Raw genomic sequence first — 115,083 nt, 5'->3', positions numbered from 1 at the left:
ATACCCCCAAGGCACACATCTTGGCAGCCCGGCATTTATGAGCAACCCTACAGAAACAGAGCAGCGTTCCCAGCCCGGCATTCCCAGGCAACTCTACAGAAACAAACCCCCGTTGTCTGGGCCATCCCTAGGAGGGTACAGAGCCCGGGTGGAAGTGACGAATCCGTCACTTACGGGACTGACTGTGCCTGCCAATCGCACTGGCCCACGGAGCCCCCCAAAGTGCGGGGCCTGGAGCGGTCGCCCCGATGCACCGTACCCAAGAGACGGCTCTGCCCATAATGCAGCCCTATGATAACCGGCCTGTGCGCACATGCAACCGAGTGAAGCTATTTCTGTAAGGAAATTAGATCCCAGAGCTAAGCTTCCAGGGGGCTATTAGAAGCCAGAGGGGGAACTCGAAATCACAGTTAAGAAGTGCTAGAAGATACGTGACGCTGGCCTTTTCCCTTGGCTCCCACCTGAGTGTCAACAGCAGCTGCTGGGCAGAGAAAGAGATCTGACATGACTGCTTTCCAGAGACCCCTAAATACAACTCAGGCACTTGCCCTGTAGCCGTTCGCGGGCTTGGGGCCAAGGAATCAGGAACCCGGAGCTGGACGGCTTCCATCCAGCAGTCGCCTGCCCGCCAGCCAGGAAGATGGCCGTGCCAGGACTGGGAAGGTGGCGGCGGCCGCACCTTGCACCCAGGGGCCCCTGATCTCGAGCGCCCCCTCCTGTGCCTGCGGGCGGGCTCTGAAGACTTGCCCTGGTGGGTAGGTGCTACCGTCCATCCAGGGACCCACTGGAAAGGATTGCTGTCCCTGTGATGAGGTGCTGCCGATGGCCATCATGGAGGTGCCAGTGTGGCAGGACAGCCCGTGGCCTCTCCTGAGGGCCAAGGATGGGAGCCACGGCTCCGCTGGGCTCTCAAGGGGACACCGGGACCAGAGAGGCCACTGTCATCTCTGTGAGGCTGTTGCCTCCCTGGGGGACTCCTGCCCATGGCAACCCAGACCCTTTGGGTCCTTCAGGGGTTCCCAGGAAGCATCACAGTGTCACTCGCCTTCTGAGCCTCCTCCGCACTCCCGCATCACCTCCAAACCTTGTCCCCAGTTCCCTCTTCTCCCATCACCCCCTTCTCTCTCCCTGTCTTGCCCCCTGCCGAGTCCCCTCTCCTCTCTCCATCATCCCACTCCCCACCCTCCCTACCCAGTGCCTTCTCCCCCATTCTTGAGAGGACTGATCATTGCTTTGTTCCCTCTCTTCCAGTCGGCAGGCTGTGAAATTCTCCCAGAGTCAGCAGAGCTGGGAAATAGTCAGGAAGGGGACCCCGAGCCCGGGGCTGTTTATTGTCTGCCTGGATTCTCCAGCCTTACTGTGACGGATGCACCCAGTTCCTGGGGATTTTGCTCATGTCTGGGTAGGCCTGTTCCTGCACGTGTTTGCCTTTGCCTGTGTGCACCAAACCTGAGCTCATTATTCTGATTACAAGGTCAGCCTGTTCATTACCACCTCAGATCCTTCCACTTAACTGATGTACCGTACTCTGGAACAGCCTCTCTGCTCCCCGGGGGAAGATTAGACATCACATTTCAGGGATAAAGAAATCAAAGATTCATAGAGGTTCGAGGCAGGACATAAAACCTATGAGCTCATCTAGTCCCAGAGCAATGCATAACTGTTCCCTATAGGGCTTTCTCCAGTCCAGCTGCAATTGCCTCCAGCACCAGGGTCTTACCCGTACACTAGGGAGGCTATTTCACAGTCTAATCAATTTCACCATTAGGAAATATCTCCTCATCTCCAGGCAAAGTTCCCCTGAGCTTAATTTCCTACCATTATCTGTAGTTAGACCTCCTTGAGCCACCCTAAAATATTCATCTCTTCTGCGTCCCTCAGACACTGGGGACAGTTCTCCTCTCCCGGCGTTGGTTGCTGCTTAGATGAGCTCTGTATAAATGTATTTCTTTTCTTATCTCCTGTCTAGTTTCCTTCTCCACTCTGAACTCTAGGGTACAGATGTGGGGACCTGCATGAAAGACCCCCTACACTTATTCTTACCATCTTAGGTTAAAAACTTCCTCAAGGTACAAACTTTGCCTTGTCCTTGAACCTTATGCTGCCACCACCAAGCGTTTTAAACAAAGAACAGAGAAAGAGACCACTTGGAGACATCTTCCCTCAAAATATCCCCCCAAGCCCTACACCCCCTTTCCTGGGGAAGGCTTCATAAGAATCCTCTCCAACTGGTACAGGTGAACACAGACCCAAACCCTTGGATCTTAAGAACAGTAAAAAATCAATCAGGTTCTTAAAAGAAGAATTTTAATTAAAGAAAAGGTAAAAGAATCACCTCTGTAAAATCAGGATGGTAAATACCTTACAGGGTAATCAGATTCAAAACATAGAGAATCCCTCTAGGCAAAACCTTAAGTTACAAAAAGACTCAAAAAGAGGAATATACATTCCCTCCAGCACAGCTGATTTTACCAGCCATTAAACAAAAGAAATGCATTTTCTAGCTAGATTACTTACTAACTTAACAGGAGTTGGAAAGCTTGCATTTCTGATCTGTTCCCAGCAAAAGCATCACACAGACAGACAGAACCCTTTGTCCTCCCCGCCCCAGATTTGAAAGTATCTTGTCCCCTCATTGGTCATTTTGGGTCAGGTGCCAGCGAGGTTATCTTAGCTTCTTAACCCTTTACAGGTGAAAGGGTTTTGCCCAGGAGGGATTTTATAGCACTGTATACAGAAAGTGCTTCCCTTTATATTTATGATGTCTCCTCACCAACCTTCCAGACCCTTCCTCCTTGGTCTGTCCCTCCCTGAGACCCAGTCATCCATCATTTGGTGTCAAGGGCCATGTAAGCACCTTGTCAGACAGACAGATTTGATGATGGTTCACCAATGGCATTCGGTGGCTAAGTTTGTAAGGAGGAGACTGTCTCATGGACCAATATCCCCATTCCCTGTTGCTTGACTGTCAGAATGGTTCATCCGGCAGCCTGCTAGGAACAGGGTCTGCAAGCTATTGATGGTCCGTGGTCTGCAGTGTGAGAACCACTGCCTAGGAGATCCTGAACTGTGCACATAAAACAGGCTGAAGCAAACAGATACAATACCGTGTGTTGTTACCATCTGCCTTGTTATGTGCAGCGTGGCCTCTCTGGTATTGTCCAGTGTTTCCGGAAACGTGACCTCTTTTCATCCAGGGAAGGCACATGCCCTGATTCTCACAGGCCAGGCCCGATTTTGATGGGGGCTGCTGTCATCAGCTCCAGAAGCAGAGCTTCCGAGGCCTTTAAAACAGTCCTGAAGTATTCGTGGGGGCTGACGTGTCTGTGCACCATGACGCGTTGTCTCCCTGGGATGGTGCTGCACCGTGTGGCAGCAACCCAGACGCCATAATCACGTCCCAGCAGAGAAGTTCTGAACTGTGATAACCTAAGGCCTTGTCTTCACTGTTGCACCCCGTCACCTCAGGGTAACTAATGCATGCGAGCTCTCCTGAGGTAAAAGCATAGTGAAGATACGGCACTTCAGTTTCATTGTGAGGTAAATGAGGCAAGGTCAGCCCTAGACCCACACCTGGGATTGACCTTGCCTCATTTTTCGCAGGGTAAAACTAGAGAGCCTTGTCTTCAGTATGTTTTACCTCAATTTAGGTCACAGATGTTAGTTACCTTGCTGTAAATACCATTTTTTAGAAGTAAAGAGAAGGACTCTGCCTCTGGGCCTCCATAGAGGGTTACCGATTGGCCCTGCCACACACTCTAGGAGAGGACTGTGTAGCTGTTCCCCTAACAGGACTGATGGTTGATGCAAGATCTCAGTCAGAGATTTGAACCGAGGCAAAAGAGGCAGTTTTGTCGCTGGAGAGTGGAGTTCTCGTCTTGCTGTAGCTCACAAGCTGTAGCTCACGTGGAGATGAGTTCCATGGAGTTCCATGGAGATGAGTTCCATGTAGGATCCCCTGCATTCTCAGGACTTGCAGGGACTGGGAGCACTGGGATTTCTGTCACTCAGCATTTGCAAGGACTGGGAGCGGGAGTTTCCCTGCCCATTGACAAGCCCCCATGGAGGTCAGCTGCTCGGGATGGTGAATCATCTGCAGGACTTTCACTCAACATGTGGCTTTAGGAGCTAGCAAAACCTGCAAGTGCTGGAACGTTTGACTGATCGACTGAGGCAGAGCATTCAGAAAATGCTGTTTTGTGCTTAGCGCAGTGACAAGTTTCTGTATTTTGCTCATGGACACGCTGTGCTAAAATGGAAGGAAATGTGCGGTTGATGAAAGAACTTGCTCTTGCTGGTGAAGATAGCAGCAGCACCAACAGTGAGGGCTCCCAGGTCCGCCCTTAATTCGTGGCAGATGGTCATCGCAATGCCAAGGGGCTGATTGGTAAAGCACAAGTGATTGTTAAAGCCATTGGCCGATCGCGCAGGTGCTCCTGGTGCTCAGTGGCGTTTCAAAGTGGTTTGGGGACCCATAAGGAGAGATGCTGGATAGTTATTAGTATTAGGGTGTGTGTTACAGAAGCGCTTTGGGTATGTCTACACTGCAGCTGGGAGGGAGAGTCTCAGACCTGTCAGACAGACTCACACTAATGGGGCTTGAGCTGGTGCGCTGAAAAATTGCCGTGTGGACGTTTCAGATTGGGTGGATGCTCAGGCTCTCAGGCCTGCTCCAGCTCGAGCCAGAATGTCCTTGCTGCTATATTCAGTTCACTAGCTCAAGTCCCGCGAGTGCATGTCTCTCTTCCCTTATACTCCCCGACCATGAGCAGGGCCCCATTGCGCTAGGTGCTGTATGTACACAGAGTGAGAGTCAGCCCCAGCTCTGAAAATCTTATAATCTAAGTAGAGGAGAGAGACAGAGGGTGGGAGGGCCAATGGAGATGCCAAGAGGAGCCCAAGGTCACACAGCAGACCAATGGGAGGGGAGAGAACCCTTGTGCAGTGCTCTATCCACTAGGAAATGCTGCCTTCCATATAAATGTGAACGTATTTAATTATTTCCCACAGCAGAAGAGCCCTACAGCGGACCATACGATTTTCCCCATTCAGACTGGATTAATCCCTAGAGGCCCTGGGTGAAATGAGTATGGGGGGACTCAGGGACGGTCCCAGAGGATGGCAGTCTGCACCCCAAAGTGCCATCACCATTGGCACTAAACTGCCCGCCCCCACCTTGTTTCACAGGCCAGAGAGCAGAATGGACCTGGAAACAGAGTAAATGTCACTCTCATCACTAGGGAGCAGGGTTGAGTCTCATTGTGGGGCGCTGTGGGGGAGCTTGCCTAGCGCTTCCTAGGCAACAGAGAGTCCATGGGCTCCAGGCAGCAAAAGGAATTCCTTTTCTCTCCCTCTCCCTGCTCCGCTTTGCAATTTGGGGGTGCTGGGCGGCTGGGTGGGAGTGGAAGACTCTGCAGGGAGGAGGGCTGGTGTGCCATAAATTGCCACTTCATTCAATTGCCTGGGGCTCCCTGCCAGTTTAATCAGTGTCCCTTGTTTACCTGCCGAGCCCCATATGGCAGCTGCCTTGGACAGCGGGGTTGTGACAGGGCTGGAGGAAGAGGAGGTTACGTTGGGAATCACTGGGGTGGTTGTGAAATCTCCTCGGGATGGAGGAGCCCCCTAGACGTGGCAATCTAGTTAGGCGCCATGGGGGTGTGTGCAGGAGGCTGTGAAGTCCGGAAGTTAGACTGGGGGTTCTGCTCCTGACTGTGTCTCTAGCAACGTTTTCTCCATACCACAGGAGAGCTACGTGGTCTGCCTGTGTCCAGTACAGAGCCCCCCGTGCATTGATCACCATCCTGCCCTGGCTCTCTTCTGCAAGGGTCATGGCTCAGCAGACGGACTGTGTGGGCAAATTGCCAAACCTCTCTGGGCCTATTCCTCGTTGCCCAGCGCTGCCTTTAGGCAATGGGTTGCCTCCGTGGCGCCCTGAGCACAGGGGCGTTCGAGAATGGGCCAGCGGAGGAGTTAGGGGAGGATCGGGGGCTGGGAGGAGTTTGAGTCTGGGGCAAACCTGCACCCTGGCTATTTTGCACCATTGCAAAGCCCCATAAGAGCCCCTGAAGCCCCTGAGTGAACTGCGCACTAGTGCAAGGATGAATCTGGTGCTCTCTAGGTAACCACATCTGTGGTTTGGGGATAGTTCTCTGTACCCACCTTTGCAGAGCCCTGGGGGAGAGATGCTATGTACATGCACACGGTTTAGAACTGAGCTCATGACAGAATGAGTGGCAAACGAGAACGGTATAACAATTCATTCTCTTCCTTATCGAAAGCTTTGGGTTTCCATGGAATTCAGTGATGCGACACCCCTCCTCCTCGGAGCACCCAGCATTTCCCCTCCACCCCCTGAAACAGGACACCCACAGACTGACACCACCCCATTCAGAATAAGCCACACCGAGCAAACAGCATGCCAGCCATGTGGAGTCTGGTTCTCCCTTTGAGCTCCAAGTCCTGGGGCTGAATTCATGGGAGGTGTTTGTGCTAAAGATAAACAGGACTGGCGACAGTATTTAAGAAGTAAACCCAGCAATTTATTAGCATCGGATTCAGCCAGTCACCGAGCCGCTTACGATGCAGTGCTTCTCCTGAAGCAAGTTCTCAGCACCGAGTCCATCAGCCACACATCCACACTGGCATTCCACACCCACGCACCCAAACACGCACATCCTGTGCAGAAGGGACGGGACGATTCCTTCTGCCTGATTGCAAAACAGCCCAAGCTCTGGCACTGTAATGCTGCTGGGTTTGTGCAGAGCAAAGGCAGGAAAAGCCCACACCAGGAAGAAAAATATCCAGTGAAAAATGGAGCAGAGAGACTGAGAGAAAAGGGACAGAGAGAAAAATCAAATGAAAACAGTTTGGTAGCTGTGTTCCGTATGGCTGAGCTTTGGGGGGATTCTGTATCTATATGACATGCCCCACAGGTGGTCTTTCCCCGAGAGAAACATAGGATTTGAAAACACTGAATTACTCTTTGGAAAACATTCACGTAGCAGTTCACAGCTTGGAATGAGTTCGGAGAGTCCGAGAAGCAGTTTTAAGGGACCAGACCTTGAGGTCCTCATTCAGTTTTTACTCAGGCCAATTCCTAAAGAGTCTGGTCGTCAACTGGTGTGAATCACTACAGCGGCACTGAAATCAGCTGAGCCTCTCTAATTTATACCAGTTGAGGATCTGGCCCAAATAAGTCTCCTTTGACGTTTGTCCAGCCCTGGTACAAATACATGTGTTCTACACACACACACACATTTACATACATAACTCCAGACCTAGGGCAGGATCACACGCCTAGGGCCTGTCTACATTGCAGTCAGAGAAGTGATTGCAGTACATGGAGACGCACCTGAATTAGCTTTGATCTCGCTAGCGCAAGTACCAATAGCAGAGAAGCTGGGGCAGTACTGGCTTCAGGGCAGGCTGTGCAAGCCCACTCAGGGCGTGGATTCAGGCAACAGTCCACGGCGTCACTAAACAGGGTTCTCAAACTGTGGCTCGGGACCCCAAAGTGGGCCGTGACCCTGTTTTAATGGGATCACCAAGGCTGGTGTTAGACTTGCTAGGGCCGAAGCTGAAGCCCAAGCCCCACTGCCCGGGGCCAAATCCGAAGCCGAAGCCCGAGGGCTTCAGCCCTGGACAGCGGGGCTCAGGTTACAGGCCCCCCAACTGAGGTTGATGCCCTTGGGCTTTGGTTTTGGCCTCCCTGCCTGGGGCAGTGGGGCTCAGGTGGGCTCAGGCTTCGGTCTCCCTCCTGAGGTCGTGCAGTAATTTTTGTTGTCAGAAGGGGATCGTGGTGCAGTGAAATTTGAGAATCGCTAGATTAAAGCAGCTCAGGTGTGTCTACATGTACTGCAATCACCCCTCAGATTGCCATGTAGACATACCCTCACACAGAGTCACACACACCAAGGCCGGAAGCTATATTTACTCACACACACAGACGTATATCCCCTCACCACGCCAGATGAATACGCTCACCCTGTCTGAAAACACTCATACATGCCCACAGCCCTCGTGTTCAGCGGGGTTTAGCGGTGACTCGATCAGTCCCCAAGATGCTCTGCGGGGAAGTGACTGCCCACGTATGGAGCTATCGTGAGCTGAGGCTGGAAAATGGCTCAGCATGTGTGTTAAATAGAAGTTTCTGTTCGAAGAATCAGCATTTTCCATCCGGACTCCATGTCAGGGGCTGAGTCAGCATCTTGTCAGTGTTATGCATAGAGAGAGTTAACCCCCCCCCCCGACCCACGAGTAGGAACTTGTGTCATTATTTCCACCTTGGGGTAAGCAACTACACAGAGGGGAAGGCAGGGGAGAATCAGGCCCACAAACCCTCTTCTGCTATGTGGCCACACCTGGAGTGGAAGAAACCGAAAAGAAGAGAGAGGGTGCACAGAGCAGACATGCCATGCTCAGCCGGAGAATGTCAGGGGGAGCAGGGCCGGCTCCAGGCACCTTTGCAAGCAGGTGCTTGGGGAGGCATTTAGAACGGGGCAGCAGTCCGTGTCTCGCGGCGGCAATTCAGTGGCAGCTCCACCGGTCTTCTGGGCGCGGCGGCAATTCAGCGGCTGCTGCTTGGGGCGGCCAAATTGGTAGAGCCACCCCTGAGGGGGAGACCTCTTGGGTCAAAAGCTTAGGTCCGGATTTGGATCCAGGATTTCCTGGAGTTCAGATCCCAGGTGTTCATAGCTGGGTTTATGGTTTGGCCTGTTACTGAGCTGGGAGGCAGCTGCATTCAGATTGAAGAGTTCCCTGGCAAGGTTTTTGGATTGGTGATTTGGGTTAAGTGCAGCTCCGAGGCAGTGTGATCTAGCAGATGGGGCATAGCTTGGGACTCAGGAGACTTGGGTTTTATTCTCAGCTCTTCCACTGACCCTGTGGTGAGACCCAAGGCAAGCCACTTCCCCGCTCTGTGCCTCAGTTTCTTCTCCCGCCCTTTGTCTTGCATCTCAATCGGGGCCTCAAAGTGCTCATGGCATATAAATCATAGCAGCAGCCTTCACAGAAGGCCTGGTTCTGTCTGCTCCCCTTCCCTTCTCCCGGTGGCCCATATACACCACTCCTCACTCCGTCCTTGCTCCCACTTCGGGGCCCCATTGTCGCACATGTGCACAAAGAACTCCACTTACCTGTGGGTGCTGCCTGGCTGCCCTTGGACATAATGGGCTTGATTCTATAGCCCACTTATACCGGCTCTACGCCAGTGTGATTCCAATGGGGTTACTCTTGAGTGACAGCAGTGAGATCAGAATTGGGCCCGTTCTTCCTTGTCTCCAGTGCTCCAAAGGTTTGTACCCTTCATTACCCGTATGGTCTTTGCACTAAACGGATACACAGTCAATGCTGCTGTAAGTTGTTTGAATAAATCAATGAAACGAATGTGGGATGCTGTTCAATTAAACATAATACAGGGACAGGGTGGAGACTGCTTCTAGCCTGCAGAATAAGTGATTCAGTCACTAATCTGCTATGATCATTTTTGCAGGGGCGTACGCTGGCTAGATTCCAACTGGGTAAGAATCATATGCTGCCTACCTCAAATCCGCCTTGCAGTTTCAGAGGCATATTGTGTTCTACTTTGCATCCTCTCCAGAATGATTGTGTGGTGTTTCTGTAAGCTGCCAGACAGCTGCTACGCTGCACACCAGAGGTGGTTGCATTTCAATGGTATGTGAAGTGATTTCTGGAGTGGGAAGTTCCTGTTGATTTCACCAGGGGTTACATGCACCAGTCTGAGGGCAGGATTTGGACCCTCGTTTGCAAAGTGCTTTGGGATCACTTAGGATGGGGTGTATTACGTAAAATAATAATAATTAATGACTGCTGTTACTAGAGATAGGCCTGAACTGGAACAGACAATCTGAACACCCCCAGACTTCGGGGAAGTTCAGATCTAGGTCAGAGTTTTTGAATTGGGGCCGGCTTTATAATTGACCAAAGCAAAATAGTGACGTTTAACGCCCACAAAGTTTGGGTTGGGATCTGCACTTTGCCACTTGGGCCCACCTCTGATGATGACATTTGAAATGATGTTCTGAGGTCATCAAGGCCTGAAAAGCCTTGAGGCCCGTGGCAGAGAGCAAATGTATTGAGGCTTGCTACGGAGAAAAGAAGTCAATGAACCAGGCCATCCATGAATAGCCCTCCAGGGAGAGATCCCCGGAGTGTTTGTTCTATAGCCTTGGATAAAGGCTTGAGCGAAGCTTTGGAAGAACAATGAAAAGGCACTGCAGCCGGGGGGTGTTCAGTTACTCCCGCCTGGAACACGTGTTTTTACGGAGACCAGCACTGAATGCTAATCTGAGGTGTCGCCGTGCTCTTTGACTTCCCCAGAGTTATCCCAGATTTATGCTGGTGCGAAGGATAACAGCGTCTGACTCTGGATTAGACACACGCTCTTTGTGACTGACAGGTTTATTACCCGTCTCCACGCAGGAGGATGGATGGGTCAGAAAACCAGGGGGATTCAGAAGGGTTCGGTGTGGGAAGGAGATTGTTAACCAGGGGGGCTGGGAAACAGCTGAAGCTCATTAGGTTCCCTGGGACAAGTAAAAGGAGATCTAGGTCAACAACTGAGGGGGGACTGAGCAGGCCAGTTGGAATGGATTGGGGGAAAGTCTGGCTCTCACAGGGGAAATGCAGGAGATTTTAAGTTTGGTTTGGTTTCTGTTTTGAGCGTAGGAGGTCTGACGAGATAAGAGATTCCCTCAGGGTTGTGCTTGTACACAGCTGGGCTTCAACTTGAATCTCACTTTACCTTGTTTAGTTTCCAAGTTGCTTTGAGGAGGAGAGGAACTAGTTTAATGTGGACTCCAAAGCATAGGGTGGGGATGGAGTGCCCACCCCTCTGGCCATAAGTGGTTGCCTGATACCTTCAGATGCTCTTCCTCTCCAGCCTGGACTTCACTCTTCACCACCTGTGTGTAATTTGGACCAACCGAAGTCAAACTGCATTGCCCCCATCAGACACATGCACTGGTTGTGTTGGAGGCCCTTCTCAGGGTGTTTTCTGTGAATGTAGCTCAGGATTTTGGGATCTGAGCCTGGGGTTTTACTATCAGTCTTCTGGACCCTGGCACCCTGGTGTCTGGTGGGAAATCTGGGATCCAGTGTTTTACCTGTATTTGTACCGTTGTTCAAGCTAAACCGAAATGAGGCTGAGTTGAGAGTCCTTGCAGCCTGTTGGACTAGTCTAACTAAAAATGAGTTTGAAATAACACCTTTAGCTAAGCCGGTGCGATTCCAAATGCAGAAACACCTCCACTACTACGAAAGCCATGAAAATACAAATACTAAGTAAAACTGCCGCAAATTCTCTAACAGGGAAAGCAAGGGAGGGGAACGCTTGGGCCATTGACTTCAATGGGAGCACAGTCAGACTAGTCTCCCCAACCGGTACCACTAACAGCTGAAAGAAGAAATTTAAGCAGAGGCCTGTGATTTGGACCAGGGCTATTTTCCCTGGAGGAAGTCTCCTCTCTCTGCTCAGACACCGCAGTAGAATAGCTCAGCAGCGAGTGGGCACGGTGGAGGATGTGTTGCTTTTGCTGGTGGAACGTGATTTAGGGAAAGCCATGAGCTACCAGACTCGGTGACATCCAGACTCTTCCTGACACTGGAACCGATTCCGAGCAGCTCCCGCCCCGGCAGTGACAGCTGTTATTTTTTCTATGCCTTTAAAAAAATAAAAAATACCCTGCAAAATGTGTGTGGGTGACGGAAACGGTACTGTCGGTGCAATGACTCAGCTGTAAGTCTGTGACTTCGGCGAATACAGATATATGGAGAAATTGCGAATGATCCGTGTGGGGAGGTGCCGCTTGCTCTAAAACACAGTCCGCACACACGGTAGAATCCAAACTCAACCCCGTCCTAGGGTCTGCCCTTATTAACAAAGAAATTATCCATACGATAACATAAAGGTCAGCTCAGACCTTCTCCCAGGTGCAGCTGTGGCTATGGCTCTCAGCTTCCATCCCTGGGATTGATCCTCTGTCTCTTGAGAGCTGTTTCCCACTCCGGTCCCTTCATGTCCAGGTGGAGTAATGAACTACCCCAGTGCACTGACTCCTCCAGTTAACCCTTTCCCAGCAGAATCAAAACAGGGTAACAAGGTGGAGCGTTTCAGGTAACCACAGCCAACCTGTTACAATTAGTTACAGGGGAGCTTGAAATGGGATCCAGAGCTCTTCCTGCACTTGTTAATTGTTGTAGTGATCTGGGCTTAGAGAAGAGACAGGTCTCAGGTGTAATGAATATAAAGGATTCTTGTGTCTGTTGGACACACACATTGTATCCCTCCCTGACTTTCCAGCTCTAACCAGCCACACACTAACTACAAACAGCCAGTTCTGTCTGGTGTCCCCACTTGACCTGGACTCAGCAGTCACGGAAGGGCCTGCTGGCTGCACTTCGGTCATTTGTGGGGAGAGTCATTCTTCAGTCCGTTGGACTTTCTCAGTCACTTGGTCAACTCCAAGTCCAGTCCTCCCGGTGGATGTTCTTGAGACCAACTGTTCCCCGGGAAAAAAAAGTCCCATCAGCAGGGAGGGTAAACAGTGAGATTTACTGCTATTCCAGCATGCGCTGTGCTGCAACTGGGCATAAAGAGGCAAGCAGCACTCACTTCCGCTGCTAATAACTTTCCTCATTTAGGTCAAAGTGTCAGCCAGAGCTCACTGAACTCTGCCTGTGTAATTGCTGCAAAGGGAGAGGAGGGAAGGGGCTCAGGAAAGAACAGAGCCCTGTGTGGACTTCCTGGCCAGCGCCAGTGCAGATGGAGAGAGTCAGCTGGCGATGACAGGGGGCGGGAGGAGGGTTTGCTTGTCTGTTATTTCCTTGGGACGAGGCTGCATGTGTTCCTGCGTCCCCTGCCTAGCTGCTGATAATCTGTACAGCAGGCGTACGGCGAAGGAAGAGCGAAACAGACTGCTGGCCATGGGCCCAGGCTTGTTGTCATTCACGGAGCTCTGGATGTGCTGTTAAACCCCACAGAATTGGAGCACTGTATTCCTCTTGAAATGATCTATTCAGAGGAGAGATATGGAAGAAGAGAGAGAGTGAGCAACAGGAAGATGGAGCACTAAAGTCTTCTGTTTCTTACTATGGGACGGATGCAGGTGCAGCTGTCAATTCCCAGGGTGCTTTGATTTGTAGGTACCATCTTTCCTGAGCTGAAAGGGGAGACTGAATCAACCCAAAGCCCTTTGACCTTTCCATGGGCAAACCCTGAAGTTTGTTGCTTAATTTTCATTCTGATCTATTCATGCTGCAGTTACATAAAAATCCTCTCTTCAGTGGCGCGACAGTGACTTACACCAGCTGAGGATATGGTCCTTTATAACTGTGTTAAACAGGGATTTTGCCCGAGTGAGGCCGGAGTGAAAATTGAGCAGAGATTATAGGCTTTGACCCAATACGTTTAAGTACCGCTGGACTTTTCTACGGGGACGTGTTGGATTCTGATTTCAGTCACACCTGATGTGTAAACCCAGTATAGTTCCATTGAAGCCACTCCAGATTTCCATTTGTGTAAATGAGATTGGGATCGGGCCCATCTATTTTAAAGGAATATTGTCACCTAGGTGAGATCCAAAATATAGGGTTTGTTGAGTTCTTCTTTTTTTTAAAAACAATTATAAAATATACCTAGAAATGTTTCCTTGCCATGTTAAAATACAATGTCAATAAAGTTTTGTTTTTTTTTTTAAGAAAACACTCTTCTTCTGCAGTGTTTGAAACCCTAACATTACGGCACTCACTCAGCTAGTTCATGAGAACCCCAGCGTGAAATGTTCCGAAGCCAAGTGGAATTGATCCATCTATTTCAGCATCGGATTTAAATGCTAAAGGTAAGACAACAGCACAACAGGTGCAAATGAAGTGTGACTTGAAGAATTCTTTCAGCCTTCATCATGTAAGGTACTTTTCCTAACACAGGCAAGGATGGTTTTTAATATATATATATATATATATATATATGGAGAGCGCTCGAGATCAGAATGTTTCTTTCAATTCAGATACACAGTGCTTCTCAGCACAGGTGGAGAACGCATCTGAAATGCAAATCCGTATTTTTTATTTATTTCACAATATTTATGGAAAACTCCAAGGATGAACAGACCCTGATTCTTCACCCCTTGCTGATGCAAGCAGTCCTTACTCAGGCCAGATACTCCCGTTGATTTCAGTGGGACTCCTTGGGTGAGTGAAGGATGCAGGATCAGCCCCACCCTTTGAAATACTACCAGTCATTATTCATAAAAAGCATTGCAGTGCCAGAGCACCCTGCCATCTCAAAATACGGACTCTTAGGTGACAGCTGGCTGGAACAGCATGTTGTGCACACATGTTGTCTTGTTGGATTAATGTCACTGGGGGGCTTCCTGCTGTGTTCAATAGACATTGTGGAGGTTTCAGAGAGCGTATGTTGTCTTGAATGCAGTAGCACTGGACGTGGCTTGTTCCATCCTTTAAACCACAAGGAATTTGGCTTCTCTCTGGGCTTTCCAAAGGGCAGAGGGTTTAAAAACACACAGGGCATCAGGGAGGTTGAATCCCTCTTGTCTTCATTTGCCGTCAGAGTTTTGAACACGGGTGAACTTTGCCCCAGCTTTAAGCTGAACAAATAGAACAGAGCACAGTGCACGTGGGGGTGGGTTAGGTTATTGTCCTCCATCGCAGGGGTTGGCATGGTGCAGAGGTCCAAACTGGGGGAAATAATAACAGGGTTTGCCAGGTGGCTGGGAGACCTAGTCTGAAATTGAGCATTGCGCCTGTGCAACCTGGTGAGCAGCCGTTGCACTCACATCTTAGTTAGTGCATTGGGTATAAAAGGCTGAACTTGCTCCAGTGAACCCCTGAAGATGCTCTCAGAGAGGCTGGGGTCTCTTCCCAAATTAATTGGAAATTACTATGTATTACTATGTATTCTTTGATGGTCCTCATGAGTTTATTGGAGTCGATAGAGTTGCACCAACTTGTGCTAATGATGATTTTGAGCCTGTTTTATACACAGTGTAGGGATAACTCCTCCACCCTGAAATGCAGCCAACTTTAGGGTGGAACTCAACAGCAGCTACACACAACAATTGATAGAGGGGAAAAGAAGACTAGATTACTCAGGGGAAACCAGAGACAGGAATTTAGGGTGGAAGAATGTAGGGCTTTGGCCTAGAATCTAGCTGGGATAATGGAGTGAATACTCCAAATTCTTATAGAGAAAAGCATTTTGAACTATTTGATGACCACAAGAGGAGAGGACCTTGGTTCTAAGAACGTAAGAACGGCCATACTCGGTCCATCTAGCCCAGTATCCTGTCTTCCAACTGTGGCCAGTGCCAGATGCTTCAGAGGGAATGAACAGAACAGGGCAATTATCAATTGACCTATTCCCTCTTGTCCAATCCCAGCTTCTGGCAGTCAGAGGCTTAGAGACTCCCAGAGCATAGCGTTCTACATTTCATTAGCAGTGCAACACAGAACTCCCTCAATATCCACTCCTATGTACACTTAGGCCTTGTCTACACTCGAGGTTTAACCCCACTTTCAGCCATCCGTGGCTTGCAATCAGTGTAGCTGCACTGACCCAAACCAGGCATGCCACTGTTTGCACTGGTTGAGCTAGCCTAGATGCCAAGCTGATGACTGAAATCAGAGCTAACCCCCATGTATAGACAGTGTCGCTCTTGAATCCCCAACAGCCAGTCCCCTGGGTTTTCCTTGGAGGTTTCCACTCCAACTAGTGACTAGGCCCAACCCTGCTTAGAGTATGAGAACTGACGAGTTCATAGTCTGAAGATGGTCGTAGGAAGGCAGAAGCAGGGAAGGGTTAGTGAAGCACATAGGGGAAACAGCAGTAGCTTTCAAGCTAGTAACAATGCAGTGACTGATACAGGCTGTGTTACGTAGAACAGTTGGCTCTCCGTTTTTTGAATGGCCATCTAATATTTCCGTGGCAATTTAGGCACCCCCTCAATGGGCTAGCAAGCTTCTTACAAAGAGTGGTGTGCAGTGAAAGGTAGCCTCATAAAACCAGGTTTGTATGTTTTAAAGGAAGGGAGATTTCTTAGCTCCCCTCCTCCTTGAGCAGGGTTGTGTTAGCCATTCCCTTGATCCCATTCAAAGCTCTCTGCTGAGCCAGATGCTTTGGCCATTACCCCGGTGAAGGAGCGTGCTATGCCTTTAAGGATCAGGTTGGAGCCTACAACCAGCTATTTAAACAGGAAGGGGAAACTGAGCTGGAGAGAGGGGATTAGAAATTATGCAGGCTGTTATGTCACTCTCTCTCACCGATCTCGATTTGTCTCCTAACAATGAACTAATCCCATTAGAGCAGGACCATACAGAAATTCTACAAAGGTAGGTGCGTTCCTGAGCTGCAATAGGTGAAGTTGGCACTTAACCTTTGGTCTCACAGCTGGTTAAGCACCGTCATCTCTGCACGGCTGGCCTGGATTCTTCATTGCAGAGTCATTTAAGTCCCAATTCTGCAAATCATTCTGGCGTGTGTTTAAATCCACCCCTGTTCAGGAGAACCTGTAAACAGTGCTTCAGCACTTTATTGAATTGGGGCCTTAAACAAGTGCAGAGCATCGCTGTTTGGCTTGCTGATGGGTGATGCTCACTTTGTACAGGGCTAAAACGAAGGCACAGTGTCCAAGGCAGTGGGGGATCATGTTGTTCCCAAATCCAAGTGTTCAAAACTTCTGAGTCAGGCTACCCAAAATCATGAGACTATTCTGTTTTTTGTTTCTTTAAAGAAATTTAAATAATAATGCAGGCAGGTTTCTTTATATTTGTTTTCTGCATGTTGAGGCTTTACGGTTTACACTTTCAATCTTTTCTCCCCAATTCAGGAAGGCTAGAAACTTACTCTCTTAAAAAAGAAAAAACGGAAAGCCGAGATTCTGATGCAGTCACAGGGCTCCAGGAGTGGGGCTTTGAGGAAATGCCGTGTTTCATGAGACAAGAGTTGTCAATGCTGATCCAGGCTCGCGCTTTATAAACAGCCAGATAATGAAGGGTTGCAAGTGGAACGATAATACAGTGCAACTGACTTGGGGTGCTTACAAGTCTCATTTTATTCCCTAGCTAGAACAAGGCTTCTGCCAAGATGCTCTTGCATGCATCATCACAAGGGTCAAATTAGTGGTTTCAGCAGAGGAAACCACTTGTAAGACACAGCCCAGACGTAAGTTCTTTCTCAGGCTATGGCTGCACTACAGTTTAAGTTGATGTCGCTCAGGGATGTGAATTAGCCACCCCTCTGAGCAACATAACTTATGCTGGCTTAAGCGCCGGTGTGGACACCGCTATGTCGGTGGAGGAGCTTCCCCTGCCGACATAGCTTTGGCCACTCACGGGGGCTGGAGAAATTAAGCCAGCAGGAGAGCTCTCTGCCATTGGCTTAGAGCGGCTACATGGAGGGCTTACAGCAGTGCTGCTGTGCCCTGTAAGCTCTCCAGTGTGTAGCCATAACCTCAGTGTATAGCAATTAGAGGCCTAGCTCAGCAGGTGTCCCAAGCTTTCTTCCAGCTGAGTGGAGTCCTACTTGAGTCAATGCCCAGACAATGCCCAGACAATCCAGGTTTACTTGACTTTTGCTTGTATCGTTCTGGTTATCACCTTGTGCATCAAATCTTAGCCATAGTCAACCCATTTTTAACATGGTACCAGCCTGATGTGACTGTAATACACTTGCATCCAAGCTTAATATTCCTTACAAAGTGCCTTAGAACCGTTTAAAGAGACTGCTTGTGGAGTTATGCCTGTCTATGGTCAGCCTACTTGTCGGATGGGTAAACTGAGCTACAACAGTGCTAACAAGAGCCACTGATGTGGTGGAAAGTGGTGGCAGCCATCATATTTTCAGCAGAAACATACTTCCCACTTGTTTTTCAGTACAGTTGAAGCTATCCTTAGAGCCCTGCAGATCCCCGGACATCCGCTTTATATCCGCTGATATCTGCATCTGCAGATGTGGATGCGGTTGTATTGTTTGCCATCTTTGCAGATCACGGATTGGATGCAGATCCAAATTTTTGTATCCACACAGGGCTCTAAGATAAGGTGCTGGTGCAGGTGTGGATCGCGGGTCAGATACAAGTTAATTATCAGGGATGTGGCTCGGATGCGGATCCAAATGTTTGTATCCGCACAGGGCTCTAGCTATTGTGGTACAAGCCCCATCAGAAACAGGGTCATGAGCTGCCAAAGCCGGTTCCCATCTGTGCTGGTGTTTGAGCTTTGCTTCCACTGATCAGTGCTACATGTGGTTTTAAGGATTGAACTAGCAGTAATTCCTCTGACTTCCTCTACTATTTACAGTCAGAAAGGAATCCTGTGCTTCTCCATACCACTCAGCTCAGAAGAATGTGGCAGCATGTGGGAGTGCCAATTACAACCAATTATAACCTGACCAACAGGTCCTGGCACTCCAGGACCTACTGAAACATGCTGTCCTTGCGAGAGAAAGATTTTTCTTCTGTGCGTGTCTGAACCAGGCTTGAACTCGTTGCTTCAGGGAGACACGTGTAGCAATTGTTCAGCAGTAGTGTTCAGAACTGAGGCTGGCCCAAATAAAGCGGTGGGACCGAATATATCGCTGCGAGTGTTTCTTGCCTTCAGGGCTGTCTGGTTCCTGTGCCTTCCTGACACTTTACTGTGAATCTTTTCCAGCCTGTGTCCTGAATTTTCAGTCTGCTTGTTGAGATTTAGGGACATCTATTTATGACTCTACATTATTTTTATTATTTATTTGTTTGTATTGTGCTAGGCGCTGTACAAACAGAGCAAAAGACAGTCTCTGCCCCATATTTGCATTCCAGAAAGTGGGACTCTTATGAGTGTATTCAGTGGGAGAGTGGGAGAAGGAGTAATATTAGTTCAGTGACGAATTTAGGGTGTTGCTCAGAGGTCACTAGGACCTTGTGTACTCTCAGATTATTTTGCTAAAACGTCCCCCTGTTGCTACCAGTGTTTCAGCTCTGCTGTCTGTAGCCATGATAGAGACACTAGTGTAGAATGGGTGCCAGCTACTGTCATGTCACCTAGTCCTGGGTGAAATGACACGGTGCTTAAAATTTCAGTGGCTTCCAGCACCTTGTCTACACTAGGATTCTCACTGTTGCTGCCACCAAAGGAGCAGAAACTGCGGGAGCAACAGTGGGGAAGTTTTAGGAAGAAAAAAAAGCTGGTGTAGACAAAGCCTGTTTCCCGGGACCGCGGGTTATGAACCGGCATTGTTCTCAGGTTGGTTTGCACTGTTGGGGATGAAGGGGCTGTGAATGATTAAGGGCTGATGCACTTTTATGGATGACTACAAAGGGCCTTCTGCCCCTTCCTCCCCACCCCACTCCTCTTTCATTTAATCTGTGTGATGTTCCACCCTTGGAAATTTGAGAGCTCCTTGCACGGCATCAGCCTTTGGGTGGGAGGAGTTTAGTTTGCTTTCTTGGTGGGTTTTCCATTCGACAAGGAGCATTTAGAGCCTCTTTCTCTTTGTTTTCCAGTCCCTGTTTTCTCATTGCAGCCATGGGGTTGGTTTTATGGCCAGCAGTGCTAACTTTAGGGATGGGCCAACTGGTGTGAAGTAAAGGAAAAACTCCCACCCCAGACAGAAAGGCATCACCTTATCTGCACTGGAGATTTGCTCTAAATACAAGCAGCCATTGTTGGCCCATTGTTGGTGTAGCTGCACCAGCACAAACCCCAGTGTAGACAGGAAAAGCCACTGTTTGCACTGGGGGAGCTTACCCCTGCTGGCAATCAGGCTAACCCAGTAGTTCTCAAACTTTTGTACTGGTGACCCCTTTTATAGCAAGCCTCTGAGGGCGACCCCCATTATAAATTAAAAAAACTTTTTTATATATTTAACACCATTATAAATGCTGGAGGGAAAGCGGGGTTTGGGGTGGAGGCTGACAGCTCGCAACCCCTCATGTAAGAACCTTGCGCCCCCCTGAGGGGTCTCGACCCCCAGTTTGAGAACCCCTGGGCTAACCTATGCCTATTTGAATTGTTTTATCCTGTCTACACATGGGGTTTGCACTGGTACGGCTAACTCTGATGGAGCAACCTGCAGTCGGGGCAAATCTCCAGTACAGACGAGACTTACGACTCTTTTCTTTGCTAATCTTTTTTTACTGGCATAACACCCGAAGCGTGGATTGCCAACGGTTCCCTGTAGATAAACACCAGCAATAACCAAACTCATCCTTGATCTAAATACATGCTAGTGGTGAAACATGAGGATGGGTAGAGAATATATTTAAATGTTATGGAATTTTATAGACACCCAGATGCTGTGGTGAGGGGCACATTAGAGAAAAGGATGTGAACATTCACCCAGAAACGCAAACCGACCCATTCTCATGTTCAAAAAACTGGTTAACTCTTTGGCTAGATGGGTAGTGTTGACATGTGAACACTGGGGCTTCCATAACCGAAACACTACAGGAAAGATGCTATTCTTGGGTTATTTTTTTCCCCCAGCCAGAAACAGGATATGCCAGCAATCTCACCAGATTCCCAGCCTGGCTTTTGGATAAAGAGGTCTGGCTATATCTACGGTTGCTATTTGTATTATGGTAGCACCCAGTGGCCACAGCCCCATTGCGCTAGGTGCTGTACAAACGTACTGAACCTCTGAGATTTGCCCATCACTACAGAACACGTTGCCATAGCGGTGAGTTTGCTATCACTCCTCGGATTCCAGTCAAACTGCAACAGTAACGCGGTGTGAAATTCCATTCTGGTTTTCTCAGTATAAATTGCAGGGAAATCTCCCCAGGAGATGGAGTGGATATAGTCAGCTGTATATTTGGGTGGACACTGGGTCTTAGTGTTGCATATGTAGCCCACACACCTCCTGGGTGTGCTGTTCTGTCCCATCTCGTGGCACCGAGACCACTTAGAGAGAGAGATAAAAATGAGTCTGCTCTATAGCCTTAGCTAACAGGCAGCTGGCTTTTAGCTCATGTGGTAGAGGCTCATGCACTGAGTTCCAGAGGTCCCCGGTTCTATGCCGATGACCGGGGTCTGTCGGTATTACATGTACATTTGAGCTCATGATATAGAAGGTTCTTGTTCTACGCCTTCTGAGCGAAGTCTGGGATTTGCATTGTGACTGGTAGCAGAGCAGGTAATGATTAAATAGGCCCTGGATACCTTCCCTCTAGAAGCCACCAAGAATCTGAGTCTCCTCTTACTTACTCCTGGTGTAACCATGTTGATTTCAGTAATATCACTCCGGATTTACACCAGTGTTAACAGGAGACTCAGGCCCTTAGTCTTCTTTGTAGTTAAGATGGTACTTTCCTCTGGGCATTAGACTTTGATGCTAAAGTGCAAGGCCTCCTGCATCCTCTCTTGTTATCTGTAGGTTCACCGGTGGTCACTGTGAAACTGCTCTAATGGACTGTTCTGCAGTCTGTATGGTTGGCCGCTTGATTAAAATGCACACCGAGATAGCACTAAGAACAGCCCCAGGGGCATTGTTACCTGACCAGCTTTGATCGATTGTTCATTAAGCTCTTCTGCTTGTCGGTCAAATGTGCTCTTTTCCACTTCCCTCACTGCATAAAGCCCCCCATATTCCTCTTCATGCCAGATATATTATCAGACTGAATAATGAGCACAGTCGCCAGCCCACCGAGGCGATAGGAGATCAATTTCGAGGCAGTGCTACGCAGCAGGGAGTTCTGTTCTCTCTTCCTTTTGCTCTGCTGGCTTTTCGTAAATACTGAGTTTCTGTCTTTCTCAAAAGAAAAATCTGGAGCCAGGGAGGAGGATGGACTAGCTGACCTCTTGAAGTCCCTTCCAGCCCTACATTTCTATGGTTCCACGATCTGCGGCCACGTGAGATACCTGTGGAACAAAACAGATCATCTTGACCTTAGTCCCTCATTACAAAGGCAAAGAGGAGCTGGCAGCAGTCTGAGGACAGCCCCAGGCCAAGGCGGGAGCATCTCAAAGGTCAGGAGACATTCTTTGGTAATGAAAAGCTCTGAAGGAAATTGTGTCCAGGCTTCCTTGCTGGCTGGAAGCTCTCTCGGATGTAGAGCATTGGGAAGCTGGAAGTCAAGAAGTCTTAGTTCTAGAAGATGCAAACTCCAGAAACCACAGGTTCATTTTATGCCCTTAGAGTAGACCTAGAGACTCGGAGTTGCCTCCCTTTCCTCTCTTTTCTCTCCCTCCATTGAAGTGGAAGGTGGTATTAAGTACCCCAATCTTCGCTAAATACTTTTGGGCTGATTCTGCAACTTTGGTGCCAACAGGCCCAATGAGACTGCTTGGGTGAGTGCTACCCAGTGTATATAAGGGACTGGGCAATTTAGGAGCAACAAGTGACTTCCATTCATACTAGTGATGCAACAAAGAAAAAGGCCCTCTCTCTCTCTTTCTCTTGATGGGACAGAACACCACACCCTGGTGGTGTGTGTTACACTTGGTTATGACTAGGTACATGGCTCTTAATGTCTTTGGTGAATATTCCTTCCAAGAAAAAAACCCAATTTGCTTGGGCTGTGTTCTCACCCCCCTTCCCATCAACGTTCTAATGAATGAATGGGTGCAGAAAGAATGCCTTTTAAGTGACTATTAGAGAATATTTGGAACTTGTAAATATGAATATTTGCTCTAGAAGAAGGATTCCAAGAGCTTGTCTATATTGTGAATGAAACCAAAATAATTATATCTGTGTAAAATGCCCTATTTTGATAGAACTTGAGATGATTCTGGGGCTTAACTAAGGGCAAGTCTACACTTAAAACACTGCTTTAATGAAGACACTTTAAGGCGATGGGAGAGAGGTCTTCCAACGGCGTAGTTAATCCATCTCCCCAAGAAGCAGTAGCTATATTGATGGGAGAAGCTCTCCTGCCAACATAGCACTGTCTACACGGGGAGAGGAGAGGTTAGGTTGGTGTGGATTTTTCACACCCCTGAGTGATGTAGTTATACTGATATAGGTCTGTAGTGTAGACCAGACCTCAGTCAATATAAAGGCACCCTTATACTGAAATAAGGGAGTCCATACCCAAGCCCACATGCTCAGGGTCTAACAGTATTGATTGTTGCCATATTGGGGTTTGGGAAGGAATTTTCCCCCAGGTCAGATTGGCGGGGACCCTGAGGGTTTTTCTTCTTCCTCTGCAGTGTGGGGAATGGATCGCTTGCTGGTTTGAACTGGAGTAAATGTGGAGTCTCTGTAACTTGAAGTCTTTAAATCAAGATTTGAGGACTTCAGTAACTCAGCCAGAGATTATGGGTCTGCTACAGGAGTGGGTGGGGTCCTGTGCTCTGCGATGGGCAGCAGGTCAGACTAAATGATTATGATGGCCCCTTCTGGCCGTCAGGTCTGAAAGTCTCTGAGTCTTAAACCAAAATAACTAAGGATGTGTATTACAACTGATATATTTATTTGGTTACATGAAGACAAGGGCCTAAGAGTTAAACTCATCCAGTTTGGGAAAGGAAACCATACCATATGGACCTGGTGTGTCTGATCAAAACTAGCCACAAGATAGCTCAGAATTTGAATAGTGATCACTTGCAACAAACTGCTTGTGAACAATTTACAGAACAAATTGGAGGTGGAAATTATTGTGAGTGACGGGAATACTAAATCAATTCAATAACTTTGTTAGCACCTTGTTGATAATTCAGAAGGCCAAAAAGAGGCTGCATTTATCAAATAATTCTTTGCAAATTATTCATTCCGCTCTGATGATAATGGTCAAATTTAGCAGCATTTTGTTGTTGTTGCAATTTTAATGAATTTGCTTTGCTCAAAATTTCCAAATCTGGGGGCCTCAAATTAGGCTCTTAGATCCGTATTTGGGCACCTAGATGGGCCTAATTGTTCAGAGATGCTGACCAGCCCCAACTCCCCTCTCACTGATTTCAGAGGGAGCTGAAGATGCTAAGCACCTTGAAAAATCAGGTGGCTTCTATTTGGGTGCATAAATATGGATTTAGGTGCCTAATGTTGACAATGTTGGCCTCTGCTTTTAAACTGATTCCTTTAATGACCTGTAGGTTGGGAGTGGGGAAAGCAAACCAGTAATGGAGCAAAATGACAGTGATTTAGAGATTGAATTTCATGCAGCTAGAATCATGCATCAGTATAATGAGATTCAGTCTTGTTTGGATGCAAGGACTGGAGACAGAAGAAGAAAAAAATGTGATCCACCAAGCCAGCTCTCAGGAAATGGGAAACAATAGAATGCGGAAATCAAATTTCAAACTGTAGGGCTATATTTATCAAGTTTTCCTTAGAATTTTTACAGGTTTTTTTTCTGGCCTGGTTGACATATGGCCAGAGTATCAGATCATCATAGAGCATTGTTGTTTGTAGCCTATTCATTAATGCTAAGCTGGGTGAAAATGCACTTCCTATTGTGAAATGCTTTCAGGGCAGTGTTCCTGTTGTGTCATTTGAGCCATGGCCGGACACTCTAAAACAAACTCATTAGCTAATTAATGACTGTCCCCCAGCCCCATGTGGCTGTACTTGCTGTGTGAGCAATATGCATATCATCACTGGCATCGGGAACAGGGCCCCTTTGTGGCTTTCTGGCAGCCACTCTGCTAGGCTAGCTACCACAGTAGCCTTGTCTAGGCTGAGCCAGCAGGATCTGCACCCACTTTTCCTTAGCTAGGAGATTCTCTTCCGCATGGTACATTGCATGGCGGTTCCCTTTGTTAGAATTCTGTAGATAGTACAGTAATTGGAAAGGTCTATTTGCTCCATCCTCAACCGGCTTTGCACATGGATTGCTCTTGGGCTGTGACAGACACTGAGGTGATAAATTGGTTCTGATGAGAAACTGGTCTTGTAAACAAAGGCTTCTAACTCTCTGACTCCTGCATCATTGAAAAGTTGTGAGGTCTCCAATATTTGATCGAGTGTTCCCAGCAACTAACTAAGCACCATTCCCACATATTTCCAATGAGGGGCTGGGTAACAGAGGAGGACTGGATGGAAAGCCTTTCACTATTAGGTGACAGGTCCAGATCCCAGCCTAGAGCAGTGGGGACCAAACGTGGTTCCTATCCAGCAGGGGCCATAAATTAGCTGTGTGAAACAAGTCTGGCCAGCTCAGCTCTGTCCTCAGTAGGGGTGTCTCCATCATACGAAACCAGCACCACAAGTGGCCCCCATGCTGGCAGACTCAGTAGAGTGACCAAGGACTGAATTGGATAGGGAGAAGGAACTCGCCTCTTGTTCCCAAAGGTAGTCCTTCTGGGCCAGAGTGGAGGAAGAAGGGGTGGGGAGAAGGCATCATGAGGAAACTTGTTCTGCACATTTTCTGTTAATGGAGGACCTCATTCCACAGGTTCTTTTCAGTAGCATCAAATTCACATGCATAAAAATATACAATTTCCACACACCTTGGGCTTCATCCTCCATTTATCCATTGCTGGTGGTCCTAGAGAAGAAAAAGGGGACGTATTCCTTCAGATACGGTTCATCATTTTAAACATTTTATTCTCTCTCCCAAGTCTCCTTCTGTTCCGGTTTTAATGGTGCTTAGCACCTCCCACTCAAGGTCTCATTGTGAGAGTCAGCATCACAGCTGGCATCAGAACTCAGGAATTTCTGGCTCCCCAGCCATCTTCAAACCACTAGGGCAGTGGTTTTCAAACTGGAACGTAAGGCACTGGGTCGTGGTGGCTCTGGTCAGCACTGCTGACCAGGCCGTTAAAAGTCCCATCGGCGATGCTGCCTGGCTAAGGCAGGCTAGTTCCTACCTGTTCTGACACCGTGCTGTGCCCCGGAAGTAGCCAGCAGCAGGTCCGGCTCCTAGGCGGGGGGGGGGGGGGGGGGAAGGCACAGGGCTCTGCGCGCTGCCCCTTCCCCGAGCACCGGCTCCGCACTCCCATTGGCTGGTTCTCAGCCAGTGGGAGCTGGGGTGGTGGTGCCTGCCGGTGAGAGCCGCACTGAGCTGCTTATGCACCTCCGCCTGGGAGCCGGACCTGCTGCTGGCCGCTTCCAGGTCATAGTGTGGTCCATGGTGCTGGGACAGGCAGGAAGCCTACCTTAGCACCCCCCTGCACTGCTGACTAGGAGCTGCCTGAGGTAAGCCCATGCCCCAATCCCCTGCCCCAGCCCTAAACTCTCCCCAAGCCTGGAACCCCTTCCTGCACCCCAAATCCCTCATCCCTGGTTCCACTCCAGAGCCTGCACCCCCAGCCCTGACCCTCTCCCGCACCCCAACCCCCTGCCCCAGCCCAGAGCCCCCTCCCGCACCCTGAACCACCCCCATTCCTGGCCCCACCCTGCAGCCCTCACCCCTGTACCCCAACCCTCTGCCCCTGAGTCCTCCCAAACCCCTCATCCCGAGCTCCGCTGGGTTGCGGGCGTCAACAATTTTCTTCAACTGGGTCCCCAGAAAAAAAGTTTGAAAACCACTGCACTAGACTAGGCTGCCTCTCAGAACATTTCACTCTTTGTGTGATTCAGAGCAGATACACCTCCTTTGTACTGAGCCTGATCTGTAGGCCACGAAGGCCAGTGGGAGTTTTGCCATTGATGTTGGTGAAGACAGGGTTGGGCCCCAAGTTTGCACTGAAGATTGTGATGGTCGCTGGTAGAACACCACCTTCTAATTGACTTTTGTTCTAAGGCGGTTTTCTTTTTTTTAGAAAAATTCCTGGGGAATTTGGTTCTTGTGATAGCCGGAGCCGGAGCCAGACATACAGGAGGCAGAGCTCTGCTAATGCACTTCACTACTGATCTGTACCAGCCCTGGCTGTCTCCTGACCAGAGATCAGAGCCAGCGCTAGGCATAAACAGTCTAATTGCTTAGGGCCCCGAGCAGCTCCAGGGGACCCCGTTAGCTTTTTATTATGTATGTGGAGGCCCAAAATATTCCTGTTTAGGGCCCCCAATGGGCTAGCACTGCCTTTGCCAGAGATGACCAATTGCCTGGAATTGTTTAATGGTTTGGTGATGGGAACAAAGGTCCAAAGAGGACTAAAATGAGACTACTAAATTCCTTGGACCTGTGATCCTGGGCAAGGATTATTCTCAGAGGTGAGAGTCAAGCGCTTTAACCCCCTTAAGTTGCTTCGCTCATATTTAGATGACTGTTGAAGCACCTCAAGCATTTCCTCAAGTGAGTTGTGGTCGCAATAATCAGGAGTCATGACCATACATATGTCTCATTTCAACTCCATTAATAGAAGCTTCTTAATGTGATTCTGAACTCTTCCCAGATGCATAAAGACATTAGTTTGTACTGACTAACTCAGCACAGGAGAAGGAAGATGATGTGGATTTATCCACAACTCCATGTATACAGATTCTATGCTAGTCAACTAAGCACCTTACCTGCCCTCCCATCAGACACCCAGGACCTCTCCCACCCAGTGGCCAGCCATGAACTGCCTATCTTGAAAAATAAACCATGGGGTAGACTCTCTTCCCCTTGCCAATGCCGTTCTTCCTCCCTAGTTGATGAAATCATTGTAACCCTCTCCCAGTTAGCTGAGTTGCTAAAACTCTCTGGAATTCCTGGCAGACATCCCCAGTTCTTTGAACCACCCAGCTGCCCAGACTTTCATTCCCAGATGTGCTATGTGGGTTAACAGAAGTCTGTCTGATATCCTGCATATCTTCCTTCACCCTATGCACTGCAAATACCAGAGTTGTCCTTGCATGCTTGTAGCATCTGGAAATAGAACTTATGATCTTCAGCTTCCAAAGCGTGGGCCTCCCACCCAGAGATCTAAGAGCTTGGCCAGACCCAGGAACTGACACAGACATGAAAGCTGTGTCTAACCTAGAACTTTCTTCCTCTGAGTTCCCACTGGTGCAGTGTCACAGGGAATAGAGCTAGTGTTTTAACCTAGCTCAGAGCAGGTCCAGATGACATTGTGAGGAATGATGGTGGCTTCCAGTGTCTTGTCTCCACTAGCCCTCCATCAGTGGGGAATATGAAGGGAAAAGTCTAGGGCAGACAAACAGATCTGATATAATTCCATCCACTGGTGGGACATGCACACCACAGCACTAAAAGGAAATAAGAATTCATGTAAAAGAACAGCACCCCGCTCATGCTTTTAATTAACAAACAATATTCTCAGAGCTTGGATGTATCTCCTGAAGTCAAGGATGTTGCTGATACACAACCTTATCACAATTCAGGTTGTCTTGGTATTTGCTGCACTCGAGACAAAGGGGCAGGGGACGGAAATCAATTTTTTTTCTCCCCCAACTGAAAAAAAGGAGGAAATTGTCAGCGGAAAAAGATTTGTTTTCAAGTCTCTGGGGTTGGGGCAGGGAGTGTAGGGGAGATTTGTGGTGAGGGGGGAACGATTGGCTGAGTGATTTTCAGTCACTCCTGGGTGTGGGTGTGGTAGGGTTTGGGGAGGGGAACTAAGAACTGTGGGGTTTTTGGTCACTCCCCTGGCAGGGTGGGTCTGTCAGGATGTGACAGTCTGTGGGAGTGACATTTGTAATGTCCTCTTGGAGCGCACACAGCAAAATCCTTCCTCACACGAGGGAGACACGTTAAAAATCTGCCTTAAAGCTACTGCCCTACATGGCCCTTGGGGGAGATCCCGCCAGGTGAGTGTGCTTCCATGGGGGGGACCTAGGGTAGGAGCCACCTAGTGCGGCGGGAAAGGGGAGATGGACTCTTGGCTCTTTCAGAGATTTGGGAAGCGGGGACAGATGTGTGAGGAGGGGTTAGGGTGGGGGTAGATCAGAGGTGGGTGCCCTGAGGAAGGAGAGACTTGGTTATTTGCCCGGGTCTCACTTGGCTGGGGCTGGGGCTGGGGTGGGGCGGATTTCCAAGCCTGTCCCCAAAATGATTGGGTTCCCCCTGCCCAATCCGTAAATTTACAGAGTGGGATCCCTGGGAAGGGAGAGGGGCTGGGATTTCCAAATCCCGCCCCCCCCCAAGGGGGGGAGAGTCTGTGATTTCCACGCCCCCCCCCCAAAAAGGGGGGAGAGGAGCTGTGATTTCCATGCACCCCCATAGAGAGGGGAGCGAGTCTGTGATCCCCCCCCTTTTGGAGCGGTGATTTCCATCCCTCCCGCCAAAGAGGGGAGAGGATCCGTTCCCCCCAGATGGGGTCGGGGAGGGGCGGGGCCAAGGCGGCGGTTCTGGGCCAGGCGGCTCCGCCTTTCGCTCGCCGCGCTCGCGCCCGCGCGCGCCCCCGCCGGGAGGGTGGCCTCGGGGACGCGCTCGGGAGTCGGGCGCCTCTGCCCCCCCCCCCCCGCCCCGCAGCCGCCGCCATGTTGGACGGTGCGTGTGGGTGTCACAGCCAGCCAGAGGCGGCGGCGGCGGCGGCCGGGCAGCCAGACCCCCGGGCCCCGCTCCCAGCCCCGCGGCGGAGGCGGCGGCAGCAGGTCCGTGGGGAGCCGGGCGCCGAGGGGAGGTCCCCTGCGCTGTCCCGGGCATGGGAGCAGCTCCCCGCCCCCCGGGGGGATGGATGGGGGCAGCTCCGGGCGGGCTGGTGGGGACCCCCGAGAAGGGTGGGGTCAGGGGGCTTAGCGGCCTTGGCGGGGGGGCTGAGGGACGTGTGTCCTGGAGGGGGGGCAGGGCTGTGTAGCTGAAGGGGAGGTGCGGGGTGTTTGATGGGGCAGTTGGGGGGAGCTGGGGATTGGGGGGTGGGGGTGTGTAGGTGGAGGGGGGAGGTTTGGGGGGCAGGGGTGTTCGGAGGGGGGAGGTTTGGGGGGGTATGGGGTGTTCGCAGGGGGGATGGGGGAATCTGGGGATTAGAGACTGGGGGGGTGTATCTGGAAGTGGGGTTGGTTTTGGGGGTATAGGGTGTTTGGGGCAGTTTGGGGGATCTGGGGATTGGGGGGTGTATTTGGAGGGAGGAGGTTGTGGGGTGTGTCTGACTAGGGGGAGGTTAGGGGCTCAGTGTGTTCCCGGGGGCAGGTTGGGGGCATGGGTGTGTATTTGAAGAGGGCAGGTTTTGGGTAGTTTGTGGGGAGGCTGGTGTTCTGTGTGTGTGTCTGGAGAGTAGTGGTGGTGCCTAAGGGTGTGACTGTGACTGTGTGTGCAGCTCTGGGCCTGGAGAGTGTGTGGCTGGATTGTGTGAGTGTGTGTGTGTGGGGGGGGGAAGGGTGTTGGTGTTGAGAGAGGTCTGCGGTTTGTGGGGGTAATTTGTAGGGTTTGTTTGAATGTCATGAATGCCCTTTGGGTTCTAAGTAGCCATTGTTGTCTCTGTTAGGATGGTAACAGCAACTAGTTCCCATCATGGCAGTGAAGTCCGTGATCACAGATTTCAGACTTGGAAAAGCATTTCTAGGATTAGCCAGAGTCTTTATTACCAGGGAAATTATTTTCTTACAAAAAGAAAAGGAGAACTTGTGGTACCTTAGAGACTAACAAATCTATTTGAGCATAAGCTTTCGTGAGCTACAGCTCACTTCATCTGATGCTGTAGCTCACGAAAGCTTATGTGTGTGTGTGGGGGGAGGCTGAGAAAACCTGGATTTGTGCTGGAAATGGCCCAACTTGATGATCACTTTAGATAAGCTATTACCAGCAGGACAGTGGGGTGGGAGGAGGTATTGTTTCATGGTCTCTGTGTGTATATAATGTCTTCTGCAGTTTCCACAGTATGCATCCGATGAAGTGAGGTAGCTCACGAAAGCTCATGCTCAAATAAATTGGTTAGTCTCTAAGGTGCCACAAGTTCTCCTTTTCTTTTTGCGAATACAGACTAACACGGCTGCTACTCTGAAACCTATTTTCTTACAGTTTCCCTTTTGTGGTGTAACGTATACTCTGGTATTGATTAAAAACTGCCTGAAGGGATTCACCATAAATCTCCAAACTAAAGTTTGGAGCCTCTGTTTTCATCTGCATATGCCACAACTTCATGTTTTAAATTTACCTGGCTACAGGTTTCACTTGAATTTTGTTGGGTTAACTTCACAGCAGTTTACTCCATTTTTTAAAAAAAATTCTCAAGTTTTAGACATAAGTTTTGAAAACTGTATTTTGTTTGCCGAAGTAGATGTATGGATAATATCAAATGGGGCACCAGTATAATGTTTTTCTAGGCAGACTGGTATTGAAGCTGTTGAGTGTTGTCCCCCCTCTTCCCCTCCAGTTTTGGTGGACTTGCTGCTGCAGATTAGTTGTAGGTGGTCAGTGTGCATAGTTAATTGTGCTTGAACTATGTTCAGTCTTATTATTGTCATTTAAATAAAGGATTATTGCATATTAGCTTGATATTGATTTGATTGATTGATGATTTGTTTCTGGTAGCACCAAGAGCCTGCTATGTGTTTTCCACTTAGTCACATAAAGTATAAAATTTGTTACACTTGTGGTTTTCTTTTCAACTCTTTGAGAAACTTATATTATTTTTGTATTTTCAGCAAAGAGATACACTGTATTTTAGTCTCGCTATTTGCTCTGACTCTTCAGATATATTGCAGACATCATGAATTGTGTAAACTGGGACTTCTGGCTCAGGATGCTAGTCATTTTGATTCTTTTCGTTTGAGCTTTGCGTAATGATTATCTGCCCAAACATGTTTTTCTTTTATGGTAATATGGAGCTTCTTTTGGATGATTTTATACGGCGTAAAATATGGCCGAACATGGTTTTAGAAAATTGGAATGTTAGAACACAGTAAAACGTAAAACTTTGCATGCAGTTTTACCTTTTTTAGACTACAGCTTAGTTTGGGCAAAATAGAAAAAGGTAAACCTTTTGTAATACTTTTTCTGGAATGGACGGATACTATCATTACACTCCTTCCTAAATGCTATGTTTTCAACTCATTTTTCAATAAATTATTTTCAAACAAATTCAGATGTCCTCATTTCTTTTGATCTTAAATGTTTGTTGCGTTGGCTTTTCATAAAGAAGAGCACTAACATATACCAGTGAACGGTCAAAAGTTTTAGCAATTGGTAAACCAGGCTGACAAATTTTCAAGTATAGATCAGTATTTTACTGACATTTTCAAAGCTACCAAGGTTTAAACTATCCCTAAATATGAATGTCCCTAGGTTAGCTAGATTTCATACTAGCTGGAAAGCATTGTGATGAAGTTGGCACCTATATGTAGGTACTGTTGCTAACTGTGACTTGCCTGACTGATATATAATAAAGTAAATAGAAGCATACACTAATATGGCATATCATATCCTATGTGGTGTTAGATAGCAGAGATAAGACTGATTATTTTAAGCCACTTTTAAAGATGCTGATAAATGAAAACAAATGTTAAGATTTATAATGGTCACTGCCAGGCTTGCTAGGTCCCAAATGTAATTTAATAAAGATTTTTAGGTTAAGTTATAATGCTCTAGAGAAAAAACAATAACCCTTCAGCCTTCCAAAACCATAGTTACAGAATGCCACCTACTCTCTTGGCCGACCCACTACTAGAAAATCCAGGGTGTCTGGCTTGTATGAGTGCAGTAATGCTATCTTTCTGCTTTGCCTTGTTTTGATGTGGACAGGCAAGGTATCAAAATATATTGGTATCCTGCTGCCTTAAGTGCTTCAAAGAGCAGGATTTTAGTATATTTCAGTACCTTGCCAGTTCATAAGAATGCAACAGGCACAGTGGAAAGGAACAATGTGCATGCTCTTGTAAAACAAAATGGATAGGTCTAATTTTGATAATGTCCTTTTATTGGGCTACAGTATCAGTGAGTGCTGCATAGTATACTTAAACTCCCAGAATTCATGATTTTTGGGTTGCTGGTATAAGATTGCTTTTCCTATTCTGTGAAAAAAAATCTTTTCAAGCCACGCACTTGTTAGACAGTATGTGAATTCAATGAGCACAGTTTTCTTGATCCTGCCCTAAAATACTGTTTTAAAAATTGAGCCCATTAGCAAAGGGGGCAGCGTGGGTGAAAAATACGCAAGCACCAACTATTTTGTCCTGGTATTTTACTATTGCAGTTGTAACTTTGGATTTAGAGATCTAGGTTTTCGTTGGCTTTATTAGATAATGTTTCTAAAGTGTTGATAAATGGAGAGATTGTGAGATTAACTAAACTTCTAAAGTTAGCTAAAAATTCCATTAGAAAGGTGGCTTTTACAACCCATCCATTGAGCTGCTCTCCTCAACAAGACTGATCTAAGTAAAAGAGCTCCTTTTAAACGTTGTTTATCAATTTATTGAAATGACAAACTGATAAAAGAAATGTAAATGTTGGTATTTTGTCCATATCTTGAAGCTTAAACGTTTATCAACTTTTGCTTTTAAAAAGAGCACCAACTTAAAAAAAATTATGCTTCAGTCTGAAAATATTTTGCTTACTAGTGTTACAAGTAACTCCTTAGGGTTTGTCTACATTTGAAAGGTAATTTGGATTAAAGTAGGTTGTGAATTTTTGAAGTGCATTAGCTATTCCTGAATAACTCCATGTATAGACAAGCTTCGAGAAGCATAACTGAAAGATTAGAGGGAAAAATTCTCTATCTTTTCAGTGGGTTCACTTTGTGCATTTGGCAGCACTGTGTGTATGGTCAGTTTAATTTTTGCCGCATAGCATTTAGCTATTTTCCTCTTGTTAGTACTGATTTTTCACACATCAACTGGTGAGAGAACATTACAAATAATAGGCAAATGTGATTTTGTAAAATCATAAACACTGATGTGAGTACTTAGGCATGTGTAATACCTATAACTACTTTTAACACCATGTTTTGAAATTTATTAATTTCAAGTGGTTTCCCTTTAAATGTAAGTAACTCACGTTTCTGAGCTGTGATCCTACAAACTCTCATATGTGCTCAGATTTACTCACATGTAAAGTGAAACACATATATGAGTGTTTGCATGATTGGGGCCCTGGTAAATAGAAACAAATTGATGTTACGAACTATTTTTGTGTGTTTCCAGATTGCTTGCAGTCTCGGATTCAGTAATATTTAAATTTTGATTGTAGTCCACTTTTACAGTATTTTTATGTGGAAAGATACTTGTCAAACGTACATATCAATTTATTACCCATATAATACATGCCCCAGATTGTGAGGATTTCCTTCTAAATATTATGTAATATATTAAAAGCATAAACAGTTCGAACTAGTTAAGTCTCTCAAGCAATATTCCCTGGATCCCTTCTAATAGCATCCTAGCTTCCTGGTGGTGCTGGGCACTTAGCTGAATAGTCCAAAGTCTAAGAAAGTTCATTTTCCTAGATATATAAAATCTCGTTTTCATCAAAATAAATCTTCTCAAGTTTTAGAAATATATCATCTGTTTTCCTTGAGCTGCTTAATATTTGTTGGTCTCAATTCCCGTATCAGACTTCTTCCTCTGATGTTGCACTATTCTCCCTGTAGATTGTCAGCTGCTCCTTTCTGTGCTCCCAAAGCTGCGTTTGTAGTTAGCTTTATTAGAGTTGCCTGCAGTTGCTGAGTCTCCTGAAATGTAGGTTTATTTTAATAAATACAGAATGTTGCAAAGCATAGTAAGTATAGGATGGCTTTGTTCCAGAAGCCATACTGTAGGGGGAGTTCTTGAGTTGAATCAACTCCCAGACAGACAGTAGGGTACAAAAAGTTTTTATTGTCTTTGTTCAAGATCTCCTATTCCTTCTTCTACTTTGGCCTCCACAATCATACTACATCTTGTACAATTGGATACATATATGTTTTTGAATTGTATTAATGTTTGACACCTGAGTGAGTTCTGGTATGCTTTTTCCTCTTCCTGTAAACTTCATCACCCTAAACATCTAGATCCAAAGTCTTGACAGAAATCCTCTCTTATGGTACCCTACAATAAGTCTACTTAGCTGCGCATTAAGGGCTGATGTTTAATTTTTCTAGCCTGTAGCACAATATTTGTTTTTTTTATATTCACGCATTCATTGTTAGAAACTCTCAAAACTCTTTTGTTAGATTGCCTTAGGTTCTCTTTATCATTTTACTGCACTCAAAAGTGTGCTAGGCACCTCCCTAAGATGTTGCATTTTTTCTTCCATCAGGTTGGTAAATCTGAAAGTCAGTTTGCATTGTTATGAGTCCACTGTGGTGATAGTTAAATGCAGGGTCATTTTTACCATGCGTGTGATTCTAGAAGTGACTGTATAAAGATAGACATGGGGCCTGAGGATCTTGGAGTAGATGACATATCTCCATCTTTTAGGTCTGAAGAAATTGCCCCCAAACATTTAATTCACCTAATTACTTCATGACCCTACTCCTCATTTTGACCTGATAAGCTTTTCTCCAAGTTCTCCAGATATTCTCTTACATAATGTAGTGGTTTCTAAAACTAAGTTATCAGTCTTAAGTGTTTTGGAAGCTGAACATAAAAAGGAAAATCAGAGAGTTTATGTCTCTTGGGCCTGTTCTGTTTGGCTGTTAGTTACAACAAATCATAGAGAAGTCTTTCAGAGTGTGTATCTGTATTAGCCTAAAATAGCATCAAGGATGACATATAATCATATTTAAATTCTTCTTGTTTCTGTACTGCATTAGAAATCTTAATTTTGAGATTTATGGTCAGGTGTGTAGTTTTCTGAACATTTACAAGTGCTATAGTGTTAGAACAAACAAAATTTTAAGTAGGATCTTTGCAGAGAACTGTATAATCTTAGTACAGCTGTTAAACCTGCCTGGTTAAACCACTTCTGCACACTTAAATAAAAATGTCTCATTTACTATTTGTTATCTGTGTTTTTGTCAATTGCAATTCTTCCCACTCTGAGTTTGTTTTGTAACTTAATAACTTTTATCTTAATTGTGCAACCCTTACTCCTGCTGGTGAGCAATTACTCTCACAAACAGTTCTTTTAACCTCTGTGGGACTACTCACCTGAGTAATTGCTCACCAGCTTGAGTATGGATTGCACAATTCACAAATGAGACCTTCATTTGCAAGAGGTATAATACTAAAAATTCCAAGTAATTGATTTATGCAGTTCTTCTAGGTTTCAGAGGAACAGCCGTGTTAGTCTGTATTCGCAAAAAGAAAAGGAGTACTTGTGGCACCTTAGAGACTAACCAATTTATTTGAGCATGACCTTTCGTGAGCTACAGCTCACTTCATCAGATGTATACCGTGGAAACTGCAGCAGACTTTATATACACACAGAGAATATGAAACAATACCTCCTCCCACCCCACTGTCCTGCTGGTAATAGCTTATCTAAAGTGATCAACAGGTGGGCCATTTCCAGCACAAATCCAGGTTTTCTCACCCTCCACCCCCCCCCACAAATTCACTCTCCTGCTGGTGCTAGCCCATCCAAAGTGACAACTCTTTACATAATCAAGTCGGGCTATTTCCTGCATAGATCCAGGTTTTCTCACATCCCCCCACCCCCATACACACACAAACTCACTCTCCTGCTGGTAATAGCTCATCTAAACTGACCACTCTCCAAGTTTAAATCCAAGTTAAACCAGAACATCTGGGGGGGGAGGAAAAAACAAGAGGAAACAGGCTACCTTGCATAATGACTTAGCCACTCCCAGTCTCTATTTAAGCCTAAATTAATAGTATCCAATTTGCAAATGAATTCCAATTCAGCAGTTTCTCGCTGGAGTCTGGATTTGAAGTTTTTTTGTTTTAAGATAGCGACCTTCATGTCTGTGATTGTGTGACCAGAGAGATTGAAGTGTTCTCCGACTGGTTTATGAATGTTATAATTCTTGACATCTGATTTGTGTCCATTTATTCTTTTACGTAGAGACTGTCCAGTTTGACCAATGTACATGGCAGAGGGGCATTGCTGGCACATGATGGCATATATCACATTGGTGGATGTGCAGGTGAACGAGCCTCTGATAGTGTGGCTGATGTTATTAGGCCCTGTGATGGTGTCCCCTGAATAGATATGTGGGCACAATTGGCAATGGGCTTTGTTGCAAGGATAAGTTCCTGGGTTAGTGGTTCTGTTGTGTGGTATGTGGTTGTTGGTGAGTATTTGCTTCAGGTTGCGGGGCTGTCTGTAGGCAAGGACTGGCCTGTCTCCCAAGACTTGTGAGAGTGTTGGGTCATCCTTTAGGATAGGTTGTAGATCCTTAATAATGCGTTGGAGGGGTTTTAGTTGGGGGCTGAAGGTGACCGCTAGTGGCGTTCTGTTATTTTCTTTGTTAGGCCTGTCCTGTAGTAGGTAACTTCTGGGAACTCTTCTGGCTCTATCAATCTGTTTCTTTACTTCTGCAGGTGGGTATTGTAGTTGTAAGAAAGCTTGACAGAGATCTTGTAGGTGTTTGTCTCTGTCTGAGGGGTTGGAGCAAATGCGGTTGTATCGCAGAGCTTGGCTGTAGACGATGGATCGTGTGGTGTGGTCAGGGTGAAAGCTGGAGGCATGCAGGTAGGAATAGCGGTCAGTAGGTTTCCGGTATAGGGTGGTGTTTATGTGGCCATTGTTTATTAGCACTGTAGTGTCCAGGAAGTGGATCTCTTGTGTGGACTGGACCAGGCTGAGGTTGGTGGTGGGATGGAAATTGTTGAAATCATGGTGGAATTCCTCAAGGGCTTCTTTTCCATGGGTCCAGATGATGAAGATGTCATCAATATAGCGCAAGTAGAGTAGGGGCTTTAGGGGACGAGAGCTGAGGAAGCGTTGTTCTAAATCAGCCATAAAAATGTTGGCATACTGTGGGGCCATGCGGGTACCCATAGCAGTGCTGCTGATCTGAAGGTATACATTGTCCCCAAATGTGAAATAGTTATGGGTAAGGACAAAGTCACAAAGTTCAGCCACCAGGTTAGCCGTGACATTATCGGGGATAGTGTTCTTGACGGCTTGTAGTCCATCTTTGTGTGGAATGTTGGTGTAGAGGGCTTCTACATCCATAGTAGCCAGGATGGTGTTATCAGGAAGATCACCGATGGATTGAAGTTTCCTCAGGAAGTCAGTGGTGTCTCGAAGGTAGCTGGGAGTGCTGGTAGCGTAGGGCCTGAGGAGGGAGTCTACATAGCCAGACAATCCTGCTGTCAGGGTGCCAATGCCTGAGATGATGGGGCGCCCAGGATTTCCAGGTTTATGGACCTTGGGTAGTAGATAGAATATCCCAGGTCGGGGTTCCAGGGGTGTGTCTGTGCGGATTTGATCTTGTGCTTTTTCAGGAAGTTTCTTGAGCAAATGCTGTAGTTGCTTTTGGTAACTCTCAGTGGGATCATAGGGTAATGGCTTGTAGAAACTCGTGTTGGAGAGCTGCCGAGCAGCCTCTTGTTCATATTCTGACCTATTCATGATGACAACAGCAACTCCTTTGTCAGCCTTTTTGATTATGATGTCAGAGTTGTTTCTGAGGCTGTGGATGGCATTGCGTTCCGCATGGCTGAGGTTATGGGGCAAGTGAGGAAGGGCAAACCAGTGTGTTTTAAAGATGGCTTCCTTTCAGATTTTTGTCTCCCAAATTTTAATTTTATCTGAGGTGGCTTCTTTCTTCTTGAATCAGTTCTTAATCTGTTCACATTTTCTACCTTGGAAGTCTTCAAGAAATGTCTAAAAGCACACTACATGGTGTGGCTGAACTTTGTTTTTTGAGTTATTGCTCTTAGGGCCAGTACTTAGCCATTCTTGATCTTTAATATTTTTATCCTAATTTTATGTCTTTATATTGTCTATCGTCCTCCCTCAGACACATGCATAGTGACACACTCTAATTTCTTTCTTTTGCAGGTAGAAAGCCTGCCCTGATTCACACAGTTGTGTATGTCATTAGCTGGGCAAAAGCAGCATCAGCTAGCACCTGGGTGAACAGAAGCTTTGTCTCTATCCTTATTTTCTTAAGGGTGCTACTGTTTGAAGCAGCAGTGATTCTCCAGGCAGCTTCTATTGCCCCAGTTTTTTTCTCCCTTAATGTTCAACGCTGTTTGGGCAGGGGCAAGGCTTGTACCAACAAGAAGGCAGAAATAGGAGAGGGTAGGTTGGTGGACTCTAAGCATATAAAATTAATGTCAAAATAATTTTAAAATATAAAGATAGGCCATTCATTAATCCTGATTTTCACTTCTAAACATGAGTATAACAGTACTTATAATGACAGGTTTCAGAGTAGCAGCCATGTTAGTTTGTATTCGCAAAAAGAAAAGGAGTACTTGTGGCACCTTAGAGACTAACGAATTTATTTGAGCATAAGATTTCGTGAGCTACAGCTCACTGAGTACTTTTAATATGGCCTTATTCTCTATTAAATGTCTATGGAGAAGGTGATCTGTCATTGGAATATATGTAAAGGAAAGCAGTGAAACAATTACTTGAAATCCAAAGCTTTAAAGCTTTTAATTATTCAGATACCTAATTAATCAGCAAAGCACTTCACCAGCTTGTGATATTGCAGGAGTGTGAATAGGAATGGCTGTTTGGGAAGAGGGTGAGATGTATGAATCTTACACCTACCCATCAAGTGAGACTAATAGAATTTTTGTGAGGCTTAAAAGGACCGGTGTCCAGGTATTCCATCATTTAAAAAAATGTTCTCTGCATAATAACCAGTTGGAAGTATGCAACTGACATCTGTTCTCTTATTTACTGAAATATTTTCCTCCTAAAGCATGAACTGGCCTATTTTATGATTGCTAACTAGTGCTGTGTTTCATGCACTGACTTTTTAAAAGGCTTTGAAGCATTTGTTGTGGGGGTCAGAAACAACTAATTTTTGCTGTTGTGCAAAGTTCACATAAGTTAAACGTTCAGTTTACCAACCCTGTAGTGCATTTCCCAGAAAGTAAAGATAATGCCTTAGTTGGTATGTTGGTAGATTAATAGTGAAGTAGGTGCCAAGTACCTTTCTCATTAGGACGGTGCAAATGTAGACCAGAAATCATTAGTTAACACTTTAACCATTACTTCCGAGAATCTCTGTAGTGTACTCCCATCTGTTTTAATACATATGATAGCTGCGTGCTGCTCAAAAGATCCAGAAGGTTGTTAGTTTTCATTGTTGTGTAAACTTTATAATGGTGCAGCCCACTTTTTTGGGGCACTTTTTGCAAAGGAAGACAAACTGTTTTATCAACATTATAAATCTTTTTACTAGGCTAGCACCTTAATGAGAGTTATTTTTGTGCTTAAGTTCTTCCATAAATTTGGTATGAGCATGAAATATGCAAATATTCTTAAATTGATTTCTGCCTTTTTTTCAGAATTACAATTGCATTGGAATTGAAGTTGTAAACCTTTCTGTGATTGTTTAAAAGTTTGGAACACACCAGAATGCATTGAATTTTTAAAATTAAGAGAAGGATTGGGCAAAATCACTTTTTAACTGCTCCACTGCAGAGAACTGTCTACGTATCATCAACGAGCAGATATTTGTGTGTAATTTTTAAAATTTACAAATTGACTAATTTATGAAGTATTGGGAATTCAATAGACTAAAATGCCATTTTCAATTGATGGTTAAAATGATTTCTTAGCATAACTGGTTCAGGTAAGCAGACTGAAAAGTATAATTATGAGTTTTTTGTCCTTCATCTTCCAGTTAACAGTAGCTATAGTTTAACTGTTTTAATTTCATGAAGATATGAATTTACTATGCCTTCAAGAAAGCATTTTACGCTTGCTTTCAAAAGTCAGAGCATGTCTTATAATTTGGCATGCATAATATTAAGAAATACACTGCCTGGTGGTAATTCTATACTTCTGTGTTGCAAGCAGTTAGATTTTTGAAGGATCTAGAGTAGGATTGTTTTATGGGCTGCTTTTAATATCTATTTTTATGTGTTTTTGAAATACTTTTCAGTTTATGACCCCGATCCATTAGAATGCTTAAGCATATGCTTAACTTAAGGATATGAGTAGTCCTGTTGACTGGGGACTACTCAAATGCTTAAAGGTAAGTACTTTGCTGGATTGGGGCCTTGTCATTATCTTGGATAGCTAATCAAAATTTCTAAAATAATAGTATTCTGAATTCAGCAATGGATTTTGTTCTATATATCTAAACGTACAAACTGGTTTGAATGCTACAGGATAGTTCAGCCAGTCTTCTTTTAACCTTTCGTGGTCTGTTTGCAAAGTTTATGATTCTTCTGCAGTCCTTTTTTATTCTCCTGAAATCATATTCACTAACTTTTCTATGAAGGGGTTTCTTTCTTTTTTTAAAAATGGAGGATAGGGAAGGGAAGCCTTGTGCTGTTTTCTATGACAGTACTGCATACATGAAATATTTTGGGGGATTTTTAACATAAAAAATTCAGAGACTGAAAGTCTACCAGTTGGGAGGGAAAAGGATTTTCAGTTAGGGCTTTTGTCTACCCTAGAAGTCTGTACTGTAACTGGACACTATAGTTAAAGCAGTGCACCCCCCCCCCCCCCCCCCGTGTGAATGCAGTTATAGTGGTATAAAGGAGCTTTATACTGGCATAGCTATTCCTATAAGGACAGGTTTCAGAGTAACAGCCGTGTTAGTCTGTATTCGCAAAAAGAAAAGGAGTACTTGTGGCACCTTAGAGACTAACCAATTTGTTTGAGCATAAGCTTTCGTGAGCTACAGCTCTCTTCATCGGATGCATACTGTGGAAAGTGTAGAAGATCTTTTTATACACACAAAGCATGAAAAAATACCTCCCCCCACCCCACTCTCTTGCTGGTAATAGCTTATCTAAAGTGATCACTCTCCTTACAATGTGTATGATGATCAAGTTGGGCCATTTCCAGCACAAATCCAGGTTTTCTCTCCCCCCCGCCCCCCCCCCACACAAACCCACTCTCCTGTTGGTAATAGCTTATCTAAAGTGATCACTTTCCTTACAATGTGTATGATGATCAAGTTGGGCTATTACAGACATGAAAGTTGCGATATTACAACAAAAAAAACTTGAAATCCAGACTCCAGCGAGAGACTACTGAATTGGAATTCATTTGCAAATTGGATACAATTAACTTAGGCTTGAATAGAGACTGGGAGCGGGTAAGTCATTATGCAAGGTAACCTATTTCCCCTTGTTTTTTCCTCTCCCCCTCCCCCCCCCCCACACGTTCTTGTTAAACCCTGGATTTGTGCTGGAAATGGCCCACCTTGATTATCATACACATTGTAAGGAGAGTGGTCACTTTAGATAAGCTATTACCAGCAGGAGAGTGGGGTGGGAGGAGGTATTATTTCATATTCTCTGTGTATATATAAAGTCTGCTGCAGTTTCCACGGTATGCATCCGATGAAGTGAGCTGTAGCTCACGAAAGCTTATGCTCAAATAAATTGGTTAGTCTCTAAGGTGCCACAAGTACTCCTTTTCTTTATTCCTATAAGGGAAGGGGAATAACTTTACCAATGTGTCCTCTTTATAGCAGTATAGTTGTATTCACCGTAGGACAGGGGTTCTCAAGCTGGGGTTCGGGACCCCTCAGGGGGTTGTGAGGTTATTACATGGCGGGTCGTGAGCTGTCAGCCTCCACCTCAAACCCCGCTTTACCTCCAGCATTTATAATGGTGTTAAATATATAAACAAGTGTTTTTGATTTATAAGGGGGGGTCGCACTCAGAGGCGTGCTATGTGAAAGGGGTCACCAGTACAATAGTTTGAGAACCACTGCCCTAGGACTTTTACAAGTATAACCATATTGGCTTAAAAAAATCAATCCTAACTGACATAATTGTACCAGTAAAACTTTTAAGTATACTCCAGGGCTTTTGTTTTGACTCTTCAAAAAAAAAACCCCAAATCTTAAAGCCCCCTTTTAACTTCAGTGCCTAATAAACATGAGAGAGACTATGTTAAATGCATGAGGTTCATGAAGATCAACCTCTGCTGTATTTTTGTTGAAACCCCTGTTTTAATTATTTTTTATTAAAAATAGTGACTCTTGCATCGATTTCTCTTCATGGAATACTGAAATAGGAGGGATTTAAGCTCCACCCCCTGCTGACACAACCGCTGTTTGCATGCTAAGCAGATGTAATAGCATTCCCATCTCAATCACACCTCTTTACTTACAGGTTGCTAAATTGTTTTGAGTAAAGCTGTTATATTGCTACTCCCAGCCTAGAGGGCAGGGGAGAGGAAAAAACTCATTACAGCTTGGTGATTAACATATTCATGGCATTTGTAATGTCACTGTTTCACAGAAAACAGTTTAAAGAGCTGCTAAGTGTATGGGGTGTGTCAAAAAGGCAAACATCAAGGAGGAATGAAAGTCAGAAGAAAAGTATTTAAAAATATTAGAGGGATTTAAAAACATACATGCTTACATATAAGAGCTGTTAAAAATTCAAAAAAAGTATTGGATGTCACCTTTAAAGATTTAACACGCTATTCAGTTAAGATGTGGGAGCTCAGGATGTGGCCCACGCAGTCTCTGTCTACACTGGCAAGTTTTTGCGCAGTAGGGCAGCTTTCTGCGCTGTAACTCCCGAGGTGTACACACTGCCCGCCACTTAGTGCGCAGAAACTGCACAGTTGCAGCGCTGTTTAAAAAAAAACAAAACTAAACAAACCCCCACCCTGATGAGAGGTGTACAGCTTTTCGTGCTGGGGGTACAGTGCTGCGGTGCCAGTGTGGAGGGCAAGAAGAGAGAGACAGTGTAGACAGCGAGAAGAGGGACTGAAAGGAGAACGCAGTGTGTCAGAATGAAGCCACGGAGTAGCTCTTAGGCGTTATGGAGCGCCAAGTGGACACGCTCCAGGCGATACTAGCTCTTCAAACTGAGCAGCTCCATGCCTGCCCTCCACTGCAGCTGCTGTCGCAAAACTTTTCCCCATGCACTCCCCAGACACTGCCAACGCACTCTTACAACCTCCTGGCCCCAGTCTGTACCCGCTGCATTCCACTCCTGCCCCGTCACAGTCCAGCCCTACGGACTCCCAGTACCCACTGCACTCAACACTCGTCCCTCTGCAGTTTAGCCCTGCTGAAGTACAGTACCTGCTGCACTGTACTCCAAAGGAGAAGGTTGGATATGATACCTGAACATACACAAATCTTTAACCGTTCCAGGACCTCACCTCCTCCTTGGACCCTCTCTTCCCCCGTTCCCCTCAGTACTGATAATTTTTTTTGTTTTTCTTTCTCCTCCGGTTGTTGTTTTTTAATAAAATAACTGTTTTGGTTTGAAAGCAACTTTTATTCCATTAGTTGAAAGCAAACAGAGCCCTGCAAAACAGGCAGTTTTCTTACACCTTCATAGTGCATCGTCTGCACCAATCACAATCACCTCCTAGCTTTACAAGCACTGCACTCCCAAGCATAGCAACAAATATTAGTGGCTTTCAGCTTCAAATTGCTGTCTCAAGGCATCTCTGATCCTTATGGGCCTGTGCTGCACCCCTCTAATAGCCCTGGTCTCTGGCTGTTCAATTTCAGCCTCCAGGTGCTGAGCGTCAGCAGTCCAGCACCGAGTGAAGCTTTCACCCTTCCCTTCACAAATATTATGTCGTGTACAGCGCGCGGCTATAAGCATAAGAATATTGTCGTCAGCCAGGTCGGCCTCCCATATAGACAGCACCAGCGAGCCTTTAAAAGGCCAAACGCACACTCAACAGCCATTCTGCACTCGCAAAAAGAAAAGGAATACTTGTGGCACCTTAGAGACTAACCAATTTATTTGAGCATAAGCTTTCGTGAGCTACAGCTCACTTCTACACTTTCCACAGTATGCATCCGATGAAGATCTTTTTATATACACACAAAGCATGAAAAAATACCTCCTCCCACCCCACTCTCCTGCTGGTAATAGCTTATCTAAAGTGATCACTCTCCTTACAATGTGTATGATAATCAAGTTGGGCCATTTCCAGCACAAATCCAGGTTTTCTCACCCCCCCCCCCCCCACACAAACACACTCTCCTACTGGGTTTGTGTGTGTGTGGGGGGGGGGGGTGAGAAAACCTGGATTTGTGCTGGAAATGGCCCAACTTGATTATCATACACATTGTAAGGAGAGTGATCACTTTAGATAAGCTATTACCAGCAGGAGAGTGGGGTGGGAGGAGGTATTTTTTCATGCTTTGTGTGTATATAAAAAGATCTTCATCGGATGCATACTGTGGAAAGTGTAGAAGTGAGCTGTAGCTCACGAAAGCTTATGCTCAGATAAATTGGTTAGTCTCTAAGGTGCCACAAGTACTCCTTTTCTTTTTGCGAATACAGACTAACACGGCTGTTCCTCTGAACTCTGAAACCTGTCATTCTGCACTCGCTAAGCCTGTTGTTGAACCACTCCTTGCTGCTGTCAAGGTGTCCTGTGTATGGCTTCATAAGCCACGGCATTAAGGGGTAGACTTGGTCTCTCAGGGTCACAGTGGGCATTTTGACTTCCCCTATTGTGATCTTCTGGTCTGGAAAGAAAGTCCCTGCTTGCAGCTTCCTGAAGAGGCCAGTGTTCCGAAAGATGCTTGCGTCATTCACCTTTCCAGACCAGCCTGCGTTAATGTCTGTGAAATGCCCATGGTGATCCACAAGTGCCTGGAGAACCATTGAGAAATACCCTTTCCGATTAATGTACTCGGTGGCTAGGTTGTCTGGTGCCAGAATTGGAATATACTTGTCATCTATCACTCCTCCGCAGTTAGGGAAACCCATTTGTGCAGAGCCATCCACAGTGTCACGCACGTTGCCCAGAGTTACGGTCTTTCGGAGCAGGATGTGATTAATGGCCCTGCACACTTCCGTCAACATGAGTCCAACGGTCGACTTTCCCATTCTGAACTGGTTAGCAACCGATCAATAGCAGTCTGGAGTAGCCAGTTCCCACACTGCAGTCGCCACGCGCTTCTCCAATGACAGGACAGCTCTCATTCTCGTGACCTTGCGCTGCAGGGCTGGGGTGAGCTCATCACAGTCTCATGAATGTGGCTTTCGTCATCTGAAAGTTCTGCAGCCACTGCTCATCATCCCAGACGTGCATGACGATGTGATCCCACCACTCGGTGCTTGTTTCCTAAGCCCAAAAGCAGTGTTCCACTGTGGTCAGCACCTCCGTGAATGCCACAAGCAATCTTGTGTCATAGCTACTACATGTGGCAGGATCAATGTCGAATTCCTCTTGCCTTTGTAGTTTAAGGAATGATTCCACTGCCACTCGTGATGTGTTAGAGTGAGCAGCATATTGATCAACAGTGCGGGATCCGTTCCTGCAGACCGAAGAGGCAGAGCGTGCAGTACACAAACGGTTGAAAGATGGCGCCAAATGTGGACGGAAGCACAGGGATTGCTGGGATGCGAAGCGATGCATCACGGTGCATTGGGACAAGACCCAGTATGTCCCGTGACCCCCTCCGCCTCCCCACAACTCTTAGCGGCAGAAGAGGAAGAGATGCTTTGTGGGATAGCTTCCCGGGGTGCACCGCTCCGAATACTGCTGCACCTGTGAACACGCTATTGCAGCTGACAGTGTGAACACACAACAGCGGTTTCCCTTCAGCGTTCTCTGAGCTGCGCGATAACTCTGCCAGTGTAGACATATCCTTATATACTGAGGCATTTTCTGTGCCAGAGAATTTCTTGAAAATTTCACCATTCATGCTAACAGTGGTTCAGTTTTACCTCTTTCGACACTGGGAGTGCTAACGTAATCAGCCTGTTGGTTTCTGACACCATTTTCAGCACCATTTAATTGGTCTTGTTATGAGCTGAGTTAGATGGCATGATGCTGAAAATGATGCCAGTGGCCACTGGCTGATTCCTTTAGTACTTCCAATTTTTTCCCCAAGAACTTCCCTAGTGTAGACAAGGTTTTACTGTACACAAGGCTATAGATAGGTGAATAAATCAGGTGCTGAATCTTTTGTGCACAAGCTGAACTGGTGCTGATATCAGTAAGAGTAAACAGAAATAAGCTCAGCTGAGCACTGTTTTGGAAACTATGGTTAATTCTTGGGTTGACCTGCAAGAAGTACTCTGCCAAAACCAGGGAAGATCAGATGTGACATTCCTGACATCTGTAAGGTTTAAAAAAACAGAATAGTTCTCTTCCATGCTTTTGTTGGAAGACCAGTCAGGTAATTTTTATACATCCTGCAGAAACACATAATGTAAAAAAAAATGCAATTACTCCCCTCCATTCCCCCCCCCCCTCGTTTTCAGATCACCTTTAAGACTGTAGCAGTTTCCCATCTTTGACAACCTGTCCTTCCTATTCCCATCCCAATGCTCTGTCCATAGAAGCGGAACAACAGTGAATTTAAAGTACTTCTACCTTTCTGTTATGCTAATTTTTGAAACATCAGCAAGTAAGTGTGTGTTTTGTTAACGTTTGCTCTCTTGTGTTCAGAGCACTATTAGCATTTAGGAAAAAACTCTCCTTGTGGTAGAGTAAGGAGATTGTCAGTCCGTAGTTCTGTAAAATGGATAACATGGACGGATCTGAGAAGGTTGAGTCAAAATCCAAGGCACTGTAACATTTGCAACAGCCTTGTGTTAAGGAAACAATGGAGTTCTTGTTTACAAACTGAAACCTCAATTTAATATTTAACAATATCTGATTTAAACATTGACAAACAGAGGAAGGCGTGGTCCCGCATACCCTTTGCAGGTAAATGGACAATGGCAACTTCTTGAGAGCAGGCTGATGATGACCTACTAAGGAAAAAGATGTCATCTGCTGCAGCTCTTTCAAGGATCTGACTGGCATGGAAACACTACCAAGCACTTCAAAGGGGATAACAAAATTGAGGGTGATCTTAATACACCCATTCCCTCTCCTTTAATGAAATGGTTGCTGTCAGCTTAACGCACATATGCTGGAATTTTACCAGCTCAAAATGCAGTCAATAGCAGATTCAGCACGATGTACCCACACATTTAGGGGCAGTATTGACAGATTCATAGCCCCCTCTGCCAGTAGATGGACATCAATAGGTTAGAGCAGTGGTTCTCAACCTGCGGCCCAATCAGCACACAGCTGCAGCCCATGTAGCATCCTCAGGGCCATACAAGTAGTGTGTGTGTGTGTGTGTGTGTGGCCCATATAACACATACAGAGAGCTGCATATGCGGCCCACAATGGTAAATAGGTTGAGATTCACTGAGTTAGTCTCCTGTGCAATTTGACTGGATATAATGGAACGCCTTGTGGGGAGGTAGAGGGAGGGGAGGAAAGAGGGTATTGGGGGAGGGGTCTCTAAGCAAAAGAGTAAAATGGCCAAAAAGCACAAGAGCAAGCTTGACTGCCCCTTCCTCATCTGAGGAGGGAGAGTTCATTCAGAGAAGGAGGAATCTGACAAATGCATGATTAAGAGAATAACACTCTGGGAGTATCTCCAGAACAAGAGGAAGAGAGTGAAAGAAAACTGTTTTTCTTTTTTAAAATAAAAAAGAAAGGCTTCATGCTTTTTCATTCCATATTCCTCCTCCTCCTTGTCCTGTCAGTTGTGGTCAGCGGCTCTTGTTCTTCATCTCTAAGTTTTCTTGTCAGAGGAGTCCTCTAAGCTGACACCATTGACCTACCCATGTCTACTGTGGGGGTTAGGTCAACCTATCTGTGTTGCATGGGGTATAAAATATTTCACAGCCCTGAGTGATATAGCTAGGTTGATCTAATTTTTAGGTGTAGACCAGGCCTTTTCTTCACTACAGAGTCAGCCTGGGCTCTTACCAATGGTGCAAGTAGAAATAATTTCTTGCTGGTACTGCACTCATGGGAGGGACACAAGGGAGGGGGTCATGTGACCTCCCCACGTGAGCCTCCATGTTTCTGATGGAGATGCATCCGATGAAGTGAGCTGTAGCTCACGAAAGCTTATGCTCAAATAAATTGGTTAGTCTCTAAGGTGCCACAAGTACTCCTTTTTTTTTTTGCGAATACAGACTTACACGGCTGTTACTCTGAAACATGTGTTACTCTGAAACCTCTCTCCCCTGCCCCCAGCCGGTGGACCCCATGCTCTCCCCGTCCCCTCCGAGACCCCCCCTTTGTATATACAAACATCAACATGCATAACTTCTCACTCCCCCGCCCCCCAAATATGTAGTATTCAATTTGTTTATATGGGAGTTGGGTGAGGAGCCATTTCAGCATATGTATGACTTATTAAAGGACAAATTTTAAGTAGAACTGTATCCTAAACTGCTTTATGGTATTGTACCCCAACATTGCATTTCAATGGGGGTTTCAACTTCCTTTTTAGGAACAGACTCCTGAAACTGTTATCAGTTCACAAAAGGGGTCCATAGTCCTGCAAATAGTCCCATTGTCTTCAATGGGATTGATCAAATGATTAAGGATTTACAGGCTTAGGTTCCAAGTTTCTAAGTTGTTCTGGACGAAACTGACCATGCCTGAGCTGTCAGATTGGATGGAGCTTCATTTGAATAAAGGTGGGCAGATGTGTGATAAGTCTTAGCTCCGTTGCTAAGATGAGGAACGTATTTTCAGCAAAGTTCTTGGCAGATTCCTGAGACAGCTGGTTTAAGGCCGTCAGTGTCCGGCATTATAATAATCTTCACTTATAGTTCTCTCACCCACAAAACTGGAAAATGAGGCATTTGTTTTCTTTGTTTTGCTGCTCCAGTTCCAGTTAACAAAATGCATGTTAGACTAGTTGGCTGCAAAGAAGAATTCTATGTACACTGGGGACAACACCTGATTCCCGTCAGGCTGCAGAGCTGGGCTGACATCAGAATCCAAACATCCTCTGGTCAGTGCAAGCAGAGGAATTCCTCAAATGATTTTGACTTGATGTGATGCAGTATGGATGTCATGGATAATTCAGACCAATGGGGAGAAACAGAATCAAGAACACTGTTTAAACACCTTCCATCCCCCCACTCCTCTCATCTTGAGGATTCCTGACCAACGTAATGGCACAATACATATACTAACAAACTTAAAGCCTTTGTTTAAGTTTGTTAGCACATGTATTGTGCTGTTAAAGCCATATAAAGAATGAATGCCCTTTAAGGAGCAGAGCGCAGCTCCCTGACTGGAAGGGAGGGTTAGCCCCAAGTCTTTCCGGTACCCCGTATCTGCTGAAAATTTCTTGCCGGTACTGCGTACTGGAGGGTACCACCCTACTTGCACTCCTGTCTTTTACTCAGGTACTGTTGCCAACCAACTCCTGTCCACACATACAGTCCTCTGGCTTGAGTCTGCTGGTACTTTATGCTCTGCATTTTAGGATGGGCCAGGTCAGAAGGAGATTACTTTGACGAATAAAAACTGCTGCTCTTCCATACCTGTATGGTATGAAGCAGTTGAACTGGGTGAAGGAAATCTAAAACTCAGAGTGAATAGTTCGACAGGCTGAATTGATTCGTGCTGGAATGTTAATTGAATTTTGAGCTGAATATTCCACAGCAACATTTGTTGTTTAATTAGTTGTATCACTGTAATACCTGGGAGCCCAATTTATGGTCCAGGACCCCATTATGCTAGATAGTGTACAAACTTCTGCCTTGTATTCATTTGGAATTTCAAGACAAGTGTTGAGTTTGTTTAAAAATCACATTAATTCTGTAACCAAAATCTAGCTTGAAACTATCAGAAGTTGTAAATTTGACCCACAGACTCCTTTAGATAGGTAAGATGCTAGAACACTATCTAGAAAGAAAAACTGTTTTTGTCTGGATGAAGACCTCAATATGCACAGATTTAGCTGCAATTCAAAATAACAGTAATAGTTTTATGGTGAAAGCCCAATGTATAGCAGAAAATGTACATAATTTTCAGTGGCTAAAATTTTGAGCTAATTATATGATGTGAGCACACTGAATACTTCAGATAGATGTGTTTACATTTAATTCACATTTTCTCTTGATAAGAAGTTTACTTTTGCTTTGCAGGCTTCTTAACTTCTGAAACAACAGGCACACTTCATTAACCGGTAATATATTCTAAACGAAATGTCCTCCTACAGGTATAGCCCCAACATGCCTTAATTTTCTCTCCCCATGTTCTTTTGAAAGTCTCCCTCCACCTTTATTTCAGTCTAAAATAACACCCAAGTAGACATGGTAATCTGCATTTATTTCAGATTTCTACACTTTTTTTCTAATTTTGGAGTACACAGTATAATTTTGGTTATTTTCCTTACCCTTTACTAAGGGGAAACTGAAGTGCTCTCATTCAGGTAGGTATTTTCTATTGTACTATTACTATTGCATTAATCTGCATTTAGAATGTTTGGCTCAGTGCATAATGGCTTGACCTATACTCATATACAGTTCTATCGTCTTCTATTATTCATTACCTGTCTAGTAGTCTCTGTATTACTAGTGAGAAATAAAGCAAAACATGAAATGAAGCTTGTATACTGTCAGTGACATTTGACCTAGCCATAGGCAAAGGAATGTGTTGTTTTTAAAGAGACTCTGCCAAAGCTTGTAAGTCTAAAACTAGATCTACTATGTAGCTGTGACTTGGATCATTTGTCGTGATCTGCTCCACTCTTCCAGAGAGTGTTGCACTGTATTCATTCTGGAACACAGTTGCTTTTCTTTTCAGTAATACCACCTGTGTTACAGGCTGCAGAATGAAACATACAAATCAAGTCCTGAATCAAAGTGACCAGGTGATTAATTTATGTTCAGGCACAAAGTGAAACTTGCCATTCATTTTTTCCTTTTCAGTAAACTATACTGGCATGTAGAGATACTGTACATAGAGAACTCAGCTATTATAACAGATGATAGGTCCTTTAAAATTGCATGTAATAAAAAGTGGTTTGATAAAATATCTGATTAATGTGGGCAGTGATTTAGCTACACAATGGATGTCCATACACCGTGATAAAAATTAAAGATAAAATGATCCCTTGGAGCTTCAGGCTCTGCTGAAAAATCAGCATGGAATCTAACAATCTTGTAAATCCTGAATATGCAGACATTTGGAGAAGCATATCTTTGTGCTCTAACTCTTTCTTTAAAGAAACCCTTTGGCCACCTGTCCTTCATGAAAGCTGGCTTTGTCCTCTTGTTTATGAAAGGGGAGTGGAAAGCTTCCAAAATGTGGCTTTTGAGGTCCGTCGCCCCCCCCCCCCCCCCAAATTTAAAAGTTTAAAGAAGGCCCATGTTTCGACCTCAGAGAAGGGGGACTGATTTTTCTCTTGAATTGAACCCTTGGTCAATCCCTGCCTCTAATTAGCTTTCTTAAATAATGTGTGAGAGAGATTGAAGAAGGGTATGGGGCTGGCAGTAAGTTCAGTGCCTTCATTATATTGCTTTGTTATGAATCAGTAGGTTTTCTTTTGCTGTACAACAGCACTGGAAAGCTAATATGTATCCTTATTGTCTTTTATGCATTGTGCTAAGCTTCATAGCTTCTTTTAATAATCTTCTTTGAGGCATTACAAAGTACAATTGCTCCTTTTCCTGTTTGGCTGTGGAAACAAGTGTTTGTATTAGAGTACTTGAATGTGGACTAGGAAATACAACAATACCCATTTGGTTATCTATTCATTCTATAAGAATTGTTTATGAATATGGCAAATCTGTGAAACAGAATCAGTTTGAGCCTGAGGATATCTTTCAAAGTGGTGTGGAGTTAGAGAATGAAATCTAAAATATTTGAAGCCATATAGGACTATAAGCATATATCCAGTATTAGAAAATGTATTTGCATACTATCATTTTTCTGGACTGTCTTATTAGCAGGGTGGATTAGATTTAAATCAAATTGATTAAATCACAAGTCAGGAAGACTCGATTTAATTATGGATTTCTACATAAAAGTGCATTCTTGTTGGTTGTTATAGCCGTAATATGTATTCTTCACAACTCAGAGATAGATGTAGGTTTCATTTTTAGAAGGTACACACTATACATTTTTAAAGTGATTGATTTTGAAAACTTTTCAGATCAGTTTTACAGCTATATCAGAAAATGAATGATTGGTTATTTCATTTACCAAAGGTAAATTGAAGCAGATATTTATGAAGTCATTGGGAGGTGAACTATCTCCAGTTCAACAGGTTAATGATTAATATTTGGAGGATTTTCATGCCATGCTGTATTAGGAGGAGAACATCACCTGACAGATATTTAAATTGTTTTATTTAACTAAAACAACAACGTTCTATATTCTGGATTTTTTTCTTCAACAGAAAACATATAATATTTTAACAAAACAAGCATATGAATTTTTGAATTTAGCAAAACATTCAAGTTTTTTAAAATCAGGTTTGTTTTTGTTAAAATTGTTTAACTAAAATAGTTAAATGAATTTTTTTGTTAAACAAAAATTAAATTGACTACGTCAGCCAGGTGAACATGAGAAACTTACAATATTGGCTTCTGCAGCTAACTCAGTCGTCTTCACCTTCATTTTCTTGTTTGTTCATAATCTAGAAAAGAAAAACAAGCTTTCCTGCTTTTTCAGGTCCCAAATGATTTCTCAATTTGGAATGAATTAGTCCAAAGGAAGAAAATATTCTTTCTACACCAGCAGAAGCAGCTACTGCTGTTAAAAGTGAGATTAACACTTCAACAATCTCTGAATCCAAGTGCTTAAGTGACTTCCACCAGTTCACTGGTGTTACTCTCTTTAAAACATCATCAGCAAACATATATTTCTTGAATGGTTCTTATTCCCAAACTGGGTCTCTTTTACAGCCTGCTGCCATTATAGGTTTTCCCTTTTAGTGAGAGAATGGTATGGTAGATCTCAAAATCAATGAAGGCTATACCCAGAAAGACATCAAGACTTCTGGAATATGCTGCTCAAGCAGTTTCACTTTTATTTCTACTGCCTGTCCCTCCCTTCTCACATTTATCTCCAGATTTTTTCTCCTTGTCCAGGTCTGTTCCGCCCCCCAACAATCTTCTGTTCATTGAACTTTTTGAAACTTTGCACTTTTAGAGAGAGGTAAGGGATTGACTCTGTGTACACAAATTTGCAGAGGGACAATAGGGTTGAGGTCTGCTATTTCTCATATCTTTCTATCCATCCATCTACCAACCAACCAACATTTGTGCTGTTAACAAGCATGTTATCTCTGGAGACCCAAATCCACAGTTTGAAAACTGCAAAACTAAGCATCTCTGATGGTATCTTCTAGACTGAGCACTGAGTCCCATTGGGTAGATAGAAAGATTATCCTAAATAATTTATACAGAAGCCCCTGGAACCCCATAAGATTGGGCCCCTAATCCATGAACTATTGGAACTCATTTACAAAACTTTTCTTAAATATTACATGAATATTTTATCTCGTACTATGGAATTAGAATTTATAATTCCTATTCCATGATGAGATATCTTTCAGCTATAATATATCTTAATTAAAACTATCTTTAGATAGGTTTTTTCCCTCAAAAAGCATTTTATCAAAAAAATCGGATTTTTTTTTAAAGTCATTGATTTTTATCCACCCTGCTTATTTGTGTATTCTGACTAAACTCCTTCATGGCAGGTATTAATGTATTAAGTAAAGGTAGTCTTTTTTTTGTACGTGGAAAGTGAGGACTTTTCACACAGTGTAGCTACTAAATTATAAGACAATTTACTTGCATCTTCCAGGGAGCATTAAAATGTAAGCAAAACAATGTTCCAAAATTTAGCAACTGGTATTAATAGCTGTATTAAGCAATGGTGTGTAATAACATGGTATGTCCTGAAGATTTACAAAATGGATTTTAATATAGCAGTATAGGATTTGCCATAGTGGATGTTATCACTAGTCTTTCCAGTCCGGTATTACCAGGTTGCTACTTCAAGTTATAGAACACAAATCTGTGTGTGTGGCGGGAGGAAGGAAGAGTTAACCTTAACTTCACCAGTTCCTGACTTGAACGCTTTACTTTGAAACTGAGAGAGAGACAGTGGGGAGGTAAAATCTTTTATTGGACCAACTTCTGTTGGTGTAGAAGATACAAGCTTTTGAGCTACACAGAGTTTTTCAGCTCTTTTTAGCTCAAAAAGCATGTACTCTCCACCAACAGTAGTTGGTCCAATAAAAAGTTACCTCGTCTACCTTGTGTTTCTCTCATCCTGCGACCAGCACAGCTACAATAACACTGCAAAATTATTTTGGAACTGTAATATTCCCAATTAGTTTTTGTGTGAAACTTTAGGGATAATATAACAACAGATAAGTATTAGCTTCATTCGAGTTGCTCCTGCTTGTCTTAGGGTCTATATTTGACTCAGCTAGCTTGATGTTAAAATATGTGGCATGAGGCATGTCTTATGGGAGGCAGCATGTGGATGAAGCAATTGGACTGAGAGTTGGGAGACCTGGGTTCTGTTTTTATCTCTGCCACTTGCCTGCTGTGTGACCTTGGGCAAGTCAGTTCACTGTGCCTCTGTGTCCCCTTGCACCCTCTGTCTTATCTAGTTGTTTTGTAAACTCTTTGGGGACAGAGACTGTCTGTCACTGCGGGTACAGTGTGTAGCACAACGGGGATCTTGGCTGTGGCCTCTAGGCTCTACAGTAATACAAATATTTTCGCATTAAGAGTTAGTCATGAATGAATGGGGCTGGGGTTTGAGGATCTCTGGTACTACTAATAAAATGTAGTTTTGTATTGTATAGTTGTGTAAACCACTCCTTTCCATGTACTTGAAACTGCACACACAACACTGTACAGATGTTACATTAATCCATTGTGTATTTCACTTTTCTAGAATATGAACACATTTTTAGCTATGTCTGGCTGAATCCCTTTTTATGAATGTAATCTGAATCTTTGTGAGAAAATTTGTAGATCTCCCTTTCTTGTAGGAAAAGGGGGAAAAATTGGATATTTTTGTTAAAATATCTTGTTTGTAGAAATGTGTGCAGTTTAACCTGTTTGATAACTCTCTCCTGAAGTAGTGTGATAATTAGTACCAACAGGTCAAAAAGGGCATTTTTTTCTCATATATACTGATAGTAATGACTAATCTAGCTTGTATGTGTATTTCTTCCTCCCAGTATGTCCTCCAGCTAAAATCTGGTGTCTGTGGTCTGGCTGTTTTAGTTTTAGTAATATTGAAAACCTTGACGCTAACGTCTACTTGATATGAAAGGGATATTTACACCTGTATTTTTTTCAGTTTTAGTTGCATACTTAACTTGACCCTGTTTAAATTTTCTTCCTGAGTTTCTTGCTTTGAGTGAAGGCTATTTTATCAGTGTAGACCAAGGGTCGGCAACCTTTCAGAAGTGGTGTGCCGAGTCTTCATTTATTCACTCTAATTGAAGGTTTCGCGTGCCAGTCATACATTTTAACGTTTTTAGAAGATCTCTCTCTATAAGTCTATATTATGTGACTAAACTACTGTTGTATGTAAAATAAACAAGGTTTTAAAAACATTTAAGAAGCTTCATTTAAAGTTAAATTAAAATGCAGATCTTATCAGTTTAGTGCCGTGGTTCTTAACCTGGGGTGCACGCACGCCCTGGGGGTGCAAGATGCCCTTTCTGGGGATGCGAGACGTGAGATTTTTTTAGAAGGTAAATCATCGAAAACACAAATTAAGCGCAGGCACATAAGCACAACTACTTTGTTTCATCAACCCTATGTATTTATTAACATTATACATTTTTTAACGATTACTGTAATATACAAAGTTTTAAAGTTTTTAAGCTAATGTAGTGTAATTTTTGATAAAGGGTGAGAGAAGATATTTTGAGAACTCCAGCCCATCAGCGGGCTGAGCGGGGCCAGGTGTAGTGTATTCAATTGCTCCCCATAGGAACGTGCTACTTATGGTGTACTACTTACGGCTGCCAGTCCTGGTGCTCTGAGCGGCATGGTAAGGGGACGGGGAACAGGGGTGGTTGGATATTCGTGGGAGTCCTGGCGGGCCTGTCAGGGGTTGGAGGTGTGGATAGGGGTGGGGGCTTGGATGGGGGGATGGGCTCCCAGGGCGTGGTTAGGGGCGGGGGGTCCCAGGAGGGGGTGGTCAGGGGACAAGGTGTTGGATGGGTCAGGGGTTATGAGGGGGGCAGTCAGGGGGCGGGAAGTGGGCCGGCTGTTTGGGGAGGCACAGCCTTCCTTACGCCGGCGTAGTGTATTCAATTTCTCCCGGTAGGAATGAGCTATTTGCGGAGCACCAGGACTGGCAGCCGTAAGCAGTACGCTGTAAGTAGCCCATTCCTAGGGGGAGAAATGGAATACACCGCTCAGCCCGCCACCGGTCTGGGGTTCTGTCCGCCAGCTCCTGCCAGCCCCACTCCGCCTGCTGCAGGCCTGGGGTTCCGTTCACCCAGGCCGGCAGCGGGCTGAGTGCGGGTGGCGGCCGGGACCCCGGCTGACAGCAGCGTGCCAGTAAAAATGGGCTTGCGTGCTGCCTTTGGCACACGTGCCGCAAATTGCCAACCCCTGGTATAGACAAACTTCAGTGTGTGGCTTTACATTTCAGACCACTCAGTGGATTCTATTGAAATCTGTACATTAGGTGGATTTATATTGCTTCTCTTTTGAATTGTTTTATTAATGTCTGTGTGCATTGGCCTCATTTCTGTGTTTGTCTTAGCAAACTAAAGATGGTGGTTTATCTCTTGTGAATTTCATTTAGTCTCTTGGTTCAGATCTGATAGGCAGAAATAGTCAAGAGTCCTTCCATCTGCATTCGATATCTGAATAACTGTCATGAGGAGAATCCTTCAGGGTTATACATATCATGAAAGTGTTTGAATAAGACCTAAAGGAAATTGAGAAATTAGATATTCTCATCACCCCACCCCCAAGATTACTCCTGACATTACAGGTAAACTGTAGTTTTCTCTCTTCAGAATTGCATATTCCATTCCTATTTGTACAAAAGGTGACAAAATTATTAGAAAATAGAGAAAAAGTGGCCCACTGTGATAGGCAGCAATATTAGGTGGATGAAATTTTAGGGGCCTCAGTTAAAAAAAGAAACCACCACCAACAAAAAGCCTTGGCTATCCCTTTTAAGAAATCTGTTCATGTTGGTGGTCCCTGCAGCTGCTTTTTGCAAAGAGCAATAACTGTAATAAACAGGTTTTACTTTTTGCTGCAGTTGCAATTATACTGTTTACAATGGGGACTGTGATTTTTTGTTGAAGTTGCAAGTATATTGTACTTTGTATTCGTTCATTGGTGAGATGCTAATTCACTAAGGCCTCTTAAAAGAATCCTAAATTTTCTATGAAAATAATTGTTTTCTATGAAACCAACTAATCATGCGTTAAAAATGTTCTTTCTTTATCAAATGGCGATATTTAACTTTTATCTCAAAGGCTGTTCTCGTATTCTCCAAATGTTAAGGTCAAGTAAAATATTAATTTTATAAGAATGGGGAAGCAGATGAGTTGTGTATCTTTTAGTGTTTGCTTTATGAAGTGCCAAGAACTTGATTTATTGCTAGTGACAAAATAACTGAAAAAATGAAATTAAACTCTTGGCACATTTTTATTTTAGGTAAAGCGAATTAACACGAGATGGTCCTTCCCCCAAGCCCTTCTTTGCTATTTTTAATAGGATAAAATGAAAGTCACTCAAAATACTAGGTTTCAGAGTAGCAAAAAGTGGAATAGCAGGACCAGGGAGGCAAAATGTTTCTAAACTGGGTCAAAAAAGGTACCATGTTAATGATTGGACTCAGCACTGTTTTGCTGACTCATATCAAACAAAGCTATTTAATTAGCAATTGAAATTGCATAATTATTTCAAGGTATGAATATGTAAAGTATCTGAATGCTAGAGTTTGCACTGTGTAGCAATCTTATAATTTTCTATAGAAGTACAAATGATCAAATGAAGTCTTTTAATTTTGTTGAAGAGCTAAGAACACCTTTGTTTCTGCTGCACCTAATTCAGTGTGCTCACTTATTAACATAGCAAACAATTTCATATTTTTCAAAGTGTTCCTCTTTAGATCCCTTTATTCTATTCTGTCTACTGCAGGTTTACCACTTGTGCCTGTAACATATGCCACTTTCTGTTGCTACTGCAGCACATCCTTCAAACTGGGAGAATTAGACTATAATCAAATAGAGTTCCCATCACATGCCAGAGTGTATACACATAGTGCAAACTCACTCATTTCCAGTGTTTGGCTTTATTGGTAACTCAAAAATAAATAAAACATAAGCCTCAACCTCAGCCTTTCCCCCAAACTTTGGATTCCCTGCAGACCACCTTTGTATTGAGAGAGGCTTCAAATCCCACTTGTATCTTGGGCTTTGTCTTCACTACAGAAAGAAATGTTTTTTTTCCTAGTGCAGATATGGCCAATGTTGGGGATAATTCAGTCTACCTGCTAGTATGATTGACCATCATATACCCTTTACTTTTATGCTGGGGTTCAAGCACCTGGTGACTCAACAGAGGAAGCTCTGCTCTTGGCCCGTTTCAGGGCATAGCACTGACTGTTTGGTTTCCTCTCTGTTAAAATAGGTGCTTCAGTCTAGGGCACATTCTTGAGTGCAAGACGCGTGGTTTCTTACGCACCTGATGAAAGTCAAGCAATAATTAAGGGTCTTTTCGAAGGCTACTTCACTTTGAAATACTCCTTTCTAAAGCTTAGCGGAGGAATGCTAGTTTTTTATATGAATCCTCCTCCAAGGGTCTTGGACTTAATTATGCTGTGGTTGCTCTTACTTAGTAGTTCAGCTATGGATGTTGAAATTAGTTTTCCAAACCGTGTCCATTTGTAACACTGCCAGTTTATATGTAGGTAGTTGAAGTTGCTTCTTGTTGCTGTTTTTATTACTTACCTCTTTGTTTTTTTCATAACATTGGGCACCCAATAACCTTTTCCCGATCAGATGGCTAGTCATGTAATCCTATTAGTATACTTGTATTCCTCTGATTTTAGGATTAGTATCCATACAGACTCGATGTATCCATCCTCGCCACTCAGAATTGTCTCATATTCTATGGAATTTCTTAGTATAGTACTATTCCCTCCTCTAACCTAATCGGTACTTCATGTGTAGTTTATATCCAGGTATTGCAGTATCTTTATTTTTTTTATGCCTACTGTTATTCTGAATGCTCTTGTTATCCATATAAATATCCAAGCCTTTTCTGAATGGTGCTAAGCTCTTGGCTTCATTGTTATCTTGTTGCAAAACTTCACCAGTTTTTTCCCCAGTTATGGAGGGAGTGGAGTTCAGATGTTTAGATGGGGACTCCTCTGCCAAGCTGAGGAGACTCCTCTCGGAGCAGTGTAATCTCTGTTTCCTATCCAGATGCTGCTACTGAGCTCTGTTCCTTCTGGTGTTTGTCTGATGATAGATCAAAATTCTTTTCCTGTGAGTTGGATTTAAATAAATGTAAAGGATTGCACTATGCTGATGCCTTTTATTTGAAGTCTGTTTTTAACTCTTATTAGAGAGACAAAGTGGGTTAGGTGTTTGTTGGTGTTTGTTTATCTTTATTGGGCCAACTTCTGTTGGAGAAAGACAAGCTTTCAAACTTACACAGAGCTTTTCTTCAGTGAAAGAACAGTCTGGTCTTTCTTCAGGTCTGGTCTTATGGCCAACTTAATTTTCTGCAATACTTAAACTATAGTAGTTTGTATCTTAATTCTTCCAAGAATAAATATTGAGACAGATTAAAAAAAATCTGTAATAATTAATCTTGTGGTCACTGATCTTATTTGCGGAGAATTGTATTCTTGAAAGGACATATTCTTTTGTACTGTTCTTTCACTGTTATAAAGTTGTACATTTATTACTGACTTAGAAAAGTTATCTTCCTAAGTTGAACCCTAATTCTGCCTTCATTCAAAATGGCATCATAGTAATCTGAAGAATGATGGTAATGTTAAGCTTGTAATCAGTGTGTTAATTCTCACCCACGCCTTTTGTTACAGACAGTGCAGTTTCTTATACAAGTCTGGAGAAACATTACTGGAGAACATTTTTAAAAGTACAATCCTTGTTCTGCCAGTGTGGTAACTTTTTCCTTCTGGAATCGGTGTTTTTTGAGTATTTAAACTGGTTTTATTAGTAATTTGTAAAACAATGCAATGATTTTTTTAAATTTGAAAATCAAAGGATATAATTAATCTTAATACAATTGACATAGTAAACATACAGCGTAAATATCTGAATGTCTGTTCACTTGAGTAATGCATTGTAAAGCTTAAATAGGCCTCTGCCAATTTGAAATCTAATCATCTTCAAAAAAGTTAAAAAGGTTTTGCATTCATAAAGCTTACAGTTGAGTTCCCTTGACAATATTTTGGATTTACAATGACATTTTCCTATCATTTAAAACAAATCCTTCCTCTGTGCTATGTGAAATATGCTTCCAAGCAGCAGAAACTGTGACTCTGATAAACACATAGTGCTGTCAAGTAAACAAACTGTTTTCCCTCTGATCTGCTTAGCTTTGCAGGTCGCCTTGAATGCATTATTCTGCTGCCCCTCTTCAGTGGCTCCCAGTTAAATGTAGAACCCAGTTCAAGGTGTCTGCCCTGATATTCAGAGCCCCCTATGAATTTGGCCCTGGATACCTTAGAAATAGTGTGATTAGTTTATAGGAAATTCTCACGCTCCATGACCATGAGTTCCCACAACTGACACCTCCTCATCTATTGTTGGGAGTGGACTACATCCACCCTGATCGAATTGGTCACCCTGTCAGCACTGGTTCTCCACTTGTGAGGTAACTCCCTTCTCTTCTTGTGTCAGTATATTTGTCTGCATCTGTAACTTTCACTCCATGCATCTGAAGAAGTGGGGTTTTTACCCACGAAAGCTTATGCTCAAATAAATCTGTTAGTCTTTAAGGTGCCACCGGACTCCTTGTTGTTTTCACAACAGCTATGTTACACTAGAACACTGAAATTATTAACCAACAGAGGGAGACTCATGAGGACAGGAGACTGAACTTTTGAAGGACCTGGACCTGACTGGAATTTGCTCCCATGCGGTGGACCTGACTCTGGAACTTGATCCTGTGAGATAATTACTATAGACCTCACAACAAAACTAAATTCACAACTAATTTCTTTGGCTTAGCTTTCTCTCATTGTCAGCGTGCATGCTTGTGATGAAACAACCTGTAAACTAATCAGAGTACAGTAATAGACATGTTCTTTTTATTGTATATTCTAATGCTTTTTTTACTTTTGATATTTATGTTGCTGATTTTAAATAGTGTGAATTTCCAGCAGTTAATCTTACCTTAGTCTTGAGATAAGGAGCAAAAGTGGGTTTCGTCAAGTAAAATGCACTAGGGACTTTGAAAACACCTTCAGTTGACTTCAAAACTTTGGACAATTTTGTTGGATGATTTTATTCACAAAAGAACAATTAAAGCTACAACTAATTTTTTTTTTTAATTTTCTTCTTTTTAGGTTGTTGTTTCCCGTGTCTTGCACCTTTTTCCTGAAGGGAGGAAATGATCTTAGGAGAACTTGTTTCAGATTGATCACTGATACGGAGTCTTCAAGGTCCAGAAACTTGCACTGGGGGAAAAAATTAATCTCTTTGAAGGTTTTTTGAAGTTTGTCTTATTAAAAGGGGAAAAAAATGACGACTTCGTCTATTAGACGGCAAATGAAAAACATTGTGAACAATTATTCAGAGGCTGAAATAAAAGTTCGGGAAGCAACTTCCAATGACCCCTGGGGTCCTTCTAGTTCCTTAATGACTGAAATAGCAGATCTGACTTACAATGTGGTAGCCTTTTCTGAAATTATGAGCATGATCTGGAAACGGCTGAATGACCATGGCAAAAACTGGCGGCATGTGTATAAGGCCCTTACTCTGTTAGATTACCTGATTAAAACTGGCTCTGAGAGGGTGGCACAGCAGTGTAAAGAGAACATTTTTGCTATTCAAACACTGAAGGACTTCCAGTATATCGATCGAGATGGTAAGGACCAGGGCATCAATGTACGGGAGAAGTCCAAGCAGCTGGTCTCTCTTCTGAAGGATGATGAGCGACTCAAGACAGAGAGGGCCCAAGCCCTGAAGACCAAAGAGCGTATGGCTCAGGTGGCCACTGGAGTTGGTAGTAACCAGATCACATTTGGCCGAGGTTCCAGTCAGCCTAATCTATCCACTAGCTATTCAGAGCAAGAATATGGCAAATCTGGAGGCTCTCCTGCATCTTACCATGGCTGTAAGTACAAATAATCAATAGCATGTAAAAATGAGGTTGGTTTTGTTCTGTAAATCTACATCTTTTTCAGAGCTTTCAGATTCTGATTTGCAGTTATATGAGAGAGGAAGTGGAGCTTTCTAGAATATTAGTGTACAGATCACAAGGGGTTTTTGCAGTGACTGAAACGCTATAGGTCTTCTGGGAAGTACTAATAATGCCTTTACAAATTACTAAGCTTAATTGCTAGTTGGGGAGAGGGTGAATATGTTGATTTAAATTGATTTATAAAACAATTTTACTTCCCTTGTTCCAAAGGTGGTGAAATCCCGCCATTTCCATGAATGGATTCCAATGTTTAATATGACATGTCTGACTGGGGCAGAGCAGCAAAGGGGATTCTTTCAGTTAATATTCTGCATATGTTTCCAATTTTGAGAGGTGTGTGTGATGAAAAGTTTATTTTGTTTTATACTTCATCCTTTTAGGTTTCTTTTCAGAATTCTACTTTAATAAAATCAGCACAGGGAATTCCCTTGTATCCATCAGTTTGACCAGACTTCCTTTTATTTTGTTGCTATTTCATTTTAGTATGAGCATGACACTTAGTTTACGTCATTGCTCAACAGTTCTTTTAAACAAATACCGTTGTAACAGTTCAATACTTCAGTGCTTAATTCTCCACAATACACATTTATAGTATCAACTGTTGGTATACAAACATCAGTACAAAATACTGTTTCATTCTAAAAATTAACGAGAATACAGTGCCAAAGAAATGGGTTCTTTGTATGCTGCTTGGGCCCACTTGTGTTATGAAGTCTGGTTTGGCACTTCTTAACATAAGTAATGATCTGCTGAAGGCTGCTTTGGCTGAAATCTCAGTGGTTGTGGTATAATGCTAAAGGAGAACTTTTTTTTTTTTAAATGAACACTTACAGTATCTGAAGTGCTGTAACAGAGTCAATGGTGAATTGAATAAGTGTCAGTTATAACAATAATCTTTCATTTGTTGGGCCCTTCATCCTAAATTATTACTACCTCTCAAGTTATAAATACAGGAATTGCCTTCACAGCCAATGACGTGCCACCCGCTTGTTGTGCGGAAGGCAGCAGCAATTTAGCAGCACATAGGGTGACCAGATGTCCCGATATTTTATAGGGACAGTCCCGATATTTGGGGCTTTTTCTTATATAGGCTCCTATTCCCCCCCCCATCCCCGTCCTGATTTTTCCCACTTGCTGTCTGGTCACCCTAGCAGCACATAGCAATATTGCGCAGCAGTTTAGGATAGGCAATGAAAAATACTTTTATCTATTTAAAGTTACAGAGAAAAGCACATTAAGTGTCCTTATCCTAACTGGAATTTTATCAGGCACCAATCCTAATACTACTTTCTTGTGAAAAATACCATGGGATCTTAAATGATCACAAGTACTCCGAGCCCCTGTTTTCCCTCTTATTAGAAAAACCATGGAACATCCAACCACTGAGTACGTCTTTTTATCATGCTGGGGCAATGTTTCAGTATTGACTCTGAAAGAAGAGCATCTTCATTGTGTCACAAGGATATTAGGTTTTCTTTTGAGCTCTCCCTTCAGAGTACTAACCTAATCGAAACATACTTGGCTAGGAGATTAGGACGAAATATCATGGCTCTTAACTTGAATTGATTTATTGAATCGATCCTCACCATGGTATGTTAATAATGTCTTGGTTCTATTCTTCAACGAAGTAGGTATATTTAAACATTTTTATTTGCCATACTAAACCAGATAGCAGAGGTTCAAACTTTCTTTTGCTATATTCATGCTGCAGGAGAAGGTATCCTGCTGAATTCTTATTCCTTTTATGTTTTAGGAATTTTATTGTGTGCTAGATAGCAGAACCATGTTCAGGTCATTCTTTCAAAACAAAATATTAGTGTCATGTGTATCATTATTTGCTTTTACTTGTGCACCCGAGTGTCTTCTCCACATCTTTATTTGCAGAACCACTTGTGCAGCAAAGATTTTTTTGAGCTCCTCAGACACCCTCAAGTAAGGAAGCTTTAGAAACTCCGGAGCTTCTGGCTTATAGCGTCCCCAACACGTTAATGCTAATGACCAAACATTTTGCTGGGTATTAAAAATATTCTTTGAAACAATCCAAACAACAAATTAATTACATTTTATTGAGCTTAATAGACCAAAGCAACATCTACAGGTGAAAAGAGAACCAGAAACTATTTCAAAGCAGCAGTGTCCATTACCAGGGGGAGTGGGAGATTGTGTGGTGGGGCACAGAGTATTACATTGTGAGCAAAAGAAACCAAAAACAAAACCCCAGAAATTTAAAGTCTTCCCTATTAGTGTAGAATTAATTTAGGCTTTAAATAAATAAATAAATAAATAAATACAAGATAATGGAAAATCCTGGTTTCCATCCATAGACCATTCAAAGGAAGATGAGTTATGTCTATCTGTATTATCCTTTCTTCTCATATGGTCTGAGCATGTAGCTCTATTAAACTACGTTGAAAGAGTAAACGTTTCACTTTGCAAGCCATTGGGAAATATCCTTGTAAGTCAGGGGTGGGCAAACTACGGCCCAGGGGCTGAATCCGGCCCATCAGACGTTTTAATCTGGCCCTCAAGCTCCTGCCAGGGAGTGGGGTCCGGGACTTGCCCCGCTCCACGTGTGCCATGGCTCTGCGCAGCTCCTGGAAGCAGCAGCATGTCCCACCTACGCGTGGGGCAGCTAGGGGGCTCCGCATGCTGCCACCGCCCCAAGTGCCGTCCCCGCAGCTCTCATTGGCTAGCAACCATGTGCCTGTAGACGGGACAGTTGCACAGAGCCACCTAGCCGTGCCTCTGCATAGGAGCCGGACTGGGGACATGCCGCTGCTTCTGGGAGCTGCTTGAGGTAAGCTCCGCCTGGAGCCTGCACCCCTGACTCCCTCCAGTGCCGCAACCCCCTACCCCAGCCCTGATCCCCCTCCTGCTCTCTGAACCCCTTGGTCTGAGCCTGGAGCACCCTCCTGCACCCCAATCCCTCATCCCCAGAGGGGCCCCTCACCCCAACCCTGTGTCCCAGTCTGAAGCCCTTTCCCACGCACTGAACTCCTCATTTCTGGACCCACAACAGAGCCTGCACCCCAAGCTGGAGACCTCACCCCCTTCCGCACCCTAACCCCCAATTTCATGAGCATTCATGGCCCGCCATACAATTTCCATACCCAGATGTGGCCCTCAGGCCAAAAAGTTTGTCCAACTCTGCCCTACAGTTTAATGCAAGTTCACCTCAACATAGCCAATTAATCTATGGGTGGATTTTTATATGGTTCCAAACTTCTACTTAAGGCCACCGTAGCTATTTAGGTGCAGGTAGACAGATAACCACAACACTTCTTCATATATTTATTACTAGTATTTTTTGTTTTATTGCTATTCAAAATATTTTGTACTTTTGAAGTTTGGGTGTTTGCTCTTATATCTAGCTGTATTAGTAGAAATATACATTTGGGATTAGTTCCTTGAATAATTGGCTTGGAGAATTTGTAGATAATATTTTGCTTCATTCTTGCTAGACAGCTTATAGGAATTCTGGATAATACCTCTGAATTTTTAATCAAATGCTTTTTGTGTACATTCCTTTTACTTAAGATGACGTTTATTGTGATGTGGCTTGCACACGTATAATTCTGGTTTCGTGAGAGATGAGTTTCATGAAAGTAAACCTAAAAGGGCTCACTTGACAGTTTTATGTAGGAGTAGTCATGAAAATAGGGGTAGTGGGGTCCAGTGGACAGTGCACCAGACTTGATGTTGGAAACTGGGGTTCTATTCTCAGTTCTGTCATTGACTTAATATGTGACACTGGGTTGGTCACTTAACCTTTGTGCCTCAGTTTCTCCATATGTAAAACTGGGATGATGGTGCTTAGCCATAGATGTAAAGCATTTGGTGATCTACAAATGATGATCAGTAAGAGCTTAGTACTGTGATGTGAAATGTATGTTGTTAAATAAATAAAATTGCTTGACTGGCAGGAGATTGACAGGGAGACTGACAAGCGGTGGAGAGGTATTCAAGTGTTTGTATTTGTAATTGGAAATTTATAATTGGAAGATTATTTTCAACACAATGTTCTTGCAAATAGTCTTATTTTGCAGTAACTGTTAAAGCTTCTCTACTTACCATCTGCAGCATTTCCATTTCTTGGAAAATTGCTGACACCTGTTTAAACCCTTAACTATGTAATTGTAGCTCAAATTCTGAGTTTTAAAATAACACCAGACTTGAACTCTAATTCCCAGCCACTGTGGAGATACTGACATTTACATGATTTTACTTCACACTAAAATAATTCTGAATCTACCATTCTCAGTTCTTTATCTGATATTGCTAATATATGTTCCTATTAACATACAGTTAACAGCATGTGAACTTGATCACTTCTTCCAAAAAAGCTTTATTCCTTATTTGAGGATGTTTAAATTTTGTGATGTCGCCTTTGCTATTAGGTGGGTGTCTGCCCAATATAAGACAATTTCATGCACTCTTTAATCAGTGCTTAGAAATTATACCACAGTGATAGACACCTTGGGAGTACTTATGAGCCAGATTGATGGGATTTTGAAATCATTGGCAGGATTCTTATTGTTTTTGGAAGTTAAATCAGACACTAAAATAGACAATCTAGAATTTTTTTTATACTCATGAAATCTCATAGTAATGCCTAGGATTCCCAGAGATTAAGATTTTTTCCTCCCTAGTTTGCTGGCTCCACAGCAGTGCTTGGGGAAGGCTTTGTCTAAACTAAGAAAGTGCACTGTGTTGGGAGAGAACATGTTAAACCCGACTTGGCGATGTTATCTTGTGCAGACAAGAAGTGTTTCAAAATGTTCGCTGGTCAGGGTTAATCTGAAGAGCCCCCCAGTTTCCAATGCGGGTAGAATGCATCGGGGAAGGTCACTTTTTACATTTGTGGCTATAGCATGTATAGCAAATCCCCAGTGGATACAAACCCCATGCCTCTATTTCCCCATCTTTAAATGGAGATAATACCACGTTTTGTAAAGGTCTTGTAGATAGTCTGATGAAAAGTGCTCCAAGGTCTGGTCTAGATTAAAAAGTTAGGTTGACCCAGCTATGTCACTCGAGCGAGAAATATCCCCACCCCTGTATGACCTAGTTCAGCTGATGTAACTCCTGGTGTAGACAGTGCTACGTCAGAACAGTAGAACCTTGGAGTTATGAACACCTCAGGAATGGGGGTTCTTCGTAACTCTGAAATGTTCATAACTCTGAACAAAACATTTTGGGTTGTTCTTTCAAAAGTTTACAACTGAACATTGACTTAATACATCTTTGAAACTTTACTATGCAGAAGAAGAAATGAAACAAGCCCAGAAACAGTTTCCTTACCTTATCAAATCTTTTTTTAAACTTAATCTTTTTAGTAGTTTATATTTAACAGAATACTGTATTTACTTTTTTCTTTTTTTGTCTCTGCTGCTGCCTGATTGTGTACTTCTGGTTCCAAATGAAGTGTATGGTTGACCAGTCAGTTCATAACTCTGGTGTTCGTAACTCTCAGGTTCTACTGTAGAAGAATTTTTCCATCAACCTAGCTGGATGAGGTGGATTACCTGTGCTGTCAGGAGAACCCCTCCCATCAGTGTGTAGATAGTGTCTACATGGAAGCACTACAGTGGCGCAGCTGCATCTGTGTTGCTATAGTGTTTCAAGTGTAGACAAGCCCTAAGTCACAAAGTATTTTCTCTCATTGGACCAATATTATGATTTGAAAATGGGAAAACTCTGATGCTTGATGCCTGTATGTATCATTACCTTTCTGAGCCAGCCAAATTACTTTTCTCTTGATTCTCAATTTTTAACTTATTTCTTACACAGACTTGTAGGGTGGTATTTTAGAGAGTTGTGTAAGTGGTATATTATATTCAATGTTGAGCTGAGAATTTGTGTGTTAAATACTATTTCAAAGGAAATGAATGGTGAGAATTTGAGTTGTCTCCATAATATGAAATGATACTTCACTTTTCTGAGAATGTTTTATAAAGGTTTTATTTCCGGACTCCCTGCAAGTATATTCAGCTGATCCGTAACAATCCACTATTTCAAATAATATCCTTTCCCCAAAGCTTTACTTTAGATATCTTTAGGGGCCGTTGTATAATTATGTTGTAAAGCTGGAGTAATCCTAGGGGATGTATTATTGTAGCAATATCCATGTGTTGATATTTGCAATGGCAGTTAGAATGAATATTTTTGCTGTTTTATTTCCTAGTAAAGTCATCTGCGAATTAAGCCCAGTAGTGTAGTGTAAAACTAAAAAAAGGCAATCATGTTGACAATCCTGCCTTGATACCAAAGGTGATTTGCTGCCTTCTAGTTTTAAATCTATGATTGATAATTTTCAAATTTTGGGCAGTTGCTTAAAAATTGGTAAACTTTAAAATCTTATATATATGCTGAAGTGAGTTATGTGAAATCTTATATCAAAATTTTACTTCATTTCAAGTTAAATTAATACTCTTGATTTAGTGCTGGATTGAAAGCATTAGAAACCAAAGCTGCATCTAGATGCACAGTTACCTGTAGCACCCCACCCACCAATGTGCCTCATTCCTGACCCAGTGGGCCACCTCTAGGGGTGAGAAGGAAAGTTTTTAGTCCAGGAAATTGAAGTGATTGGAAGCTGTGTGTGAAAATCAGTTCAGTTTTTTATGGTAACCATGGATTTGGGTGCCCAATTTAGGTATATCGTAAAATTTCTGTGAGAAATTTCTGTGAGAAATGATCAGTTCAGTACGTAGCTTTCTTGCTGATAAGTGTTCCTAATACAAAACACAATTATGGGTGTCAATGGTAATGGTGTTTGACATGGAAACCTATTCTCTAAGAATTTGACTGAAACCACCAACCGTTCCAATGTAGCAATGTTTTTAATGTTCACCTTAAACAGGAGCCTAAATTAGACATCAGACTGCAGGAATCCTGCATTATTCTGGGATTGTACTGGTGTCAACCAGTCCTCAGCAGAATAAGAGTGCAACAATGTTGGTCTGTTTCAGTGTTGCACTCCAGCTGGGGCATGTGTGCAAGATTCTCAGCTGCTGCTGAAGGACTCAAGAAGTTGCACAGGTGTTTAGGGAGTTAGACCTTTCTTTTGTCTCAAACTAGCCCCCTTTCCCTTCCCTCCCACTCCCAGCAGCACCTGAGAATCACATTGTCTTCATCATCACAGCTTCCCAGGATTCTCCTTGTCAATCTGCTGTGGCTACTCAGGAAGCACACTAGGCTACAGCAGGAGGTATGAAGGCATGATCAGGTGTGTGTGGAGCGTTTTAAGAGACCTGAGAAAATTCATAGAAGTGGAGGGAAGAAATGGAGAAGAGAAGTCAATTGCTTGATTTTTGTGGAGAATGTTATATCTGTATTATATTTAGTTGGGCTGGTAGCCAAAAGGAACTCTGAAACAAAGCTTCTCTTTCTTTCCTTTCCCATCTTGCCCCATGAATGAAATAAACTTTATCTTGCTTTTAAAGGACACTGCTGTATTAGGCCCAAGACGAGGTGTACCCTGCTTCATTTTGATTGTATCCAGATATGCTTCCTGTATTTTCCCCTTGCCTATCTGCTGCCTCTTTCTGAGTATGTACTAGGCAGTGTGTGACAATGGACAAAAATCCTGCTCTCTGAAGCACTTGCAGGGCAGGATTCTTACATGTTTTAACACCCTGGCACAGCCTATGTGAACAGAGCAGACTAGATGGACAACATGATGTGCACATGGTGCCCTGGTTTCAAACAATCCTCTCGCCTTGAGGCAGTAAATGGGTTTCCTAAATGAGAATTTAGAACTCAAAACAAAGATGAATATTGTTACTGTAATCAAACTTTTCAATAACAATACATGCTTTAAACCCCTCTCTCAAGATATGGCTAAGGGAGGATTAAAGAACTGATATAAAAATCACTACTTAATTGAAACAAGTTGTAGGGATCTGTTCAATATTAGGTGATTTTCAAAATACAGTTTACCAGTTTCTCAGAATGGATCGGATAACAACTATTCATTTTTTTGCAAAGCAGAGAAGTGACGCTTTAAATCTGTATATTCATGTACCGTGTATCCAGGTAGGTGTATTTTTACCAAAAAAGATAGGATGTTATGTATTTCATGAGCTACAGTAACTGAAAAAAATCTGACGGGTGTGTACTGGTCTCAGGTTTGAGCTCTTCGGTGAATGAATGAATCTTTTTTTAGTGATCAAAAACGAAATTGAATCTGAATGAGAGAAGTTTCAAGGTTAATCCATAAAGTCAGTTATTCTCCCATCAATCACTAACTGGAATGAGACATTCCAAAGTTGATTATGAAGACACTGTGCAGTAAATCTGACTTCTTCTTTATTACTTTATTACATGCCATAATTCCCCTCCTGGCATCGAAATACTCTTTTATATCAATAGACTCATGGAATATAAATTAACTCGTAGAATGTACTATTTGTATGCTACATTTTACAGTTGGAGAGATTAGATATTGGTTCTTTGGAAGTATCACTTCCTCATTATTCTGTTTACCTTATTACTGTCTGATTAGACTAGCATACAGTATCTGTGTATGGTTATAGATGGATTGGTGTCCGTTAGCAGGATGGTGCACAGGTGGTGGTATACAATTTTTAGTCTTGCATTAGTTCACTTCTCCTTTCTTTACATGATAGTTTCTATGATCTACACATAATAGCAATGCCTATCACAGAAGATACCATTGACTTTACAATCAAGCTGGACCATTAAGTGAGTGCCTGGGGCAGTGGGGTGGAGACTCTTTTGCCCATAGCATATAAAATGGCTTGGTATAGATACGCTTTCCAAAAATTGTAGTCTAAGTATCTGGGTGAAAATGCTAGACCTATTTTTATTCTATGGCTGATTTTCTACTAGTGTCAGCAGTGTTATTGTTTACATCAATGTCAGTCTGTTTACTCTGATATATTAATGGAAACCTTTGGAGTTCTCCAGCTGGCTTTTAGGTATAACCAAAATATAATAAATGATGAGTAAATACGTATGAAAGACGTCATAGCTGGTAATAAAGACAGATGGTAGAACAGAATCCCGCTTTAGTGATTAACTGAAGTTGGAAATTATTTCTTTATACTGTAGATAAACTTGGTGAGAAAGCAGGACAATCGCATTTATCACTGTAACAGCAAATATCCCACACAGTTGTTTCCATGAAGCCTAGAGATGCCTGAATCTGAAAATGCTCAAAGCAGTAACAAAGCAGAGCTTAACAGGTCAGAATTGATCTATTCAGTTCCATCTTACATAAACATCTGAGTTAATGGTCATGTGCTTTGGTATAAGAGATTCTTTGTGTGGCAGAGATACTGTTACTAAGGCAATAACCTTTATACTGGATCCTTGCAACTAAAACTTATTATGCAGTAACCAGCCGATATACAGGGACAGTTCTGATAATGCAGGAATTTAAAAGTGGAGTTGCTGGACAAAAAAGTCAATACTAAATAACACTGGTGCATTTTATTTTAATTCTTTCATGAAGAATTTATTGATGGCCACATCAGTGCAAATGCAGTTTTATAAGGACCTCACATGATTTAATTAAAGATGTTACATTTTCATCAGTGTTTAATAGGAAGCACAGCTGAGAATTTCAGTTAGACAAAATAACTTTGAATGGGAACTCCAGAATGCAATTTTAATTTAAAATTAATAAAAACAAATATGCTGAATTACTGAAACTTCTAAAAGATGTTTAGGCCATTTTATGTGGCTTGCTCTTGTTAAGAACTGTGTTCAGTTCCTGGCACTGCTGAATACTGGTCACTATTGGGAACAGTGAGCTATAAGGCAAGATTGTCATTCTTTAGCACGCTTTTTTCGGAGATAGGAGGAAATGGTGGGAGGGGGAGAGTTGAGTGAATTTCTTCCACTCATTCTTGAAGCTTTTAGTGTGGAAATAGTTGGGATAGGTTTCAGAGTAACAGCCGTGTTAGTCTGTATTCGCAAAAAGAAAAGGAGTACTTGTGGCACCTTAGAGACTAACCAATTTATTTGAGCATGAGCTTTCGTGAAAGCTCATGCTCAAATAAATTGGTTAGTCTCTAAGGTGCCACAAGTACTCCTTTTCTTATAGTTGGGATATTGCAACTTGTATGTCCCTACAAGCTGGAATTACTACAAACACAAGCTATAAGAAGCCCTTTCCTAGGGGAGATGGGGAGAATAATAAAGGAGTTAACGTAATGAGCCCCATCCACATAATTTTGAAGCCATGCTAGCAACAGCTCCCTACCAGATATTCTATAGCACAGATTAAGAACACTGGTAGAGGGGGAAAAATCATTGTGCACAATATTCAAGGAAGCCAATCTAGGTTCTCACGGACAGCAGTCTTTGTTAGTATACTTTCATCTGCAATGTAGAAAGGGTTTAATAGTCTATGTAGTGTGGAGAATCATAAAAAATTATTTGTATTTTCCTTGTCACTTTCCTGTACTAGTAATCTGCCTGCATTCGTTCCTTTGGATCCCAGATCCATGTTGATGCCCCAGTCACTGCTGCTGTTTAACACCTATATTCCACCTTCGGAGGCAGTTGTGAGAAGACAAAACATGATCTATGTGGGGCTATGAAATCAGCACTACTCAGCATATTTTTGTCCTTTACCTCCAGCCTAGACAGAACTGTCTTCCGTCTGTCATGATACACGAAGGAAATAAAAGCCTGGATGAGGAACAGCTGGTTTAAAATGATCACAGGATAGGCTGGACTGGTGCTAGCTGGAAGAGAAGCATTTTGAGGACTACCCATGGGCATATGGTGCTGTCCAAGTTCAAGATAGTGTGACGCCTAACCTTGCTGGGCTCTGTACTGATGTTGGTTATCAAGAGTGGCTTTCCATATTTGGGTAGCAAGAATACTCCATGTTCCCCGTGCCCCACATATCCATCTACTCCAGGCTGGACTATTGTAATTCACTCTACCTGTGATTGGACCGGAAGTTTACAAGGAAACTGCAGCTTCTGCATTACATTTAAAAAAAAAATTCTTAAGAGAACACACTACTCTAATGCTACTCACAGGTTTCCCTGCTTGTTGCCAAAGCCACTGCTAGGATACTGGTACCGGTCTGCAAAGCCCTTAACAGGGTAGGCCCATGCTATCTCAGACTGCTGCTTTTGTCAGGATCTTCCGTGGCAGCTGCTATTGTTTGGCATGCTATATTTAAATGAGCCCAAGTATAAACTTGAGCGAGGCAGAGGTTGCAGTGCATGACTCGCTTCTTTACCAAAGCACCCCCAGAAACCCAAAAGAGAGCACAGGCAGCACATCAAAAGGCAGAAGCTGAGAGCTAAAGAAAAAAGCAAGAATGACGTTGTGATTAAGAATGAAGCTGGTTATTTACTTAGTATCTTTTTTGCTTCCCCTTTGCCATTCATTCACTTGGCAACATTTTTGGAGCCTTTTATATTTTCAGAGCACTTCAGATCTTTTGACTTTTCTATCTAGAGCATTGGTTTTCAACCTGTGGCCCACGGGCCTCTGGGGATCCGCAGGCTATGCCTAAGATTTCCAAAGAGGTCCGCACCTCCATTCAAAACCTTTTAGGCATCCGCAAATGAAAAAAGGTTGAAAATCCGTGATCTCAAGGAATTACGTTCTTCTCTCCAAAAATGGGGATGTAAGTATGCAACTCCATGAAATTCAGCTGAGTGTATATATATAACTGTGGGTTGAAATGTGTAAATGAAGCGTGGAGATCTCGATTAGTGATTGGCATGCTAAGATTTGTAGAAGACTGGAGGTTCTTCCCATGTGTTAGATTCTTTTGGCCTTGTTTTTTGGGAGTAAAGGGTACTTTTGAAGCAGTCAAAACTTGGATATATGGAGAAGAGGTCTGAGAAAGTAAGATTGGCAGAGGTTGCAGTGGTTAAATAATGTAGATATCATTAGAATTCAAAGTAGTGGGCCTGGCTGACTGGTTTGAAAGTCAAAGGATCAGTACAGTGTCAGAGTATATAGTTCAGGTCTTAAATTCATCCATCACTCCTTTAGAATTGGAATGCAATGGAAATGGCATGCTGAGTCGGAGAGTAGGGAGGAAAGGGAACTGCCTCATGTTGCTCTGGAGCTAACTTTCCGCAGCATAGACTTCCTCTAGCGTGACTTTCCAGCCAGAGAGAAGGGTTGCTGAAAAGGCAAAATTCATACCAGTTGAGGAAATGTTATTGGCTAGAATCAGATGGAGGGGTAATACACTTATAAAAGGTGATTAAAAACTGGGTTTGAAAAGGCCATTTAGCAATTTAACTTTTAAACACGAAGCTGTGCTATTTAGAAGAAACATCCATTTTTCCTACTCCCTGGGTAATCTAGCTTTCAGTGTAAATGAATTTTTACCTTTTTTTAATAAAATGTTAGTGGATATTTCAAATGTTAAACAGCATCAGTCACGCCTTGGTAAAACAATGTTTGTGTACACAGAAAAATCTGTGACAGAGCACAAAAACTAGTTAATAGTTGTTCAGTGAACATAGTGGAGTTCTAAACCTAATCGGAGTGTCTTGTTGCTATTGTAATACAAATTTCAGAGTAGCAGCCGTGTTAGTCTGTATTCGCAAAAAGAAAAGGAGTACTTGTGGCACCTTAGAGACTAACGAATTTATTTGAGCATAAGCTTTCGTGAGCTACAGCTCACTTCATCGGATGCATAAAGTGGAAAATACAGTGAGGAGATTTATATACACACAGACCATGAAAAAATAGGTGTTTATCATACACATAGTAGGGAGAGTGATCACTTAAGATGAGCTATGTGCTGGAAATGGCCCACCTTGATTATCACTTCAAGAGGTTTTCTCTCCCCCCACCCCACTCTCCTGCTAGTAATAGCCCATCTTAAGTGATCACTCTCCTTACAATGTGTATGATAAACACCCATTTTTTCATGGTCTGCATGTATATAAATCTCCTCACTGTATTTTTCGCTGAAGGCATCCGATGAAGTGAGCTGTAGCTCACGAAAGCTTAGGTTCAAATAAATTGGTTAGTTTCTAAGGTGCCACAAGTACTCCTTTTCTTTTTGTAATACAAATGTTACAGTTGTAAAAAGGCAGCTTTGACACACAAAGAAGCATTTTTTTTAGCATGTAGTCTTTCATCTTTGGTTGCTTTTCGTTGCTGTATAATGACACGATAGCATAGGTTTGCAACTAATTCTCAGCAGATAAATTCTTGACCTTTAGAAGACTTCTGTAGTAGTTATAATACAAATATCTATACCTGCTATCGTTTTCTTTAAACAAGGCTGTTTATGAAATATTGCATCCTACCTTTAAGATATTTCTTAATACTAAACTTTTAATCTTTTTAATTACTAATCTGTTTGAATGAAATGTTTTTGCAGAGAATAATACTATTTTATAAACTGTATGTGTGAATAGATTACTTATAAAGAAAAGGAGAACTTGTGGCACCTTAGAGACTAACCAATTTATTTGAGCATGAGCTTTCGTGAGCTACAGCTCACTTCATCGGATGCTCAAATAAATTGGTTAGTCTCTAAAGTGCCACAAGTACTCCTTTTCTTTTTGCGAATACCGACTAACACGGCTGTTACTCTGAAACCTAGATTACTTATGTATCCAAACTGAGATGGGGCATTAGTTTATAAAAATGTGGGTGGTATCCCTTTTCACCTACGTACTGGCTAGCTCTCAGCAAAGTATCTTACTGTGCTGGAATGTTGGTACATGTTACAGGTACTTAAAACATCTCTTGAATGATTAACCACATAGTTTATGAAACCAGTGATCCCATCTCTAAAGCTCTGATTTGCTGTGGCATTATTTTATCTAGCAGCCATTGTGGTCAGATACTCAGTATTTCTTGGTATTATAATCCGTGTTAATAAATTAATCCCTTGTTTTCCAAGCACAGTTTTCCTCTAGGCTCTCAAACTCTTCCAGAAATCTCTCTTTATAACTTCTGTCATCTTGTTTGTTGACATCGTGGAAGTGAGTCTGATCTTTCAAGGAGCTGAGCATGTTCTGTTCTCATTTGATGTCAATGGGCGTGGTGAGTCCTTGGTGCCTCTCAGGATAAGGCCCAGTATTTGTAATTCTTGGCTTGCAAGAGCAGCTGTATAGAAGTGAAACACAGTGTAAAGAGTGAATTTAATCAGGCATGTTAAGAGGTTCATAAAGCTTCATATGTACGCTCTTATCTTCCTTCAACAGCTACATCCCCTCGAGTTTCTTCGGAGCTAGAGCAAGCACGGCCTCAGACAAGTGGAGAGGAAGAGCTCCAGCTGCAGCTTGCATTAGCAATGAGCAGAGAAGTTGCGGAGCAGGTCAGTTTCCTGTGCATTACAGTCATTCTCTGCCTGTGCTCTGCCTGCAAAGGGGAACACCATCTTCCATGAACGCAATTTGGTTTCACTCCTGGTGGGGAGCTGTGTGAAGCAACAGCCATTTTGGACTAGGGCAGCTGTGGCTTCAGACCCACTGAGAATAAGACATGGCACCCATTTTGAAATGAGCCATCTTCTGTGGAAGAACGTTATTGATCAGTCCCTCCTGAACTTTCAGTTATGAAAAATTATTGCAAAAAAAGATAAATCCTTAAAAAAACAGCATACAAAATGTCAGTGAGTTGTAACTATGAACTACTAAGATTGAAGAGCGTGTTGTTCTGTTAAGATCATTTGGGACCAAAAAAAAATAAAAAATGATCTGACCTGGAATGCTCATTTTCCTAAATCACTCATTTTTAATTAATTTTAACTCAAGCTAGTCTTGTGATTTGATTTTTTTTGGTAACTTCACAGAAAATTCATTCTGTATTCACAGTAAAAGCTGTAATATTGGGGAGATATTATACTCTTAATACATAACAAAGGAGTTGCATCTCAGCTATACATTCAAAACTCACCCTTAATTATGGAATCATGCCAGGCACTTCCATAATGATCTTCAACCTTTTTACAACAAGCATCAGTTTAGAATTGTACATTAAATACGAAAGTCCTTATGTCTGCAAAGGGATACCATAAGGAAGAGGATTTTTTTCTCATTTAGCAGTAAAGCTGGAAATAATGAACTTAAACTAAAAGAAAAGATATAACTATTGGGGAATAAGATCAAATTCAGAAAGTGGTGATGGAATCGAAATCATTTGAAATAAAGTCACAGTTTGGCATAAACATATTAGAGATGGCCTAGAGATTTTAGAATCCCACAAAAAAGTGCAGAGTTCACTAGAAGAACTACTCTTGGTTCCTTGTAGACCTAAAAGTTCTATCAAATGTTGAGAGACACTGACAAAAGCCAGGAAATCTGAAGTTAAAGCAGATGCCTCAATCTTAAATGTTTTAAAGAGGAACTGGTTTATAATAATTTGAAGATGGAATATCTGCTTTCTTTACATTCCCTCGTCTTTGTTAGTTCATTTAAGTCATCTTTGTTTTACTCATTCTGCGAAAGTTATAAAGAAAACAAACTTTAAAGATTTAAAGAAACAACAAAGATTTCAAGTGGACGTGTATATAGGTTTAATGATCTCGTCTTTAATATTAGTGAACTAGGGTCAGGTTGTTTTGGCCTGTGCGTAAGTGGGGAGTTATGCCCAAAGAACCCTCATCACATCACGTGCAAGGGACAATCTGTCCTTTGTAACCCATTGCACACCTCTCTGGTGCAAATGCTCCAAAGGGGGCTGGCAAGAGTTGAAACCGTAGCAGGCCTTCTCCCTGCACTGGCCTGCCAAGTGGGCTAGGTTCATGGAGGGAGCAAACTACACCATTTTAAAGGCACAGTCTAGCCCAACAGTCAGTATCAACAGTGTTGATTTCCTTTGCAGGAGGAGCGCCTCCGACGCGGAGATGATCTGAGATTACAGATGGCTCTGGAGGAGAGTCGCAGAGACACAATTAAAATTCCCAAAAAGAAGGAGGTAGTGCCTTCAATTAAGAAATTCCTGGTTATGCTGCAAAATGATGAAATACAGTCAAATATAGCTTAATCTGGGCCCGTATATGCTTTGGGATTTTGTTGTGGTAGATAAGATTCATCCATGCAGGTTAAAGACCGTGCAGCTGATCAAGGGTGTGTAACAGAACAAAATATTGCTTTGTGACACGATGGGCATGTTACCTCAGGGTAATGTAGTCCTCTTTATTAAAGCTTAAAAAATGTTTCTTCCAACAGCATACAACTTTGTTGGATCTCATGGATGCACTGCCCTCATCAGCACCAGCCCCTCAGAAAACCGAAACCTGGGGACCCACAGCTGGAGCAAACCAAACAGACCCCTGGGGAGGATCTGCAGCTACAGCTCCCACCTCTGACCCATGGCAATCATTTGGTAAGAATAAACACTGCAAGAAGTAGTGCTGAAAAACCCTTTATGGTGCTGACTCTGTCCAAGATTTTCTATATGTGGGCGGACTGACATACTCTATAACGTAAGTATTTTGATCTAATGTGGTTAATTTTTCAGCTAGCTTAGTTCATCAAAAGAAAACTATAATGGAAATTTTAATCCATTTAGTTTGATTTTTTGCCACTGTAGTTAGGTTTCATACCCCAAAGGGAAGGAAGTGGTAACTGATTTTCCGTTTTTCCCTTGGCAGCAGAAACTGTCTCTCTCATGCTGGAGATACTCATACTCTGACTTGTAGTTGTGCTCAGCATCATAGATTCAGAAACTATATTAGACAGTGACAGGCATCTAAGTCAGGTTGCTATAATTAGCAGTCCACAAGCAGTGAATTACAATGTGTTATTACTGTTCTTAATGAAAAAGTGTGTTTATACTGACATAGAGTCAATAGTAAATCAGTTAAATTGTCTAAGTTAGTTATTTTTTTATCAACAAAACTATACTGGGTGAAATCTAACTTTAAATCTATTTTAATTTTAATCCTTTATGAAACATTGAAGATTTCTTGACTTGAGCGCTAAATCCAAATGCATATGTATTTGATGTGGAAGATCCGAACCTGCTCATGTTAGAGGGCTGCATATTTAATTTTCTGGGTGTCTTCCCTATTCTTTTTGCTGCCTCTGTAGTGTGCCTCCCAGCAAAATCCTTTTGGATTTGCCAGGCCTGTTTGGTAATCCGCTTTCAAGGCCCAGAGACACACAGGCTGTCCAAAGAGGAGTTGTTTTATATGAGAGCGTCCACAGCTCTTACAGTGAGTCTTCAAACAGATTCATCTTTGGGGACAGATCCAGACAGCATGGGCAGAGAGAAGCGTTTCCTTTCCCTGAAGTGCCCGACAGTTTAGTTCTGCCTCCTCAGCTGCAGGCAGTTGTTTCCAGGATCCCCTTCTATAGAATGTTGTGGGGGAAAATTAATTAAAACAAATGACCCTTAAAAATTACTAGTTAAAATTCTGACGCATATCATCTGGGTTGATTTGCTGAGCTATGTAGTTGGGTGGAGGATGTATTTCCCGGAAGCTTTCTGGATGGGATTTGTTCACCGAGGTTCGGAAATACAGAGATATGTGGGAATGGCAGAAACCCCCTGAAAGCAGGGGAAGGCCAAGGATTGCTTTTTTGGAAATCCCTCAGCATTGATGGGGGCCTCTGCATTTTCTGTAATCTGCAGCCAGGGACATCGAGATGGTTTCAATCCAGCCAGGAGTGACTCAGACAGGAACCAAATTAGTCTAGCTCAGAGATCCAGGAGAGTTAGCTATAGGTGCTCTCCTCCTTAATCCTTTCCCCGGGGCATGAAGGAAGCAGACTGTTTGTGAAAGGATGTAAAACTGCTGAGGGCCACATTGTAACAGCCACTGCTCCTGGCTGCAGTCCTAACCCACTGTCTATTCCACTCCATCTGCTTCTCAGAGCAACTGGTAACTAAACAGCTCAAACCCATAAAAAATCCCAAGTACCAGTAATGGGACGTGTTGGGTATCCCCTTCTGCCATTATACACCCACTTCTGTTCTTCCAATATCAGCTGTTAACCACATATTTTACACATCTGGCTCTTATTCAGATGGTCTACCACCTGCAGCCAGCTTCAGTAGCCATAATCTGTTGGCTGTTTTCTCCAACCTGAAACCAAAGGCCTGCGTTCTATCTTCTGGCATCTCCATTCATGGGCTAGAGTCCTTCCTTTCTCCAGATCCCCTCGTTGCAGGCCTCAAGCCCCTCTATCTCCATTAGGACAAGACAGTAGACTTTGAAATGCCAACAAAATAAAAGCAAAAATACCAAGACTCCCTAAAAAGCCAGCCGTGTCGTATCTCATTCTGAATGCGACCCAGAGGACTCAGCTATTGGGTGTAGGGAGAAAAGGCAATGCCCAGTGCCACTGTAAATTTAAAAAAAAAAAGTGAAAAGACCATCCCTCTTATTCCTCGGCTTATATGAGACACAGGACTCCTAAGAAACGCAATTAAAAATCAAAAGGGACAAAGCAGGATAAGTCTGGCTCATGGAAAGAGGGCTATCTGTAAAGGTTCTGATAGTCCTGATAGTGGCACTCAGGCATGAGGAAGTTCATGTTTACCGCTTCATAGATATCTTGCTGATCAGGGCCTCTTGACCAGGTGGTGGTGAATTAGCTAACAGATCTTTCAAACGTATGGGTACAAGTCATGATCATCTGGGACAGGAGCCGGATACCACTAGTTCATTTTGTGCCCTGGGGGGTTCAAATGAACACCATAAACCCTCAGGACATCCCTGTTGGCCAGAGTCTCCCCTTTTCCCATCCTGCCATAGTGATCAAGATCCCACAGAAGGTTATGTGACCTCAGTGATGGTAGACAAAACCTGATTGACAGGTAGGAAAAATCACTTTTCTCCTCATTCTTCCCTTCTCTATGATCAGGAAGTCCCGATAGCAATCATCTCCAGCTGATCTACAGGTTGCAAGGTAGAGCGCTTAGTATTGAAGCATCGATGTCTTCTCATTTTAGCACTGTGTGCAGCTGCTTAGCCACTGGGTCATTATTTTGTTTTAAACAGAGTTTGGATCTTCATCTATGACGAGCAGTAAAACATGAGATCAGAAAAGGTCAATCAAAGTTCTGGGGTTTTGAGACTGTTTTTTATTTTTTAATAGGAAAAATTACATCAACCTTGTGATTTAAGATACAAGCAAAAACTTGTCAGTGGATGGTATTAGCTGCAGCTGTTGAGTTTCCTGTCCTTGGCTCCCAACTTTATTAATGCCGTGTATAACAACTCCTCGTTCTTGCTTTCCAACTACTTGGCTCCCAAGGATAGTCTTGAAGATGTCAGGTTTATGAATCTTGACTGCTAGTAAAACAGTGACTCATTAAAATAGAGGATTTTAATCCTGCCTAACTATGCTTTGACAGTTCAGTAGAGGGAAGAGGGTGGGGGAAAGTAGCTTCCTAAATGCTCTTAGTTACAACTGCTCTAATTTTGTGATCTATCTTATGAAAGAACAAAAGACATTTTTGAAAGCTTCCGTTTATCCGGAGTAGTGTCATTAGCATTTCTTGCATGGCATCATCAGTCGTAACTTACCACACAATGCAGATGAAGGATGTGTACATGCTGGAATGAGAGTAGCCGTATTCCGATAGAGCCCTTCAGCATTTCCTGTGCTGTACATGGAACACAAAGATGCCACCTGTTGATGAAAGTGAGCTAACAACTCTGCAAATCGGAACTCATGCTGGTATGCTCATCTCCTTGTTTCCGAGTTGGCTTTCATGGTGCTGCTCTTTAAACTGAGGATTTGGTTATAAACTGAAACAACAAGGTGAACTGAGGTACAGCTGTCTACTACAAGAGTGGCTCTGTCCTGTTCTTGTATTAAAACATTAGTTTCCTTTTTATACTTGGTCTCTGTTGAAATCTAGTTTTCGGAAAAAGGGTGTATGAGAACACACATTCTAACTTGGAGATAATTGATCACTCCTAAAGGGTTATATGGATATGTGATATAAAAGCAAAATTATTTGCTTTTATTATTTTGGGCTGGTAAGTAAAATTTTTTTGGTTTGGGGTTCCCGTTCACATACTTGCATGCTGAGTGCAGGCATGTATCTAATAGAATATCAGGGTTGGAAGGGACCTCAGGAGGTCATCTAGTCCAACCCCCTGCTCAAAGCAGGACCAATCCCCAATTAAATCATCCCAGCCAGGGCTTTGTCAAGCCTGACCTTAAAAACTTCTAAGGAAGGAGATTCCACCACCTCCCTAGGTAACGCATTCCAGTGTTTCACCACCCTCCTAGTGAAAGAGTTTTTCCTGATATCCAACCTAAACCTCCTGTTAAGGAAAAGTTAGCACATGTGACTCCATTTTGGTTTGGGTCCCACCTTTGTTTAAATGCCAGCACATCATACACCAGGAGGAGTGATCCTTAGATACTGAATCCCTGTGAAAATCCTCCTCCTTGTCTCCAGCCTGCCTTGACTCCCAGTATCTGGTTTTTGTTAGTCTCTAACTCCCTGTCTCTTGGCCTTGATGTGAGGCCTCCCATTCTGATAATAAAAGTTACTGATGCATGGCTTTAGGACCATGCTGTGTAATTAACATACTGGTATAGCACGAGGAATGCACCAAGCAGGGATAGGTGGTAGATAAGACAAGGGTTTGTTTATTAGCTAAGGTTTCCGATGCACGAGGGCAACATGCTTTGCTAAAAAGTATATAACCTTTGTATAATCTGTATTCAGGGTCCCCCCCTGGCTAGCAGGGGGGCACCATGCTCGAGCGTAATAAACTTAGTGTCTTTTGGGAACTCTGCAGTTGTCGACTTTGTTTCTGTGCCTCAGCCTAGATTCGAACTGTGCGTGACCTATCAGGTATAATTCGCAGCATTGGTGTGCGTGTCCTATCAGGTGTAATTCGTAGCATTGGTGTGCATGTTCTATCAGGTGTAATTTGTAGCATTGGTGTGCGTGGCCTATCAGGTGTAATTCGTAGCATTGGTGTGCGTGGCCTATCAGGTGTAATTCGTAACACTCCCCCACTGCAACTTGAGACCATTACTCCTTGTCCTGTCATCCGCTACCACTGAGAATAGTCTAGATCCATCCTCTTTGGAACCCCCTGTCAGGTAGTTGAAAGCAGCTATCAAATCCCCCCTCATTCTTCTCTTCTGTAGACTAAACAATCCCAGTTCCCTCAGCTTCTCCTCATAAGTCATGTGTTCCAGTCCCCTAATCATTTTTGTTGCCCTACAATACATTTGCTGCCAAGTGTTGCTTCCTTAAAGATGCTCCTTGGAATCTTCAGACTATAAAGATGACTCCTAGGCACCAAAGTGCTCCTGTTGAGTCGGTGGCTGCATCATAAATACTGATCTCTTTGTGATGCTTGTATACACTTTCAGAGAACGTTGTTAAAAACTGTGTGAAACTGTAGTAATGCCTCTCCAAAAGGAAACATCAAAGGAAGGGCTGGGGCTGCTCTTTCTGATTGCTACTGCTTGTTGCAGATAGGTAGGAGGTCTGCAGCAAGTACTGGGTCTGGGCAAGTGAGAGGTGGAATTGAGTTGTTTTGTGGGAGATGGGGAGGTGATGTTGGTAGGGGGGGAAATACTGTTTGGTTGTCTGTTTGCCTGCTCTTTCTAGTGCTGAGCAGAATCTCACACTTCACCACCACCCCTCGTTATGGGGGAGGGGACACAGCCAAGAGCAGGCCTTTCAGACTTTTGGCAGTTTGCTGTTTTGCCTCTCGGATTGAGCCTGAGACCAGGTTCACACTATAGATGTCTGCTGGCATAGCTATGCCAGTCAGGCATTTGATGAGATGAGGCCTCTGACCAACGTAGCATAGAGCAAAAACCTCTAATACAGACACAGTTATACCAGCAAAACTGCTTTTGCCAGTATAGCTTATTTCTCTTTTGGGGAGAGGACTGGAATAAGCTATGCTGGCGAAAGTGCAGGTTTGCTGGTATAAACTACATGTACATTAGAAGTGCTTTTCTGGTACAGCAGAGCTGTAAAGTGTAGCCCTCACTTGAGGGTGAAGTCCCAGCCTCACTGAAGTCCCAAGTTTGGCTTCTTCAGTGGGACCTGCATTTGAGCTTGAGTGTTTTTGTATGAAGGAAAGGAGTACTTGTGGCACCTTAGAGACTAACCATCCGATGAAGTGAGCTGTAGCTCACGAAAGTTTATGCTAAAATAAATTGGTTAGTCTCTAAGGTGCCACAAGTCCTCCTTTTCTTTTTGCGAATACAGACTAACACGGCTGCTACTCTGAAACCTGTTTTTGTATGGTGATGTAGGAGGGTGGAAGGAGGACACTTGGGCTGAGCAAAGATTGTGAAGAAGTTTGACTGGCATTTGATCACAAGGGAGGTTGGCAGGGAAAGGGGGTTTATGTGAGGATGATAATAGCAAGAAGTATGACTTCACTTTCAACACACTGCTGTTTTGTTTTTTGTGTCTGTCTTGTCAGATCATAAGCTCTTTAGGGCAGGGACTCTGTCTTCGATTCAACCCCTGGTTGGGGCCTTTAGGTTTTACTGAAATATAAATAATTTGGGGGTTTTGTTCTGTGGGAGTGAAGAATCAGGCTTGAATCATCATGCACTGAAATAGGGTGGATCCAAACGTGCTGTGTAGGTATCTTTCATTAAAAATAAGAGTCCTGAACTTGCATATGAATAAAACCTTAGAGAAGGGATCTGTATTGATGGTGATGGATAATTACAGCCAAAAGTAGTCATTAAAGTAGGGAAAAGAACAGAGAGGATGATTTGGAAACAGATGGGGACAATTTAGAGAGGGCCTATGGCAAGAATAGTGATCACAAGCGGGGAAGAAAAATTGAAGGATTTGTTTTACAAAATTAAAATATGGTGGAAAACTGGAGAGAGTTTCAGAATGGCTCATTTTAAGCCTTTAAGTAGGTTTTTCCCTGAACACTTCAAGTTTTTACATTGGGTCCTTGGTTTCTTTTAGATAATGGCTTATAGAAATGATCTTTCCCTTGAGTTTATTTTAAATGTAACCTGTGATTTAATATGTCACTTTCAATCTGAACAATAATTCTGTGCCATGGTGAGTGACAAAAAGAAAAGGAGTACTTGTGGCACCTTAGAGACTAACCAATTTATTTGAGCATAAGCTTTCGTGAGCTACAGCTCACTTAGCTTATGCTCAAATAAACTGGTTAGTCTCTAAGGTGCCACAAGTACTCCTTTTCTTTTTGCGAATACAGACTAACACGGCTGTTACTGGTGAGTGACAGTTTGCCCTGAAAGCAAATTGCTGCACGTTTAATTAAATCTTCAAGCGGGAGCTTACTTTTATTCTTCAGGAGTCTTCCACAGAAAGTTGTTGTCTGTACTTGTAGCACGGCAAAATTGATGTAACACAGCGTCTGATTTTTCACAGGTTTCTCTTAGTGCTTACTTTGCAGAGGGAGTGTTTATAACTTAATACAATTAATTGTCTAGGAAATCTTTTCCAAGTGACTTTATGTCTGATCTGTGATTCAACTGTCTCTTGTTGCAGGTGCCAAGCTAGCTACTTCTGTTGATCCATGGGGAGCACCAACTGGATCCACTACTCAGTCTCTCTCCAAAAATGTAGACCCTTGGGCTCCTTCTCAGTCATTCTCTGTAGCAACAAAAGCTACTGTAGATCCGTGGGGACCAGCAGCTGCAAACAAACCTATTTCCACTTCTGGTAAGAGACTGTTTACATTTGACATCCTTTCCAGTAAATAGGCTGTACTGAACCTGTGGTGTAGGTGTGCATGCCTTTAAAGTTTGTTTGTTTGTACTGAGGGAGTTATTTTTTCAGCCTCTAGTCATTGACTAACTTAAGGTGAGATGTGGGCAATTGCTAAATGGAGTGGGTAAAAGAAACAGTTGCACTGAAGGACTTGTAGTACTGGATTTCAAAGTAAATAAGACCTATAATTACTCCTGGGGAAATTCTTCACCACTGCACATGCACAGAATTTATGCCCCCCGCAGATTTCTTTGTTTCCCGGCAGAAAAATGACTTTCTGACGTGGAAGCAAAGGGAAGCCACAAAAGCGGTCATGTGACCCTTCCCAGCAGTATGTTTCAGGTGCCCAGGGCAGCCGGCAGAGAGGTAAATCATTGTGGGGTGGGGGTGAGACTGGGAAAGACATGGCTGGTGGCTCCTACCCTGTGCCAGGCTCAGCTGCTAGTCCTGGCTGGGCTGGGGGAGATGGGACTTCCTCTTCCCCTGCGCGTCATCCGGGGCCGGGTCAGATTTCTCCCACAGCTGTAGGAAGCTCTGCAAACTCCTCCTCCTCCCCTCCCCCCCCCCCCCACGCTTCCTGCACCCATCACTCCTCAGCTGCAGGGGGAGGGGTCACTATACAGGGAATTGCTCCCCCGTCTGTCCAATCCCTGTGCATCGACCCCCTCATACCCAGACCTGCCCACTGAGCCTCACTTCCCTCGCCCGGACCCAGAACCCCACCCTACTGAGCCCCAGCCAGCTGCCCTTGAATCCCAACCCCACTGAGCTCCAGTCCCCCGCATCTGGACACCCCCACTGAGCCCCCCTGCTGAGCTCTATCCCCCCACTCAGCCCCTCTCCCCCCCCCCCCCCCCCCCGAGTCCCAACCACCTTCACCTGGACCCCCCTGCAGAGTCCCATTACCTTTGCACCCAGAATCCCCCAACAAGCCCCTGTTCATCCATATGTCTCCCCGCACCTGGATCACCCACTGACCTGCCCACACCTAGATTGCCCTACATAGAATCCTCTCAACCCGCGCCTGGATCCCCCCAAGCTAAGTCCCTCTGTACTCGGATCCTGCCTTGCTGAGCCTGCCTGCCCACACCTGGTGCACCTGGCACAGGGGCAGGGCCCTGGGGTGTTTCTGGGACCAGCTCCATCCTTGCACTGTGTCGGGGTTGGGTGCAGCCTCACCGCTGAGTCCGTGTCCCAGGGGGAAGCTGCACAGTGATCTCCCACCTCTGTGCAACCAGTGGCCTGTGCTCTCCAATGCTATGCTGGAGCCTCCACATTTATTTGACGAAATTTGCAGAATTTTAAAATATTGTGCGTGAAATTTTTAATTTTTTGGCGCAGAATATCCTCAGGAGTATATAATAGACTTTAGGACAGACATTTCAGTGCTGCTATTTTGAGTCAGAGCATTGCATTTGTGTGGCTGTTTCCTCCAGACTCCCTTTCACATCCTCTCCAGTCTTTACTTTATGTACACCTGCCACCCAGTTCAGCCATGTACCTGTGACTGCACTGCTGCCATTGGTCTGCTCTTTAATTAGCTAAACATTTAGTTTCCAAAAACCAGAGAATTAAAACAATTTGAAAATGTCCGTCGTTCTGAAGCTTTCAGTGTGGTGACTTGCTGTGCAGAAGGATGTCTCTGTAGATGTAAACTGACAGTTCAGGGTTTGATCAGCATCCAGTGTTCTGCGGAGGAGGTTTTCAAAGGCGCAAATGGGAGTTCAGTGCTTACCTGCCCTTTGGGCCTTTGAAAAGCTCCCTCTGTAAATTCTTACGTAACGAAGTGTAGAAGGTGCTGCTGCAACTCCTTGCTTATCCCTTGTGACACTGCTCCCAATAACCATAATAGCGGGGGTAGGGATGGGGGTGGTGGTGCATGGGTGCCATGACTTTCTGTGCTAAATGAATTCTTTGCAATCATAGAATCATAGAATATCAGGGTTGGAAGGGACCTCAGGAGGTCATCTAGTCCAACCCCCTGCTCAAAAGCAGGACCCATACCCAATCATTCATCTCTGTACATTTTATAATAAACTAAGGATGTGTATGTGGAATGATGTCAAGATCATGTCTAATCTAAGATCATGTCTGGCTTTTTATGGAATGTTTTAGAAATAATTCTGTAAAATTCATGAGACTAAAGATATTTTATAACTTTCTCTTTTTTGCTGGAGATAAATAACATTTGCAATACAAAATCTTTACTTGTATTCTGTCTTCATAATTTATCTCTGTGAGCTGATTGGTTAGACGTTTCTAAGTGTCATTGTGATGATTTAAAATGTAATGAAGCTTAATGCTAGCTGTTTAAAAAGTGACTTTCAAATTCCAACCCTGTTAGGTTTGGGGTAATATAATTACTCTTTATTTACATAGGTTTTTTTCCCTTCCTTTTTGCTAAAGGTGTTTCCACATCTAGTGAATGTGTCTTCTTCACTGATTGCAGAGTAAAGCTAGGCTCCCCTTTGCTTAGCACTCTAGCACCTTATCTACGCCAGGTACTGAGCACATCTTTTCTGTTGCCCTCCCAGTCCCTTTAATCTGTGAAACAAGAAGCTGAATTTGGGAATCAAATTCTTATCCAAAGTATGGCCACACTTACATTCCATTTTGCTTGTTATCACTGGCTTATATCCATGCTTCTAATTCCAGTACTACATAGAATTTGTGATGCCGGTCCCCACAGCATCTGGATGCACCACTTGATCGCTCAGCTAGTTAATATGTATGCTACCTTCTATATTGGGCAGTAAAATCACTGACCATCTCCACTACAACCTAAAGACACTTAATCACATGTGCCTTGAAGGCCCTCCATCATGAAAAATCAGAGGAAGATTGTACCGTAGGTAAAGGCCAAATACTGAAAATGCACTGCTACTAGTCCTAAAGAGTTTGGTCTCTGGGGTAATGCCAGCAGAAACACCCCAGCTGAACCTTAATGGCCATGACAGGACACAGAGGGAAATGGTTTCTTAAGTAATGAGTGGTTTAGAAATTGCTTTTAATCGTACTGGACATGATGCAGGTAAAGATCTGTTAACGAGAGGTGTCGTTTGTTCTCCTGATCAGGAAGCACGTCGTTTGGCCTTTTCAGTAATTTGAATGGTGCAGGGAAAGATGACTTTTCTGAATTTGATAACCTTCGGAATTCCAAAAAGACAGGTACGGATCAAATGAATGCTTGGCAAACGGGCAGTTTTGTTGGTAATCTTAGGAACAGGTTTTTAAACCAACTGTTAATCTTTTTATGACAGAAACAAGATACACCTTTCACAGTGGAAAAGTTTAAACTGGGGAGTAGGTAGAACTTGTTGCAATTGTTGCAGATAATGTAGCAATAAAAGTCAGTTGTTACCGCCATGTAGCCGGACCTCCGTGTAGCTCAGGCTATACAGTTTCATCCTGTAACCCCTGCACTGAGCACAATGACTTACGCTTAATTAAACCGTATCTTCCGCACGTGTTTTCGGTGTGAGTCATGGTGACTGGGTGAAGGCCGTGAAAGGAGGCAAGGAAACAAAGTAACCTGAGAGATGGTTTGTCAAATAGACATGCAAACACTTGTATTCAACAATAGTGGAAGAATTACTGAAAGTCCACTCATGTGGAAGTTTGTATTTCACTTAATGAAAATGAAACTGCTAGTCTTCAAAAATGTAAATGCTTTGAGACTCTGTACCTCTTTATAAGGGGCACCTTCTGTAAGATTGGTGACGTAGCTCAGCGTTGGTCCAGGTCCCCCTTTTAAAAGAAATCGGGCAATTGAGAAATGGCTAACACTGAATGAAAAAATATACCAAGATGGTAGTTCAGAGGCCACAGTCCTGATGCTTATGAATATCTTCTCCATAGAGGCTATTAATTCGTGTCTATATCACAGCACACTAAAGAAGGATGTCAAGGTCAGTTGGGTAGAAGCGTTGTTTATATTACACTGCAGTTGTAATTCTGCTGTTCTACACTTTTGTGGGATACTTAGGATTTAATGACAGGTTTCAGAGTAGCAGCCGTGTTAGTCTGTATCCGCAAAAAGAAAAGGAGGACTTGTGGCACCTTAGAGACTAACAAATTTGTTTGAGCATAAGCTTTCGTGAGCTACAGCTCACTTCTTTTCTTTTCTTCTTTTCACCTCCTTTTCTTTTTAGGATTTAATATATTTAACAACCTGCTAAAAGTGTAAAACATACTTGGCAATTTAAACAAAATTATAGTATAAAATCAGATTCAAGAGTATATTTTTAGTAATAGAATGAAATCACTTGCTTCCTTCATCAGCCTTTTTTTTGTCTTGCATGATTATAATACATTGTGAACAGCCAGATCGCTGGTTTTAGTAAATTGTAGCATTTAACATTGTGAACCTAACAGATTGTTCTTGACTTTTTGTTACAGCTGAGTCGGGTTCCACTTTGTCATCCCAGCATAGTGGTACAACAAGTCCTGATCTCTTTGATTCTCAGCCCACGAACATGACATCAAGCAAACAAAGTGCAGCTCGGAAAACCCCCGAATCTTTCTTGGGGCCCAATGCAGCTTTGGTGAATCTGGATTCATTGGTGTCTAAGCCACCACAACCTGTTCCATCATTGAATCCATTCTTAGCTCCAGGTACGGCTCAGTACATCCCTTTCCAATACATAACTTTGTTTAATCTTGTCTTCCAAATTTGTTCTTGTAGAAGAAACCCTGCTCACCTCTGGTGCACATAGCTCAATCTAAGTCTTGTACTTCCTGTTTTGCTTGCCATGCTAGACTACTTTTTCCAGCAGGACTTGCTCTGTTGCAATTAGGAGGGAGAGGCAGCATGGTCTTGTGGAAAGGTCATGGATTGATACATGGAAGGACTTGGGTTCTATTCCTGGCTCTGCTGTGTTATCTTGGGGGCAGGGGCAGTGACTTCAACTCTCATGATTATTTACTGTTTATATTACTGTAGCACCTACGAGCCCCATTCATGAACTAGGACCCCATTGTGCTAGGTGTTATACAAAAACAGAACAAAAAGACAGTCCCTGCTCCTAAGAGTTTACAATCCAGGTATATAATACAACAGACAACAAATGTGGGAATACAAAGAAACAATGGGTCCATATTGTTTAAATAGAGAAGACAGGCATAGGACAGGGAAGCGGTAGAACACACAAGCATAGTGAATAATGTGATGGCAACAAATGGCATGGTAGTTCCATAATTTTTTTTTTGCCTGTTTCCCCTCAAACATCTTGTTTGTTTATATCAGACGCTCTTTGAGGCTGGGAATTTTGTACTCTGAGTTTGTATGCTGCCCAGTCCAGTGGGGCCCCTATCTTGGCTCGTGCCTAGGCACTCCTGTTACACAAATAATAAATTCTAGTGCCCTCCTTTATTGTTTGTATCATCCTAAGCCCTAATAATTGCTTCCTATTCTTAGTCTAGTCCTGTTGGGCTGGATCCTGAGAGAAACTATCCACTTCAGTGGGAGTTGCACATGTTGAGCAGGCATTGGCTAGCCATGTGTGCATTGTTCCTCTCAAACGTGAACATAAATGCTAAAAATAATATATTCAATCAAAAGTATTAAAAGCTGCTATATTAAAACATGGAAGAGCTATAGTAAATAGAGATGAAGGCATACTAAATATACTCCATCCCCTGCGAGGTGAAGGTGGCACCCTTTGTAGGAGACATTAGATATTACTTGTGATACTATGCTGGATCCTAAAGGCAAAGACGAAGTGAGCATCAATTCAAGTTGTGTTTAGATATTAACTTCTAGAGAACATGCTTCTTTCTCTGCCGTTTCTACTGGTGTAGAACTCCACCCAGCTTGTTCCAGCAAGGCATACTCAATATTGTTCTGGGCCGGTCCTTGCTGATTATAGTCAGTGTTCTTTTAAAAACAAAAATAAAAAAGATGAGTGTGTTATGAAATCATTTTGAAATATAGTCCACAGTTCTGGAGCATTGATTGTTGGTATAATCTGCATGCTGCTCATCACCCCCCACCTAACAAAAGAAAAACAAAACCAAACAAAAAACCCCACCGAAAGCCTGGACTCTTTCGTGCAGAATATACCTGTGGCCCTCTTAATTCTGAATTGCATTAAAATATCAAAATATATTGTACTGTTAAAGCCCTCTAGGGAGCTCTGAGTGCACACCAGCAGGGTTTACGCAGACCAATTAATGCACAACACATTAATGCACTTCCAAAATCACAAGCTGTTTGGTTCCAAAGTGCCCAACGCACTTTTGAAAATGGGACTTAGAAACTTGGATTGCTTCAGCCCAGGTCTACACTATAGACTTAAGTCAGTATAACTGCGTCTCTCAGGGATGTAAAAAATCCACACCTCTGAGCAAAGCATTTAGACTGACTTAACTCCTGGCGTAGACAGTGCTACGTCAATGGGAGGGCATCTCGCATCGACAGAGGTCCCGCCTTCGTGGAGGTGGATTAACTATGCCAATGAGAGAAGCTCTCCTCTTGGCGTACAGTAGAACCTCAAAGATACGAACACCACAGTTCCAGACTGACCAGTCAACCAGACACCATGTGAAACCGGCCGTAACCAATCAGGCAGCAGCGGAGACACACACACAAAAGCAAATATTGTACTGTGCCTGTGTTGCATTTTAAAGGTAGCCAGATCTGAGCTGCCTGTCCCCACCCCTACCCCTAACTGCACGCACGGGGCACCCACTTACAGCTAGGAGTTGAAGATGCTGAGATTCGCAGGCAAAACTGAGAGTCCCCGCTGCCAGCCCAAGGGAGCCAGAGCAGCACTGGGGTCTGCACTGCTTTCCTGTAAGTTTTGGGTACTGTTTTCACACCCCCTCCCCTGGCTGGGGGGAGGTTGGGAGGCTGTTTTTGCATGTGTCCACCCCCTCCCCCCCCCCAGGAGGGGGACATGCTGTTTTCACCTTCAGCCCACCCCCACCCCACTCGGGAGGAGGACAAACTTGCCCTGCAAGAAGTTGCCTGCAGGGAAGCTGCCTAGCTGCCTCTGGAACCTGGCCCGAAGTGTGACCTGCTGGAGCTGTGTTTTGTTCAGAGTTACGAACGTTTCTGAGTTATGGACAACCTTCCTTCCCGAGCGTCTGTTGCAGTAGTGTTGTCGCGGAAGTGCTGTGGCGGCCGGATTTGAAGTGTAGACCTGACCATAAGCTCTCCTGAAGATTTCACCACTAGCCTCTCACTACAAAATCTGTTTTTGTCTTCAGTCTCTCCCCCCAGCCCTGGCACCGTTCTTCAGGCAATTTTATTGACGACATGGGAAATAACGGTTTTCATTAATGCTGCCAGCAGTACCAGAGTGCAAACAAACTGTGTTAAGGGGAGGCGAAGCCTGGTTGTGCTCACTCCAGTCCACACTTCAGTAGGATATGGCGGTGCCATAAATAGGTCGTCCCCTCAGCTGATCAAAAAGAAACCCTTGGAAACTAATCTGCCATTGTAGTTCTCCTGCAAAAAGGCCTGTACTGTAGTAGCATTTATGACTCTTTATGGTAAAGACTAAGTGGTGTTGCCACGGTAAACAAATAGAAGAAAACGCTTACTTTAGTATCTTTCTGTGCACTGAAACTTCTGTACGTGGTAACCTGCTGTGCGTTAAGATTATTTAAAATGCTGGTCATTTGTCTTCAATATTTTTTTAAAAATATTTGTTTATGAAATTCCTTAAAATATTGGGGAAAACAGAATCATGAACAATGGTTCTGAGCAGCTTAGCACTATTCAGCTGTCATATCTGTCATTAGCAGTTGCTAGAAAAAGTTTATTCGGGTTCACTGGGCCATCCAAATAAGTCTAAACATCTATGGCATAAAGAATGTATAGTGTTGGCAGTGGTTCAAAGACTTCAAATGCTGGGAAAGTTCTTTGCTTTTTCCAGCTTGACTGTAATTCGGAAACTGCTTGTTTACATTATGAATTCCTGACAGATCTCAGAGCCAAATACCTGAACAGCTTCTAAACTGAGTGAAATGGCTGAAATCTTGGGAGGAGAGGGAGGGAGAACAAATGTACAGTAGCCGAAGTGCAATAAACTAATAAAAATAACCTGTAATTATCTGTTGCAATATATCATCAGAATGTCATGTTCAGGCACACTCCTGATTGATGAATTCAGAATCTGTTTGTACAGCTCGTCTTACAGAAGACTACCCATCGGTGTTGTGGTATTCTGCTGGCATTCTTAAAGATATAGTGGGACAAATTATAATTATATATCCACTGAAGTAAATGGAATTTGTGCCACTGAGAGAGACATGTGGTCCAGTATGTCAATGGTATTGAAAATCTCTTTTACATTAGAAGTGTTTGTTCTTTCGGGGTGGTTGTTTTTTTTTCCGAGGGAAGGGGAAGGGCAGTATTATCTGTAAATATACATGGCATGCCTGCAAAACCTTGACCTTTCTGAAGCTGCATTCTTTTTTTCTCTCTCTTCAAACTAGGGACAGCTACAGCACCAACTCCAATCAACCCCTTCCAAGTGAATCAGCCCCAGCCCCTCACACTAAATCAGATGAGAGCAAGTCCCGTGATGGGCACAAGTCCTTCTTTTAATGCTGTGCCAGCAATGAGCATGGAGCCAATACCTCTGTCTTCCATGGCACCGGTGGCTGTGGGAATGGCGCCGTTACCAGCTATGGGCACCATGGCATCTATCACTCGAATGGGCCAGGGGATGAACATGAGCATTGCAGGATCAATGACCCAGCCTCTTCATAGTACGGGAATCCCTCCATCGGCATCCCAGCCCACAAATACAACTAACCCTTTCCTCCTATAAAAACCCAATCGAAGGAACTTTCTTTTCATAATGTTTCCAAGCTGAAGTCTTTGGGGAAAAACGAACAGGATCTGCTTGGACTGAATGGCGTGTAAGCGACTTGGAAGTAGATTTGCAGTTTACAGTTACGAACTTTGAAGAGTTGTCTATACTTACCAGTTAATCTAAATCTAGTCTTTGCTACAGACGGTACCTTACTTTGGCTTGTTGAGCATTACATGAAATGTTCAGACTTTTCACCAAAGTTAGATTATGCCCATTTTGTTACTTTGTTAACCATTTCAATACACTTTCTAGGGAGAACCTGCCATTTTAAACTCCATTTGCGATTTTGTAGATGTCAGATAATGTGCTGGATCCTAAAATTACTATTACCTACATCTGTCATTTCCCATGTTCATATGATAGACCTGAGACTGGGAGTGCTAGTGAATGTTTTTGCACATAACTATATACAGTTCTAGACTGTTGGTTCACCCATAGTCCTTATTCTTAGCAGAGGGCCCAGAAGTCTGGTTTTACGCATTAAACATTGCAACACAAAATCTCACCGCTTTCTGATCGGCAGTTTGACTGAGAAAGCAAGCTTGTCTCGAAAGGAAAAAAAAAAAAAAGCTGAAGAAAATTCTCAAGTTGTCAAGTATAACGTGTGCTGTTGTATGCAGTGTTGAATTGTACACTACTATCTAAGGATTATAAAGGAACTTCCCGTGAGTGGCATGCTGCACTCGTGCTAAATGAGTGTTCTGCTCTGTGCTTGTCCAGTAGTGACTTCGTTTGGAAGTGATTGTGTGTATTTTATTTTTATTTGACTTACAATGTGAGATGAAAGAAAAACAAAATACATCGGGACAACTTTGAATTCAGTTTCGTTGGGGCAAGCTTTAAAACTAATTCAGGCTTAACCTTGCTATATGCAGTTACTCTTGTATACTTTTGCACATATTTTGTTTTTAGTACAGTTTCATATTTGAGTCTGCAGAATAACCGAATAGTCTTTTTTTTTTCTAATTTTTATAATGTGGTTCTTATTTAACTGTCTAGGTTTGATAGACTTTTATCAGGTCAGGCTGAAAAATTGAGATATTGGCCAATGTCATTTTTATGGGTTAATGCCCTCCTTTTATTTATGGTTTTAGATCTTTGTTTCTGTAAAGAAAATGTAAAAGGGAAGATTAACACTAAAATATTTTATTTTTGAATTAAGACTTTATAATGACATTTAAAACAAATTCTCATGACTAATTACTTTTTAGAGGAAATGAATTTGAACATATTACTTAAGACTACGTTTAGAAAACACTAATGCTGCCTTTCCTTTAATTCACTCCCCATTTTCTCACGATTACCAAAATGGACAAACTTCAGCCTCTTTAAGAAAATCATGAGGCTGTTTTCCCTGTTGTAATCGTGACTTCTTGACATTTTAAAAATTCTAAGTCTATGAAAGTGACTCATGAATCTGACCAGCTGATGTTTTTAACTAATGGTGCACTCCATGCCAATGGCTGGTTCCATTGACAATTGTTAAGTTTGAACGATAGAGTTTTAACTCGCATGTCTTGGATTCATCAGCACTAAACAGTGCGCAGGTTTCAGTCAGTGTTACTGGCATAAACCTGGCCTTCTCTAAGATGGCAACATTTTAAAAGCTCTCTTTTCACATGGTATGCAAACATACACCAGGCACATTTAGGGGAATGTCCTAGAGCTTGTAACTTCAATTGAAGCATCTCTGCCTATGAACTGATGTACTTTTTGGTGGCCTTTCCCTGGATTACAAAAAAGCTGAAACAAATTAATGGCAGAACTCCACTTTCTGATGTAATTATACTAAGTGGATTGTAACAGCCCACATTAATGTGCCATATAAAGGAAGGACTGACAGGTGTGAAAGGAACTGGATTTGTATACTTTTGCCAGAGTAAAACTGGCTCAAAAACCAGCGTAACCAGCGTACAGTCACACATTTTAGATGTGTAGGTTGGAGTAGATCTCAGTGTATGGAAAGCTGAATGCATGGGTATTTCTATGCAGATTGTTCTATCCTCTTGTTGCTGTTGGGTTTACAAGTAGGTTTCAGAATATTAACCTGCTCATATTTTATGTAGGAGGAAAAATGACTGTCCACTCCCAGAAAATCTTCAAAAACCAATTGTCCGTGTTGTCTTTCAAAATAAGGAAAAAGACTTTTTGGATGTTATTAATCAGTAAAGGCCGGGCAGGGCATAATTCTTGCTAGCAGTAGGAACTCTTATGGGTTGTGATAGAAGCAAATGGAAAAAAAAAATTTCCAATTGGTCTAGGCAAGATTTACTCCATGTTGTTTTCAGTTTAATTTTCTCAGCTATGGAGTTAGTTCATTTGATATTTTCCCAGGCTTTCGGTCAGTCAGTTGCTTGTATGTGCCAAGTGTAGATGAGGGCAGCATCCATTCAGTCAACAGGTTCTGACTGCAACCTCTGAAAGACTTTAGATAGCTTCGTTTGGAGGCAGGATGGAGCTGGTCATATTTGTAATTCTTTTAAAATCATCTGCAGCTCAGAGTAATGAGCTACCCTCCTGGAGTGATAAAAATTTACTACGGACCTGGTAGGGAACTTACATGCTCTGGTTGAATAAAGCTGCCGAGTGGCAAATTGTAGCTTTTACCAGCCCGCTTTTGTAGGAGTGATACTACTTTTTACATACATTGCACAATACACCGTGGCCAGGCACACCGTCTGAGCAGTGACAAGCACGTCTCATGGTGCTGCAGAGCCCTCAGCCAAGGACGTTAACGCCCTTAAGATCCCCAGCCTGAAGTGTGTGTTGGGATACGAAATCACATAAAAATGAGACCACGCAGGTGGTTTGGTAAATATCTTTTTGTTTCTTCGATAGTAGGCATACCTGCGTCTGGAAAGATCTCATGCATACCGGTGGCTATAAACAGCGATGAAAGGTTGTTTTTGCCCTAGCCAATCAAAGCATCGGTTGTGTCTAGAATGTTAAATCCATTTCATGGTCACATTCTGAATAGTGATTAAACTGATTTTCTTTCTTTTTTTGATGGAGCACATCATGTGTACCTGATCTCATTCACACTCTCATTTCTCCAGACACCCCCCTCTCTACCCCCCGCCAGATAATACGGTGCTTTTGATTTAAACTGTTAGTATCCCAGAATAGCCTTACTGGTCAAATTGACCAAAGATAAATAGTGTTAATTATTTTGTAAAAGCATCTTGATATAATTTTAAGCCCAAAAATAAGCTCAGTTATTTATTCAGTTTTATACTATGTAAAAACTAAAATGTCTTGAGGGGACCGGGAAGGGAGACCATAGTGGGTTGTGCTGTTTACAGTCTCTTTGAAGTCCCATAGCTAAGACCGCTTTTGTTATCAATCTTCCCTTTACTGTTGCCGTTTCTAATGTGTACTGTATGTATTAATATTGCACAAATTGTGGAGAAATATACGGTTTATTTTTCACAGCAGAATCTCACAAAACTCGCTTCCTTTACAAGTGTTACAATTGAAATATTTACCAAACTGGTTTCATAATACTGGGAGCAGGCTGCTTTTTTGAATTTGTGCTGACTATTGACATTATTTACTGTATAAATATAATTTATCGTTTGTACTATTGCACCATAATGTTCCGTATCTTTGTGTCATTTTTTTCCCTAGCGATGTCACACAAATGTGATATTTAACAATGCCATCAGAACAGTGGAAAGACAAAGGGTTGTAGGCGACGGGTCAGAATTAAAATTGTATTGCTTATATCCTAGAGTTGCGTTCCTTTTCTGCTCAAGTGTAGCATTCGCATCCTATTTAAAAGGGATACGTTTTTAAAAGGATGTCATTTTAGGATGTGGTCCAGTATTCCTGGAAGGCAATGGGTTGGACCCGACCTTGAAAAGCCTAAGGTAAAAATCCAGATCCCAAGCTATATCTAACAACGGTTTAGAGCAGTGGTTCTCAAACTTTTGTGCTGGTGACCCCTTTCACGTAGCAAGCCTCTGAGTGTGACCCCCCCACAATAAATGAAAAATGCTTTTTTAATATATTTAACCCCATTATAAATGCTGGAGGCAAAGTGGGGTTTGGGGCGGAGGCTGACAGCTCGGGATTCCTCATGTAATAACCTCGCCAGCCCCCTGAGGGGTCCCGACCCCTAGTTTGAGAACCCCTGGTTTAGAGTAATAGTTCTCATAGTTGTGAGTCTGGTTTCCCTTGCAGGTTCTGGTCCCTTTCATGTCAGAAGCAGCAAGCCCTGGGAAAAATGAGTATTTTTTTAAAGAGACCATCCTCATTTCGTTCAGATTCAGCGGATAGTCCTTGGTAATCCAGTAAAACAGAAATGTTGGTAGCCTGGCCCCGGCCACGTGGCTAAAAGCTATTCTAAATAGCACCAGCTTTTAAACACTTTCACTTACATCAGAGGAGGCCTGAATAGTTCTGCATATACCGAGCATGAAATGTTAAAAGTCTGGTGAAGCCTTAGAATCCTAGAATATCAGGGTTGGAAGAGACCTCAGGAGGTCACCTAGTCCAAGCCCCTGTTTTCACAGAATTGGGGCCAGGGATCTTTCAGGGGCACAAGCCAACCACTCTGCGACATGAAGTAGGAAAAAACTGCCCGTATTGGCAGGCTATTCCAGAATTGTCCGCTTTTGGACAGCATGCACCTTTCTCCGTGGCCAGTACCATATCCTTGTGGCTGAGGATGGGTATGGGACTTAGATGGAGTACTGGTCTGATTAACATGGCACCTGTAAGTTAGAAAGGCAACCTGCTGGATTTGTCAGAGACTTTACTGATAGAAAATTCATAGTGGATAATAGCCTAGAAAATTTTCCAAGTCCCCGTGATTGCACTGTACACACAATGTGCGATTAAAAGGAGTATTATCAAGCAGGCCAGGGGGTTGGGTAATACAGATGTACGTTGAAGCAAAGATAGATGCAAGATCAAGAGGGATATAGAGGAGGGAGGGAAAGGTCGGCATGAGTCTATGCAGCATCTTGAAGGTGAACTTTGTACTGGACTCTGCAATGTGCAATAATCAGTGGAGATTCAAGGGTGGGTGTGATGCGCACTCTCACATCAGCAGCTGTCGAAAGCTCTGCAATTCCTTGTGAACCATGCTTCCCATAAAGAAAAGGAGGACTTGTGGCACCTTAGAGACTAACCAGTTTATTTGAGCGTAAGCTTTCGTGAGCTACAGCTCACTTCATCGGATGCAACCGATGCGCTTCCCATGTTCGCGGTCCTTTGTATTTATCCTGTCTTTAGTGTTGGCATTGCCTGCTGATGACCTTAATTGAAGTGGCCTAGCAGACCTGTTAACCCCGAGCCTGCCTGCATTTGGCTGATGATTTCAGTTTCTGATGCTGGATGTTCGAAATGGATGTGTACTTCATTGCTGGGCCGTTTCGAGAGCTTTTTGGCGGGAAACACTCCACGATTTCTGTAGTCGCTGCTTGCTGCTGATCAGTCTGATGAGCAGCAATTCGCTAATGGTAAAATTGCTGTTGTGCTCTTGTTAGGAAGGGGTGGGGGTGGAGAAGACATGTAGCTTTCTATGTAACATCTCATCTCACATTTGTGGAGGGTAGGCCATTAAACCTGCTGTCACCTGTGCCTGTAGATGGGAATATTCCACAAATCCATCACTACAGTGACACTCCAATTCCCCTGGGGCACCTCTGCTCACCTCTTTGATTCATTTGACTTCAGTCTCTGCATGTGAAATGAACCGATAAACAAGCCATCTGCTACCAGAGATGACAGCCCAGATCTCTTTCCCTTCTGGTGCTGCTTTTTCTCACAGGTTGCTTACCTTCTGCTCCTATGGACAGCGACTCTTTTGTGTGTTCATCATAATTCCTCTGGCCATTTCCCCCCTTCTTGTGAATATTGTTTGCTGTTTTGCTATGGTGCCCATCCCAGCCCCTGAGACTCCTGTCATGCGCTCGACTGTGGGAATACATTTTAGATGCACATCAGCTAGGAATTGGGTCTATTTAAATTGGTTGTTAAATCTTTCCTACCGCAGGCGAGATGTCCCAGTTATTTAGCAAGGGCTTGAACTGGAAATTTGATGATGGCTTGTAGCATTTTAAAAAAAAGTACCTGACCATCACAGTCCTTTGTAAGCCAAAGGGGCCACTGCGGGCAGCATCATTGAATGGATGAGGCAATGGACTGGAGGTCAGTTTTGTTCTGTTCCCAGCTGAGACCTTTCTGCTCTTGGACCATGGGCGAGGCACTTGCCCCCTGTTTCCATTTCTCCTTCTGCAAAAGGGAGAAGTGTGATCATGTGGATTATTGCAGCACCTCGGAGGCCCAAGCCTGAGTCGACTGGCACTAGCCAGCCCTGGGTTTTTCTTTGCTGTGTGGGCGCACCCCGAGTTATTTTAAAATTGGACTGGTTGCGTTCGGTATCCTATCCTTATGTCCATATGCATTGAGCTGACCGAAAATGCCTTAGGACTGTGTGAGCTAATGATTTGGCAAGACTTTGAGAGCTGATTGCAGTCTACATTGAGAACATTGAACTGAGCTCACATGCATCACTGAGCCTTCTAAAGGAGGCTGCCAGCCTCCTTCCAGGTATACTTCACTGTCACATCTTTGAATTCGGACACGATTGAGCTAATAAATACAGGAAGTTTATTTTAGCGCTAAGGATTGTAAATAGCTAACCGCCAGTGTTGTACAGAGTTGTAACAATCCCAGCTCGTAAGGCATGACTGTCAATTGATTGTAAACTGTAATTGCTGAGGACATGGTATTTCAATGAATTTAAATACCCTGTCCCCATTCCCTTTGGTGCTTTAAAAATCCCTGGCAATTACCCATTACGCTGGTTAATAGGCAGCAGTCTGGGGATCAATAGGGGATTGGCAATCAACCAGTGTAATCCAGCTGAGTTTTCTGCAAAGGTCAAAATGGTAAATTGTAAGTGGCTGGGAGAATTGGAAATAACGTGTGTGCAGAGCAATCAGGATCCGATAACCAGAATGTAGAAGCTGTGCAAATCTCCAATTCCCTGGATGTTTTTTAAAACAACTATAATCACAAAGATGCAACAATATAAATTTAACATTTTGGTCTCAAATTACCTGAGTGGGAATGTGGGAGCAGTTCTGAGATGAGGCTACAGGAATGGGGTGTTCTCTGCCCCATCCACTCCCCCTCCCACCCCGGCTCTCTGTCCCCTGACCGCCCTGGGACCCCTGCCCCATCCAACCACCCCTTCTCCCTGACTGCCCCCAGACACCCTGCCCCTAACTGCCCCCCACCGCCCCATCCAACCCCCCCTCCTTTGTGACTGCCCGCCCCCGGGACCCCTGCCCCATCCAACCCCCTCCCCGCTACCGTCCCCAGATTCCCCGCCCCTGACTGCCTCCCGCCACTCCCTCCTCTCCTTCCTGACTGCCCCCCCCAGGACTCCTGCTCCCATTCAACCCCCCTGTTCCCCGCCCTCTGACCACCCCGACCCACACCCCCAGGCCCTGACCACCCCCCAAACTTCCCATCCCTCTTTCCAACCCCTCACTCCCTGCCCCCTTACCGTGCTGCCTGGAGCACGGGTGGCTGGCGGCGTGGCTGCCCCAGGACAGAAGGCTGCGCCGCTCAGCACAGAGCACCAGGTCAGGCCAGGCTCTGCACCTGCGCTGACCCAGGAGCTCGCAGCCCCATGCTCAGAGCACGGCGCCGAAGGCACAGTGAGCTGAGGCTGCGGGGGGGGGGGCAGCCTCCTGGGCCAGGAGCTCAGGGGCCGAGCAGGACAGTCCTGCGGGCCAGATGTGGCCTGCGGGCTGTAGTTTGCCCACCTCTGATCTAGCTTCTACAGAGGTGGGCCCAGGAAGGCTAGAAGAACCAAACTGCTAGAGATATGCAATGATGCAATTGACATGATTTTTCTCCCACTGGTACAATTTCAATAGAACAGTGTGTTATGGACCATCTTCCATGGCACGTTACCTTCTCTTAAAAATGATAACTGTTCTGTAATATTTTATCCAAATAAATCCTTAAATATCATTTGATGAAAAAACGGTTTGTGATTTCTTGTGCCTCTCACAGTTTCAAGGGAATGTCTGAGGAGTAACTTCAGAGCTTCTAAGTGATTCAGGAAAAAAGTTTTCCTGGCTGACGTGCCTCAGTTACTGGGTGTGTGTACTGAAACTGCGATGGTACAAACTGGATCATGCTTCCTTTCAAGTGCCCGCCTCCCAGGTGCTTAGTAGTCTGTCCCAACTTGTATTTAGCTCAGACACGCTGCTTCCTTCCCCAGACCTAAAGAAGAGCTCTGTGTACCTCAAAAGCTTGTATTTTCCACCAACAGAAGTTGGTCCAATAAAAGTGAATACCTCACCCACCGTCTCTCATAAGTGAATGAGCCAGGTTCACTTCACCTGCAAACCAAATGTATTACTGAAATCTTGGATAACTGTGTAATGCTTTGCCCTTCTTTTTAGCACACCTGAGTGGAGTATTCTAAAATACTTTAGAATGGTAGCGTCCCCCTCGAGACGAGAATGCCGCAGCAATTTACCAGTGCACCGCATTTGGGGGCAGAAAGTGGGGTATAGTACTGTATACAGATGAAACTGCAGGGGAGGGGAAAACCAGGTAGTCAGGAAATAATTACCTGATGGTTTTTGAGCATTATGCATTTTAAAAGCACTATGCAAACCTTCAATAATTTCTCAGTGCTTGAGGTAAGTGATTTCCCATTTTCAGATGGAAAGATCAGCAGAGAACTTGATTTATTCAAGGCCCCAACAAGTCAGCGCGAGAGCCTGGATTAGCATGCTGGGCTCCCAGCCCAGCTCGGCCTGAAATCTGACCAGTGTTAGCACCTCTGCTCTGATGGGCACTTTAACTTGTGTTCACATGAGGGCCTTGGTTTTAAATCGCACCTAAATCCAGAACGTCTAGCAGGACAGTGCCTCCTGGTGCCGTCCCTGGACATTGGCTCTGCACTGACTCAAAAGGAAAGAGACACCTAAAGAGGATTGGGATCCATGGATTAGAACCACAAGTTGTCATTCCTCCGTGGATAATGTTGAGACAACGGTATAAAGCACCTAATGCTACCACAATATTACAAGGTGTCAACACTACAAAAGCAGCCAAGCCAGTTGGAGCATACTTAAAATTTTACAGTGCAAATGGGACCTCAGCGGCGCTCCATAACTAGGCAATACCTTGTGCCTGGTTATGGTTCCTGCTTGCAGCATGGCTGGGTCCTGTCCAGATTCGAGATATTAACTGAGGCTGAACAGGTCAGGGGACAGCCATGTTTTAACCGGGCAGCCTGGCTGTTGTGTTTGCAGCACAGGAGGGGGCCCTTCCTTCGCTTCAGTCCGGAATCTAGAACTTATTTTACAGCTGGAGAAACTGAGGCAGAGGGAAGCCTGAATAGCTTGGGCTACACAGGAGATCTGTGGCAGAGCTAGGAACAGAACCCAGACATGCTTCTGGAGAGGAAACGTGGCCTGGTGGTTAGAGCCCTGGCCTAGGTGTTGGGACCCCAGGGCTCAGCCCCCTGCTCTGCCACAGATTTCACATGTGACCTTGGGCAAGCTGCTTAGGCACCGTGCCTCCAAAGTGCTCAGCCCCCTAACTCCTACTGGAGTCCATCCTTTGAGGGTCTGGGACGAAGGGCAAGTCTACGCTACAAGATCGTTGACCTCAGTTATGTTGACGTACGGCCACCGCAGTAATTGCAAGGCTTGTGCATCTCCATGCCGCGCTCCTGGTGTCGGCGGTGCGGGTCCTCACCGGGCACCCTTGCGCCGATTGAACTGTCCGTGTGGAGCAGCGTGGGACGGCTTCTGACGGGCAGTGCCAGTGGATGAAAGTGTCTCAGCGGTTCTCAACCTGCGGCCCAATCAGCACACAGCTCCAGCCCATGTGACATCCTCAGGGCTGAACCGGTAGGGGACATATTGTGTGGCTGTGGCCCACCGTAACGCACAGAGAGCTGCATATGCGGCCCACAACGGTAAACAGGTTGAGAACCACTGGTCTCCACGGACACTGCGTCGAACTAGCTGCATCGACACTGACTCAACGCCTCTCGCGGAGGTGGAGTTAAGTCGCTGTGGTGGGCCAGTTACATGGGTGACATTTTAGTGCAGACGCTTACAGAGATAAGTTGATGGAAGCTGCCTTACCTTGGCCTAACTCTGCAGCGTAGACCAGGCTTAGTCTTTGTGTTCCAGGTCCCCAGCAGTGAAATGGGGAAATAAGCATTGCCTTAATGGGGGTGTGGAGAATAAAGATTACGGAGCCTAACGCTGAGCCACATGGTTTGGAAATCTTCGCCTAAATTAAGTAGTTTCTGGTATTTGTTAACCTGCATGGCCGACTTGGCTCTGAAGGCTGGAGACTCTGGAAGGGTCTTCCCTAAAACTGTCCTGTGCTGTTTTCCAGAGACAATGATCTCCCCCTAGTGGAGTAAATGAGTATAGCTGAAGCCTCTCCGGAACAGCTGGGCTCCGCATTTCATAAAGACCCACCGTTCTCGAAAGAAGATCAAATGTGAAAATAATGTAGGGCCAGAACACAGTTACTGCCGAGATCTGTCTTAGAAAGGTGCATTTAACTGTAATGCTGTCCAGGCAACACTTCACTTGCCCTTTTGAGACGTTCTAGCCAAAAGGATTAATTTGATTTTAGTCGTGTTAGTTATTTAAAATAATCAGCAAGAAGCCGTGGCAGGTCCTGCGTATGAGGCTTTAGTTAGAGCTTGTGTGTCTAAGTCCCTTTCTCTTTGTTTTCTGCCCTGAGGGCTTTAGAGAATTTGAGAGCATTAAAGCTTGGTGTGAGTTTCTAACTGTCGTCCGATGTTTTGTGTGTGTTCTCCCTGTGTGCTGCCCCAGCTCTGCGCAGACAGCCAGCACAGCAGATCTCGAGCAAACCACCAAATGACCACAAGATCCGTTAAGGTGCAAAGGCGCTTGGTCAGGTTTATTGTTGATGAAGCACGGTGCTCATGCCCCGGCTCAGTGAGTACAAGGACACTAACACACATATGCCTGTGACAATGAACGCAGCTCAATCGGTGGGACTTTCCACTGTCCCCTCGGCTGGACAAAGGCACTGCCTTTGAGATACATCTTTTTCACCAATAAAAACAAATTATGTATCACCCCTCTGCCATAGTTAGGTGCCATCCTCTGACATGGCTAACCATTACCTTGTACCTGATAGTTTGATCAGAACACTTTTATCCATGCTGTTATCCTGACCTTATCTTTAGGATGGGTCAGTGTTTCTGTTATCTTTGGGGAATGTGCTCATATCCAGGTGTTCAGGTACCACCTTTCTGGAATGTTTGTGTATATTTTCTTATGCATAGCTCTACTTAGGAATGTGTTTCTGCAATATCAGCCCCATTCTTGGCAGATTCTGTGAGCAGGACCTGCCTCTTGCTCACAACTTAACTTTGCTTTATATTAGCAAGTTTTGACCATTACTTAAGCCCAGGCCTCATGTTTCAGGCCCTCTTCTTACTACATTTCCCCACTTTTTGTCTTTTCATGGTGACAACACTTACCCATCGTCCCAGAAAAGCATAATGCATGGACAGAAGATGACCCAGTGGGCTAAACACTGTTATGTGGTTACCTTACCTTATCCATATGTTCATGCCCCGCCTGTCCTTTCGTCTGCACATTCCTTCATGCAACTGATGGACAGATTTTAGATTTTAATTGATTGTAATCCCTTATGATGGGCCTGGGAATGTTAGGCTTGGAACTTTGATTGAGGAATGTAGTTCTCTGACTGAGCCTTGGTGACACATCCATGTAATTAATATATAGGGATGATATAGATAAGGGATTTATATGTGTGTTGTGTGTACATATGCATAGCATGTCTGGGTACGTATACCACCACCTTATACTCAAGCATAACCATTCTTTTTCAATTTGGTATTGTGATTTGGCCCTTGTGGTACTGCAGATAGCAACACACTTTTATTAGGGCAATTACAGTTAGCATTTGTATTATTAATAATAGTCGGCTGAGTGTTTTGAAATACTGGGATAGGGATTATTACAGTGTGTCCCACAGTGCTACATACATATATATATATATATATATGAAGTAAAACAGAAATCGGTAGTGTTACTACTCCAAATGAGGCCTTTATATAGAAATGTCTTGTAATTAGAAGACTGAACTGTCCATCCACGTTATAGGTTACCCTTACTGCTGGTTGTCAACCTCTGGTAAGCTTTTGTGGGCAGGAAACAGGAGAGGTTAGCTTCTCTGTTCCATGGGTTGAACTGCTCTGTGATATACCAGCAGCTGACGTGGATCCAGCTGTTTCTTATAGCTGCTGTCTTCTCTAGTGACTGGACAGTCACTTCTAACCTAGTGCTTCTAACCTAGTGACTGGATAGTAACCAATTTACGAAATATTGCTGTGTCAGGATTTAGTGTTGGTATCCAGACACCGAACAAGATTGTTTGGAATAACGTGCCTCAGTTAGGGTGCCAGGTTTCAGAGTAGCAGCCGTGTTAGTCTGTATTCGCAAAAAGAAAAGGAGTACTTGTGGCACCTTAGAGACTAACCAATTTATTTGAGCATGAGCTTTCGTGAGCTACAGCTCACTTCATCGGATGCTGTGTCACTGACCCCAGAGTGTGATGGGTACTAACAGGGAATTTGTTTACCCAGTTTGTAGTTACATGTAACTTAAATTTTTTTATTTTTTTTACCAATTTGTGTTTTTTTCTTGCCTTTATGTTGTCTGCTGATTTTTACCTGTGTGTTGGTTAAACAGTTTCGCAAAGTTGTGCACATGATGTACAGCAAGAATCTAGTAATACAGCAAGCATGCAGTTGCTTTTACATTGTAGCCAAGTTTAAATTAACCGACCATGGCTTTCAGTTTACTGCCAGCTTAACTGTCCATATCGGGTAGACTGAGGTGTATTTGACTTTGTATTTATAAAGCACTTCATTTTTTATTTTTTGTTATGGCTGGGGATTTCTTCACTGTATTCTGATATTTTCTGGTGTCTTTGTGGTGTGATCTAGAATCTCAGGGTTGGAAGGGACCTCTAGAGGTCATCTAGTCCCACCCCCTGCTCAAAGCAGGACCCATCCCCAACTAAATCATCCCATATCTTCTGGTGTTTTTGGTTTGTGGGATGCAACCTTAAACAGGGATGCAACCTTAAACCTTATTATTTAACACAATAAAGTTTTTTGTTTTACATTTTTTTGTTTGTTTTCAGTAGCCCATATTTAATACGCTTATTAACTTGGTCTCTATTACATTGTAAACACCCTACCGTCTTTTATAACATAAGCTATGCTTTTGCAATAGTTGTAGAGACATTCACTCTTGCTTGAGGTTCATTACTAATATTTTATACTAAACTTTTATACTAAATATTTTATACTAAGGCTTACCTGCTAAAATAGAGGCTCACAATCTTTGGTGAGAAGGTGTATTGCTTTCCCCTGCTGAGCACTTGGTTTTAGCAGGAGTTAGTGAAGTCATTTTTACCAAGCTTTCTAGAGTTAATTTGCTTGTGATACCAATTCCACGGTTACATGTTTAGAAGCACAAACGTTAACAGCCACTGCTTCCATTTAACACACCATAAAAGAGAAGTGTATAAAGTTAAACCAAAATACATTTTAAATGCAAGTATATGCAAACACTTTGAGGGTATTAAATTTTCATGACGCTTCGCTGTGTTTGTGAGACAAAGGTGGAAACCTGTTGAAATGGTTCGGCTAGCTTTATGCATAAATTGCTGTTTTAAAACATTTTTTACCACAATAGTCTTATCACTATATTTCAAAGTGCAAACAAGTTTATCAAAACCCAAACAAGAAATTGGCATTTTGTAAATATTACCTTTACCTTAATGTTGAGGTTTCCCTTTACATTTTTTGTTAGAATAAAAAATAAAAATAAAATTAAATTAAAAATAAAAACCAAAAACCTCAACATTAAGGTAAAGGTCGGGGCGGACGAGCTTCACTGAACCAAAAAGAAAATAAATCTTTCTTGAGCCAGGAATCGCTCTGTGTAAAGCCAAGCCCAGCGGTTGGGGTTGCTAAAGGTGTTGTAGGCTCTTTGTGATGGTTTATTGGCAGACAGCTTCCTTTCAGTGACAAGCTCATTTCAGTGGGCAAAGCCCTGCTCCCCACCCGGAGGTGCCTATTTCCAGATTGCTCCTCAGAGTTGGCTTTTGCCTTTGCCCAACTCTGCTCCTAAGGCCTGGCCTCAGTTGCCCTGTAAATAACTGAAATTGCCATGGGGTCAGGAAGGTTAGTGAGACCTGAGCACCCTCCCGCACCCCAACTTCCTCCTGGAGCCCGTACCCTGCACTCCGGAGCCCGTATCCTGCACTCCAAACCCCTTGGCCCCAGCCCGGAGCCCACTCCTGCACCCCAAACCCCTCATCCCTAGGCCCACCCTAGAGTCTGTACCCCCTACCAGAGCCCTCGCCCCCTCCTGCACCCCAACCTCTTGCCGCAGCCCAGTGAAAATGAGCGAGTGAGCAAGGGTGGGGGAGATCGAGCAATGGAGGGGGGTGGAGTGAGAGGAGGTGGGGCTGGAGAGAAGGGGTGGGACGGGTGGGGCAAGGGCATTCAGTTTTCTTCAGTCAGAAAGTTGGCAACTCTAGCAACACAACCTTCCTGAAGTTGGAGGGGAAGCAGTAAATACGGGGGCAAAGGGCCATTTGCCAGGTTGAGAGAGATTTCTGATGGCCCTTCCTTTTTCCAGTGGGCAAAATAGGTGGGAAAAGATCAGAAGGAACAAGGAGGCGAAGAAAAAAAATCCCTAATCCAGACACTGCAAAGGGAAAATTGAACGGTTTTGGATCCCCGATAGCCAGGACAGGAACGTTCCCGTTTTATCTTGAAAACCCTTGTGGCAAACCTGAGCTGTGGGATTTCTCGCTGGCTCGAAGGGTCGGCTCGAAGGGTCAGCTCTTCGGGGCCGTGATCTCAGGTCTGCAAAGGGCCCTTGGGTGGGTCACCCCTGCGGTCTCGACTGGGAGCTCTCGAGGGCAGGGGCCGTGGCTGTATCTCCTGTCAAGAGCCTAGCGCGGCTTTGGATGTAACAAGAAGCTTGCGTGGTGCGGACAGAGAGATCCACCCGCTTTCCCATGGCACAGGCCACACGGATGGGGTTCCTACCACCACCTAAGGCGCCATGGCGACCTGCAAATGGCCGATGCTCCTGCAGAAGCGAAGGCGGGGAGGTTTAGTGGTGAGAGCACGGGCAGTGGAGCAAAGACTCCTGGGTTATGTTCCGGGGTGTGGAACCAATTTGCTCCGCACCTCAGTGTTTCCTTGTGTAAAATGGGAACTCCAGGTGCCCCTGGGACTCAGCTAATGAATGTCTGTAGAGGGCTGGAGAGCCTTGGATGAATCACTCTGAGGACAAGGGAGCAGTACTTACTTCTTCGAGGCTCCAACTGAGATCGCGGCCCCATTGTGCTAGGTGCTGTACATACACATTGTGACAGACCGTCCCTGCCCCAAAGAGCTTGCCATAGACAGAGGAAGGGAGCATAGTCACCCCTATTTTACAGCTTGGGAACTGGTGCCGGGATGAAGTGACTCTCTCGGGATTACCCAGGAAATGTGTCACAGCTGGAAATTGAACCCAGGTCTCCGGGCGGCTGGGCCAGTGCCTGAGCCACACAGTCCTCCTGTTCCCCTCCCACCTCCTGCTTGTAAGTGCCCACGGGTAGTGGGCCGCTGAGCTCTGCACCTGTAACGCCTGGAGGCCTCCCTCTATGCAGCAGGCCCTTGACCAGGTTCTGAGCCAGTACCTCATCCTGAAATCCACCAGCAGAGTCTGCTGTGCAAACGCCCCTACTGATGCGGCAACAAGCCACTGACCCATTGAATCCTCTGGAAAGTCCGCCTGCTCCAGCAATCAGTGAAAGGCTCCGAAGCAAGAAGGGCAGCGATGAACTGGCATTAAATCGCGTGTTCTTACTGGCAAGTGAGCATGTGGCTGCAGGGTGACTACAGCCTTGTCAGCAGAGCGCTCTGGGTAGAATAGCATTGCCTCTGATGCTGTGCAGGGCCGTGAGCCAGCATCCACGAAAGGCCAGGCGAATTGGAGCAGGCCTTCGATTCTGTTCGCATCCATGTCATTTTAAAGTGTCCCTTTAAGAACATGCACTTTATGCTGCTTGCTATGTGGCCTCCATTTAAAAAACGATCAGCTTGGGGTGTTTTTTTCAGATCCCAAGTGGTCTGTCCCGTCCTGTGGGTGGAGAATGTTGGTGTCAAAACCAGAATGTACAACTGCTATTGTGTCTGCTACACCCAGGCAAGGAGAATAGATCAGGCCCTCCTTTTTTTTTTTTTTTTAACCTGTCCCATGTTACTGGAACAACTGTTCACACATTTAAATTAACAGCTGCTAAAGCAAATGCAAATGAAAGGAAATGTTACAAAGTTAATCTGTGGAACTGTTTGCTGCATGAGTTAAAATGCTAAGGCTGGATTTTTTCCCCAAAGGGTCAGATAACTTTATGGCCAATAATAGCTCTGTTAGTTTTGCATGCTTCATAATCTAAGTGGCTTGCCTTGAAGGCATCAGGAGGGAAATTCCCTGGTGTCTGTCTGGACAGGTGCATTATGGCTCGTTGGTTCTTGGTGTAGGCTTTCTCTGCAGCACCAGTTACTGATCACTCCTCAAGACAGGCTACCTGACTTGATGCATTTAGGCTGTAGCGCAGTACGACCAGTCCTACATGGCCATACCTTGTGCCGTTCTAGCTAGGAACCAAAAACTAACTCCCTCCATCCAACCCTGTACAAACAAGGGAATCTCTAAAAGGAACCTGACTTTGCTGTGCTTTGAAACCCAAGAAGGCAAACTGGTGTCGATCTAATGCTGAATAATGAAAGTAACAGCTGTAATCCGTAGGGAGAACGCTGCCATCAAACTTCTAAGAAAATGGTACCAATACGGGAGAGGAATAGAAATCAAGCCATTGAACAGAACTTTCTTCGGCCCCTTTGTTTTTCAGTATCGTTTTTGTTGGCTGGTTACTGCAACAGGGCGAATGTGGCTGGCTTTGAAGCCCTCCATTAGTGTGAAGGGAAATGAGGCAGAAATCTTGCAAAGCAGGAAAAATTCTCCAGTCATGAAGGGCCTGGCAGGCTTCCCAGAGGGAGATCTGACCTGCGGGTTATCCCGGCGCAGTGACAGTCAGTTCCAGGCTGGGATTTGACATGTAAGGCCACAGCTCCAGGAAAGGGCTAAGGTGAGTTTTTAAAAACTCATTTAAATGTAGCACAGATTGCTCCTGTTGACCATAGTGGGTGTCCTATACACTGGCCTGAGCAGGATCGGGCCCTTTGAAAATATCTGCTTATGAATGGCAATGAGTAGATGTGCATGGTCCTGTACAAAGGCCGGAGGCTGGGTCCCTTGGACACGAGAGCTGCAGGCCAGAGTTCCAGCTTGCTCAAGCGAGTAGGCTAAGAACAGCCGAGTGGAGGCAGGGTAGCATGGGGAGAGTGGCTCAGGGTAGCCACCTGAGTGTGCATCCAGCGGATCTGGGGGTGGGTACAGGCGCCGACCGGCTATCCCAAGTCACCGCCTGCTCTTAGCACGCTCGCCCGAGCAGAGGGAGTGTGGGTAGGTCTCCGCCAGCTGCAGACGTAGCTGCGACTCGAAGGGGCTGCGATTCAAAGCAAGTTCTGGCTCGGTTCTGAATTCTGCGCCCAGCTTTGGCGAGTCCCGGCGTGCCCCTCGCTTCCCTCCTCACAGGCCAGGCCGCAGCCCTCCCGAGCGTTGAGCCTCTCGCCCTCACTCCTCGTCCCCAGGCTACCATGGCGCGGAGCCGCAGGTGCTCAGGGTCAGCCGAATGGAGCCGAGGGTTGCCATCAACAAGCAGCCCCTCTGAAGTCCTCCTCACCATGGAAACGGGAGTTGCTAGCGCCGTACAGTTGAAGGGGCTGGAACAGTTTTAGCAGGTGGTTTTTTCATAACGGGCAAGGGAACGACACAACCAGGGCAGCGATGCAGCCCCACTACCCGCCCTGCTGCCGCTGCAGCGAGCAGAGCAAACGCAGCCACCCGTGGGTGCTGGCCAGCTGGGTGGAGCGTGCAAAGACCGAAGGGCATGGGTTGATGAGGAGGGGAAGCACAGGCAGATGAAAGGGAGGTGAGGAGGGGAAGCTGCAGCCTCGAGGGCTGCTGAGTCCAATTATCTAGCGATGGGTAGGTGCAGCACTGCCCCCTGAGGCATGGAACCAGAGCTGCTCCGCGGTGTGTCACAGGCTCCGTACTGCTAGCGGCGATTCACCTTCAGCTCAGGCGCTCGGGGCCTGGGATCATGGAGCCTGCCGCTGCTGTGACGTTCCCAGTGGCCGTGGCATGTGAAGATGGGCACAGATCTGTTGGAATATTGCCCTCTGCTCTTCCTCTCTCCAGTTTTGGAATCGGTTTCTAGCCCCTTCCCCCGGCCCCTCTCCCATGTTAGACCCCTTTGTGTTATTGATAGAATGACCCAGAGCCTACCAGCCCTGGCAGTTGGCTTGGTTTGAAATCCAAACTGACCGCTGGCACCTGTGCTTTGCAGCTTGAGCCAACCCCATCTCTGGCTAGTCTGAAAGCCAGCTGCAGCTGCTTGCAAGTGCCCTTGGGCCGGGTCTGGCTAGGAATCCACTTTAGCAGCAACCCCTGACCTGTGCGCTATTGTCCTGGCTCCCGTGGAATGGAAATAACCAAGGCAGATGAATAGCTGCCCTCAGGCGTCACCGCTGCCCGGTCCCCCTGTCATGGGATAGACGGGGAGGGCTCACTCCACACCAGCTGCTGGGTCCCTGGGAGATGAAGTTTTCCAACTGATGCTGTCGTCGGGTGGTTGCCTGAGACAGATGGTGCTGGGGACCGTGAGAAAGTACCCTGGAGCCCCAGGGGACTCCCCGAGCCATCCAGTGCAAGGGCATCAGAGCAGGAATAGAGGGACCCCAGCCATTGTCTCTCCAGGAAGCCGTTCATTAAAAACTCAGCTCTGTTGTTGTCACTGAGGGTTTGCAAAGGAGGCTGATCGTGAGAGCCAAACCCCAGGCCCCCACGCCCTGGGGGAAGACGCGGAGATGTCTTCGCTGTTCTGGACAGGGCTAATCAGCTGCCAAGTAAACACCAGTTCCAGCGGGGAGTGTGCGTGTGTGTGTATGAGAGAGAGCCTGTGGGCCCCCATCTCCTGGGAAGCAGCCTGGCGCAGGACACAGAGGTTAGGGGTTCTCTGAACAGGCTGCTGAATCCAGTTTTATCCCAGGAACTGGCAGAACATGGCAGATGGGCTGAAAGACCGCTCCTCTTTCTATGCAATGCCCCCTAGCACCATGGGTTGGGAGGGTCTCCGAGGGAAGCCTGCCCCCTCCTGAGCCACCCATGTCACTTCCTGCAGCACCCTGGCTAGCTGGAGCATAGGCCCAGGAGCCAGGACAGCTGTGCTCTGCTCCTACTGCCCTAGCTGACGGGACAGTCCATTAATGTTTAGAAAGGGCTGTCAGCCCCTCGCAGCCATCTCTTCTAAAAGTGCCACAGATCTGGTGCTTTGCTGGGCTCACGGCCAGCTGCTGACCCGGTTTCCAGGAGCTCTCAGTAAAGAACTGTAGCATGGGGCTGCCACCTCTGAGGTACAAAAACCCAGGCCCTCTGGGTTGATCCTGAGCCCATCAGACTAGGCAGCTGGCAGGGAGGACTCTCAGCCTCACAGATTTTCCCA

General features: G+C 44.1%; 1 protein-coding gene across 3 annotated transcripts; it reads left to right on the top strand.

The window, feature by feature from the left end:
- Nucleotides 1–28,462: 28,462 nt before the first annotated feature.
- On the top strand, nucleotides 28,463–99,098 carry EPN2 (epsin 2). Of its 3 annotated transcripts, none has more exons than XM_048866701.2 (9): nucleotides 28,463–28,582; nucleotides 62,064–62,833; nucleotides 77,098–77,210; nucleotides 78,719–78,811; nucleotides 79,066–79,222; nucleotides 86,327–86,500; nucleotides 89,624–89,716; nucleotides 90,947–91,162; nucleotides 94,991–99,098. In XM_048866701.2, exons 2-9 carry the CDS (start codon nucleotides 62,239–62,241, stop codon nucleotides 95,326–95,328), a joined length of 1,779 nt encoding a protein of 592 aa, XP_048722658.1. In that variant the 5' UTR covers nucleotides 28,463–28,582; nucleotides 62,064–62,238; the 3' UTR covers nucleotides 95,329–99,098. The 3 variants fall into 3 exon arrangements, with proteins under 3 accessions (XP_048722658.1, XP_048722656.1, XP_048722657.1); XM_048866699.2 differs by lacking the exon at nucleotides 28,463–28,582 and adding an exon at nucleotides 29,247–29,368; XM_048866700.2 differs by lacking the exon at nucleotides 28,463–28,582 and adding an exon at nucleotides 61,554–61,663.
- The last annotated feature ends 15,985 nt before the right edge of the window (nucleotides 99,099–115,083 follow it).

Source organism: Caretta caretta, chromosome 10 (assembly GCF_965140235.1).
Source record: "Caretta caretta isolate rCarCar2 chromosome 10, rCarCar1.hap1, whole genome shotgun sequence".
NCBI lineage: Eukaryota > Metazoa > Chordata > Testudines > Cheloniidae > Caretta > Caretta caretta.
Note: the sequence above shows the minus strand (reverse complement) of the source record. Positions and strands in the feature narration are given on the sequence as shown.

Coding starts and splice junctions, on each gene's coding strand:
- EPN2 (XM_048866701.2), top strand. CDS start 62,239: ATGACGACTTCGTCTATTAGACGGCAAATGAAAAACATTGTGAACAAT. Junction 77,211..78,718: donor GCAGAGAAGTTGCGGAGCAG/GTCAGTTTCCTG, acceptor TTTCCTTTGCAG/GAGGAGCGCCTCCGACGCGG. Junction 86,501..89,623: donor CAAACCTATTTCCACTTCTG/GTAAGAGACTGT, acceptor TCTCCTGATCAG/GAAGCACGTCGTTTGGCCTT.